At 45.4% G+C, this 130,018-nt stretch overlaps 6 protein-coding genes and 1 non-coding gene across 17 annotated transcripts; 5 read left to right on the forward strand and 2 right to left on the reverse strand.

The window, feature by feature from the left end:
- Window positions 1-1,780: 1,780 nt before the first annotated feature.
- On the forward strand, window positions 1,781-11,610 carry LOC101941445 (protein PET117 homolog, mitochondrial). Its single transcript, XM_005287462.5, has 2 exons — window positions 1,781-2,005; window positions 11,461-11,610. Exons 1-2 carry the CDS (start codon window positions 1,850-1,852, stop codon window positions 11,608-11,610), a joined length of 306 nt encoding a protein of 101 aa, XP_005287519.1. The 5' UTR covers window positions 1,781-1,849.
- A 138-nt stretch (window positions 11,611-11,748) lies between these two features.
- KAT14 (lysine acetyltransferase 14) lies at window positions 11,749-34,615 on the forward strand. 3 transcript variants are annotated; one of them, XM_005287460.5, is made up of 10 exons: window positions 11,749-12,188; window positions 13,675-13,793; window positions 19,759-19,880; window positions 21,903-22,084; window positions 22,675-23,094; window positions 24,198-24,769; window positions 25,666-25,802; window positions 26,096-26,271; window positions 30,950-31,140; window positions 33,147-34,615. In XM_005287460.5, exons 1-10 carry the CDS (start codon window positions 11,933-11,935, stop codon window positions 33,318-33,320), a joined length of 2,349 nt encoding a protein of 782 aa, XP_005287517.1. In that variant the 5' UTR covers window positions 11,749-11,932; the 3' UTR covers window positions 33,321-34,615. The 3 variants fall into 3 exon arrangements, with proteins under 3 accessions (XP_005287517.1, XP_005287518.1, XP_065445884.1); XM_005287461.5 differs by having other exon boundaries at window positions 22,678-23,094; XM_065589812.1 differs by lacking the exons at window positions 30,950-31,140; window positions 33,147-34,615 and adding an exon at window positions 29,386-30,197.
- Window positions 34,616-49,412: 14,797 nt separating this feature from the next.
- BIRC5 (baculoviral IAP repeat containing 5) lies at window positions 49,413-53,211 on the forward strand. Its single transcript, XM_005287463.4, has 4 exons — window positions 49,413-49,778; window positions 50,055-50,164; window positions 51,803-51,920; window positions 52,215-53,211. The coding sequence occupies exons 1-4, from the start codon at window positions 49,428-49,430 to the stop codon at window positions 52,296-52,298; spliced, it is 663 nt and encodes a 220-aa protein (XP_005287520.2). The 5' UTR covers window positions 49,413-49,427; the 3' UTR covers window positions 52,299-53,211.
- DZANK1 (double zinc ribbon and ankyrin repeat domains 1) lies at window positions 52,572-87,892 on the reverse strand. 8 transcript variants are annotated; one of them, XM_065589815.1, is made up of 21 exons: window positions 87,805-87,892; window positions 85,568-85,692; window positions 85,081-85,234; window positions 83,064-83,181; window positions 81,659-81,755; window positions 80,730-80,854; window positions 79,175-79,257; window positions 78,614-78,731; window positions 72,701-72,814; window positions 71,369-71,461; window positions 69,765-69,887; window positions 68,629-68,793; window positions 67,701-67,929; window positions 63,065-63,168; window positions 60,530-60,604; window positions 59,550-59,646; window positions 57,127-57,221; window positions 55,516-55,596; window positions 54,021-54,148; window positions 53,454-53,528; window positions 52,572-53,171 (listed from the first exon to the last, which is right to left on the reverse strand). In XM_065589815.1, the coding sequence occupies exons 2-21, from the start codon at window positions 85,674-85,676 to the stop codon at window positions 53,006-53,008; spliced, it is 2,349 nt and encodes a 782-aa protein (XP_065445887.1). In that variant the 5' UTR covers window positions 85,677-85,692; window positions 87,805-87,892; the 3' UTR covers window positions 52,572-53,005. The 8 variants fall into 8 exon arrangements, with proteins under 8 accessions (XP_065445887.1, XP_065445885.1, XP_065445888.1 ...); XM_065589813.1 differs by having other exon boundaries at window positions 87,685-87,814; XM_065589816.1 differs by lacking the exon at window positions 87,805-87,892 and adding an exon at window positions 87,742-87,793.
- On the forward strand, window positions 87,689-99,756 carry POLR3F (RNA polymerase III subunit F). 2 transcript variants are annotated; one of them, XM_065589818.1, is made up of 9 exons: window positions 87,689-88,035; window positions 88,243-88,360; window positions 90,081-90,148; window positions 91,165-91,232; window positions 91,970-92,082; window positions 94,110-94,253; window positions 95,893-96,000; window positions 97,758-97,949; window positions 99,113-99,756. In XM_065589818.1, the coding sequence occupies exons 1-9, from the start codon at window positions 87,980-87,982 to the stop codon at window positions 99,188-99,190; spliced, it is 945 nt and encodes a 314-aa protein (XP_065445890.1). In that variant the 5' UTR covers window positions 87,689-87,979; the 3' UTR covers window positions 99,191-99,756. The 2 variants fall into 2 exon arrangements, with proteins under 2 accessions (XP_065445890.1, XP_065445891.1); XM_065589819.1 differs by lacking the exon at window positions 95,893-96,000 and having other exon boundaries at window positions 87,878-88,035.
- Window positions 99,757-107,110: 7,354 nt separating this feature from the next.
- TRNAK-UUU (transfer RNA lysine (anticodon UUU)) lies at window positions 107,111-107,183 on the forward strand. Its single transcript has one exon. It is a non-coding gene; the product is annotated as a tRNA-Lys (tRNA).
- A 482-nt stretch (window positions 107,184-107,665) lies between these two features.
- Window positions 107,666-113,907, reverse strand: RBBP9 (RB binding protein 9, serine hydrolase). Its single transcript, XM_005287468.4, has 5 exons — window positions 113,750-113,907; window positions 112,107-112,149; window positions 110,931-111,036; window positions 110,194-110,279; window positions 107,666-109,887 (listed from the first exon to the last, which is right to left on the reverse strand). Exons 1-5 carry the CDS (start codon window positions 113,864-113,866, stop codon window positions 109,661-109,663), a joined length of 579 nt encoding a protein of 192 aa, XP_005287525.1. The 5' UTR covers window positions 113,867-113,907; the 3' UTR covers window positions 107,666-109,660.
- Window positions 113,908-130,018: the final 16,111 nt, after the last annotated feature.

The raw sequence follows: 130,018 nt of genomic DNA on the forward strand, positions 1-130,018 counted from the left end.
CTGTTCCTATGTGCCTTGCCTGGAGAGATGCTTTGCTGGGGCTGTTGCTGCTGCTGGAAAAACCCTGATCCCTACACCTGCTTTACTCCCCGCCTTGCACTGCACACCTGCCCAGAGAGGGCTGCTTGGTCTCTGGGGGAAGCAGAGACTCCATACCAAGGATTGCAGTTAGTGCCCTGCGGTAGCAGAGCCCTTTCAAGGAGGGGGCACCACGCGGGGTGGTTCTACCCCACCAATAACACTGCTGCATCTTGACGAGCTGTTACCTGCCTGTTTAAATCCTGGCATGCAGCCAGGTGTACCCTTGGCAATGCCAGTGCATGGCAGGGTCAGGCACCTGGAGTCACCTGCCCATTATAGCAGCCATGATGCAAGCATCCACGTAGTCCCATGCTGAGGGAGTGAGTGAAGCAGTGCAACCCCCTAACAAAGATGCGCTGCACTGGCACAAATGGGGATCACGGGGGGCTATGTTATACCAGTGCAAGCACTGTGTCCAACCCCTGCAGCACATCTTTGTGCTAGTTGGAGTGATGTAGCTCCACCCCTGCAAATGTCTCCAATGCAGACAGGGCCTAAAAGAACAGACTAGAAAAGGAAGGCTTGGAAGGAGAAGAGTGAAGTTGTGCAATTCACGGGATCAGGGAGGAGATTCCAGGCCAGGGGACAGTATGAGAACAGGCCCAGTCACTTGTGAAGAGAGCAGAGGAGGGGTGTAACAAGGGGGGCTGAGACAGAAGCAGCAGGAACAGGGAGTGTAGGGGAAATTAAAACAAGGAGATGGCAGTAGCAGTTGAATCTTCACCTGTTTTGCATAAATATCAGCACAAATAACAAGCCACTCTTATCTGTTACTGTTCTTCGCTTGTAAGTGAAGCTATTAAAGGGGAGGTGGCCAAGCATGGTACCCCCTTGAGACAACACACATCAGAGCACAGGAGGATATTGATGAGATGCACTTGGCTTTGAGGCGATGTTGATGGCAGCCTGATGATTTAAAAACCCTCCCCCACAAGTCCCCTTCCTACAGACAGATGCAGTGCTCCCTGGAGAGACTAGGGTGCCAAGATGTCCTGATTTTATAGGGACAGTCCTGATTTTTGGGTCTTTTTCTTATATAGGCTCCTATTACGTCCCCACCCCGTCCTGATTTTTCACACTTGCTGTCTGGTCACCCAAGGAGAGGCCCACAGGGCGTCCACTCACTGAGCTCCCACAACATCACTCCACCCAGCAGAAAGCTAGGGAGCTGGTGTGGGAGCAGCAGAAGAGGTGGGCAGGTGCCACCCATAGGGAGAGGCAGCTGGGAGAGTCAGGAGATGACCGGAAAGCCTAAGGGGGAAAGTAGGGATCACTCTCCCCACATCCCCAGGTTCGGAGTGGCTGAGGCTCACAGAGGGGAAGAGGTCAAGGGCAGAGCTGGGGAGGGCGGCTATGGGGGGAGGGCTGACAGATCCTCTGAATGTACCAGGGCAATAAGCCAGCACCTGCCCTGCAGCCCCCTCCCCCTCCATGCATGGGGCAATGACCCAGCATCCCTGGCACAGGGACAGCCCCCTCCCCTCGTACCAGTGCAATGGGCCAGCACCGGGAGTTCAGCATCCCCTGCACAGGGCAGGTCCACTACAGCCCCTGGCCAAGGCAAACAGCAACACTCCCCACCCGCTGAGCTCTAGTCCTTCCCCCAATCCCTTTCTCGGCTTTCGATTATTTTGGGCTGGGCCTGGAGGCCGGGGGGCGGGGCGTAGGGATCGATGCGCTCCGCGTTCTATTTATTGGGCGAGTCAGCGCGCGCGCGGCCCGTGCAGAGAGTCCCGCCCCCGGCAGCAGCGGGCCGGCACGCACGCGCATGCACTGGCCGCTCGAGCTGTGCGGCTCGCGCTCCGCAAACGGCCCGGTGGGGGAGGGGATGTCGACGGCCTCCAAGGTGGCGCTGGGCATCTCCGTGCTGCTCTCGGCCGGGACGGTGGCCGCCGTGCACATCCAGCAGAGACGCGTCAAGGAGGTGAGTGAGCGTCAGCTGCCGCCACCCGGCTGAGGGGCCGGGGACTGGGGGGAGAGGGGGCGCCCCGCCCCACGCAGGCGCTAGCCGCCAGCCCCCACCCGTCACCTGCTCCTCCCCAGCCCCGCCCCCGGCCTCAGCCCCTGTCCCTCACTCAGAGCCCCCCCCCCACCCGTAGGCTCCGCCCTTACCCAGCCCCACCCCCGTGAGGTTCTGGCCCCGCCCCTCACTGAGAGCGACCCCCCCTCCTGTCCTGCCCCCTCGCTCATAGCCACGCCCCCTCATATTTGGCCCCGCCCACACCTGGTTCTGGCCCTGAGCCTCAAGTAGAGTGACCCCTCCTCCTGTCCCGCCCATCGCTGAGCTCCGCCCCCTCCTAGTCCAAGCTCCACCCAGCACTCTGCTCTTCTGCCCAGTGCCCTCTAAACGTGTCATCGGGCGCCTGCCCTGCAAGCCCCCCCCCCCCCCCCCCAACATCCTGCTGGTCTGTTTCCAAACGGTGCCCAGAATGCCGGGGTCACACGTTTGAATCTCGCGGGGCCCTGGGTAGCAGTCTCGGACTCGCCTCGCTGGTGCGGGCAGGCTCTATGGCATCCCCTTCCTCTGAGCCGTGCTGAGAGTGTCTGTACGAGCTCATGTTCCATGGCATCTCCTTCCTCCCAGCTGCGCCGAGAGCGTCTAAACCCATTCGTGCTTCACGCCATTCCCCTCCTCTGAGCCGTGCTGAGAGCATCTGTACGTGGGACCTCCTCGTCGACCTCCTCCTGGAATGGCCAAGATGGCCATTGGAGGCTGGAAAGCAGGGTGCTCTTTGATTGTGGGGCCTATTTCTGTTCCCTTATTTGATCACGGTTCTTTGCAGAGTTCCTCTGGGCAGTGTCCACTGAGCCCTTAGATGCCTTTGAGGTGCAGTGGGTGCTGTACAGGGTTCTCTGCTTAGGGTCCCATTCCTTGATTTTCAACCTTTGACCTCACTTCTGTTCCTGTTTTTTCATTTGTTGCCCCATTTACTCACCTGTGGCCTGGGCTTAGCAGTTCCTCCCTGTGAGGGCCTTTGGTTTTGGGCAGACCTAGATCTGCCTGTCCCATATCTGCAAATAATACCCTTTCTCCCAGTCTTGCCTGTTCCCCCTGCCTCTTCCCTTCTGGTGTCCTGCCCATTCCTGTAGCTTCCCCTTAACTGCATCCACCCCTGTCTGTGCCCAGCCCTTCCTCTGTCATGGCCCTCCTCTTTTAGTTCATATCAGCATTAGGCTAGTAAGTTTGGCCCTTTGGCTAGTATATGTCCAGTAAATTTTCCAAGCTCCTATCACATCCTCAAGCTCATCTCCTAGAAGTGCAATATATAGGCACTCGGGTATGAAATTGATATGGGGGTAGACTTCTGTCTTGCTTAAGGGTGCACATTGGTTGCTGATTTGGGTGAAGTTATGGGAGGTGGGTGAGGAAAGGAGTTGATGGGAGATGCAGCGTTGACTGACTTAACGGCTTGTTCCTTTGCATTTCACAGTTTGCACTGGTGGATATGCAGTCTAGCAATCCAATCTCATAGCTGACAAAGATTTTGCGTGAGCTTTAAACTTGAGAAGGTTCTTGCCTTGTACATACGTATCTGATAACTCCTAGTGAACCCCAACCCTGAAGGTAGTGTCCTACAAGGTATGAAGTGTCACTTGAGAAGATGATGAGTCCCCGTATGGAGGAACCCAACTAAAAGTGTTCTAATTCTGAATGAAATACTTTTTTGTAGGTGGGAGTGGGAGCACCACCTAGGATTGTCCAACAGTTCCCATTATAGGATCCCATTTTCAGTTCCTTATAACTTTGCCAAACTGTAATTGTTCAGACTGAAATTTCCAATACTGGTTGTATGTCTTGGTCTGATTTTTTTTTCCAGCTAAAATAATTCAGCCATTTTCAAGGACAACAGTGGGGAAAATGCATTGTTTTGCCCATGTTAAAAGAATTCTTTCAAACAGTTTGTTGAGAAGCACAACAAGCACCTCCTTGATTTGGAGCAAAGGCTTGGCATTTGACCTTTGTATCATGATGTGCCTTTCTGCTGTTCTGTGAAAAACTGGCCAAATTATAAGCCTTTGAAATATTTCATTTCACACATGCTCAGTAGAGACTTGGTGGTGTTTAGTCGCTAACTTCATTGAAGATTCAGTATGCGCTGAGTAGGCTCCATCCTGGGGGCAGTAGGTTAGAATCTGAGCAGAACTTTCCCTGCAATTGCTGTTCCCACTGCTTTGTGCTGGTTTGGGGTCGGACACCAGAACTGAGAACATGGAGACTGTCTTGTGCTCTCAGTTCTCCCACTGCTTCATCACCAGGCAGTGTGGAGGAGGAAACTGCCTGACTTGTATGTAGAAGGTACAAGAGCCTGACTAGGAGCGGGGTTATTGAGGGAATTAGATTGAGACAAGGAACCTGGTGGCTGTGGAAAGAAACTGGGATTGGGATGAGTAGGAGGGGTAGGGTGAAACTAGGACTTGGATGGGGAACCCAGAAGGGAAGATGGACTGGGTAGGGAATGAGATTTGGACTGGGATTAGGAGCCTAGAGGATGGGGGGAGACAGGAATCACACTTGGGGAGAAAAGGTGTTCATTAAGTAAGCACCATCCATTCTGTGCACACGGATGCTGTGAGGAAAAATAGCCTGTGATCATGTAATTAAAGGCCGTATCATACTGCATCCACACAAGGGGCTGAATTAAGGCATTTCCTCACTCTTGAGTGCTTAACTATGCAAATTTAGTGTTCTTCTAATGTAATTTGTGCATGTATGTGTATGTAAAAGGGGAACTGTGTAGTGGATAAATTCATGTGGTTAGTCCCTCAAGAATGGCTCATATATTTTTTAAGGTTACAAAAAGTATGGGGACTTCGCCTGACTCCAAACAGCCCTGTCCCCACCTTTCTCTGTATCATTTCCAATGCCCCCTACCTTTCTATAAGTTTCCATAGCCCCATGCCACAATTCCTCGTTTAGACCAAAAGGCTTCTCTTCCCAGTCCTGTTCCTTAGACTTTGAAGATTCCTGTAGGTTCAGCAGTGTATCTGCTACTACCTTCAACTTCAGCTCCATTCACAGAATAGTGCTGAGTGTCTTTGGTCAGGCACATTCAAGATTGCCACTGTACTTCTGACTGGAAATCCCAGAGGATGACGAATTGCAACAATTGTCCAACTGCCAAGCAGATATACTGTATTGCCAGATCTATTGGACTGAGTGAAACTCTTTAAAGGTGGAGGGTACAGAGGAGCTTATTGGTCAGCTGGGAAAATCTGTCTTGTGGGGCACAGTCAGCAGTAGCATTTTGTTGGGTGGCCTGTGAAACAATGTTACGTTCCCATCCCTTTCCACCCAAATGGTAATCTATTCCTCTGTCCATCATGATCACACTACTTTAGGCACAGACAGCAGGGCTAGAGATTTTAGGGAGGGTTAGTGAGATGATTCTTCAAGATACACCCAAATTTAACATGAAATGATTGTGTTCACTGGGCGATATTTAGCACAGAGCCCTGATGCAGAAGTGGGTTCCAGCTGCTTGATCCTTTCAACTCTAGTGATCAGCTTAAATTGGTTCACATTTTCAAGGCTCTGTTCACAAGCAATAGGGCCAAAAACTTATTGTTCTTAAATGAAAGCTGAGATTCTCCATTACATTTCTAGTTAACACAAATCCAGGAACTGATGGCTACAGGCTTTATGGGGACCTAAAGATTACCAGGAGAGCTGAGTCCCTGGTTAGGGCTATGAGGGAAAGCAGAGACATGAAATGAAAAAGATGGTGTAGAGTGGGACGGAGGTGTGGATGGATACAGCCTTCAAAGGTTCACATAGATCCACTTATGCTCTAATAAATTTGTTAGTCTCTAAGGTGCCACAAGTCCTCCTGTTCTTTTTATAGATCCGCTAGTTTCTTAGCTATAACTAAGGCCTGGTCTGTACTTAAAAGTTAGGTCAGCATAGCTATGATACTCAAGGGTCTGAAGAATGCATCCGTCAACCTACTGTTGTTTGGGGAGGTGGTGTCCTGCAGCAACAGAAAAACACCTTCTGTCGCTGTAGAAAGCATCTACGCTATGATGCTACAGCGGCATTGTTATGACACTGTAACTGTGCCGTTGTAGTGCCCATAGTGTAGACAGGGCTCAAACCTTGCACATCTGTGTACTCTTCCCCCAGCTCTCCTGCACTGTATAAGCAAAAATGGCCTCTCTAATTCAGGGCCTGATAATCAGCAAGTACTAATGCTTTGTCTATGCTCAAAAGTGCATCCGTTTATCTAAATTGTTTTTCAAATTAATTTAGTTAAACCAAGGCAGACCCCGAATGTGGACACTCTTAAATCAGTTCATGTCTGATTTATGTTGATTTAATTTAAGAAATTTTTGGCCTTAATGAACTAATTTGAGATGAGCCAAGTGAATTTAAACTTGCACAGGGTTAGCTAAATTGATGTAAAAAATAAACAGGTGCAACTTCTGAGTATTGACCAGACCCAAGTCGGTTTGTATGTATTCTGATTGTGCTAAAGATGGATGATAGCTCTGTGTCATTTGGGACAAAATATAAAGGTTTTTTGCAAAACCCATATATAGCTGTGTAGCACTAAAGTGAATGAAAACACAGCCTGGTAGGTTACAGGACTGCTGTATTTTATTGGATAAAGAGACATGCTTGATGCCTGCATTGATCAAAATCTCTTCCTCTTTTCTGTATTTTCATTAAATAATACAGTACTACCTACTAGTCTGTCAGGATAGTAGTAATTTTATAACCTGAATTATATTGACTGAAACTGATGGGAAAGAACCTCTCCCATCAAATTCATTTCCAGTGAGAGTGATATTTTTGGGTGAAATACATTTTGTCTTTGACTCCATATTTTTTGAAAATGAGATTAAAATATTTCTTGCACAAAACATTTTTTCTTGATGATTTTGATGGAACAAATTATTTCCCTTGAAATGTGTACTTGGATTCTGGGTGAGAAATAAAGCCTCTTTCTGTTAGAACTGGTCACAATATTCACAGATAGTTTATTTGATAATTTTGGGGGCAATTTCCCCCCCCCAGCATTCAGCCAGTCAGCTGTCGTGCCTGTGAATATATTTGTGTCCTGATGATGATAGAATCATAGAACTGGAAGGGACCTCGAGAGGTCATCTAGTCCAGTCCCCTGCACTCAAGGCAGGACTAAGTTATCTAGACCATCCCTGACAGGTGTTTGTCCAACCTGCTCTTAAAAATCCCCAATGATGGAGATTCCACCACCTCCCTAGGCAGTTTATTCCAGTGACTAACCACTCTGACAGTTAGGAAGTTTTTCCTAATGTCCAACCGCCCTTGCTCCAATTTAAGCCCATTGCTTATTGTCCTATCCTCAGAGGTTAAGAAAAACAATTTTTCTATCTCCTCCTTGTAACAACCTTTTATGTACTTGAAAACTGTTATCGTGTCCCCTCTCAGTCTTCTCTTCTCCAGACTAAACAAACCCAGTTTTTTCAATCTTCCCTCATAGGTCATGTTTTCTAGACCTTTAATCATTTTTGTTGCTCTTCTCTGGACTTTCTCCAATTTGTCCACATCTTTCCTGAAATGTGGCGCCCAGAACTGGACAGAATACTCCAGTTGAGGCCTAATCAGCGCAGAGTACAGCAAAAGAATTACTTCTCATGTCTTGCTTACAATACTCCTGCTAATACATCCCAGAATGATGTTTGCTTTTTTTGCAACAGCATTACACTGTTGACTCATATTTAGCTTGTGATCCACTATGACCCCCAGATCCCTTTCCACGGTACTCCTTCCTAGGCAGTCATTTCCCATTTTGTATGTATGCAACTGATGGTTCTTTCCTAAGTGGAGTACTTTGCATTTGTCCTTATTGAATTTCATCCTGTTTACTTCAGACCATTTCTCCAGTTGGTCCAGATCATTTTGAATTCTAATCCTATCTTCCAAAGCACTTGAAACCCCTCCCAGGTTGGTATCGTCCGCAAACTTTATAAGTGTCAGAGGGGTAGCCATGTTAGTCTGGATCTGTAAAAAGCAACAACAAGTCCTGTGGCACCTTAGAGACTAACAGATGTATTGGAGCATAAGCTTTCGTGGGTGAATGCATCTGATGAAGTGGGTATTCACCAACGAAAGCTTATGCTCCAATACATCTGTTAGTCTATAAGGTGCCACTGAACTTTATAAGTGTACTCTCTATGCCATTATCTAAATCATTGATGAAGATATTGAACAGAACTGGACTCAGAACCTATCCCTGCGGGACCCCAGCATGACTGTGAACCACTGATAACTTTCTGGGTTGACTGTGAATGGCTATCCAACTACAGAAGCAGTTTCTCCTCCCTTGGTGTTCACACCTCAACTGCTAGCAGAGCACCTCACCCTCCCTGATTGAACTAACCTCGTTATCTCCATACTGATTTATACCTGCCTCTGGAAATTTCCATTACTTGCATCTGAAGAAGTGAGGTTCTTACCCACGAAAGCTTATGCTCCCAATACTTCTGTTAGTCTTAAAGGTGCCACAGGACCCTCTGTTGCTTTTTTCTGGGAATGATTTTCCAACCAGTTATTCACCCACCTTATAGTAGCTCCATCTAGGTTGTATTTCCCTAGTTTGTTTATGAGACGGTCATGTGAGACAGTATCAAAAGCGTTACTAAAGTCAAGATATACCACATCTACCGCTTCCCTCCTATCCACAAGCCTTGTTACCCTGTCAAAGAAAGCTATCAGGTTGGTTTGACATGATTTGTTTACAAATCCATGCTGACTGTTATTTATCACCTTATTATCTTCTAGGTGTTTGTAAATTGGTTGCTTAATTATTTGCTCCATTATCTTTCTGGGTACAGAAGTTAAGCTGGCTGGTCTGTAATTCCCCGGGTTGTCCTTATTTCCCTTTTTATAGATGAGTACTAGATTTGCCCTTTTTCAGTCTTCTGGAATGTCTCCCATCTTCCATGACTCCTCAAAGATAGTCACTAGTGGCTCAGATATCTCCTCAGTCAGCTCCTTGAGTATTCTAGGATGCATTTCATCAGGCCCTGGTGATTTGAAGACACCTAACTTGTCTAAGTAATTTTTGACTTGTTCTTTCCCTATTTTAAACTCTGATCCTATCTCATTTTCACTGGCATTCACTATTTTAGACATCCCATCACCACCAACCTTCTTGGTGAAAACCGAAACAAAGAAGTCATTAAGCACCTCTGCCATTTCCACATTTTCTGTTATTGTCTTTCCCACTTCATTGAGTAACGGGCCTACTCTGTCCTTGGTCTTCCTCTTCTGATGTATTTGTAGAATGTTTTCTTGTTTCCTTTTATGTCCCTAGCTAGTTTGATCTTGTTTTGTGCCTTGGCTTTTCTAATTTTGTCCCTACATACTTGTGTTATTTGTTTATATTCATCCTTTGTGGTTTGACCAAATTTCCATTTTTTATAGGACTCTTTTTTTTTTTTACTTTTAGATCATTGAACATCTCCTGATTAAGCCAGGGTGGTCTCCTGCCATACTTCCTATCTTTCCTACGCAGTGGGATAGTTTGCTCTTGTCCCCTTAATAATGTCTCTTTGAAAAACTGCCAACTGTCTTCAATTGTTTTTCCCCTTAGACTTGCTTCCCAGGGGATTTTACCTACCAACTCCCTGAGTTTGCTAAAGTCGCCTTCTTGAAATCCATTGTCTTTATTGTGCTGTTCTCCCTCCTACCATTCCTTAGAATCCTGAACTCTACCATTTCATGATCACTTTCACCCAAGTTGCCTTCCACTTTCAAATTCGCAACCAATTCTTCCCTATTTGTCAAAATCAAATCTAGAACCACCTCTCCCCTAGTAGCTTTCTCTGAAATAAAAAAAAATTGTCTCCAATACATTCCAAGAACTTGTTGGACAATCTGTGCCCTGCTGTGTTATTTTCCCAGCAGATGTCTGGGTAGTTGAAGTCCCCCATCACTACCAAGTCCTGTGCTTTGGATGGTTTTGTTAGTTGTTTAAAAAAAACCCCTCATCCATGATGCAAAGACTTATGCCCAAGTTTAATTTTACATATATCAGTTAGTAAATTAGGCAGGCATATAAGCCTTTCAAGGATCAAGACTATAGGTAGTAACAAAATATGGCCCTGATCCTGAAGTTGGATCCATGTGGACAGAACCCTGTGCTTGTTCCAGTATTGGCTTCCATGCAACCATTGAATGTGTTTTCCTAATCAGATATCATATTTTATTATCTTTTGTTAAATGTGCCACCATCAGCTTGAAATCTGCTAGGAGTTATAAACAGTTGCAGGTACTACTCCTGCCACATAGTTCCTTTGCCAATTTTTGTGGTTTTGCAGATGTATTTTCTTGTTTTCAATATGCCTTTCTTTCCCCTATTGTTGTGCAAAATACTCACATAAACAAAAAAGGAAACTGGCAAAGGCCCAGCACTTGAATCCGCTTGCAGGGATCCAGTTTCAGCATCAAGGTCTGACTGACTATACAGGGAAAACAGTTAAATTGACTGCATACAAAGTACTGTGAGCTCTGTGTGGGTGGATCCCTATGTGTGCATTGGAATCCCCACCAAAGTCTGGGGGCTCTGCATGGGTGCAGAGGTCTGTCCATGGGATTAGGACCAAAATGCTGTCAAGTGCACAAAATAAACAAAGTGGAAAAACTGTTTCTCTTTCAGTTATAGTAATCCTATTAAATTTTCATTTAAAAAAATATGTAGCCTCCATGTTGTGTATACCAATGTCTATTTAACTTCAATGAACATTTTGAAGAAAGAACATATTTGTAGAATCACATATTACTTTTTCAAGAGCCCACAATAAACGTGCTGTGGGACCTCCAGTGGATCTCCAGCAAAGCCAGGGAAGACTTTACATACTAGATATTTTTAAGTTTAAAAAAAAACAAGCTGAAAGAAACCTTTTCAGGCCAGCTTTTATACATCATAAAGAAGGAGAAAAGTTCTTCTTAACATTCTTTTCAGGTCACCTTCAAATTCTTCTCAAGCAGAGGAACACAAATTGAGAAATTTGGGGCAGATTAGTTGAGTTCTGGTAAGGATGGGGGAGAAGTCAATCTTCTGTGGAGAGATTGCTGTCTCTCCATAATGTTGTAGAGCTTATCAATATACAATATTTACCGTTGTCCAACACTTTATCATTATATTAAGATCATACAGCTAAGCCAACAAATACAGTATTCCTGGCATGCTACCAGTAGTTTATCAACATCCACACATCAGATCTCAGCTCTTGTAATTTTAGACTCCAAAAGTAGCTCAGGTTGCTAACCGAGAATTAAAGGTTTGTAACAGTTATACACTTGGCAATGCTGTGACAGAGGTTGGAATGCAAATGGGCATGCGTCCTATGCAACCCAGGACACACTATAACGAACCATGTCTCTTGTATTTTCAGAGGCTGCACGAAGGAGTAATCCGAGACCTTGAGAGACAAAGCCGTAAACTGGAAAACATTCGTCTTTTACAAGAACAGATTACTCTGACCAAGCAACTCGAAGCAGAAAGAGACAAGATGTTAATGGAAAAGGGGTCCCAACAATCCTAGACCTAGAACTGAAGTATCAGAATTTGGACTGAGGAACACAGCAAGGATTTGTATTTGACTATTCCCAGGTGTTTGAGTAAATAGAAGTCGTTTCTGAAAGTCCATCTTTTTTAGATACATTTTAATCAAGTCCAGGAAATTATATACATTAAGAAGTGCAAACATGAAGTTTTTTCTCTAGCTTCTGTATTTTCACGTGTGCAGAAATATTGTGTAGGCTTCATACCTGGCTGGCTCACCTTATATGGATAGTATTTTAAATGCTGGGAGGGAGTGCCTCATGTAATGTAAAAAAAAATCTTCCTCTACTTTCCAAGAAGGGATGGATAATAACGTTCACATGAGTGGGCTGATGAGTCGTCACGATGACGAAGCTACAAGGACATCAACTTCAGAAGGGCTGGAGGAGGGTGAGGTGGAAGGGGAGACTCTCCTGATTGTTGAATCTGAGGATCAGGCTTCAGTGGATTTATCCCATGACCAGAGTGGGGACTCCTTGAACAGTGATGAGGGGGATGCATCCTGGATGGAGGAGATGTCCTATTACTGTGAGAAGTGTCAGAAGTGGATACCTGCAAGTAAGAATCAAGATTTTCCTCTGTTATCTTTGTCACTTTCCTTTTCTGGGTTTACTGGTTCTTTTCCTCCCAGAAAATAATGCTTGTTTTTTTCCTGAATGTATGGGAGGCAGGGATGCCTGGTGGATAGAGCACTGGTCTGGGACTCAGGAGATCTGGGTTATATTCCCAGCTCTGCCACTAGCCTGCTGTGTGACCTTGGGCAAGTCAGTTCCCCTCTCTGTGCCTCAGTTTCCCCATCTGTAAAACAGGGACAATGACAATTCCTTTGTAAAGATCTACCAATGAAAAGTGCTACAGAAGAGCTAACTATTATTATTTTCCTGATTGCTTTGTCATTTCAGTGGGATGTATGCATAAATTTCAGCCTTCTGTATATAAGAATGGTTCTGTGGTATCCTGAACTTAGATTAGCATTCACAGAACAATATAAAACCAGTAGCAGCAGCCCTGGGAAGAAGGTATTTTGTGCTAAATAGCTAAAATGATCTTTCCAATATCTCAATTTAACATTAAATAAACTCTTTTAGCTTTCTTCATATTCTAGTACAGCAGTTTTTCCTTTCCAAAATCAAGATCTACCTGAACACTGTTCATTTTGTGGCAGGAAATACTGAATTCTTCTGGCTTGCTCCACACCTGTCAGTTAGTTCAACTGCCCGGTTTTCCAAAAGCTGTAGCGTGAAATCCTTTCTCCAGTGAAGTCATTGGGAGTTTTGCCCTTGACTTTACTGGAGCGAGGATTTCACATTTGGTGTTCAGTAGGAAGAAGTTAAAGGGACGCAGTCAACTTGAAATCTAGTCTACTTCGGTACGACACCTGATCCTGTGTCCTTTTGCCAGTGTTTACAATCAGTTTTTTATGTTTAATTTTTTTTTCTATCTTCTGTTGCTGTTTGAAAGACCCATACAAGGAAAATCGATCACCAGAATGATCAGTGAAAATGACTCGACACCAAGTGCTTTCAAATGCACAATGTAAACAAACTGAAAAAAATGGAAATATGTTTTTTCTAATCTCTTTCAGTTAGTGTTTCAATTACAGTCTGAGAAAGGTACTGAGTGTGTCAGTGTCAGTACCTTTCCCAGACCTGAAGAAGAGCTCTGTGTAGCTCGAAAGCTTGTCTTTCTCATCAACAGAAGTTGGTCCAATAAAAGATATCTCACACACTTTGTCTCTCTAATATCCTGGGACTGACTTGGCTCCAATAACACTGCATGTATTAAAATCTTTGCCTTTTTACATGTATACAAGTATTAGATAGGAAAGCCCATCTTTAATGTGTGGTTTTTTTCTTTTGATCCCTTGTTGACTTCTGTAACTGTAAATTAAGCATCACACCGAGTTTCTATACTTCTGTTATGGAATTATCAGGGTTGCTGATCTCTTGCTCAGCGGATAAACACTGTTCTGAATGCAAATTTACTTTGCTCCATTTTTCCTATAAAAGGACTGAGGCATATCCCTTTTGCTTGTTTGTTTTAGGTCAGCTGAGAGAACAACTCAGCTACCTCAAGGGAGATAACTTTTTCAGGTTTACTTGCTCTGATTGTTCAGAAGATGGGAAGGAGCAGTTTGAACGGCTGAGACTAACCTGGCAGCAAGTAAGTAAAAGCATTCACTCAGGCATAAAACCAACAAGACCTTCAAAAGTTGCTGTGTGTACAATATACATAACACCTAGAAATTTGGAGTCAGTCACAAGTGGTGAAGAAATTTACCTATGAGTTTTTTTGAGGATTGCTATGTACCTGCTTATCAGGAAGTGGGACTTTTGTGAGCAAATTGAAAAAATCATCTTAACGTTGTAAAAAAGCCAAATTCCCCATTTTTCATCAATACTCTGCATTGCTCAATACAACTGTACACAATTTTAGAAAAGCAAAGAGAATGCGATTTAGCTGCTGTGCATTTAACAATTTTTTGGCATATGGGCATTGTTGGAAAAGTAGTACAGCAAAACACAAAATGTCCAGTAAATTCTTGGAATGTTTTGGGCACAACTTTTTGTTTCAGAAAATAGAGGGAGTAACCAGGGGGCAGCCATTTTAAATTTGATTCTAACAGGGAGGAATTGGTTGCGAATCTGCTGGTGAAAGGCAGTTTGGGTGAAAGGGATCATGAAATGATAGTATTCATGATTCTAAGGAAAGGAAGAAGTGAGAGGCACAGAGTAAGAACAAACTCAGAGAACTGGTAGGTAACGTCTCATGAGAAAAAAATTCTAAAGGAAAAAAGGAATTCAGGAGAGCTGGTAGTTTCTCAGAGACAATATTAACATGACAACAGTAAACTATCCTGCGGTGAAGGATAGGAAGAATAGTAATAGGCCAATATGGCTGCCTCAGGGAGGTCTTTAATGACCTGAAAATCAAAAAGGAATCATTCAAAAAGTTGAAACATGGACAGATAGTTAAGGATGAGTACAAAGGAATAGCATAAGCAGATAGGGACAAAATCAGAAAGGCTACGGAACACAAACTGAGGTACATCTAGCAAGGGACGTAAAAGGCAATAAGGAGAAGTTCTATCAATATATTAGGAACAAGAGAAAGATGAAGGACAGTGTAGGTTCACTACTTAGCAGGGAAGGATAGCTAATAAAGGATGACAACCAAGCAGGCTGAGGTGTTTAATACCTATTTTGCTTCAGTCTTCATTAAAAAGATTAATTGTGACCAGATGCTTAACACTGTTTAACAAGGGGGAAGTAACACAAGGCAGAATAGGGAAAGTGCAGATTAAAGAATATTTAGATAAATTAGATGTATTCAAATCAGTGGGATACCAGGGTACTTAAGGAACTAGCTGAAGCAATTTTGGAATTATTAGCGATTATCGTGGAGAACTCATGAAGGACGGGTCAGGTCCTAGAGGACTGGAAAAGGGCAAATATAATACCTGCCTTTAAAAAGGAGAACAAAGAGGATCCCGGGAATTAGGGACCAATCAGCCTAACTTTGATACCTGGAAAGATATCAGAGCAAATTGTTAAACAATCAGTCTGTAAGCACCTAGAGGATAATAGGGTAATAAATAAAAGCCAGCATGGATTTGGCAAGAACAAATCATGCCAAACTAACCAAATTTCCTTCTTTGACAGGACTAGTGGATGAGGGAAGCAGTAGACATGATATATGTTTATTTTAGTAAGACTTTTGACAGTCTCACAAGACATTTTCATTAGCAAACTAGGGAAATGTGGGCTAGATGATATTACTATAAGGTAGGTGCACTTATTGAAAAAACATACTGAAAGAGTAGTTATCTGTGGTTCACTGTCAAACTGGGAAGACGTATCTATGAGGTCCCACAGGGGTCCGTCTAGGATCTCGTACAGTGCAGTATTTACAATAAAGACTGGAATAATGGAGTGGAGAATGTGCTTATAAAATAGGCAGGTGTTACCAAACTGGGAGAAGTTGCTAGCATTTTGGAGGACAGGATTAGAATTCAAAATGACCTTGATAAATTGGAGAATTGGTCTGAGATCAACAAGATAAAAAATTCAGTAAAGAGAAGTGCAAAGTGTTACGCTTAGGGAAAAAAAAATCAAAGGCACAATTACAGAATGGGGAATAACTGGCTAGGCGATAGTACTGTTGAAAAGAATCTGAAGGTTATAGTGAATCACAAACCAACAATGTGATGCATTTGTTTAAAAAAAAAAAAAAGGGCATATATAATTCTGTGGTGTATTCACAGGAATGTGGTATGTAAGACATAAGAGGTAATTGTCCTGCTCAGCTCGGCACTGGTGAGGCGACAGCTGGAGTATTGTGTCCAGTTCTGGGTGCCATGCTTTAAAAAAAAAAGATGTGGACAAACTAGAGAGAGTCCAGAGGAGAGCAACACAAATGGTAAAATATATTTAAAAAAACCCTGACTTATGCAGAAAGGTTAAAAAATTGGGCATGTTTAATCTCAAGAAAAGAAGACAGGGGAAATTGATAACAGTCCTCAAATACATTAAGGGCTGTTATAAAGAGAAGGGTGATCAATTTTTCTCCATGTTCACCGAAGGTCGAACAAGAAGTAATGGGCTTAATCTGCAGCCAGGGAGACTTAGGTTAGATATTAGGAGAAACTTTCTAAGTGTAAGGATAGTTAAGTACTGGGTAGATTAGCTAAAGAGATTGTGGAATCTCTATCATTGAAGTTTTAAAGAACAGGTTAGACAAACACCTGTCCAAGGTGGTCTAGCTATACTTGATCCTGCTTTTGGGAATGGACTACTAGATGACTTCTCAAGGTCCCTTCCAGATCTATGATTCTTTCATTTGGCTATGATTTAAAGCCAGTGGAATGCCTGTGTACAAGCCAAACGGCTGTTGGGTCCCTGAAAATAAAGAAATCTCTGCTCCATACAGCTCAGAAAAGCTCCAGATTGGCTGCATGCATATTAGTAATAGTCTTTGTTGGGATTTACTGTTTTAGCCAGTCATGAAGCCGCAACCCCAAATAATCTCTGATTTATGTAGCAGTAACTTTGGCCCTGCAGTGACATCTCTCTGAAAGATTCCTTGCATGATATGCAGCTTAGTTTTGATTACAGTTGCAATCAAGAGTCCCAGCTGTCCTCATTGCAGGACTTCAAGAGCTTAGTAAATCTGACAGACATTAAGGTGTTTCCCCAGTTCACTTCCTTGTTTAGGCAAGGTTGGGATATTCACCCAGCTGGAATAGGACCGAGTCTGACAGAGGTACATCATCTGAGTATAACGGTTAGAATGTTTGTCAATTACGGAAATGGAAGAGAAGAATTTAGCCAACTTAGACATGCTGCCACAAATCCATATATTCATCGCAGAATGGTGAATCTGATCCAGCGGTGGCAGCTGCTGCTGTTCAGCGTTCTTTATTTCAGATACAGGATGCCGGTGCTGTGGTGCTGAGGCCTATGTTTGTGCCCTCAGGGCAGTAGTGATGCTCTGTCTCAGCATGGATCATTAGAAATGTCCACTGTCCGTTGCTGCTGCTCATGGGCCCAACGTTTTGTGTGTGCACATCTTCTAAATGAAGTTAGTAATAATACTCGATGCCCCAGAGCACTAGAGCTGCTTTGTGCTACTCCAGCTGGCACTAAGCAGACTCACAGGTGGCAGATCCAGCCACTTGAGGATTTGTCCTCCTTTGGGTGGCTTAGAGCTTCTGTAGTAACTTCTACGTCACCCTCTTCTAGCAGCCAGCATGGGCGTATGGCCTGGTGAAAGGGGCTGTAGTCAGGGCATCTTGACACCCCCGTGATCCTCAGCAATCCCTGGATCCAGAAAAGCCTCTAGGGATCATTGGCTGCAGGTGGAAGATTAGGGTTACCATACGTCCGGATTTTCCCGGACATGTCCGGCTTTTGGGGGCTCAAATCCCCGTCCGGGGGGAAATCCCCAAAAGCCGGGCATGTCCGGGAAAATCGGGAGGCTCGGCCGGGGCCTCTTTGTCTGGGGCCGGGGCCGGTGCGGGGCCGGGGTCGCGGGGCCGGGGGCATAGTGCCGGGCCGGGGGCCGGGCCGGGGGCCGGGCCGGGCGCGGGGGGCCAGGCGCGGGGCCGGGGTCCAGGCCGAGCCCGCGGGGCCGGGGTCCGGGCCGAGCCCGCGGGGCCGGGGGCCGGGCCGAGCCCGCGGGGCCGGGGTCCGGGCCGGTCCGGGGCCGGGGTCCAGGCCGGTCCGGGGTCAGGGAGCCGGGCCGGGGAGCCGGGCCGGGCCCGCGGGGCCGGGGAGCCGGGCCGGGCCCGCGGGGCCGGGGAGCCGGGCCCGCGGGGTCGGGAGCCGGGCCGGGCCCGCGGGGTCGGGAGCCGGGCCGGGCCCGCGGGGCCGGGAGCCGGGGGGTGCGCCGGGCCGCCGGGGGTGGTCGGCCGGGGCCGGCACCCCAGGGCCCGAGCCGACCCAGGCTGGAGCCGCCGGGGGGCCAGCCTGGGCTGGGCCGCGCCTCCTCCCCCACCCACCCCCCCCTTACCTGCTTCAGGCTTCCCGCGAATTAAATGTTTGCGGGAAGCAGTGGAGGGGGCGGAGACTTTGGGAGGGGGCGGAGTTGGGGCGTGGGCGGGGCTGGGGGCGGGGCCCCGGGGAGTGTCCTCCATTGGGAGGCACAAAATATGGTAACCCTAGGAAGATAGACCAGCCTGACAGACGAATTTATGTCGGGGATTGGGCTGGTGCCAGGAAAGCATAGGATCTTGGGGATGCATAGGTGCCCCCCCTCACCTCTCCTACTCCAAATGTGCACTGAGCTTAGCTTGGCCAGTCCGGAGATTCTGGTCCAATAAACGCTACTAGCATTAGACTACATCGGTTTCTAGAATAGAGGAAGAAGAGTGACAAAGGGGAGAGAGAGAAAGTCAGAGGTGACAAGAGAAGACAAAGAAAATGCACCTTCTCAGAGGCAGTTTAGACAAGAAGCAGTGTCTCCAGGATAGCCAAGTCTGGTGTTGGGAAGTGGCAGAATCACCTTCGCTGGCATATGAAAAAACCCAGATTCCTTGATCTTAAGGTGAGAAGGGACTATCATGACCATCTAATTTCACCTATTGAAAGGAGCAGTGTTTTTAAAATTCTGACCTGTCTTTTGTCATTGGTGGAACACTGTCCCACCTAGCTGTTTCTGCAATGACCCTGGGTTCAGTGTGTACATTTCTAGAGCAGCAGTTATCAAACATGGAAAGGATTTTTTGAAAAAAAACTAGCGAGTATATGTATTCTCCCATTAGCATTAGTGGGAGCGAAGCCTAGAAACCCACAGGACTTGGTTAGGAGACCATCTCCTGCCAAAGTAGGTTTCAGAGCCCTAAGAAAGAAGAGAATAAGTCTCTATAGGAGACCGCCTTCAAGGGAGTTGAGTGGTTGACAGCAGGAGCTCCAAACCCATCTGCACCATTAATATTTGTACTCCAGGCTGAAATGGTTCAGTGTAATTGACAGTTTGTCCTCTTAGATTTATTCACAAACAAGCCTGATTTCCAAAACTGTGCTTTAATGTAGGCTCTTAGTGAGTCAATTGAGTTTGTCTGTGATGTATGTAAATGTGCTCTGAAAGGACTGTGTTCAATAAAGACAAAGCAAAAGCAGAGTGATCCATGGGATACAATGTATTGTATGGATTGCTCTGCTTTTACTGGATTCTAAGTGGAAATAAGACATTAAGCAAATAACACCCAAAGAGTCTGTCCTTGTGCACACATTTCTACAGGATTAGCAGACTGGAGCATTTGCTACCCATCTTTTCTGGAGAGAAAAGACATTGTGTCCCCAGTCTGGATCCTCAACCCTGATATAGTTCCTTTATGCCACTCAGGCTGTGCAAAGGGGCTGTAAAGCAGCATCACCAGATAGCTGAGGATTCCCCTGGCATGAGAGGGTCCCTGGGTGAGTAAAGCAGGTGAGCGTGACAAACAATAGGAAGGAAGGAAGGATGAGTACAGGTAACAAGATCATGGGTTACATAGATGGGCTGTGTGGTTGTGAATCAATTGGAAGCTTTGTATAAATAGGTAAAATCAGCAAAGAGTGGAGGGGGTGTTTCCCCACCAGACAAAATGGTAATGGACCGGTTGAATCCATTCCCTTTTGTGTTCCAGGTTGTCATGCTGGCGATGTACAACCTGTCTCTGGAAGGAACTGGCCGTCAAGGGTACTTCAGATGGAAAGAAGATATTTGTGCTTTTATTGAGAAACACTGGACTTTCCTATTAGGGAACAGGTAAAGCCAATATTTCCCTGAAACTCAGAATGGAGATTAGAGAGGGAAGAAATTGTGTTGCTCAGTTGGAAACAGGAATCCCAGGTTATTCAGAGATTTCTCTCTTTATTCAATTCAGGGCGGACAAGAAGGAAGAAAGTGGAGGGTTTGACCTGCAGAGCTCAAACAGGGATATGAAGGGATTTCTTAGGAAAAAAACCTGTTACACAGTGAAAGAGAGTTAGTGTTGTACAGAACTGGACACAGAATTTAATTGCCTCTGAACACACAGGGCCTGATTCTACCCTCATTTATGCAGGTGTAAATAAGGGAGAACACCGAATTACACTGACACAAAACTGATGCGAGATCAGAACCCCCAGAGAAAGAAATTGATTTTTCCTATTTCTATTTTGGATCTTTTCTTAATGAAATCTCTTGTTTACTATCTACTACAAAATATTGTGACACTGTGGTATTTTTCACAGTCTATGTAGGGCCCTGCCAAATTCACGGCCATGAAAAACGCGTCATGGACCATGAAATCTGGTCTTTTGTGTGCTTTTACCCTATACTATACAGATTTCATGGGGGAGACCAGTGTTTCTCAAATTGGGAGTCCTGATCCAAAAGGGAGTGACGGGGGGGTCACAAGGTTATTTTTGGGGGGGTCGCAATATTGCTACCCTCACTTCTGCACTGCCTTCAGAGCTGGGCAGCCGGAGAGCGGCAGCTGTTGGCCAAGCGCCCAGCTCTGAAGGGAGCGCCCCACCAGCAGCAGCGCAGAAGTAAGGGTGGCAATACCATACCATGCCATCCTTACTTCTGCACTGCTGGTGGCGGTGGCGCTGCCTTCAGAGCTGGGATCCCAGTCAGCAGCTGCCTCTCTCCAGCTGCCCAGCTCTGAAGGCAGTGTCACAAGCAGTAGCACAGAAGTAAGGGTAGCAGTACCACAATCCCCCCCCCCCCAACACAAAATAATCTTGTGACCACCTCCCTTTGTCCCTCTCTGGGTTCCCACCCCCTCCTTCTCAATGGAAAGACACCAGGTTAAAGATGGATTCTAGTTCAGGTGACATGATCACATGTCACTGTAAGACTTCAAGCCTTCATTCCTCCCAGCCTGACTCACAGGAAGGCTTGCCTGCAAACAGAGCCATCGATAGTCAATTGCCCTGGTTGATGGGAGCCATCAAGATTCCAAACCACCATTAATGACCCACATTTTGCATAATTACAATAGGCTCTCAGAGTTATATTTCATATTTCTAGTTTCAGATACAAGAGTGATACATTTATACAAATAGGATGACCACACTCAGTAGTTTATAAGCTTTGTAATGATACCTTACAAGAGACCTTTTGCATGAAGCATATTCCAGTTACATTATATTCACTCATTAGCATATATTTATAAAATCATATAGAGTGCAATGTCACAAGGGGGAAGATGTCAAATGACACCTTCTTACTCAGGAGATCTCTCCCTTCTCTCTCTCTCCCCCCCTTCCAATCCTCCTCCCGCATGTATCCTGAGTCCTATCTACTGACTTTAACAACAGAGTAAGTTTTTACTCTTCTTAGCACTGTTAAGTTAGCACAGCTACTGGAGAATGAGCTGGATTCTGTTCTGGCTCTTGTATCGTCAATAGAACTGTTGATTGACACCCAACTGCAGAATCTTTATGGTTGGGGATGTGAAAGGCTGAATCAACAAAGCACCAGCAGTTAGGAAAACCATCCCTTTACTAGTAAACTCAGCCTATTTGATATTGTGAGTCCCTGAGAGAGAATCGAAATGGAATCACTTTTCAGAGCAGAATCTAGCTGGGTCTTGGAACTTGGTGGCCCAGATTCCAGCTGGAAATCACCCAGTGGAAATCAGAAACAGTAGCATTGCTAAAATGCTTTAAGCCTGGAGGCCAAGTGAACTATTACATCAGAGTAAATGGCGCAAGCATCCCCCTAGTCTTTTTGGTGAAGGAGAATAAAGTCCAACTAAAATGTTCTTGGTGTCTCTCATTTTCCCCTGTCTTGATTTAGGAAGAAGACTTCAACTTGGTGGAGCACTGTTGCTGGCTGTCTTTCTGTAGGGAGCCCCTTGTTTTTCCGCTCAGGGGCACAGGAATTCGGAGAACCAGGATGGTGGAAACTTGTTCACAATAAGCCTCCTACGATGAAACCTGAAGCAGAGAAGCTCTCTGCATCTGCACTGAAAGCAAAAGGTAACTGTTCTGATGACAACACATAGTGTGCTAGTCAGGCCCGAATTGACCGTGTTTAAAGGTATGAGATGACGCTTATTTTAAATGGCACAGCTGTGGATGGGGTTACAGGGCCTGATTCTGCTCTCATTTGCACTTGTTTTACACTGGTGTAAATCCACTGACTTCAGAGGAGTTTCTCCAGATTTATACCAGTGTGAGAAGAGGCCCAGAGTATTTTATACCCTCTTTGTAGTGTACAGACATGTATTGTCATTTAAATGATCCAAGTGCTTTTGTATTGCTTTCCTGTCTCCATAATTATCACAGTTTCTCTACTGCCTGTTACCTTGCTGTTCTCTTTTTAAAGAATCTTTTGTCGGTTTAGTCACATGGAGTGAAATTCACTCCTGTGCAAAGGGCCAGTATCGGACTCCAGTGGTGCCTAACCTTTATGCTGGATGCTCTGCACAGGGGAGAATTTCAGCCATGGTTTGAAGGCCCTTCTTGAAAGACTACCATCAAAACTTGCTCACGTGGATACAAATGATGAGTAAAGAGGCATCGAAAGCTCAGTGCCTTTAAGAATAAACAAGCTATTCATTCTCTAGCAGCTTCAAAACCACCTCTGGATCCCATCATTACAGTGGAGGGGCTGAGGAAGCGGGTGAGCCGCAATCCTGTAGAGTCAGCAATGGAGCTGAAGGAGAAGAGGTCTCGCACTCAAGAAGCCAAGGACATTAGGAGAGCCCAGAAGGAGGCAGCTGGCTTCCTGGACCGAAGCACCTCTTCCACTCCTGTCAAATTCACCAGCCGAGGCCGTCGCCCTGACATGGTCCTTGAGAAGGGAGAGGTGATTGACTTCTCATCTTTGAGCTCCTCGGATCGAACTCCTCTGACAAGCCCATCTCCTTCCCCATCTCTGGACTTCTCTGCTCCTGGGACGCCAGCTTCCCATTCAGCTACTCCCAGCCTGCTCTCAGAAGCAGATCTCATCCCGGATGTAATGCCGCCACAGGCCTTGTTCCATGGTAAGAGATGCCATGTGTTTTGTTTAATAGGAAGTGACAAGCAGTTTCTAACAATAGGGGTGACATAGTTACCTTGACAAAAGAATAACCTGTTTGCTTTACTTCAAGGCATGATGGAAAATGACTGGCAAAGCGCAGTTTTCTTCCTAATTACATGACAATCTAAATTAGATTTTCACAGACAGATGTAGTCATAGATTCTAAGGCAGGAAGGGACCACTTGGTCATCTAGTGTGACATCTTTTATAACACAGGGCAGACAATTTCACCCAGTAATTCCTGCATAAAACAGTATGACAGGTAATAGTGTTGCAGTGTCAGGTCAAGGCAGAATTAGAGAGCTCTCTTAAAGGAAGGAGTCTTTCACATCAGTAAAGTATTGAGGTTTTTGTTTTTGTTTCCTAGTGCTTTCATTTGTCTGAGTACAGACATGTAACATTCCCAAATTAAAGAGATGAATTCTGGGTCAGGTTGTGAGATGCTTACTGAAGCAGAATAGTACTTTACACCATGAGTAGCCCATTGAAATGAATAGGGGGAACACATGGAATAAGCACTACTCACTGTAAGTAAGGACATCACATCAGCTTTGCTCCATTAACGTAAGTGGAACTTGTCCAATTTACACCAGCTGAACATCTGGCCGGTAATCCGTAAGGCTTCAGCTCCACTCTGCCGTTTTATTGCATCAGTTTTCATGCCCTTAAGGAATTTTTAAGGAAGCCATTAACTAAAGAACAATTCTAAAAAGCGTTCCTTTAAAATAGAAAAAAAAAAGAGTCTAAATTTTGAAAGGACTGTTGATTTCGGTTGCCCCAATTTTAAGGGGCCAAACTGTGAGACATTTTAAAGGGCCCTTAAATGGCAGATGCTTGGCATTTCCTGAAATCAGGCTCCTTTAAGATTTCTCAAGTTGGGCATCCAAAATCACTAGTCGCTTTTGAAAATGTAGGCCCAGGAGTGTATGACTGGCAGGATATGACAGGTAAACGCCACATTATCTTTCCTTCACACTTAAGCCACAAACCCCCTAGGCTGATGTTCTTTCTATGCTGGGTTTGCATTTGTGTGTGTCTACTGCGTTATTTTGGTCTTCTGTACAGATGATGAAGAGATGGAAGGAGATGGAGTCATAGATCCAGGAATAGAGTACATTCCCCCTCCTAGTGGGCCAATGGGTGCTGGGCCTATGATAGTGAGCAGAAAGAAAGTGAAAACGCCGGAGCAGATCAAGCAAGAGGTGGAGAGTGAAGAAGAGAAAGCAGAGAGGATGGAAGGTGATAGCGAAGACCCTGAAGATTCAAATTCATCCCTACAGGCCAGGGGGCGAGACAAGAGGAAGCCACAGGTGGAGAAGGACAGTAAGCCCAAAGCTTCCAAGTACGCATCTGTTAGCATCTATGAGGAAAAGCTGCTTCTGAAGAGGCTGGAGGCCTGTCCCAATGCCGTGAGCATGACCCCAGAGGCCCGGAGGTTGAGGCGCAAGCTGATAGTCCGGCAGGCCAAGAGGGAAAGGGGACTGCCACTCTTTGACTTGGACCAGGTTGTGAATGCTGCTCTGCTCTTGGTTGATGGGATCTATGGAGCCAAAGAAAGAGGCATTTCCAGGCTGCCAGCAGGGCATGCAACATACAGAACAACTAGCCAGGACTTCAGAATCCTGGACAGGTACCAGGTGAGTGCTTTCAATTCCAAGTTAGTTCCTGGGGCCAGCTGTATCAGGGTTTCTGTTGTAGGCAGTAGACATCAAACTGAAGAAGCCTGACTGCCAAAGTAAAAAGGATTACAAGAATGAACTTCATTTTTTAAAGGACTTGTATCCACACCAACACATTTCCCAGCTCCATTTTACAGTTGGGTAATACTCTATAACGGGTAGGCAACCTATGGCAGGCGTGCCGAAGGCGGCACGCGAGCTGATTTTCAGTGGCACTCACACTGCCCGGGTCCTGGCCACCGGTCCGGGGGGCTCTGCATTTTAATTTAATTTTAAATGAAGCTTCTTAAACATTTTAAAAACCTTATTTACTTTACATACAACAATAGTTTAATTATATATTATAGACTTATAGAAAGAGACCTTCTAAAAACATTAAAATGTATGACTGGCACGCGAAACCTTAAATTAGAGTGAATAAATGAGGACTCGGCACACCACTTCTGAAAGGTTGCCGACCCCTGCTCTATAAAATACAAACACGTGTAGATGCCACCATTGCTAAGTTCCAGTTGCTCAAGATCATTCTACACTCAAACACTATCGTGATGGAGCCTGTGTAAGTACCTTGACAAATTGCATTACTTTCTTGCCATCCAGGAACTTGGGCACTCCCAAGATGACAGTGGGTGATGGGTGCACTCAGAACTTTGCAGGATCAGGCTTTGAAATTGGGGGGAGCTGTGGAGTCACTATGGACAGGAGCATTGGAATGTAGGTACCAGATGCCCTGGTTGGACAGGTGGAAACCCTGACTGTGAGAATCTTTTTCCCTTCTGTAGCTTTGGGTTCCAAACATTGGGCTGCTGGGCAGCTCCCTTGACATGACAGTTTATTTTTGTCTTGCCTTGTAGACTACACTGCCTGCTATGAAGGGATATAGGCACCAGACAACAAAATTTCTGTACCGACTGGTAGGCTCAGAAGACTTGTTGACAGACCACAGCATCGTCAGTCCCTACACGTCTCGCGTCCTGAAACCTTACATCAGGTACGGACCCCTAGAGTCTGAATCTCACTTCTGTCATTCTCTGCTCCCATCCTTAGGGGCAGGCTGGCACAGGGTGCTCGGGATTGCAAAAGCATCCTGGCTTCTGTGCATAGCTTGTATTTTTGCCTGGTTGGGCGCAAGTTTCCACATGAACGAATGGAACACAACATCCTCTTGTAGCACTTGTAGTCTATCAGAGGAATATTTCCTGTGCAACAAACATTTAGCAGCAATGGCAGTTATTGTTACCAACTTGTCTTTCATATTGTTGACTGTTTTTGTGATACTTGCAGGCGTGACCATGAGACCAAGCCTCCTAAACTCCAGCTGCTGGCAGAAATCTGTGCCCATCCACACAAGAACGATCCTGACTGGAAGGCTGAGCCTGAAGCGCCCATCGATTACTGCTATGTTCGCCCGAACCACATCCCCACTATCAACTCCATGTGCCATGAATTCTTCTGGCCCGGTAGGATTCCCTCAGTACTTGGTTTTCTAGGAAAGAAAAGGTTTGGTTTCAAAAATGATTTTTGGAGCAGGTCTGTTTTCTCAGTGGGTATTTGTTTGGCTCAGTTATTCTATAAATATTTAAGAGGAATTCTGTCAGACGGTCTGTGCTGGACGGACATGTCAGCCTCTACATTTCTGAGATCAAATAATACTGGGCAATTGGGCCTTGAGTCAGCAAAGCACTTAAACATGTACTGTGCTTTGAGCATGAGCTAGGACTACTTGCATGCCTAAAGTGAAGCACCCGCTTAAGTGTTTTGCTGAATCAGGGCCTTATCATAGTAAACAGAGGTTTTACCACACACCTGCTTCTAACTGGTGTGAGAAGAAAGTTTCTTCCCAGTAAGCACAAGGCCTCAATGCACTGGACTGGAACGCAGGAGATCTGGGAAGGATTCCAGGCTCTGCCACATGTCTCTATGTGACCATGGGCAACGTCCCCTTTGGTAAAATAGGGATTCTAGAATTTATTTGTCTGTGTTGCTTTATTTTTTTATTTTTTTATTGTAAGTTCCTTGGGGCAGGGGCTGTCTCTTACTATGTGCATGTCACCGTGCAACCCTGATCTCGGGTGTGGTTCCTAGGCAGTAGAGACTTAGTAATGATGATCTGCTGTGTGGTTCAGCATCTCTAACACTGCAAACTAAGTTTTTCATAACACACAAGCAGTCCACACCTATATTTTAAAATCAATATTTGCACTACACTTTGGCAGATTATTAGATATTATTTGTATTGCAGTAGCACCATTAAGCCCCAAATCAGGAGTAGATAAGATGGCAGGTCTTTCTTTACACATGCCACTTTGGAAAGCATGAGACACCCTCTGGTTCTAACAGAAACTGACCACCTTTATCACAACTCTCCCCCACACCCCTCCAAATCCCTCAATCCCCCATCCACTCAGTGCTTATCCTTATGGCACAGACAGGAATTTGTGATAAGCACCAAGGCCCAAATACACAGTTATTTAGGCTCCTAATGGAAATCCATCTATCTAGTTTTAATCTAGCTAGCTCATGTACCAGAGCACTGAAGCTGCGACGGAGCGGGCCAGCTCTGTGAGTGATTACCCAGGGTTTTGATCAGCTGCCCTGGCTTCCCTGCTCTGGTACCTGAGCTAATGAGGTTAAAGATAGCGTGGGTATGTGTACCCAAACTACAGTCACACCGGGTGTCAGTTAAAGGTGTGATTTTTCTACTGAAATAGTTATACCAGTACAGCCCCTAGTGTGGATACAATTATACTGGTATAAAGGTGCCTAATACTGATACAAGAACCTCCACGAATAAGGCTTGTCTACATGGGGAGATTATACCGATATGAGGAAGGGTGTGAATTTAAAGTGCTCTAATTATACCAGAGTGACTCCCTATGTGGAGCTGTAGTTATGGCATGAGAGAGGCTTTTTTCTGGTTTAGCTTATGTTGCTTTGATAGCAGTTTAAACAGCCTAAAAAAGCTACTCATTCTGGAATAAGCAACAGAGGGTCCTGTGGCACCTTTCAGACTAACAGAAGTATTGGGAGCATAAGCTTTCGTAGGTAAGAACCTCACTTCTTCAGATGCAAGTAATGGAAATCTCCAGAGGCAGGTATAAATCAGTGTGGAGATAACGAGGTTAGTTCAATCAGGGAGGGTGAGGTGCTCTGCTAGCAGTTGAGGTGTGAACACCAAGGGAGGAGAAACTGCTTCTGTAGTTGGATAGCCATTCACAGTCTTTGTTTAATCCTGATCTGATGGTGTCAAATTTGCAAATGAACTGGAGCTCAGCAGTTTCTCTTTGGAGTCTGGTCCTGAAGTTTTTTTGCTGTAAGATGGCTACCTTTACATCTGCTATTGTGTGGCCAGGGAGGTTGAAGTGTTCTCCTACAGGTTTTTGTATATTGCCATTCCTGATATCTGACTTGTGTCCATTTATCCTCTTGCGTAGTGACTGTCCAGTTTGGCCAATGTACATAGCAGAGGGGCATTGCTGGCATATGATGGCATATATAACATTGGTGGACGTGCAGGTGAATGAGCCGGTGATGTTGTAGCTGATCTGGTTAGGTCCTGTGATGGTGTTGCTGGTGTAGATATTCTGGAATAAGTGTGTCTAAACTGGGGAGTTATACCAGTATAACAGACAGTGCTTTAACCATACCGGTATAATTATACTAGTATAATGGAACAGAGAGTCCATGGGACATGCATCCAAAGAAGTGGGCATTCACCCATGAAAGCTTATGCTCCAATACATCTGTTAGTCTTAAAGGGGGGAGGGATAGCTCAATGGTTTGAGCATTAGCCTGCTAAACCCAGGGTTGTGAGCTCAATCCTTGAGGGGGCCACTTAGGGATCTGGGGCAAAATCAGTACTTGGTCCTGCTAGTGAAGGCAGGGGGCTGGACTCGATGACCTTTCAAGGTCCCTTCCAGCTCTAGGAGATAGGATATCTCCATTAACTATAGGACCCTCTGTTGCTTTTTACAGATCCAGACTAACACGGCTACCCCTCTGATAGTATAATGGCAACACCTCCCATGTAGATAAGCCCTAAACGGTACTTATGTAAAGCCAGTATACGAGCCATGCTGGGGTTGTACTGCTTTATAACCAGTATAGTCAAAGTCATACAACTTTATGTACAGACAAGCTCTGAGTCATTTCACAGTAGACTGCTGCCCTGAGATAATTAACACTTCTTATCGCCAATTGATTCCTCTCCACCCAGCCCTTTCTCAAGCAAGAGATTGGTTAATTCCACTGTTTGCTCCCTGTGTTCCATGAAGTTTTAAATCTCAGGAATAATACACATTACAGAAAAACCATATGCCGTTATTCTGTTATTCCACCTTTGCAAATACATCCATTGTTGGCATTTTCGTGATAGTTTTAATGAGCATTTGAGGAAACATGAAGGGTCTGATTCTTCCTTGCCTTGCATCTTGCTTAGGCATTTCCATCTGTGGAAAATGGGTGTAAAATACTACCAAATTAGAATGGTAATGGCTTACATGTACTGGGCGTTACCTTTGCACAGGTGTAATGGAGAATCTGGACCTTATATTTATTGATTTCTGTTACCATAGTGCGTAGGAGCCCCAGGCATGGACCAGAACCCCATTGCCCTGAGGACTGTACAGACACCGATCAAGTGCACTGTTCTACTCTGAAAAGTGACTTCAAGGATAAGTCTATTGCCACTTTAATTAAAGTTAGTTAGGAGCTTTGTAAAGGCTCAGATAATTAAAATATTTTGTTACAGGCTAGGAGGGATCAGCAGAGGGTAAATCACAGACATGTGAGGAGTGTCCATACTAGCTTTTACAAAGACTATGTCTTCACTGCAAAAAAAAAAGTTTGGGTTTTTTACATTGAGATAATAAAATCCTTCTGGAGATAAGGCAATATAGTTTTCCCCTTGAGGTAGCTAGTTGAAGTAAATCCCAGGTGGGGGTTGTAGGGCTAATTAACTGGCTATGTTAAGATAAAAACTACAATGTTTTGTCTCCACTAAGATTGTGCATCAAGAAAACTAACTTAAGTTAGTTATCTTGCCATAAAACCACAACTCTTTTTTTTTTTTTTTTTTTTTTTGCAATGATACATAACCAAAGATACTCACTTCCTCAATTTAACTGATGCAAAAAATCTCTAGTGAATCTAAGCTCAATAAATCAGATTTAAATCTGGGCAGGATCATTTTAATTTCTGTGCTTCATTTCAAAATCTATGAACCCTTTATTGCATCTGCAGAAAGTCCAGTGTTACCTCTTTTCATGAAGAAGGAAGATAGAGTCTCAGCTGCAGAAAGAGGAGGTGGCTTCCTTACACATGGCTTCTTGGGATTCCATGTTGATTGTACCTCCCTGGCTCTAGACCAGATCTGACCAGTGTACAAGTAAAAATAGTTTTTCAGTCTGCAGCCCTGCAATCTCAGCCTGAGATCTGAAATTCTTTTGGAGTCACACATTGCCAGCAATACAACCCTGTTGATGAGCAAGCCGTAATAGAATCCATTACACTGCCCCACAGCTTTATTGGCTGTGCTGGGCAGAAGTAAAGAGCAGTACAAACACATTTAGGGCCCAGTCCAGCTCTCATTTACACATACAACTTTATTCTTGTGTGTACTTGGGATTGGGCCCTTGATAAATGCAGTAGATGTGGCTCTGAATACCCACAGGAAGAAGATCAGTTGGGTAACAAGATGCCATTTTTGCCATCACTTTTTAGAGCAGAACCACATTTTAAGTTAGGTTTTTTTTGTCTTTATTTTCATACCATTTGGGTGTGAATCAGTGTTGTTAATTTCTTAGCACTGGCTGCTGTTGAGTCTGTTTTTAAGGATTTTTTTTTCTTCTGTACATGGGCTAAATGCTGCTCCCATTGACTTCAACAGTGAGACTTCTGTTTTGGCCCTATTGACTGATAGAATCTTTCTATGCATAGGAGTTTGAAAATGACAACATAAAGTAGTAGTTGAGCAGGTTCTCCTGAAAAACATGCTTTTTAACAGTCTTTAAGCTGTTAATTTCCCTTAAATTCCATCATGCCCTGACTGTGTGATAGTGTATGAACTGTATTGTATTGCATTAACATTTCCCGTTGGTTTGCAGTGCTTTATAGCTGTGCTCTTCTCTCACACTGTAGGAATTGATTTGTCAGAATGCCTGCAGTATCCAGACTTCAGCGTTGTTGTCCTTTACAAAAAAGTCATCATTGCATTTGGCTTCATGGTGCCAGACGTGAAATACAATGAAGCTTACATCTCTTTTCTGTTTGTTCACCCTGAGTGGAGAAGAGCGGGGATTGCAACCTTTATGATCTACCATCTTATTCAGGTAGCTGGAAGATCCTTCTCCTTGATAAAGAGCCCAGCATTGTCCCCATTTTTATGAATGAATGCAACAGTGCTGGGTCAATAGCGCTTGTTTTTATCCTCTCTCTCTCCCCTTCCCATCCTTTGTTCCCTTGTTTGTGTATTTACATGGGTGATGTGCTACCATGTGTGAATTTTTATTGTGAAAATCATTACACTCGAACAAAATTTTGTAATGAATTCAAAAGGACGTTTTCAAATAGAATAGGCTATGGGGGATTGGATGGCCTAGGAGATTAGCCAAGTGATATAGGCCTTGTCTGTATTTGGGTTTGGCTCGGATTCATCCAGCAGCAGCCAGTAACTGTTCAGCAGCAACATTGCAAACCACAAGTGTAGAGAAGAAAAGTTGCGATCTGCACTGGATGAGCTAATCCTGGTTTCAAGCAGGGGAAGGCTCAATCCGTACCAGTTATAGCTTTCCTTACCTAAAATTCAGCTACGCCACTCACTGGCCACTGATGACTTGATCACAAGCAGAGTTAATGCCATAGACTCTCACGTTCAGGGTGCTTGTTCAAATGTATCTCAGTTTAGGTAAAGAACAAATGTTTGTCGCCTGGATCAACCGTGAGGAATGTCCACATTAGCTTTTACAAACATGTTAACTGCCTTGAGTTCACTGGCATCAGTGAACTCCAGATACAAAAGTCTAGTGAAGACACATCCTTAGAAGAGAGGCCAAAATTCAAATGGGCATGAAAACTGAATTAGGTCTCCTCTATGGCAGAGTTTTGGGCCATTGTGGAAAATTACCACTACTGTTTGCAGGACCTGTAATAAACGATTGACCAAATTCTGCTCCCAGTTACACTGGGATAAAACCGAAGTAATGCCATCGAGTTCAATAGAGCTAACGAGGATTTTCACTGGTGTCCCACAAACTAACTCCAGTGATAACGAGAGATTGCCACTTCCCATTAGGCTTCTGTTTGACGACCATTGATCTGCTCTGTATTTGTGTCTATGGTGGGAGGCAGGTTATATTCAGTTTAAGACGAACTGTTGGCAGTAATATAATCTACAATAGACTATATTCCATCCTCTGATGCAAGCACGGTGTTGTGAATTGTGTGAATGCATTTCCAAAAGTTACACATTTCATTGGGGGCAAGGCTGCATCAAAAATGTCCCTAATTTTGATTGCTTTATTCTGGCCTCATACAGGTGGGAGTCTTATTACTAGCCTCTGAAAACAAGAATTATGTTTTCTTGCAAGCCAAGATCAAATGCTCTGTCATTAAAATTCTTTAATGGCTGTATCCTACTCCTTCCTTGTTTTTACCGTTTGGATGTAATGGATGAAAAATGCTTTCAGAACATGGCATGAAAGGAGTTCTAAAAGGCAGAAGAATTATTATATTAAACATTATTGGAGAGGTTTTATGAATAATCTGGTTGCTAAATAACAAGGAATCTCCAAGTTAATGTCAGAATTGTCACTTACTATCTGAACCTAGCTATTTAGCTGGGCTTCTCAGGCGGTGAGCCCCGGGGGCTGAAGGATGGGAGTGGATCAGGCTGGGATCTACTGGAATTCCAGTGTGACACACCCTTAGGTAACCTAGTGGTGCCAGTGTGATTCTAGCAAGTCTAGGTTTATTTGATGACAGAGATGTGTCCAGTGCCAGAAGCAGAATGCCTGCTCCTTGGCTGTTTTTTTCTTAAGTGTTTGAGATTATTTTTAATTAACAATTACACTGAGAAGGAGGTAAGAAAATTGACAAATTACAATCTAGTTTCTGTTCCTGCCCTCAAACTGCTGATTACTCAATCACAAAGGTTTTTGATAAACAGTAGTTCCCATCTGATTTCAGCTGTTGCTGTGTGTTGTAATTTCTCTGTTTCAAGGCCTCTGCTTTTCTCACGTTTCCCTAACTAGTTAAATTCCAGGATTTAAGAGTTTCTTCACCTCCTCCTTTTCCCTGGAGGCGCTCTCATTTTCTGGCTGTTTTTTTCCTTTGGCAGACCTGCATGGGCAAAGATGTTACTCTTCACGTCTCTGCAAGCAACTCCGCTATGCTGCTGTACCAAAAATTTGGATTTAAGACTGAAGAATACATTTTGGATTTTTACGACAAATATTACCCCTTAGATAGCAAGGAGTGCAAGCATGCGTTCTTCCTGAGATTGCGACGATAATATACCACGGATACACAGAGCTCTGTGGAAAACCTGACAGGCTGAATTAAGAGTTGCCATGATTTCAGCTCAGGAGGTTGGCTGTTAGAGTGCAACGATGCCTTTATCACCAACATCAGCAGTGACGTACTGTATGCTTAATGTGCAGTCCGAGATTGATTTATGGCCTCCGTGGGGGTGTCGAGCAACAGGCCTGAGTATGAACTGGGATACAATGGAAGGGGAATTTCCTGCCCTCTTTTTGGAGAGCCCTTTGACAAACAATTTGAGACTTCGAAGGGGCTAGAGGACATTAAATTTCTCAAACCTAAGTGTGTTGCAGTGGTTGTGTGTTCAGTAGGAAGTTTGTGCAGTGCACAATATTCTGTAGCAGGAACAGGATGTCAGGTGTGTTCGTAGCTAGATAATGTTAGATACAAGAGCTGCTAAGTCAACTCTTTGAAATCTTTAAATCCATCCATCAGTTGTTGAAGCTATAGAGCACCCCTCCAACCATGGGCCCAGCCTTGCTGGCTCCGACACCCCACTCTCCTATGCCATAGGCACTCTGGCTTGAGGAATCTTAGCACAAGAGGAGAGGCAGTTGAGATCTGAAATCTGATCCTTGCTTTATGGCATTAACCTATTGTAACCTAGCGGGAACAGGGGGCAAAGATGAGGCAGTTACTTTTCTCAGAAAAACCCAGTCTGTGATTGCAAGGCTCTAAATGTTCTTGGGTATGCCAAGAAAAATGTTAAGGCAACAAAAGAAGCAAACACAGGGCTTGTCTCACACTGAGGACCAGTCCTTTTCCTACATAGTTTAGCAACTCCTACTCCCCTTTTTACTGCAGGTGAACGGGTAGCTTGACAGATTGTTTTACAGTTTAGCAAGTTGTAGATACGGCAGTCTGTGCATCTGGAACATGAACCACACCTTCTGTGTAGTCTTAATGTCAAGGCCACATAGCTGCAGAGAACAGATGTGTTTTTTTAAATCCACCTTGTATACATTTCAGGTGCCTAAGTATGGTAGTTGTTGCCTTAATGGAGTCTGCATTCTAATAGGAGCAGAGAGACAGACACCGTCTCTGTTTCTGTACAGCCAAGGTAAGCCCTCCCTGAAACATATGTAATTGATACTAGAAAAAACTCGTTTTGAAACCATTCGAGAACTATCTGCCCTGCCATCTGTGCACATTTCCAAATATTTTATGACTGTGTGTGAAAAATTTTGATGTTACTGATGTTAAGAGTTAGCTGTTTCTGGAAAGATCTGTCCTTGAGTGAAATTAAAGACCTTCTCTTGGACATGCCCAGCTGCAGTCATATAGCGTGTTCATTTATTTTTCCACCATTCACTTCTACCGTCTTTCTTTGATGTCATGCAAAATCGAACATGTCCCGCAGAGTATTTTCTGCTATTCCAAAATGACTCATTATGGCCTTGTGGAACTCCCCAATGTGCAGGGGAAACGCGCACCCTGCGACAGCCTTTCATTCATTAGTGCAGCATGTTCTACGCGGTCTGTACATGGTCAGATTCTGTCCCTACACTGCTCCTCACTCCCTCCAGGGCACCATGTACCCCCAGGAGAGCAGGGACAGAGCAACAAGCCAAGCAGGGTGTGTGTGTGGGGGAGGGCTCCTTATACTCGCCTCTATTGCACAACTGCATAAGGGCCATAGAGGATCTTGCCTTAACAGGCCCTTTCCACATTCTCCAGAAGACAGCATAAGAAGTGTTTGATTATGATGAAATCAAGCAGTATCTTAAATAAATCATGGGAATGAAATGATTCTTTGGATTTTAAGACAAAACATGCAATGAGATTTTTCAAGAGGCCCTTAATTTTGTACGTGCACAACTGCACCCTGTCCTAGAGAGGAAGGATGGGCCAGTGATTAGGGCACTAGTCTAGGACTTGAAGATCATCCAGCTTCAATTCCCTGCTCTACCACAGACTCACGGTGTGATTGTGAGCAAGTCACCTAGCTTCTCTGTGCCTCAGTTCCACATCTGTAAAATGGGGGTAGTGGCATTTCCATACCTCACAGGGGTGGGGTTAAGCAAAATATATTAACGATTGTGAAGTGTTCAGACACCATGCCAATAGAGGACAAATAAGTAAAATAGATTCTTCTGCAGTTTTGTAGGCAAATGAAGTGTAGGCATAGGTGATAATACAGAGATGGCTATATTCTCTGACTTGCAAATATTGCTTGTTCATGTAAAGTCAGCCGGTTAGCTGTCTAAATTCTGCCCCTCGTTCCTACAGTTTACTTTACTCCCAGAACTGTAGGGTTAAAATGAGATACCTGATTACCATGATGAATATACTCTCTGCAGTGTGCTATTGTGCTGTCTATGCGTACACAAAGTCCCTTTCACAAAGTGCTACCTTGTTGAGGTCCCTTTGGAAATTTGGTTCTCATATTGCATCATAATGTTCTTCTGGTGTGAAAGCAGGATGCCACCAGAATTGGCAGTAAAATTGCTCTTGCAGGCAGTCTAGCAAGACCCCACTGGCACTCAATGGCCATGGAACTGGAAGCACCCTCGAGCCCCAGGAAAGTCCTTCCCAGTTGAGTCTGAAGTAGGTAGGTGGGACCATGCTGCTCGTGTTGTACCTGTTCAGGTTAAGTTTGGATTCATGGCTCTATAGGATATGGAGTTTGTTTTCACTTGTGACTCAAACTGCTATAATGTCTCAAAATTCAGCTGCTTCTATTTTATCAGCTAACCAGGGAGACTGCAGAAAAGCTCATTAAACTGAAGTTTCCTTTAGAGGTGATGGGCTGGGCCATCCCCACTCTATAATAGAGCACTATGGGAGATCAGGGTCAGGGCCCTAGGCTGGTAGCACTGAGGAGGCAGCACGTCCAGTCCTGGGGAAGCACGTCTCTATAAAAAGAACAGGAGTACTTGTGGCACCTTAGAGACTAACACATTTATTTGAGCATAAGCTTTCCTGGACTACAGCCCACTTCATCAGATGCATGCAGTGGAAAATACAGTAGGAAGATGTGTATAGATACACACAGAACATGAAACAATGGGTGTTACCATACACACTCCAATGAGAGTGATCAGTTAAGGTGAGCTATTACCAGCAGGAGAGAAAAAAAACTTTTTGTAGTGGTAATCAAAATGGTCCATTTGCAGCAGTTGACAAGAAGTTGTGAGGAACAGTGGGAGGGGGGAAATAAACATGGGGAAATAGTTTTACTTTGTGTAATGACCCATCCACTCCCAGTCTTTATTTGGTTCCCTTAACCCCACCAGCAATATTGTTAATCTTTCCAGCTATACTCTTAGCCCAGCAGAAGAGTCGGTCCTATTTCGGGGCCTCTCCTTCTGCCCCTCCACCCCCACGAACATGATACAGTTCTGCGGTGGCCTAGAATCCTATTTTCGACATCTCCGACTCAAGGAATATTTCCAACACACCTCTGAACAACATACTAACACACAGAGACCTTCCCACCAACACTACAAAAAGGATTCTGGGTGGACTCCTCCCAAAGGTTGAAACAACAGACTGGACTTCTACATAGAGTGCTTCCGCCGACATGCACGGGCTGAAATTGTGGAAAAGCAGCATCACCTGCCCCATAACCTCAACTGTGCAGAACACAGTGCCATCCACAGCCTCAGAAACAACTCTGACATCATAATCAAAAGGGCTGACAAAGGAAGTGCTGTCGTCATCATGACTAGGTCGGAATATGAACAAGAGGCTGCTAGGCAGCTCTCCAACACCACATTCTACAAGCGATTACCCTCTGATCCCACTGAGGGTTACCAAAAGAAACTACACCATCTGCTCAAGAAACTTCCTGAAAAAGCACAAGAGCAAATCCGCACAGATACACCCCTATAACCCCGAGCAGGGGTATTCTATCTGCAACCCAAGATCCATAAACCTGGAAATCCTGGACGCCCCATCATCTCAGGCATTGGCACCCTGACAGCAGGATTGTCTGGCTATGTAGACTCCCTCCTCAGGCCCTACGCTACCAGCACTCCTAGCTATATTCAAGACACCACTGACTTTGTGAGGAAACGACAATCCATTGGTGATCTTCCTAAAAACACCATCCTAGCCACTATGGATGTAGAAGCCCTCTACACCAACATTCCACACAAAGATGGACTACAAGCTATCAGGAACAGTATCCCCGATAATGTCACGGCAAACCTGGTGGCAGAACTTTGTGACTTTGTCCTCACCCACAACTATTTCACATTTGGGGACAACATATACCTTCAAACCCGCATGGCCCCACAGCATGCCAACATTTTCATGTTGGACTTAGAACAACGCTTCCTCAGCTCTCGTCCCCTAATGCCCCTGCTCTACTTGCGCTACATTGATGACATCATCATCTGGACCCATGGAAGAGAAGCCCTTGAAGAATTCCACCTTGATTTCAACAATTTCCACCCCACCATCAACCTCCGCCTGAACCAGTCCACACAAGAGATCCACTTCCTGGACATTACAGTGCTAATAAGCGATGGTCACATCACCACCACCCTATACCAGAAACCTACGGACCACTATACTTACCTACATGCTTCCAGCTTTCATCCAGACCACACCACACGATCCATTGTCCACAGCCAACCTCTACGATACAATCACATTTGCTCCAACTCCTTAGACAGAGACAAACACCTACAAGATCTCTATCAAGCATTCTTACAACTACAGTACCCACCTGCTGAAGTGAAGAAACAGATTGACATAGCCAGAAGAGTACCCAGAAGTCACCTACTACAGGACAGACCCAACAAAGAAAGTAACAAAACGCCACTAGCCGTCACCTTCAGCCCCCAACTAAAACCTCTCCAGCGCATCATCAAGGATCTACAACCTATCCTGAAGGACGATCCATCACTTTCACAGATCTTGGGAGACAGGCCAGTCCTTGCTTACAGAGAGCCCCCCAACCTGAAGCAAATTCTCACCAGCAACCACAGACCACACAATAAAAACACTAACCCAGGCACTTAAGTGCTTGCAACAAAGCCCATTGCCAACTCTGTCCACATATCTATTCAGGAGACACCATCATAGGACCTAATCACATCAGCCACACTATCAGAGGCTCGTTCACCTGCACATTCACCAATGTGATACATGCCATCATATGCCAGCAATGTCCCTCTGCCATATACATTGGCCAAACCGGACAGTCTCTCCATACAAGAATAAATGGACACAAATCAGACGTCAAAAATTATAACATTCAAAAACCAGTCTGAGAACACTTCAATCTCCCTGGTCGCTCAATTACAGACCTAAAAGTCGCAATATTACAACAAAAAAACTTCAGAAACAGACTCCAATGAGAGACTGCTGAATTGGAATTAATTTGCAAAATGGACACCATTAAATTAGGCTTAAATAAAGACTGGGAGTGGATGGGTCATTACACAAAGTAAAATTATTTCCCCATGTTTATTTCCCCCCCAACACACAGTGTTCCTCACAACTTCTTGTCAACTGCTGCAAATGGACCATTTTGATTACCACTGCAAAAAGTTTTTCTCTCTTCTGCTGGTAATAGCTCACCTTAACTGATCACTCTCGTTAGTGTGTGTATGGTAACACCCAGTTTCACGTTCTCTGTGTGTGTATATATATATATATATCTTCCTACTGTATTTTCCACTGCATGCATCCGATGAAGTGAGCTGTAGCCCACGAAAGCTTATGCTCAAATAAATTTGTTAGTCTCTAAGGCTACGTCTTCACTACGGGGGGCGGGGGTCGATTTATGATACGCAAATTCAGCTACGCAAATAGCGTAGCTGAATTCGACATATCCGAGCCGACTTACCCCACTGTGAGGACGGCGGCAAATCGACCTCCGCAGCTCCCCCGTCAACGACGCTTACTCCTACCTGCGCTGGTGAAGTACAAGCGTCGATTTGGGGATCGATTGTCGCGTCCCGACGAGATGCGATAATTCGATCCCTGAGAGATCGATTTCTACCCGCCGATTCAAGCAGGTAGTGAAGACGTAGCCTAAGGTGCCACACGTACTCCTGTTCTTTTTGCAGATACAGACTAACACGGCTGCTACTCTGATTCCTTCTCTATGGTGCAGTTTTGATGGGTTCCAAGGGAGCTGTGCACAGCCTTTCCCCATTAAACAGCCACCACCACATGAGGCCTTTGAGGGGGCAGGAGTCCAAAGAGGGGATTCTTTGTGCTCCGAGGACCCACCTGAAGAGGTAAAAAAGGAAGTTTTACATCCCAGAATGTTAACCATTTGTCTCCCCAACCACCAGCTATGGTTGTGCTATGGAGTGACTCCAATCTCCTTTCCTCAAAATAAGCCCGTCCTCTCACACATTGAATCTATCTTAGGCCTTGTCTACACTATAAAGTATTGTCCATAAAAGTTATGCTGCCTTAATTAAAGTACTTTAATTAAAACTGCTGTTACAAGGAGCTAGTGTGGATGCGCTCTGCCGACAACTCTTGCATCAGACACAGAGCAGTGCACTGTGGGTAGCTATCCCACTGTGCAACTGGCTGCAGGGTGCTTTGGGAAAGGTTTGCAATGCTTCATGGGGCAGGTACAGCATCCCATGATGCAGGTTTCTCAATCCCATCCTTCCAGGGGCATTCTAATAGATTGTCAGCCACTTTTCAACTGATGTGTGGTGGGGGAGGGAGAGGAGAGTGGTTTGTCTGGGGTGGGAGAGACAGGCTGACCTACCCTGCCATGTCATCCCCCAGCTTTGCATGGCACAGCACTCTCCTGAAACAGCCTGCTCTGCCTGCCTGTGTGCCTCTGGTGCCAGGATTCCCTCGGAGTTCTCCTATAGCCGCATCCTGAGGAGCTCTGTGTGCTCAGCTCTCCATGCTGAGGAATGTCAAAGCAGCACAGCAGTCCCCCGTCCCCATGCTCCCTGCCCCTGGGTTCCTAGTGCAGGGCAGAACAGCAGCATTCCCCATTAATGATTTGCTCTTTGTTCCCCAAAGAGCAGCAGGATCAGCTGTCAGATACTTTCCAGAGCTCTGAAGGGGAGGGGCACATGCCTGCAGGGCAGCAGAGATCAAAACAGTGAGCAGAGCGGTCACCACAGGCATTGTGGGATACTGGTGGAAGCCAGTTATGTCGACAATACAAACAGCAGTGTCTAGGCTGATGCTTTGTCGCTTTAATTTTGCTACAAAAAGCTCTATGCCTCTCATGGAGGTAGTTTTATTTTGTCGGGGAAACAGCAGAGTTTTGACGCCGAAAGTAGCTTTGTAGAGTGTATACGTCTCCTGTTTTGTTGGCCAAAGGCATCTTTTCCTAACAAACCTTTGTAGTGTAGAAAAGGCCTTACATAAATGGAATAGGGACCCAGAACTCTGAACTTCCAAATGGCTCTTTGCCGTTCAAGACCATTAGTATGAAAACAAGCACCCACACAAATCTCCATGGGGCAGCTGGGTTTCTCTGGAATAGCTAGAGCCCTCTGGTAGAGTGTAAGTAACACATGCTATTCACTACTGAGCTTTCCTTTCCTTTGTGCCTCAGCCATTTGACTGCCAAGCAATCTTATCACTGATTAGAAAACCAACACCCCATCAATTTGAATTACGTTGCAGCTCCACTGAGCTGTACAATGACTGTGCAATTCCAGTTGCTAAACCAGCACCTTCTTACAGCCAGATTCAGCTGAGCAAACTTACCTTTGTGACTAATCATCAAATTTCACCTTTCTCCTACAGGAGAAAAATCAATCTTTCTAAGTGGCCTTACCTGTGTATGTTAATATTATGTGATATGGAAGCTGCCTATTTCATTTGGGTCATCTTGCATCTAGATCTGCAACATAAGATGAGCAGGGTAGGCAAAAGAGATTGTTTTGTAATTCTTTGAGCACTAAATAATTTGGGCAAAATCATGCTTGGCGCTTCACCTTGACAGAGGAATCTGATTACTCTTTGGACAAACAAGGCTGGGAACTGGCAAAGTCTGGTACATATATTGCAGTGGTTTTCAAACTTCTGTACCGGTGACCCCGTTCCCATAGCAAGCCTCTGAGTGCTTTTTAATATATTTAACAACATTATAAATGCTGGAGGCAAAGCGGGGTTTGGGGTGGAGGCTGACAGCTTGCAACCCCCTATGTAATAACCTCATGATCCCCTGAGGGGTCCTGACTCCCAGTTTGAGAACCCCTGATACAATGCTACATCCGTTGTGTGTACATGTACTTTACACAACTACAAACATACATGGTGGAGCATTCTGACTGTTTGCAGACTAACAGGATAAATTGCATCACCCATCTCACGTGCACTATGGTCACTCATCCCTCTCCACCAAGACTAATAATATTCCAAACCAATGAGCAGCTTCTAATAGCTGTCATTAAAAAAAAAAAAAATCAACCTGACACAAAAAAAAATGTTTCCTCCTTTCCCCACAAAACTAGATTTGTGCCTGTTTTCGTTCTGCAGTAGGAAGGATTGAATGGCCTAAGGACAAACACAGAGCACCACCAGTAACATGCTCTGAGATGTCCTACTACAGAGATCTGGGGCAAAGAAGGATGACTGTCCAAATCCATTACGCAGGCCGTTAGGGGACCTGTCCCTATTGCACAAAAGCAGCATGCTGAACTGGTTACAGATACAACCATATGGCAGCGTAGGCCTGTGAGTAGCAATAACCATGAGCACATGATGGCTACACAGAAAGTTAGCCATGCTCTGTGCTGTCACACAAATCATGTTTAGAGCCAGCCACACCATTAACTGGATACAAATTCCATGAGATGTTGCAGTATAGATAAGGCCTTAGGATTTGAGCCACAAAATTCTTATTCACTAATCCTTACTCATGGGAGAAAGGGCTTGCATGATTAGGCCTGTACAGTGCACCTATCATTGAGATTTTCAAAGCCAACTAGGTGATTCTGCCCCACGAATACCATTGAGTTATGTGGCTAAATGCCCCAGGTGGCTTTGAACATTTCAACCTTGGTGTAAAACACTACGTTAATGTATAGTTAAGGTTCCACAAGGAAGCACTCCAAAGTCAGGAAATGAGAAAGTTAAGGTTTAACATACAACTTTCATTTTATCATTTTGCATGTAGGCATTTACAATGGGATTTTTCGTCATGTGATCACATAGGATTTCAAATACCGTTTTCCTTACAGCCTTAGATACACTCACAAATCTAAAATAACATATGAGCGTGTATTTAAAGGCTAATTTGATGCACACACATAAGTAGCACGATTAACCCTAACATTTGTGTATTCTGACTTTTGGCTGCATTTTGAATGACAAAGGAAATGCTTTGCAATTTGACCTGCAGCAGTGGCTGCTGGTACAAGCACTATGTCTTTTTATATTGAATAAAAGTAATTAGCTTTCCCCAGAGAGATAAGCATATCATTGTGCAAAGTGCTGGGAAAAGTTCCTCAACCCAGCTGTATAAAACTCTTTTTTCTTCGTGTTACAGTCATCCAAAAATGTTGGTCAAAAATGTTAAACTTTGCCCTAAATATGCTTTTAATAGTCCATGTTATTTCTGGGTTTGATATTATTTCTCTTGCAGTAGCATTAGAGGCTCCAGCTGAGACAGCAGTTCCATTCTGCTGGGCTCTGTAAAAACACTTAGGACTTGTCTGTACACAGATGTTGCACCAGTTTAATTAAAATGGTGATGTTAAATCAACTTAGTTAAACCAGTGCAAAAGTCTTTGTGGACACTCTTATTTTGGTGTGGCTTCAGTCAATTACTTATTGCCTGAAGCTAACCCAAATAAGACTGCTCACTTTTATAGTTGCACATATAACTGTTGTCACATACAAGTCACATTTAGAAGTTGCACTGTTTTAACTAATGGAGTTCACTGCTCCACCCACCAGATAACACTGCCTCCATAGGATTTGTACTACATTTTCTTAATAACTATTTTCCTTTGTAATATTTTCTGTGGTGCATAATGTATTCGTAAGAACGTTTACAGGAGCTCATCTATTCCTAACTGAGTAAGCCAGGTTCTCACCTAGTAACAAAAAATGTTCTCAGTCAGTTTATTGCCTGGCCTGGAGGTAAATACAGTTGGCAGGAGACTGTCATCTCTCCTGAGAATACAATTACAAATTGTTATTGTCTAGTTTGTAAGGGATGTTAAAATCATAGAATCATAGAATATCAGGGTTGGAAGGGACCTCAAGAGTTTCTGCAAAGAAATCAAAACAAGTTGCTTCACTTGTAAGGCATGGGATTTATCATGGTATTCCAAAAGAAACCTTTCCACATGTATTGAAACACACATGCTGTTGACTCAGATTATACTTGTATCTTGATGACTGATAAGTATAAAATCTTGGATGGCCAATCAGAAAGTTCTGGGTCCAAGCCCTCTTCATCATTTAAAAAAAAAATCACTTTAAATATGAAGTTAAATGGTCACATGCTGGCACTCTTTGGGTTTACCTGGCAGCTGGCAGCAGGCATCCCTGAATGCTATCTTTGTGGCATTAAGCACACACACATACCCGTAGAGTGTACTCATGCCAGCAACAGAAATAATCCTCAGAACAGGGGTATGTGGGGCTGCATCAACATCAACCAAGCCTCATAATGTGACCACTAAACCCCACCTGGCTTCTCTTGTCCTTTCAAGAGAACTAAGAAACTTCAACGTTCTTGTGTGCCTGGCTGCTGCCCACTGAACCTCACCACACTTTCATGATGAATACACCAGATCTTAGGTGATTTTTCCTGTAACATCAAGAAGGGACAACAATCCTAGCACCCCGCCATAATCCCAGCCTACAGAGCAAGCTTTCCTTAGATTGTGACTACTGTGGAAGTGACATTGTAATGACCATACTGGGGAGGTTCCATGTCTGATATGTCTCCATAATTTCCTGACCAAATTGGTTCAGTTTACAAGTAAAACAATGGATTTTTAACTGCCAGTCCTGCAGACTCAGCCTGGCATCTGAAAGTCAAGGATTTTTTTTCTGGCTCATGTATTACCAACCATAAAAATTCTGCAGTCAAAATGTAGCTAATTGTTCTACTGATGGTGCACAAACCAAAATACAATCCAGCTTAGTCTCTTGGTTCTGGAATGTGTACAGGAATAAAAAGTAGCATAAACTTATTTATAGTCAGTAAGGTCAGCAGCTTTGACTATAAATGGAAACATGTTTTTAAGTAAGATAGCAGCACTTTTACATAGTTGCTTTTCAGATTGGAGCTGCCCTTTAAGAACTTCTCCATCTTTGCTGTTTCTGAAGCTGGAAAACAAGTTTATATGGGAAAAATATGAGGCCTGCATAATCAGCACAAAAACTGAAACCTGAAGGACAAGACTCAGAGACCACCCTCAAAGGGTACATGTCTTCATTGCAGAATTAGTCCAAGCTCTTACTTGGTGTTGGCTCTCTAACCCCCTTCCTGACCACACAGAAATTTCTCATACAAATTTAGTTATACTTTCAATCTGACACAGCTGGAGATGTGGATTAAAAGCCAGGTTCCACTTTCACTTGGGCTGGCAACCAGCCCACTTTGGAGTGAGGACACAGGGTAAACCACTTTAGTGCAGACAGTTCTCCAATGCCTCCCTCCCCACATGTTCTCAAAAGGACAGACAAGTTCTCACACAATTCATTGGGAAAGAATAAAAGAGCAGCTGACCTTACTGCAGCACAAAGAACCATGGGCAGTCAGTCCCCAGCAGTCCTAGCAACACACATGGGTGAGCGTAGCACCAGTGAGGGTGCAGTAACTGGGATATGGCTTTGCAGTGTGGCCTCTCACACATCGGCCAGGCTAACCCAACTGCTGATCACCTGGGCTAATTCTGCAGTGAAGAGCTGCTGAAGCTCATAGATGAGGAAATATCCACAATTACTGCAATGGGTTCTATGCCAAAAGCACAGCCTGCCCCAAATGTCAATGCATTATCCAAGTAATAGTATACCAGAGGACCCTCTCTCCCTCCACAGCAGAATGGCCAACTGATAAGTAGAATAATTCCAAACCTTGATTGTGCCATCATTCACTCACGATTTGGGGGGAGACAAACAAGGCAGTTTCTTCCATGTGATTGACATCTAAGTTCAAAAACAGTGCAGCCTGCTTTAAAGTAGATCTATTTCCATCCACAGGAATGAATGTTGAGAATCTGGATTACAGACATGTTCTGTCTGACACAGGCATGGGGGGGAGGATGAAGTAGTTTTGATTTCTTTGCAGAAATAAATAATTTTATTGAAAGTTAAGGCTGACATTTTCAGCAGTAATCTCTGATTTTCAATACATGTTTTCAGACACCTATAGTCTGATTTTCAGACGCGCTAAACATGCCCACAGCTCCATCTGAGGCCCTCCAAAAATCCTGGCCCTTGGGTCTAGGGTGGCCAGACAGCAAATGTGAAAAATCAGGACATGGGGTGGGGGGTAATAGGAGCCTATATAAGAAAAAGACCCAAAAATCGGGACTGTCCCTATAAAATCGGGACATCTGGTCACCCTACTTGGGTCTCAAGTTGGGCACCCAAATATTGAGGCACCCAAAATGAGTGAATATTTCTGAAAATTTGGGCTGGATGCCAGATATTCCACTTACTTAAGAAGAAACATCAAGGGCTCCTTATTCTTAGAGACATGGTACAACCTGGCTATAATATTATTCGCACTATGAACTATGCGTACACTGCAGAACAAGTTTTTAAACATGAAGACAAAGTCCATAGGTAAAAATGTTTACCTAGTTGCACTTCTGTATTTGTATGTGCAATCATTGTAACTGCAGGCACAACCTGGGTACTTGCTCAGAAAAATGGTCCTTTGGCATCAATAATACAACTTAAAGGTCAAATAAGTGCTCAAGAATTCCAAAGGCTGAGCAAAAGTGCTCCCTCGCGCGTCTGCCTCAAGGCCCCTCCCCAGCACCACCACAGCATCAATGAGCAGCTCTAGCTGAAGTGTACACACTACTTGGCATTTATCCCCGAGACACTGCTCTGTTTCAGCAGCAGGAGATATCACTCAGATCCACCGTGAGCTATTATCTACAGTGTAACATGGACATTCTTCCCAGTGAGAAAAATGCAACCCCCCCATATCAAATGAAGACATCAATGATTAACCAACCTTTTAGTCACTTGGGAGAGTTCTGCAGTGTGTAACCGTGGACACTATAATGGTGAAAGAAGGCATTTTTTCCCCCCTTCACCATAACAGGATCCAGTGGCTAGAAGCTGAAGCTAGATAAATTAAGAGTAAAAATAACCTACAAGTTTAACAGTGAGGTAATAACCATTGGAACAACTCACCAGGGATTGTAGTGGATTCTCCATCACTGGAAAACTTTAAAATGGAATATTTTTCTAAAAGATATGCTCTAGTTCAAAAAATTAATTAAGGCCTGTGTTATGCAGGAGGACAGATTAGATGATCACAATGGTCCCGTCTGTTGTGGTAACCTGCAACCATAGAGTTTTGAACATCAAAAGCTCCTTATTCTGCAGATCAGTCAGACTCACCACAAGACTTCCACCAGGAATACTCTTTCTCCTCTGTTGCAGGGAATCAGTCTACCATCGTGACCTATGAAGATGAAGCTAGTATAGAAAGTGTCTGAAGCCCACCGTATCAATAGCAGAAGACAAAAGAACACTATAAAATCTTACCATACCACTGAGAGAGCAGACATTCAGCTGAACAGTATTCTCCCTCATGGCAGTCTGAAAACAGAACCAGCAAAAAATGGTTCATCACAGAATAAAAAAGACAACCGTCAGCCCGTGACAAAGAAATAATATTTTCCTGCTCAACTTTCAGTCTGGAGCCAAACATTATTGGCCTTATGAAGGCAATGGGAGTTTTGCCATTGATTTCAAAGGGGCCAGGATTTCACCCAACTTGAGTGTGTCCAACACTATGAGTAAAGATGGCAACTGCCTACATGACATGTGATGGCAGCCATAAAATCCTGAGATGATCCAGAACAAACATCATGTAAATGACATTGAGAGTTTTCATGAAGATAGTTGTGTAATATCTAGGTGTATTTATAATGAGTTTCAGTAGAACTGAGAAACAGGGTTTGACTAACTCCCTGAAAAAAGAGACAGCATATCCTTTGATTTCTTGTGAATTACAGACACCCACACAGAGGCTGTTATTCATCTGCCAATTGTGGCAAACATTCACAAAACAGAATTCCCTTTGGACTGGGTTGTTAAGGATTAGCCTAAGGGGTTGAGTGCCTCACAATACCGGTTATTAAAGTTACAGCATATTTTCCATAAAAGCTTGCTTTTCACATTAAATAAGGAGTTAAGCAGAACATACCGGTAAGAGCTAATTTACTATGCAAATTCAATACTGATCTTAGCAGGCAGTTATTACACTTGGACAGCTACAGCTTGTATTGTTCTTTTTAAAACCAGTAGCAACACCACCATCTTTTGCAGTGTTACTCCCTGGGAGCCAGCACATGAATTAATACACAAAAGCACCACGTTGTGCGTTAGATAAGGTGGCTCTGTGCATAGCATACCTAAGAGAAGGAAATAAGTTAAGACTAACAGAAATATATATCCCAACTTCCCCACTCAGAGACACACCTCATCTTTAGCACAACCATCATATACCTCAGAATATTAATCAAGCCTCAGTCGGGATGCCAGCCTATCAGCAACCTTTCCCCAAACGGGCCACAATTCCACCCCCTGCACCCTCCCCGAGTTCTGTGGTCTGAGGTCAGTCTTTATTGTTGGTGCAGTTGGGATTAGCTCCCTGGACTGTATAGAAGAGGGAGACTAGCAACTACAAGCTAGACAAGGGTTTCAAGCCCTCCTCAATTATAATATAAAAATTTAATCTTTAGGTAGTAGTAAACAAAACTGGCTTTCATGCTTAGATTATAAACCTCTTGGGATGGGGACTGTCTTTTTGTTCTGTTTGTACAGTGCCAAACATAATGAGGTCCTGGTTTGTAACCGGCTCCTAGGCACGATGGTAAAACAAATAATAATAGTGCTCAGTAAAACGCAAGAAGCAGTCAGACCTGGATCAACTGAGTTTTCACCTGTTTGTGTCTGTTCCCTATAAGGGCCCAATCTCTGCTCCCAGCACAGACCCAAACCCATCTTCTTTGACTCCAGACTCCTTTTCTAATTACAGGCTCAGACTGACGGGTGGGTGTTGCAATTCACGACCTGTATCACTGCTCATGCCGTTCCCAGGATGGGGTGAGCTCTGTCCTGCTCCCCAAACTACCACACAGCAGGACTGGGGCAAAGCAGGGCAACATCACCACTCAGGGCAGAGTGCCTCAGCCCCTGCCCTGACACCCCAACATCCCCCACAGCTCTGACACTTGTCAACACTCCCGCAACCCTGACACCCCTAACATCCCCCCATGGCCCCAACGTCCCCCCAACAGCCCCTCCCTCAGGTCAACACTTCCATAGCCCTGACACCCCCCACATCCCCCTACCCCTCCCACAGCCCCTCCCTCAGGTCAACAACCCCACAGCCCTGACACCTTCCACATCCCCCCCATGGCACCAGTACCCCCCCACACAGGTCAACACTCCCACAGCCCTGAAACCCTTAACATCCCCCATGGCCCCAAAGTCCCCCCCCCACAGCCCCTCCCTCAGGTCAACACCCCCGCAATCCTGACACCCCTAACATCCCCCCATGGCACCAGTACCCCCCCCACACAGGTCAACACTCCCACAGCCCTGACAGCCCCCACATCCTCCTGCCCCTCCCTCAGATCAACAACCCCACAGCCCTGACACGCTCCACATCCCCCTGCCCCTCCCACAGCCCCTCCCTCAGGACAACAACCCCACAGCCCTGACACACACACATCCGGTCACTCTCTCATATATGTTCCATTCTATATGCATCCGAAGAAGTGGGCTGTAGTCCACGAAAGCTTATGCTCTAATAAATTTGTTAGTCTCTAAGGTGCCACAAGTCCTCCTGTTCTTCTTTTTGCGGATACAGACTAACACGGCTGTTACTCTGAAATCTCTCATCTAAACACCCTCAAAGCCTTGACACCCCCCCAACCCCCATGTCCCACAGCCCCTCCCTCACGTCAACGCCCCCATGCCCCTGACACATCTATCTATCGCTCTCTCTCTCTCCCCGCCCGTCAACGCCCCCAGGCTCCCGCCCCGTCTCATTGTGACGCGCTATCCACGCACGAGGGGCAGCCGCTATAACGGCCCAGCCCGCGCGGGCCCCCTCCCAAACTACAGTTCCCAGGTTGCCCCGCGCGTGTGCGGCCGCGCCCAGTCCCGGCAGCCCCCGCGCCGCCGCCGCGATTTGAAGATGAAGTGCCCCGCGGCCGCCGCCGCGCTCCTGCCCGCCGAGTGGCAGCTCTACCTGAGTGAGACCCGCCTGGCCACCTACCGCAGCTGGCCCTTCACCGAGGGCTGCGCCTGCACCCCGGAGCGGGTGAGGCTGGGAGCCGGGGCGCAGGCGGGACACCCCGCCCGCCCCGCGCTGCGAGCAGCTCGGAGGCTGCCCCGGTTCCCCGGCGCACTGAGCCCCAGGCCTCCCACCGCCGGCCTGCGACTGGGCTGCGGGGGACTCCTCCTCCAGCACCCCCGAGCCTGCGGGACTGGGGCATCCCCGCCTCTCCCCGGGCCCCTGCTGGGCCCGCCGCCAGCCCCAGCGGGAAGGAGCTGGGGGGGCTCTTGCTGATCCCGTCTTTCTCTCCCCCCGCTCCAGATGGCAGAAGCCGGATTCATCCACTGCCCCAGTGAGAACGGGCCTGATGTGGTGCAATGCTTCTTCTGCTTCAAGGAGCTGGAAGGCTGGGAGCCGGAGGATGACCCCCTGTAAGTATCCCTGCACTGTCCCTACAGGGACTTCTTCAGATAGAAGCTGCCTGTAATAGGGGAGACTAGACCCCTGCAAACCAGGATGCCAAAAAGTCCCATGGCAGCATTCATTTTCTTGGCCGTGTGGTACATTGCCAGCTACAGTCTAATTACACATCAATGAAGCTACCCAGCATGTGCCTCCTGGGTGGAGTTATCCCCTGATTATTGCACGAATACAAGATTATGTATTGAATTTATGCTCCTCAAAGGAGAACAAGGAGCCTCTGCTGCCCCAGGGCTGCTTTGGTAGCTGGACCCAATGTTCTTTTAAGTATCACGAGGAAAACTAATGCCCTCTGTGTGTCCTCAGTAACTTGAATTTTCACTCAGGAGGGGAGCCAGTCTATTGGACCTCCATGGAAGGAGTTCCACTGTAGGAATCACAATAGCTTCCCCCTCTGGGAGTGTGTGACAGTCACAAACACAGAGGTCAGCTAAATATGGGAGTGAAGCCAGAGTACCATACTATGCAAGACAGCACATCGCTGATCAGCAACCGGAACACTCCTGTCTTTAACCTCCTCCAGGACTTTGTTCTTCACTCATGCCAAGTGAGACATGGTTATGTTCTACTTTTCCTAACTAACAGAAATCCCAACAGAGGACTAGGCTCCTTAAAATAGTTCCCTGAACCCATAGCCCAGTTGCTATGGGTTTGGGACTGAGCCCTGAGGAGACTGAAATGGCTGAGAGTGAGGAAACTACTTTAGGATTGAAATGCCAGCTGAACCTCAAGGGTGGAGTGTTTTAGCAAAATACCAGTAAATTGGTATCTCTCAGTATTGCAGGGTGTGGGGTTGGGGAGTGACTCACTTGTGGTTCTGTGAGTAGTGGACATACGGTAGAGCAGAGGTTCTCAAACTTTTTGTTGACAGCCCCCTTTTCAAATGCAATGTTCATCACAGACTCCCAACTGATAAATGGATTGATAAAAGTACGTGTACTTCAAATAAACACATACTGTTAGCAATGCTTTAAGAAAAAAAGTATAAGTACTTACAGTTATGTGAGATGGGTGTGCCTGCTTCTTACTGCAGCCTCTATCCAGAGGCAATAGGGGTTGGGGGTGGGAATGCAGATGTGTCCTGCCAGATTTCTGCCTTCCATTTGGCCCTGCTACCTGAAGAGCTGATGTAGCAGGGCAGAGCAGTGGTGTCTCTCTCCTTGGCTAGCTGTTGCCTGCTCATGCAGTCAGTGGCTGTGAGGCAACTCCTTCTGATGGCAGGGGGAGATCTCTCTTTTGCAGTGACACTGCAGTTTTTGGTTGTGCGCCCCTGCACCCCCAGCCCAGACAGGTGAGGTGGAGGTGGTGCTCCCTCCCTGGGCCCGTGAACATTTTGATGGCTCCCCCTGCCATCAGAAGGGGTTGCCTCACCATTGACTCCATGAGCAGGACCCCACATGCTCCTCCTCCCCCCCCCCCCCGGCATCACCTCTGCTCATAACATTTTGTGGACCTTCTGTGCAGTCTCTAAGGACTCCAGTTTGAGAACTGCTTTGGTAGAGGATGGGGTGAAAGCAAGTAACTATTGAAATGCTTTGCGCTGGAGTACAGTTGTGTGCTTTAAAATGAGCCTGGTCTCCCTTTCCTAGAGATGAGCACAGGAAACACTCCTCTGGCTGCGCTTTTCTCTCCCTCCATAAGAACCCTGTTGACCTGACACTGCAGGAATTCCTGAAACTGGACAAGGAACGAACAAGAAACATGATTGTACGTACAACTCAGAATTGGGGTGTTTTAAGTCCTCTATTCCAAAAGGCTAATGTAGCCTCCAGTCCTAGGACCTGTTAGGTAGCCTCCTGAGAATTTGGCTTCCTTGCCAAGGAGACACTTCTTCATTACTCTCCCCTCTGACATGTGTTGGGCCAGCCAGCATGTCACCTGGCAGTTCCCTGCCTTTGCCCTGGGGGGAGTGCAGAGCTGTAGTACCCTGTCCTTTCCCACCAAGCTGAGCGTGATAGTGCCTGTAGTAAGCTGAAGGAATTTTATTTTTGATCTTTCCAGAAAAAGCAAATCTCTCAGAAAGTGACGGAGTTTAAGGAAGAATCACAGCGTGCACGTCGTGATATTGAGAAGCTGGTCTCCTAGGCCCCTGCGATTTGCCTTGTGCAGTGTCTGACTTGTATATATGTTCTCTAGAGTTGTCTCTTTGTGCCCGGGTGGTGGTAGTAGTTCAGGTCCCTTTCATGCAAGGATCAAAGGGATGTATACTTATAAACAAAGGGGGAGATTTTCAAAATCACCTAAGGCATTTAGGACCAACTACCATTGAGGTTTGTGTTCCTAAATCTCTTACATGACTCTGCAAACCTCCTTTGAAATTTTCTCATGTTGACACACAAATAAATGTCTAAAGGAAACTTAATGCACAATGATTTATTTAACTGCTCAAACCAAGTATTCTATAGTGAAGTCTAACAATCTCTCCTATTCGAATAGTTCACATCATTCATTTTTTATTTTAAAATGTGAAATATAAGTTAATCACAGTACATGCTGCCTTAGAGGCACCCCTGCAGAAGTGGGGAATGATCCATTTAAGATAGTTCCAACAGCATCCTAATCTTAAAGGCACAATTGCTCTCCTTGGGCTCAATCCTGTAGTTCTTCTAAGGATAAGAAGATTACTTGTGATTTTTGATATAAAAGGTGTCAGCTACTTGCTTGATTCAAAGCCACTTGGAGTCAGTTTAAAAAAAAAAAGCCTTGGCGATGCAGTTTTTTAAAAAGAAAAAAACCCACTTTCTTCCAAACATCTATAGCACCCATCTCCATGTTGGATAAGAAAGCTACACTCAAGCCATGGCCAGACTGAGATTCTTGGGCTTGGTCAGTTTGTCCAGCATTCCCTGTCCAAGCTTACTAGCAAACAATGAAATGATTTCCTCATTCCCAGTCTTCAGGGCCAAGTCATATGCTGATAAGCCTTTTTCATTCTTCTTTTTAACGTTTGCATTACAGCTGTAAATAAAGAACAGACTGCTCAAGCTACTCTAGAAAAGGAATCTGTTTGAAATTACTAAACTCAAAAGTAAATCTCATACAGTCAGATTCTGATGTTTACTCGTGTTGTAATGTGAGTGATGATATCAGAGTCTGGCCCTGGGTCCTGTTGTACATGTACAGCACACTATTAATCAACATAAGTTGAGGGCACTCAGCTCCTTGCAGGATGAAGCCCATACCTGTCACTGATTACACATAGCCCAGAGCTGCACTGGATGCCACAACAGCAGAACTTACCCTAACAAGACTTTGATGCATTTATTTCCCTCCAATCCAAGCAAAGTTGCCTCATGAAGAGCAGTGTTGTTATGCCTGTAGGGGAGGAAAACAGGGTGTACTCAAATAAGTTCTATTATTTAAAAAGAAAGTCATGGCTTTATTTAGAGGAATGTTTTATCTCTACTAGTATATCAACTGCCCCAAACTAGGTGGGAAAAATCAAGGACCAACAAATGTAGTCTCTGGTGAGGTGACTATCTTCTTTTTGATAGGGAGAAATGGGGTAGGAGAACATTAGGAGTGGGGGAAAAGAAGGAAGGTACCAGTGACAGGAAAAGTGAGGGGAAGGGCTTAGAAGGAGGATTGAGGCTTTGTATGGGACCACATTTTCAAAGCTGGCCAACTAAAGTGAAGCAATAAAAGGGGGAGTTGTCTGTTGATTGACATGTTTGGGTGTTTTTGTTTGGTTTTGAAAATTTGATTCACAGTCACTTTAGGAGATTAGTCCCTTTTGGTGAAATATGTCTCAAGTCCCTCTGCGGGTCAAGCTCTATAGAGGATTCTGGATAGAAATTGCTTACTTACGGTCCTGACGGCTGGTCAATATCCGCACCTTTCTGGACAAGAACTGGAACCACTTCATCATGTCTGTTTAGGACAGCAACTGTTAAAGCAGGTCGGTGTTCACTGTTGGTGCAGTTTGGGTCAGCTCCCTGGAATGTGCAGAAAAGGACTAGCTATTACAAGCTATGCATGTTTCAACTTGCCTCCCCTGATTTAATATAACAAACTCGGCTTTAGTTGTCACATGTACGGTCACAGTCTCTCTCAAATCTGCTTTAACATTCAGAAACATTAGAGAAACATTCAAACCTGGAAAATTCAACTTTCATGTATTTGTCAGGGGGAGAGAGAGCTCAGTGGTTTGAGCATTGGCCTGCTAAACACAGGGTTGTGAGTTCAATCCTTGAGGTGGCCATTTAGGGATCTGCCTCCCCCCCCCCCCAAAAAAAAAAAAAAAGGGATGGTACTTGGTCCTGCTGTGAAGGCAGGGGACTGGACTCTATGACCTTTCAAGGTCCTGTCCAGTTCTATGAGATAGGTATATCTGCATATTTTAAAAAAAAAAAGAGGGAGGGAAGGTCAAAGGCTTCCCCACCCAGCTTGCTTTGTAGCCACAACTCCAGGTAGAGATGGTGGTAGTGTTGTGATGATGGATTTGGCCCATGGAGAACTCCCAACCTGCTTTCACCTCAAAGCTCTCGCTCTCCTTGCGTTCTACTGTGTAGTACATCACCATAGAGTGATAGTGCATGCCCTACTGTAGGGCAGGCTTGTGGCAGTTCAACTAAGGATTTGACCTTAACCCATAAAATGGTTACAGAAAAGGTTACTTTTTTCCTTACTACAATGCTTTTGGTGGGACCAGGGCGAACTCTTATATCTGTTCATTATCAATTCTGGAACAGAATATATGCAAATAGATTTTCCTGTTTGGTTTTTATTTACATGTTCATTTTCTTTAATACTGGGGGCAGTAAGGCCCAGGGCCTGAAATATTTAGGGCTGGTCTACAGTACAAAGTGAGGCTGACTTAACTACATCGTTTAGGGCTGTGTAAAACATGCTGTGTGCGATGCAATTAAGCTGCTCTAAGCCCTCGTGTAACACTGCTAGGACGATGGAAGAATTCATCTGTTGACTTAGCTACCGCATCGTGGAGAGGTGGATTTACTACACTGCCAGAAGAACCTCTTCCATTGCTGTAGTAAGTGTCTATGCTTTAGCAGCACAGCTGCTGCGATACCGCTGTAGCATTTCTAGTGTAGACGTTCCCTTCGACTCCTAATTTCCATTGAAATCAGTGGAAGTTAGGAGTCTAAGTACTTTTGAGACTCTAGGCCTAAAAGCTCTACTGCAGCGATCTGCCCTTGGAACAATTTCTGTTGGGTTACGTTTATTATCTTTCTTATTAAAAGTCATGAAGGCAAGACTAAAGTTCATGAAGTAAATGGACAATGGGCCTGGATCTGTGTCTTGAAAACCTGAACTAGAAATTACTTTATCTCTTTAAACTTACTTCATCAAGCAATTGTTCTACCACTGAAATTTTTCCTTCCCCTTCTGGCCCCACTTCTTTCAGGAGCTGTCTAGCCTCAGGCTGTGAAAATACAGAAAGCAACACCACTCGATAACATTTCACAAAGTAGAAATATGATTATAGGCAACTCACACTGGCAGAGTAGTGCAAATGTAGCTGAGGGCAGAATTTGGTCTTACGCATGTTAGGCATTTGAACCTCACTAATCCACACACAATTTCTACAAAAAAAGGCTGTCTCTCCCCACTTCTGAGCAAATATTGAACAGCAGGGTGCTATCGTCAACTGTCATATTACTAAGGTCCCAATCCTGTAAACACTTATACATGTGCTTAACATTACTACCATGAGTAGTCCTACTGAAATAAAATAAATACTCAAGATAATAAGGTTAAGCACATGCATATCTTTGACAATTCAGGGCCTTTGACTTCCTGTTTTTATAAAATACGCTGCATAATATTTACTAGCATACTATGAAGTTTTATCAAATAAAACTAAACTAATTGCCAAAGCACATTAACAAAATACACTTTGCGATTTGCTAGCCTTGCTTTTTAACTGTGTTTATTCACTTAAGCTAAACTCCAGCACCCAGCCTGAAAATCTGGGCTGTACATGGGTGACATGAGGACAGAAAGAGGTAGGAACTCCTACTAGGCCACAGCGTCACTCTATGGCAAACTCAAGCCAATGCCGGGATTAGCCTATACAATTATTTTCACCCCATAGTTTCCCTAGATCTATGGTCCAGTGGCTTTCGGCTGAGCCTGAGTATGTGCTAAACCCAGGAGAGACTATGAAATAGCAGGGAGTGAGGGAAGCACTTTCGCATGTAAAACCCATACTGTGGCCTCGGCCCATTGCCACACAGAGGTTCTCGTGAAGTAGGGCTTGCAGAAATGTGATCTTTTATTTGGGGTGAAATTCACTCAAAGTGTTTTTAGTTTTGCACTGAAAATCAGTTATCTGGTTTTTTGTTCCTTTATTTTTTTAAAATCCCTGAAAATTCAGTTACTCGTGTTCTATTTCTTACAGGGTAACATGGCAAGTCTCCTCTTGTCCCCACTGGATAGATGATGTAACCACATGTGGCTTGCCTTTAAAGGTTTCCATAGCACATCTTCTGTAGCATTAACACTCCCAATTTGTAACAGTGACAAAGATTCTGGACCTGATCCAATGGGAGTGCTACCATTCACTTCAAAGGGAGAAGAATGGGTCCAAAATACTTTCATTAAGCTACTTGCATAATGTCCAGACAGTAATGCTTTGGTTAAAAAATGAAAGCTATCTAGTTTAAAAAAAATCTTTTTCAGAGAGTAGGGGGAAATTTGGTTAAATCCAACTTCTACAAAAATATATACATGCCAACCAACCATTCCTATTTAGGAAAGATGGTCCTTACTTTTTAAACCAAATTTGACTATTTTCCACCTTTCCCTTCCAAAATGTTCTCCTAGACCAATGCATTTGGAAGGTGTTAAAAAATAAAGCAGCCCAGTTTTTCCATTGGATGTGTCGATTAGCGTTAGCACTTTGGCAGTCCCAGTATCCTTCCTACACTCACAGACTGTAGTATATACATACAGATAGCTTATTTTCTTTTTCGAAAAATGTTCTTGTCTTCTTTGTTCTTTTTACTTTTTCTCTGGGGCTTGAGATGCTGTGACCCTCTTCACACACTAAAATGAGAGAATCCAGAGTTAAAACTAAAAGTGATACTAGTGGTGTAACAAGAACTCAGGAGCCATTCATACAGTGTTGTGGCAGCATGAAATCAACCCCTATCCAGAGCGCCCCATTTAAGTGGCCCCTTGTGCTGGCCAGTTGCACTGGAATGAACTTCAACTGGAGTGTTTCAGATTTGAATAGCATTGAAAATGGGTTAACTCCACAGACCATGCCAAATCTCAGGTGACTTGGTTTACAATAGCTCTAATAAGGAAAACTGACAGGAATGTGTAAATGCAATGTTGTAACTGTGTTGGTCCCAGGATATTAGAGAGACAAGGTGGGTGAGGGAATATCTTCTTCTGGACCAACTTCTGTCGCTGAGAGAGAGCGAAGCTTTCGAGTTTACACAGAGCTCTTCTTCAGGTGCACGCTCGAAAGCTTGTGTCTCTTACTAACAGAAGCTGGTCCAATAAAAGATATTACCTCACCCATCTTATCTGCCTAGGTATGTATAAAAGCATTCAGAAATAAATAAGGCACCATGATAATTCACACGCATGTGCATTTATAAGACTAGTTTGATCTTAAATGGCAATAGCTGTTGAAGCAAAAAGCCAGAGTCTAACAACAGGTGGCCTGATTTTCACATGTGTTGAGCATTCACACCTCCTACTGAAGCCAATGGGTGCTACGAGTGCTCAGCACCTTGGAAAATTGAGCCCTAGGATTTTACACATCATCAATTCTGTTTCATTTGTCAAATGGAGCAAAACCAAACCCCCACAAACAACAGCTAGAAGTTGTGGCCTTCAGATATTAAACAAACACCTGTCAGGGATGGTCTAGGTATGCAGGAGCTGGGACTTGATGGCCACTTGAGATCCCTTCCAACCCTACATTGCTATGATTCTGTGACTGCCCAGTTAGAGCCAGCCAGTGTCACTGTGCATGGATTTTACAACTAGGATTCAAAAAACTGAGCTTCAGCTGCACTTACGTGATCTTTTCAGCTATTCTCTGAAGATGTAATTCAGTGTCTGTGAGCACTCAACACAGCTGCACAATGCCTGTCAATCACTTAGGCCCAGATCCACAAAGATACTGAAGCACCTAAACCCCAGACTTGCTTGGTGCCTATGTTTCACCCTCCAGGCATGCACCCTGCTGCCTCCTGTTAGGTGTTCAGACTCCTGTCTCTCCCCTTAAGCCCTAGAGCGATTCACAAGATAGGTGTATGGATGCCTAATCTGCATGCAGGGCTCAATCCAGTAGGTGTACTCAGAGGCCCCCAAATGGATCAGGTCCCATTCAAAAACTAGGGTGGGTGGGAGTGGTACCTGCTTTATAACTTTTAGCCCTGTGGTCAGAGCGCTTGCCTGGGATGGGGGGGGGAAGAGGATTTGAACAAAGATCTCCCACCTCCCAGGAGAGTGCGCTAACCACGGAGCTGTGGATATTCTGAGGAGGGCAGGGTCCCTCAGTCTGTCCTGCTGAAGCTCTTCTGTGAATAAATAATGAAAGAGTGAGTGGAGCACGGTGGCTGGACTCTGGGTAACACACCTCCTGGGTGGATGCTCTAACCACTGGACCACAGAGTCATTCCCTCTGTGGCCCAATAGCTATTTAAGTATTTATCCACAGTGGAACAGCTCCAACATGAGAGCTCAGTGGTTACAGCACTCCTGTGAGAGGGAGGAATTGAACCTGGGTCTCCCACATCTCACAGAAGTGAGATAAAACCATTAGGATAAAAGTTATAAGGTGGGTACCAGCGGCACCACCACCTTCTCCAGCTGTTTTGTGTGGAGAGAGGCAGGCCTAACTCATTCCCTCAAGAAACCCTTCAGGAGCCTAAGTCACCTGACTCCAGGAGAGAGCTTCCTGGTCATGCACTGCTAAGTAAAGACAGGCGCTTCTCTGCAGCCCGGACTTAGGTGTCTACATCTGTGAGAGGGGTGGAATTTAGCACAGCCCCCTCTCGTTGGCATCTCCCATTGGCTCCCTATCTAGCATGCGGGATTTTGTGGATTGCATTCTAAGACACCGATCTCTTCCCATTCTTTGTATAGGGAGCCTAGGCACCTAACAAGGCTTTATGGATCTTGTTGTTGTGATTTTTCTAGGCACCTAAGAATTAGGTACCGCAATGCTTAAGCCCCTCTGTGGATCCCACCTTTAATTCCCACTTACACCCTATTTTGAGGTTTTAAATGTTGCAGGCTGTCTGCACGGTGGTAAATTTCCCATTTGAGCATCTAACATGTTATTCATAGGAGACAGATTCCTGTTCTTGAGTGCTGTAGTTAGTCAGATTGTAAAGATATAGGAAAACTCACCCAAACTAGCCTGACTATCATACCGTCCATCTCTGCCTTCTGTCACAGTGCTCAGATAATGATTGTCAAACTTCATTGGTTTACCAGTGAGAATATCCTGGGGAATCATAACATGTGGACATTTAATCAGATGATCGCATAATTCTGTAATATCCTCAGTGGCATGAAATGGGAGGAAGTTATATATAAGAAAAAGATATACAGCTATTTAGTGTCTTCAATCTTAGTTAATACTGTTTCAGCCCAGGCAAAGGAAACAGGTTTTTAAAGCACCTCACTATTCAAGACTTGTTTTAATGCAAAAACTTGAACATCACCTCAATATTGTGAAATGAAGATACACATCCAAAGAAAGGCATTATATATATTCATTAAAAAAACCTCTTAACGTATTGCTTGCCAAATGAGATACAGCAATAAGAAGCCAAATGATACACCTTCTGAAACACCTTTCATCAGGGTGCCATCCAAAAGAAATATTCTCCGAGTTGAACTGGATTCCTTGGAAGGATTGAGAACATGGGTGAACAAAGTAATATTGCAGGAACATGCAGAGCCTCAGAGCAAAATTAGCAAAAGCTCTGGCATGTGCTGCCTCTCAACTGTATTTGGAATTAGAAAACCTGTGCCACAAGACAACCAGTTGCAGTTTGGAGAGGAGGAAAGTGGTGTTAAGGCTATTAAAAATCTCAGTTGAAAGAAGAATGTTAATATTAATAGCATACTTTATAAGATGCCTTGGCAATGAATACAAGATAACAACAACATGACTGAAGTCTGGTTTGAGCCATAGGGATTCCTGTTTACTTAGCTCAAACAGAAAAAGAAAAGACTTTCACTTTAGAAAGGAATAACATGCTCTCAACAAGAGAAATTCTGGAATCGGGTTAGAGATACATATTCATGCTGAGCTGTCAAGCAATGGCTATTGGCTCAGTAGGTCAACTTCTCCAATGATTAGCCTGCTCCCCTAAACTGACCTTGTTTATGGCAAGAATGTAATTTAATCTGAGACTGACTTCATAACCATCCTCATGGACTGTAGCAGAAATAATCTATAAGGAAAAAAGCACAAGTTAGCACCTCTTCTTATAAAAGTACAGGAAGACAGTTTCAGTAATGCTAAGTAGTCCTGCTGTCGGCTGAAAGTGTTTATCAACTGAACCAATATATCCATAAATAAATAATACAGTAATAGTAACAATAATAATTAGTAATTCACACTTTACGTCTTTATAGCACTGTGCGCACATTAACTAATCATCTTTCCACTTTAACTGAGTGAAGGGGTACGAATTTATAACAGGTGATATTCTGAGGTAAGTAGAGAAACCTGAATGACTGAAAATGCCAAATGTCTAAAAATATCAATGATTCCTTATACTCTCATCCCAAAATGTACATGTCATGAAACAGATTCACACCCATGGCTGAAGAGGGATGGCATTTTTACACACACACACACACACACACACACACAGCTGTGTGCAACTATGGTGCACAGTGCTTCATAAACACAATAAATGCAACTGATATGATAGAGATGCTTTACCATGAAGGAGGGCTGATGCTAAGTAATCATATTTCTCAGCTGATCTGGCCTATCTCCCACTCACTTTTGGCTACAGAGCCCCAGTGGAGCATGAGATATGGGCAGCTTGTGCCACCCGGCTCCAGGAAGACTTATCGCCAGTGGACAATTTCCACTTGGGTTGTGCCAGTTGGCGCCTGGACATGAGCAGAGCGCTGTGCATACAGGGCTAACTTCACCCACTACTGAAATGCAGCCTGCTGTGGGGAGGAAACGGCACCATTCTGTGGCAGCCACACCATATAACTATATGAAAGTGATTTCAAGAGGGGAAATGATGTTATTTATAAAATTGAAACTACAGGGAAATTTCAGACAAGTGGCACATAACTAGTTGGCTTATGAAAGCTGATAAGATTACAATGCAAGTTGGCATCACTGCAGGCTGAGAACTTTGATTGATATATATATATTCTGCATGAAACATGAAAAAGCATTAATAAAGACCAAATATTGGCATTTGCCTTGAATCAGCACTGATACTTTTCTTGGCAGAGGTTTCATTACAGTAGGATGATAGAGGCCTAGAAATTGCAGGAATATCCCTCCTGGAGATATTTTCCATATCCTTCCAAACTGCATATGCCTGAACCTTCTCTCAAAGAAAACGAATTGCAATGGGCCCGATTCTCCTCTACACCTCTCTGGCAGCGTAGAAAGGCTTTAAAATAGACACCACTCACATTACCCTCACATTCAGGACCCTGCACAATGTCAGAGTGGTAATAAGAATCTGATGGAATGCCATACCTCCACAAAGTACATGCCATTCCTGCTCCCAGGCACATGGAACCATAGCTAAAGCATGTATTTTTTCCAACTGTTTCTGTTTGATATGATTTTTGCATTTGTGCCATTGAGAGCAATCACTGCATGTAGAAGAAACCTCAAATTTCCATCTCCCCAGTATGACCATTTTAGCCACCAATACAGCCACAGCTCACCATTTTTTAGTGTTGACTGGTGACATTAAGTCAGCTAATATCCCTAATATGCACAAGCCAAGTGCCGAGTACTGAGGTAAGAACACATTGTTCCAATAATGGCATAGGTTGTGGCAGAAATAAAGTATTCGAGACAAAGTGACCTGGTGCTGTCTGCTGGGAAATTCATCCCTGTGCAGAGGGCTAGCCCAAGGCAAATGCACCACTTATAAGTAGGACTTAAATAGTGCATTGGCCTTGTGCTGACCCAAGGCACAGGGGTGAACATCTGCTCTGGGATATAATAAAATCAGCTGAATAACACCTCTGCTCTGATCGGTCAGCAAGGCCTTTAAGGTTGTGGTGACCATCTCCCCTAACTTCGGGGGTGGTTCCAAGGAGAAGATGTGAGAGAAGGAAGGGAATTATAACTAGAGAGAAAGCAGAAGGAACTCAACAGCAAACTAAGAAGAAAAAACTGGAATAGAATGAAAGAAGTGAGAAAAAGAGAACAAAGGGGAATTAGAAAAAGCAAGCAGGAGAAAAAGTAGGACAGAAATAAAACACAGGTAGATGAATCAAGACAATAATTGGCACAGTTATTTAGGCCAGGTCTATACTACAGACTTCTGCTGCGTGGCTATATCGGTCGGGATGGGAAGAGGTGTGTGATCCCTGAATACCACAGCTGTGCCAGCAGAACCCCCTAATGTAGATGTAGTTCGACTAGCAAAGCTGCACTTCAACTGGCATCGCTTGTTTCATTCGGGGGGGGTGGGTTTACTATCCCCGTACAAAGTGCTGCTTTGTTGGTATGGCTGCAGCCACACTAGGAGCGCTGTGCTGGTACAGTGCACTGGTATTCCTATACTGGTAGAGTGCTTCTAGTGTAGACATGGCCTAAGGGGCTAATTTTCTAGAAAATAAAACAGTATTTTGATCAGATTTATTTTCTCTTCAATCGTTCCTTGATACAACACAAGAAAAATGCTATTTCTTACCTTTCCCATTCGAGGTTCTCCGATCAAAGCCCTGAACTCTGGGTTGTTCTGAGCATAGCTTCTAAGATGAGCGCAGACATGATCTAACTGTTTTCTCCAGTACCCTAAAAAGTAGGAGTTATGAATATGAAAATACCCTGTAATTGTCATCAATAACTCTTCCACTGATGTGGTGCAGTAAGTAAAGAATTGTCGATTTTGACCAGGACAAACAACGCTGCGTTTTTCTGTAGCAAATCCAGCTGACCAAGGAGGAGGAAAAGAAGCAAGGTGCACCCCATAAAGGGGTGAAATAACACACTTCCCCTCAGATCAAAAGTGGAGCGCTGAGTCATTCCTTCCCAGAGCGCCTCTTGGGATGGAAAAGTTACGTGCTGCCCCATATTCAGTGTTGAGTCTAAAGACTCAAGCTAGCCCTATGTGACAGAGAATATAAAACAATTCCAGGGAAAAAAAGGTTAGTGTTAGTGCCATATTAAGCCTGAGTTATCAGGCATGACTGAACTGATTTTCAGAAAATGTGGCTTGCTTTGTAGATCTCACTGAGAGTTAAAAATGAAGCCAGGTCTGAAAACTGCATACACTGTAACAGCGTATAAGGGGTTCCAGTTTGTATTATAGACTGTATTACTGGACAAATACTTTATAATTTCCTAAAGAGAGAGTATATTTTAAGGCATAATCACAAAGAAATACAGATAAGGCTGAGTTTTGACATGCAGTTTGTGGGGAATGGGAGGCGTTCTAACGAAACAATATTGGCTCATTAAGTCCAGATGAAACCGTCTCTGTACTTTCTTCCATAGGCGCCCCTCCTCTTGAAATGGACTGAGCTGATACAACTGACAATTGCCTTCTCATCTTTCAGTTCCCTTTTCCAGTATCAGAGGGGTACCCGTGTTAGTCTGAATCTGTAAAAAGCAACAGAGGGTCCTGTGGCACCTTTGAGACTAACAGAAGTACTGGGAGCATAAGCTTTTGTGGGTAAGAACCTCACTTGCATCTGAAGAAGTGAGGTTCTTACCCACGAAAGCTTATGCTCCCAGTACTTCTGTTAGTCTCAAAGGTGCCACAGGACCCTCTGTTGCTTTTTCCCTTTTCCAGACTCACTTCTCAGACAGCACCTATGAGAAATTAGCCAATTGCTAGGTAGCATCTAGGGGGCAGCTGGAGACAATTTATGCATATAGCAAACAAAAAAACAACAATGTGGAGCTGCCATTAGATGTCCCAGTCTTAACACTGATCTCTCTGCTTGTATGTTGTACCGCTTTCCCCAATTTTCTGTCTGCTCTTTGTCTATCAGATTGCAAGCTCTTTGGGGTAGGGGTGAATAATATCTAGAACATTTTGGGTGCTGCCACAATCTAAATAATTAATAAGAAGTCTGAGTAGGATTTATTTTTAATTCTTTTGCAATCTGAATCCATTATTTCCAATGCAATATTTGGTGTTTAGTGGACAAAGGGATGGAAGGACTCGTTTTAAACCTTAAGTGGCTGTGTATCAGGATCCAGCCAACTTTACTGTCGAGTGCACTTATAGAAAGTACAGAGAGTAAATAAACAGTGTAGGTGTGACAAGCCTCATTTAGTCGAAACAGTAAGATCACCCTGACCTTACTCTGACCTGCTGTAGGACCAGAATAGGAACATGAAGCCAAGGCAGAAAAAGAATGGTACTGTGCGGCTTTAATAAGACAAGCCAAGAGCAGAAGAGAAAATATACTGGGTGGGCTCTCTCCATTCTGTTGCTAATTCTTAGAAAGGATCCGCTGTACCAAAGCTGTTATATACTTAGATAAAAAACAGTTGTCCCTGATTTAATATCAGTATGTACAATGGGGCCCAACCCAACGAGGGGCCTCTGGACATTACTGCCATATAAATGCTATTTTATTATATAAAAACAAAATGTCAAAGTATAAACAAAGAAATGATTCTCAAAACATTGTTGCCCTTAAGGAAAATCAACAAGTTCAAAGGTTGGCCATATAGAAATTATGGTAAAGCGAAACAACAGACTTATAGGGTACTGATCATCAAGATAAGCTTTAAAGAAACAAACTAAGGGGTACTCATCTCTACAGTACCCCAAATTGTTCCCCAATGGCTTCCAAAGCAGAGGCATTTTGCTTTAAACTAAATCACCGACTTAAATAAATACTAATTTAAAGTAACAATTAAACCTTACAACTGGGCTACTACTTTGTAGATGCAACGCCTAGTGAAGTCAGTGATAGCTGCACTAGGTTAGGCCAGGGTTAAATTGGGCCAGGTGCTTGTGACATAAAAATCAAGATGTAAAACCAGGACGCCAGAAATACACATATGCGTGCTTGGCTTCACGCTACTTATGTTTGTTATGTATCTTAAAGGATTTCTGGCAGCCTTGACTGAACATCTGAACTCATGTTGTCATTAACTGGTTACACCTAGATCGGACTGATTTACTGTACATTACAGTTAAAAAAGGGATGGCTTCCGTGTAATATTTACTTTGCAAATGCTTTTGGCTCCTGTTCAAAACCGACTGAAAATACAACAGAAAAAATAAAGCTCAGATCAGAAAACTGACACTTCTATTTTGTTGTTCATAGAATATCAGGGTTAGAAGGGACCTCAGGAGGTCATCTAGTCCAACCCCCTGCTCAAAGCAGGACCAATCCCCAGACAGATTTTTGCCCCAGATCCCTAAATGGCCCCCGCAAGGATTGAACTCACAACCCAGGGTTTAGCAGGCCAATGCTCAAACCACCGACCTATCCCTCCAAATTGTCTTTACTTGTACATTTTTCCCTGGAAGCCTGATTGTCTATTTAGTGCAGGAGGCTTATTTGTTTAGGGAGGAAACAATTACCTTAATTATTTGGCTTTTTAATTTAGCAATAATGTCATAAGTCAAATACAGTTGCACTGAAGAAATGATGGATGTGTGTGGCCAGTATAACTGAGACCAGCCTGGGTGTCACTGAATGGCTGGGGTTGGTACAAGTGTCTCTGGCCTATGTAGCTTAGCATGAAGCAAGGATGATGATGTGGAAGGCTGAGACCTGTGGGCTAACAAACAAACGGTTATGGATGTGTGGGCCAAAGCCTAGGGGATTCCAATGGAGAACGACCTGCCAGCCACCCCCTCTCTATATTCAGCAAAGGCCTCTGGGGACTCTAACGTTATGTCAGTTGGTGCGGTTCAACTGTAATACAAAGCAATTCAAAGCTTCTCCCCAACTTGCCCCTGTGAAGGGAGTTCTCTTTCCCAGGGTGAAAGCTGCACTTCCGATGCACAGACACAAAAGTCTTTAGAGTTAAATATTTTCTCAGCCCTCTTTTGGGCCAATCCCTTACCAGTATCTCTGACTAAGATAACTTCTTTGACAGGTTGAGTCAAGTACGCTATTCACTGCAGTGATGGAACTGGGAGGAGACTCCTCACAGCAAGACAGTGCGAAGAGTGATTCCCCAAGTACTGTAATAGGTTAAAAATAAAAAAGCCTCACCTAGATGTTTACAAAAAATGTAGGAAGGCCTGAAAGATGCATTAACCCCTTTTTTTACACTATAGACATAGACATCATTCTAACCAGTCCTTTGGCTGGCACACTGAAAAACACCAGTGTTCTAAGAGTTAGGTACTCTACTGAATGGGAGAATAGCTACAGATGGGTGAACCAACTGGGGAAAAAATCAACCCACTGAACCGCTGGCCATTAGTTGTATTGAGGCTCTACTAGCTCTTTAAAAGTTAAAATATCCTCCGGGCTGACAGACTGGAACACATCATGAAATTAATGAGGTCAGTGGGAGCTCCTGGGTGCTTTTGAAAATCAAGCCACTTATTTAGGTGCTCAAATATCGCTATAGGAGTCTGTCTTAAGGCTTCTTTTGGCTCTAAACTGGAATTTTGCCAGGACACTGAGGCTAAGATCCCTAATCGTAAAGGATTTTTAATGACCGCAAACAGTCAAGATGTTGGATTTAGGCTTGTCTATATAGGGAAATTGACCAGAATAGTTATTGCAGAATAATCTATTCTGCAATAGTTATTCCGGAAGAGCTGCCTGTGTGGACACTTTATTCTGGAATAATAGTGCCTTTTTCCAATTTAGTTTAATCTGTTTCCACAGTTTATTCTGCAATAGCTATTCTGATCAATGTCCCTGTGCAGACAAGCCCTTACATGTTTTCCAAAAGACAGTGCCTCCAGCAGCACTAAATGCCACTTTTGCCAGAAAGAATAACAACACTGATTACGTGAACACCACTTTCAGACAAAACCTGAGTTTTCTTTGGTAGTCTCCAATCCAAATACGGACCAAGTCTGACCCTTTGCTCATGAGAAATCACAGCCAAATGGTAAAGCTTCACAAAGGCCTTATAATGCAATTCTGGTGCATTCTGTGAACGCTTGCTGTGCTTTAGAGAAGGGCTGGGGTCTCAGATCAAAGCACCAGACACAGGGTGTACAGTTATTAGTGGGAAGAGAGATGATGTAATGATGTAAAAGAGTGGCCTTTCAAGGGATTATGCCACAGAGGACCCATTTTAAAAGAATACAAGGTAAAGTACGGTAGTTTTTTTCAGAACCAGGGGAAGTTTTCCTTGCTGACCATATGCAATCATGAACTATTTCTAACCTCTTCCAGGACTGATGGCTGTGAGCAGGGGCTTGCGATCACTCATCTTCTCCTGTTTTTCTTTTAGAGAAACCAGCTCAAGTTCCTTCTTCTCTAAGAGTGTGCTGGATGGGTAGAACAGGCCAATGGTCTGGGTTCCTTTGTCTTTTCTTTCTGTTCTATCTAGTCTTGACTTTGGTAATGAAACAACCAGAGGCTCCCAGGCAGCTCGAGTCCGTAATCCTTTATCCTATTAGGAAAGATCAGCGCCCAGATGACAAAAGTGATAATAAAGTGTAATTAATAGTTATATAACTTTATACAAGAAAAAAAATCACCAAAAAAGGAAAGAAACCATGTGTGTAAAAACAATCCTAGAATGAAAAAGTCATTAGAGATGCAAACTGTTTAAATGCGGAATTTTAATAATGCCCGATTACAGTTAACATTTGGAAAAAATGCCACCCTCGCATATCACAAATACTCAGAAAAACCCATGCAGCCTATTTCTTCTAAATAGAAATTGACTTAAGTTCTGATACCCTTACATTTGTGCTTGCTAAGTATTATGATCTTCTCTTAAAATATAGTTTTTTAAAACAATGTGGCATGTGCATTATCAAAGAAAACCTTAAATTAGCCAGATATAATTTGTGAGTGATTGTGTCAGAACCAGATCATAGTACTTAAGGAGCAAACACTTTAAGAAGAGATGGATTGGTTCTCATTTTGCTATACGTAATAATGATTAGGGATGAGTAAATATCAACAGCAAACAATTCCCTCAATGAATGTATGTAACCTCTTTTTCTGCTCACAGAATGTTTGCGACCAGAACATGGTATCCTCAGATGGAAGAAGTCAATGGAGTTACACCAATTTATACCAGCTGAGGATACCAGTCTCTCTACTGTGGTCTCAGCCTCGTTTGTGACGTCGTATGACTTACCTCAGAAAACACAAAGGTATCTCCAGCACCCAATAGCATGCTATTCTGAGAGGCCAGTCTTGATGGAGGCTCAATATAAACACCACAAGATCCACAGAATCTAGCATATGGGTGGTTGCTTGCACCACACTTGAAGCAAGTAAAGTAGCTTGGAGGAGGACCTGGCTGAAAAGTACAATGAAACTATTGTCATCATAGGAGCACATAAATACGTAGCACAATGGAGATCTATCTTCTTGTACTCTCAGAAATAAAGCTACCAATCAGACTAACCAGCATGAATTTAGAGAAACTAGAGTGATAGTGGTTACAACTGTTAGACTGGTGACCTTGGTTGCCAGTTCTAAACCAGGCTCATACCCTGACAAAAGCCAGACCAAATGTGCAGCTCATCACAGTCAACTGCGGCTGAACCAGGCCATGCAGAGGTAAGGTTTTGCAGATGGAATCAGCATCTACATAGGTTAATTTTTAGGCCTACCAACCTTAAAATATTGGTATCAAATGCACTTTTAAAATATTTTTCTCCTCTTGGAAACCCTGTCTTTAGTACTGTGGCGCTCTGGAACGTCAAAGCATCTCAGTTAATTGTCTGTTCCACTGTACTCCTCCCCAGGCCCTCTCTCTATGAAAACCCATGATTTCACTGGCATATATAGCAGAGTTTCTAATTTTTATATGGCCCTAGAAGATACAGTTTGAATTTCCCCATCCTGGTGGGGGTGAATCTAGCACAAGAAGTTATAGAAATACATAGAAATGTGGTTGCAGAAATACATTACATGGGGACATCTTTACATTGACTATTTTAGGTAAAAGCTCCTCTGGACAGGGAACATGGGTGAAATTCTGGCCCTCCAGAAGGCAACGGGAGTTTGGCCATTGACTTTAATGGGATCGCAATTTCATCCTATGTCTTTAATTTCTCTTTACTGAGCTCTGCGCATCTATAGCACTGTATACAAACATTAAATAGTAACAATATAAAAACATGTCCTAACCCACAAGATTCCTGGGAATGGCGCTATGGAATTGCTGCAGGTCATAGATGCGTAAAACCAGGCTTGTCAACACAAACACCAAATGCCAATGAAAGAGAAAATGGTCTTTACAGAAGCCTGAGCCAAAGAGCATACCTTGGCTCCACACCAGTCACAGAAACGAGCATCACAGTGGTTATCACGGCCGCATTTTGAGCAGGATATTGTTCTCCCTAGATGACTTGATAAAGGTGGGGGTGTATCTCCACTGAGTGCAGGCTAGTAAAGCAAAACAAGAATTTCATAGGCTACAGTAAAAGAAAACCAAAGGGGAAATAAGGGGAGGGTGAAAGCAAGCCAATTTGAAAGCACAAAGCAATGTTCAATCTAAGGGAATGCTCAGTCTAAAGCAATGGTTTCAGCAGTGAATTAACATTGGGCTTACTCTGATCTAATGTGGAATTTTCTCATTTAAAGGATACAATCAAATATGTTTTTAAATAGTTGTGTGTGTGTCTAACTTTCCATTATTCATCCCCTGAGAAATCTGACCACAAAACCTTATTTCCTAACATATTTTGTCCTTTTTTAATAGTGCAATTATTCAGCTAGAAACATGGGGGCATAAGGAAAATTTGAAATGAAAACAGGCTATGTTGAAAAAATTACATTCCACAAAAGAAAAATATTGGTCACATTTTCTAATTTGTTCGCAAGATTCGTGTAAATCTTAAAATGTTGGCGTGAGTGGAGGGCCAGGGGGGATTAGATCACTTGTTTTGCATTTATTTTGATCTCTCATTTTCTATAGTTGTTTCACTGCTAGTAAGTCAGTTCCTCAGTGTAACCCCACTACAACGAACCAGTCAGAGTGCACAATGTGCTTATCTTAAAGCTTGTGAGTAGTCCCACTGAATTTTCAAGATTACAGGGATTGTACAGGAAACCTCTACACCCAGGTCCTGGTAGTTTTAGCTAAGATCTAGCATTGTTGTCATAGTGACCAATAGGCAATGAGATCCAAATTATTACTGTCTTCTCTCAGCCCTGTAGCTCTCCCTGCTTAGCGAAAGGAAATCTCTCCTTGGGCATTTAGAAGAGATTTTGCCTAAGGGGTAGAAATTAAAAATTACTCCAGCCAAATGAACACAGCTAAACTGGAAGATGACACAGACAGCGATCTTAGAGGGAAAATTCACTGTTGTTTCTCTCACCTCTGGACAGAATCACTGCCAAAAACAAGCATAGTAGTTGTACGCTGATGGGGCATGCAGGAAGTGGAGATAACAAAAATAATTAAAAGGTCACTAATACACACAACATTTTAAATTGATATGAGTGGTCTTTCCTGCTGCGATTACCCATCATTGCTGTCAAGATTTATAGTTTTTAACTGCAATTTAAAAGAGAACTAAACACACACAAGCTTCACTAAATTCAGGAAACTGAGTCAAGACCATCACCTTTGACAGACATTTTCAAAGCACCTTTCGGCAGAGACAGCAGCACTGTACAATCGTGGCTCCCGCGGGAGAAACGAGAAGGTGTATGATGGGATTTCCAGTATCTTGTAGAGCTCGGAGCAGGGTATTTCAAAGGGAGAGCTGCTAGGTGCTAGAATTCTCCCCTAGGCTATACAAGAGAAAGCACAGCCCCCAGCACAGGGCCAGATTTGTCCCCACGTTTTCAAGACAAAGAAAATGAAGTTCATTCACTGATCTCATGTAACCAAGTGTGACGGTTTTGTGCATGAACCTTACCGTCTGTATTTCAGGCAGTCTGCTTTCACAGGTCACACAGTGTTTTATGTGAATAGGGTTTCCGGTGCCACATACCCGACAGATTACTTTGCCCTTTAAAATACAGAAAAAACAGACTAATCATTGGATAATTTTAAACTGCAACCAACAGGACGGTAAGGATAAACCATCTGCTCAATAGGGATTTGAGCCTGCAGCGGCTTAGTCCTGCAGATGGAGGAACTCCCTCAAGTGTGCATGCACAGTGCTCAAATAACTCCTGTACTGTGGGCTTTAATAAAGTTAAGCTACCTTGCCCAGTTGCCATGCAGATCTGCAGCTGAGGGCAGTGTTGTTGAATTGGCAAGACATTTGACTTAGGGGCTCCAACATCAGTGTTCCCTTCAGGCTGTTTACAATATTTGCTCAGTTGTACACACAGTTCCTTGCAGACAGTCTATTATTTGCAAGGAAAATCAAAAGAAAGACACCTATACCTTTGGGCTACTCTTTCTGGGGAGATCTCACTGGGCAGCCTTGGTTACTGCTACGGAGTGTGAGTTTCCACTGGTGCTAGGAATTATGAGCATGACAAATTCTAGTGTTGACAAGTGTGTCCACACTAGCCATGCTCAATTGGTTTAGGTTTGCCCCTGTACCTACATTAGGGCTGCTCTAAACCATTTAAAGTGTGGGCTGAGGTCTATGACAACTGTAAAAAAAACAACGAGTCCTCAGCCAGTGAATGTCCTTACTGTCTGACAATCCCCATTCCCTCAGTTCCTCCTTCAGCAGCCTCCTCCCTTTCCCAGAAATGCCTCCCCAGCCCCTCATACCCCACAATACCACACTAGCTGAGAATCACCAGCTGAGACTGCATTCTGCATCCCACAGGAACCCCCCTGAACAGGTCTCTCCCCCCCCACCCCATCTCCAGTAACTGCTCCAGCTGTGCCATTCCCATATAACAAGTAATATTTCACAATCAAAAGAGGTAAATAGACTTGCGAGGACAGATTTATTAGAGTTAAAATAGCTATGAGTAAGGTATAAATGCCTAGACAGATCAAATTAACATACTCTATACTGTGCAGAAGAAATGCCTCCCTACCTTACTCAAATAGATATTACTGACATATTGTGGTCTTGTACAACATGCCTTGTCATGCCACTGAGGTCGATCTTTAATGACAGCTACTGTTCAAGAAACATTTTAAATCCTACTAACTCAAAGTTGCGGCAAGATAAAGAGCCAAAGCCAAACGGAATCAAAACGTCTCTAACAAAATCGTCTACAGGAAACATACCAAGCTCTAGGTAATTTACTTCTTGGATACATTGATTCTTAATTACCTTTAAGCAGATGCTGGCCTGGGGTTGCAGCTGTGGAGCTATAGGGGCCTCACAGACAATACAAGTTGGTGTGTTCATTGGCACCATAGTTCTGCATTCGACACATAGTCCCATCTGTACAAAAGACAACATGCTGTTTCTTTAGAATGGAAAATTACACTCTCACGAAAGTTAATATCAGACTTTTCGATATTATCACTTAGCAGAGGGTAAAGCAGTAGGCACAGGGGCCTGATATTTTTATATATCTACATGCTGAGTTAAGAAGTACCTACACTACATATTATTCCTGCTACAAATGGTAAGATGTTGTCGTTACTAGGGTTCTTTATAAGCCAAACCCTTCAGTCCTTAGTCTTTACTCAGGAAAAAAGTCTCACACTGATTCCAGTGGGACATTTACCTGAGTAAGGGCCTCAGCATTCAGTCATAACACACTCACAACAGACTGGCTCCTTTCCTCTGAGGTATGGTGTCAGGGAATACTAGCAACAGAGGGTCCTGTGGCACCTTTGAGACTAACAGAAGTATTGGGAGCATAAGCTTTCGTGGGTAAGAAATACTAAGGAACGTACACATTGCGGCACATGGAGCATTACAATGAAATATCTATGGCAATTCACACTGCAGGAAAGTGGAATGAAATAGAAAAAAAGAACGACCACATTGGGTCAGACCAATGGTCCATCTAGCCCAGTATCCTGTCTTCCGACAGTGGCCAATGCCAGGTGCCCCAGAGGGAATGAACAGAACAGGGAATCATCCAGTGATCCATCCCCGGTCGCCCATTCCCCGCTTCTGGCAATTGCTTCCTAAAGACCTAAATCCTGGGCTATGCCCCGAGTAGCTAAATCTTAGGCTATGCTTGGAGTAGCCCTCGTGGTTGTGGTGGGGAAGGATTCCTTTCCCCCGACAAGGTGGTGCCTCTGTAGAGAAGCTTCACAGCTGCTATTATGGCTGCAACAGTAACACAGTGGGGACAGGGAGGAGGAAGGGAACAGCAGGAACCCCTGACCTCATCCTCACTTAAGGCCCCCCCTCCCGCCCCGCCCGAGCTGGAGTCTACATTGCACAGGAGTACACCCAGGACCTCTATGGGTGCTTCAGGAGAAGGGAAAAGAATCTTCCCTCCAGGCTGCAGAGTGCCATTCTGCAGCACTTATCGCTGCCTTTAGGTTCCAGTCGACCAGGGAGATGCTATGTGCCTGAGGGCCACTTGCACAAGGAGAACAGTTGTATGTGCATACTTCCACAGATCAGCTGCTCTTGCCATGCCCCTAAATTACACCTCCCCCATGAGCCTTGCAGACATGCGCCCCGTGCCAGACACCATGTGAGTTCCAATGGGCCCAGAGCTTTCTACAGCCATGCAATAGATGGGGCAAGATTTTCCCCAATATGCATAATAACCAGTGTATAATACACAGTGAATACTAAAAAGCGTCATGAACCCTAGCTGTCAAAAGGAACTATTCCCATTAGACAAGTGCTCTGCTAAAAAATGGATTCTAAGCAGCTTGGGGCAGAGGTTGGGTCTTCCCGTGTGTGTGTACAGCGCCTAGCATAAAGTCCTGATCAAGCCCTCTGGCACCACTGCAGTACAAATAATAAAGATTATTATTGTTACTTTAGCTGGGGGAAAGGTGAGACAAAGCAGAGATTGCAGGTACTGTTTTTCAAAGCCCAGTAAAACTAAGAAAACAAAAACAAAGGACAAACTCATATAAGGTAAGTTTTGCTCAAAAAAATAGAGGCCTGAGTGTAAATTTTTAACTTAATTTGTCAGCCCATTTATACACATTTTAGAGCTAAATTGTACCCCCCTCAAAATAGTGGTTTCATTGGAATTGATGATGAACTCTAATGGTGCCATTATAAGAGTTAATTCCAGCATAACGCTGCCATTCACAAACAAGTCAATTCACATTCTCTTCCAGATACCCATCTCATCAGATTAAATAAGGAGGCTGTTGCTGTTCTGCGGGCCTGGTTTTTACTTACTATTATCAGATGAAAACAAGTCCAACATGAGTACTGTACTGACATGTAAGACAGTGTTTGAGGGAGAATATTCTCATTTGTTTCAAACAATCTCTCTCTCCTCATATGTGATCTCAGAGATTACAGGATGGGTTCTTACCAAAAACTAACTGCTGCTTTTCTGTGTCTATCATTTGGCATTACTCTGCTATGAATCATTTTTAGGATAATGGGACAAGTGAGTCGATTCCCACAACATTACTTATTTTGATCCATGCAGTCTTAACACAGCAGAATCGATGTTACCCATGCAATTATGGCTATACTTATTCCATAGATATACCATATCATTCAAGGTCCCTAAAGTTCTTCTCTTTCCTACTACTATAACTCTTGTCCAGGCCTTGGTCAGCTCTCAACTGATATAACCTCCTATTTCCTGTTCTCACTGCTTCTTATTTCAACCCCTACAATCTATCCAAAATGCCATTGCCAAACTTGTTCTTCTCCTGCCACTCTGACCATACCACTCCTTTCACTGGCTTTCCACTGGCATTCATGTCAGATTCAAACTTCGCATCTTTCCCTTCATTCAAGCTGGGCACTGCCTACATCTCTACTCTGATCTCCCACTAAATGTCCCTGCATGTCCTCAGGCCTTTGTCTTTGCACTTTCTTCTATGCTTCCCTTCATGCTTGGAACTCCTTCTTCTTCATCAAATCATCTCTGCCACAAAGTAATAAGGGTCAGACCCTGGCCCCATTGAAGTCAATGGCCAAACTCTCACTGATCTCAGTGGGGCCAGGAGTTCATGCTAAGTGTCTAATGTAACATTTAAAAGAAAGTGAAATCTACACTGCTTTGACATTTGTCCATCATCTGGCATGTGTCTGCATTATCTAACTAATTATGGCCTCAATGTTGCAAACCCACACCTAACTAGCTTTAAGTATGTGACCATTGAAATCACTGGGACTGCTTACATGTGTGAAATTACTCGAGTGTTTTCAGGATCAGGGTCTTAGACTATTACTTGTGGCTATCTCTATGTTTTGTACAGGACCAAACACCTGATTATGCTTAATAGATAAGAAATAGCTATACAGAGCTCTAGGCTAAGATTTTCAAAGCCACCTAGGGGATTTAGACACACAATTCCCAGGGAATTGTGCATCTAAATCGGCCTTGTGTTATTGTGACTATGTGAGCAAAATCATAGGACTGTGACAGAGTGCTAGGAATCAGCACCTATTGAAGCACTATGGTCACTGTTTAATCCATTAGGCCTAGGGGATTAAGAAGAGGAGTTCCTGATGAGCAGATCTGATTGGGGCTGGGGAGTGAATGAGCTAATTAGCACATTAAGGAGACTGGATAAAAGAGTGCAGGAAGGAAGCAGTGGAAAAAGCAAAGCAAGAAAGAGGAGAAGGAGAAGAAGAGAGCAGAAGGAGGAGTTCTCTGGGAGGAGGGAGACAACTTCTCCCCTACCCTTTGTAACGGGGTAGTAAAGCTGAACAACATAAAATACTGTGATTGCATTAGTATACAGAAGGTGGCGGAGTAAAACACTATAAATGAACTGTACTCTACATGGTGTCCCTCTCCTCTGTTTGCCAGAAGCTGGGAATGGGCGACAGGGGATGGATCACTTGATGATTACCTGTTCTGTTCATTCCCTCTGGGGCACATGGCATTGGCCACTGTCGGAAGATGGGATACTGGGCTAGATGGACCTTTGGTCTGTCCCAGTATAGCCTTTCTTATGTTCTTATGACTTTCTGAGCAGTGTATACAAAAAGCAAAGAAGATGGGAGCAGTGGGTGCCCCATCAGAGAAATAATTAAAACATACATGCAGCGTCCATCAAAAGCATAATACTCATTTTCAACTGCAACAAGTTCAACCTAACTATTGCTAACAGCGTGTGCTCCAGCTATAGTCAAAGTTACCCAAGTAGTTCCATTTTAAAGGCTGTTTTTTAATTATTGACAGCTGGCTTAAACTTTCACTTTTCAGGCTGAAATTGTCCAGATCCAGTCTGCCTGAAGGCAGAAAATTAATCAACAGTTCTGAGAACTAAAAGAGTGAAAAAAATACACTTTTGCTATGATAAAATTAAATCTTGCAACTCAGTGACCCTGGCTGAGTTATAACCGCCTAACAGCATGTGCATGCATGGTCCTTTTTTAATAATACTTTAAAAAAAAGAACAAGCTCTCAAAATTCTAAAAGAACGGGGCGGCACTATACTTGATATCACACTGTATTTTGTATTCTATTAAAATGGATCAGCATTAACTCCCAGGTTTATTTATCCTCAGAAATCCACTGGGCTCAGTGGGGACTGTACAGTAGCTGCTCCTCCATTTTAGCCCCTCCTGTCTGATATATTCCCTTGAGACCTGCAGAGGTCGAATCCCAAGACAGTACCTGCAGAGGGGTTTCTTGGGCACAGCGGGAGCTTGATGAAGATCTGTTGCTCTCTAGTTAATGTCACACTCCCTTGTCCAGTCCCACTGACTCTTGTTTCCCATCATGAGCACTAGGGAAGGGTTACAACTGATCCTAAACCCTTCCACTTTCAGTATCAGGCTGCTGATCAGATTTATGTGTGGACTCTAATAATTGCATTTGCTTTTCAAGTCGGAGCCACTTATGGGGCTGAAATAAATGAGATCTACTCTTCCATGGTATTTAACCCTATACATTGCTCACTGAGGCAAAAAAAGCTCATGAACAAACAAAACCTGCAGTTGGTTTTGCTTATTCAGTCAGATTTCTGCAGAACCAGAGAGTACAATTCTGGGTGCAGACACCTTCTTGTGGAAGTGACATTGTTGTTGGCCTGACCAGCTCATGATTGGATGCTGCCCCCTGTATGAGACAGAAGGAGCAAAAGTGTAAGTTGCAAAGGCAATTTCTTTTCCAAACAGAGTCTGACACTGCTCTCAGTGAAGCCAGTAGAAATTTAGCAATTGATTGCAATGAATAGGAGCAGGATTTGGATACAAGATGCTACAAAGAAGAAAGGTAGGACTGCTGCAAATGTAGGAGGACGATTTACTGACTACTGAAGATTTTGCCAGAAAGGTGCTAAATTAGATCCTAATAGAGCGAAAATGGTACAATAACATCAACATGTCTGCAGTTAAAATCTTCCTAACTCTGATCCTGAAAGAGGCTAAATATCCTCACTTTCTGATGACTTTGCTAGGAGCTGAGGGCACTCTGTACATTGCAGGATCGGGTCCTGTGGCCATATCTGTGACTGCCTCAGGGGGAATAGTGAAGAAAATTAGACCATTGGCTCATTGTGAGTTTTGGTTATTATCTCTTGGGGGAGAGTGATGGGCACCATTATAAAAACCTAGCTAAACAGAGAGATCTCAGATGTGCACATATCGGTCTATCGATCTTGTAAAATCACCTCCTGTTCATGAATACTAGTGTGCTCTTTTTAGAGATATGTGACATACCAGAATCAGAGACTTATATGAAACTGACATTAAGTGCAATACAAGCAAAAGTCATGGGACCGTGCACCATGTTTAGCTTTTGAATAAGACCTGTCTGTGTTTTGAACTTTACAGTTTCTGAAGATTTGTTGGTCACTGCAGCACTAATGGGTATCTATATTGTCGCTTTTTTCTGGCACAGATGAAGAAAAAATAATTTATTTTTCCAAAATATCCTTATAAAAACAGATCCCATTAGAAACTTGCCCTGGTCAGCTGAAAGCCACAGGCAAAACAAACCAGAAAATTATTATTGTCCCGCCTGCCAAAGTTACTGACCGATATGAAGAATCGTAGAAAGCAGGATTTTCCAACTGAAAGTGTGATGAAAACACAGTTCCCTCAGCAGTAACTTATATACTTTGTGGAGGCTGATTCTCAAAATAGGAGTGAGTTGGTTACAATTTTTTTGCTGACCTGAGCTCCTTCAGGGGGTGGAAGGCGACACCCTGGCACTGGCAGGATCGGAGAACCGCATTCTTGACAGAAGCGAGCAAAGGGATCAGATGGGCGAGGAGCTAAGCAATGTGCACACCTAGAAATAACAGGAAACTGGTTCAACGTGTTCTCAATTTGTGCTGCTAAATCCTGCAACCTCCTGCAGTGAAACCCAGCACAGGGGATCAAAGAGCCCAGACTGGTGAGCACTTACTCACACTCACTGTCTGGGACTACTCCTGGGCAAATGCTCACCAACACGAGAAAGGGCTGCACACTGTAATTGTAAACCCAATCCTCCCCCTCCCCATTCCTTGGGATGGCAGATCATTAATTAGGTTTACATCTCACTATAATAAAACATTATCAGTAAGATACAGTAACATTAAAAACATGACAACAGCAATCCCCTTTTATTAACCCATGTCCACGCTTGCCTTCCTCATTTTAGTTTAATTTAAGAGCATTGTCACTTCAATTGTTAAAGCAATTTCTTTGTGATTCTCCCACCACAAACAGCAGGGGGGAAAAACACCTTACTTGAGGAAGTCTGTTTCCCTCTGGATTCTCATTGTCTGGGTGCTTGTTAGACTTTTCCTGGAAGACACTGCGGAACCAATGAACTGAAATAAAGATGGTTCTTTAAGGTAGTGAAACACGCACTGTCAAATATTAATTTGATTATAAATGACTTATTACCTCTGGCCTGATCTCCACTCAAAAGTTAGATTGGCATAGCTACTTTGGCAAGGGATGTAAAAAACCACACCCCTGACCAATGTAGCTAAGCCAACCTAACCCACAGAATAGATGCAGCTCTGGCAGTGAAAGAGAGCTGTCAACACTTCGTCTGGGGAGGTGTGTTCTGACACTGACAGAAAAACCCCTTCTGTCAGTACAGGCTGTGTGTACACTGCATTAGTCTCCAAGTACATTTACAGTTAAGAGATTATTCCAGCATAACCCCATAGTGTAGACCCAGCCTAGTCCAATGGAAGGGTTTTTTCCAATCAGTGTAGGAATTCCACCTCACTGAACCAAGCTAGGTACGTCAATGGAGGCATTCTTGCATTGACATAGCTGAGTCTGCACTTGAGTTTAGGTCAGCATAGCTATGTCTGAGGAGTGTGGCTTTTCCACACCCCTGACCAATGTAGCTCTGTCCACCTAACTTTTCAGTGTAGAACAAGGGCTGGTCTACACTGAAAAGTTCGATTGACCCAGCTACATCCCCACATGAATGCTTATTGTTCAAGGTAAAACTCACTGCAATTCAGAGGCTTCAGATAAGGCCTGCTAAACCAGTGAATTTCATCTGTGATTCACACTAAGAACCTCCGGCTCCTGATAAAATAAATGTGAGTTTTACTATTTACTTCAACGAGAGCAGGATCAGATCCTAAATTTTAACCATTTCATCTGTATTCACCAAACAGAAACTACTACTGCCGCAGGTCTGTCAATCACTAACAAGTTAGAAAGAGAAACAGTAAGAGTCAGTCATCAATAATTTGCTCTGCCTCATCAGTCTTTAATGATGGCTGAGTTCTGCTTTGGGCGTTCCTAGAATTGTGTATGACAGGCTTGTCACCACCAGCTTGTTTAAATCAGTACTGTGCAGTATAGGCAGAGAAGTGAACTAGATGGACGAAGGAATGAGGATGACTATGAAACCTTCAAACATTTTTAATTGTTTAGGGCTCAGTTCTCATCCAGTCCTGCATGGCTGTGCAGGAGAGTAAAGGGATCTCAGGCCACCCTGCAGGGCTCACTCATCATAAATCCAGACCTGAGGGAACAATAAGGCCCATAGACATGATATTGTCCCCTGCAAGGTAGTGCATGGGGAGTGAGAAGAGCCCTCAACCTGCATCCTTTATATACCAGCCAGCAACTATGTTGGTTCTGAAAATGGGCCAACCCAATCAACTTCCCCTGCCTCCAACTGGGTGCAAAGCAGAAGCTCTGGAGGAACTGTGATTCAGAGGGATGTCTCTGACTCTCGGATCCTTTCTGGAGCTATTCCCTCACGCTGGGCTGAGAGTCAACTCTCAGCCTAGTCCTTATTGTTTCCCCCAGTAACTGTTTCATTTACCTGGGACTGGTGTGGTGGTGGTGGTGAGATTGACTTTTCTCTATAACCCGGTGTTTCCAAATGACCATTCAAGAATCGTGGCCCTTTCAAAGACTTGTGGACAGTTCTTCTCTCTACCTCCAAGTCTAAAATTACAGCCAAATTTCATCCCATCATTCCTCTATCACGCACTTCAGAAAAACATGGGATTTGATTAACATTATGCCACATTTTATCCCAGGTCCACATCCCAATATCTAAGAACAGTTCTAGCCATTTTGGAAAAGGTTATTTGGCAAGCAGTTTTCTGGTAGTGGAAATCTATCACAAGTTCCTCACTAAAGAAGTGTTTCCTTTTGCATCTTCCCCTAATTTAAGATTTTCTCCTCTCCTAAAACCTCCATCCAAAAGTAAATTAGTGAGCAATGGCTTTAGGATCTTATGCTCGTAAGCAGGATCAATTATCATAGCTATTTATAGCATGAATAAAATGTGAGTTAAGTTTTCGTTTTTGCCTTGTGGTGAAATCCTGCACTCCTTATGCAGCAAAACTCTGCAGGCCCTCGACACAATTGTGTCTAAGACATCTGAAACTCCCATTAACTTAAATGTTTGTAGTGTTGTTGTGGCTGTGTTGGTCCCAGGATACGAGAAAGACAGGACAGGTGAGGTGATAACTATTATTGGACCAACTTCTGTTGGTGGACGGTACAAACTTTTGAGCTTCAAAGAGCTCTTCTTCAGGTCTGGAAAAGGTAACCGGAGTGTCTAAGCTAAATACAAGTTGGGACAGATTGTTAAGCATAAGCACGTGTGAACTCACAGAGAATGCTTGGGCTCTGAGATATCTGTGAGATTCTCTGCAGTTTCCTGCAGAGAACAGAAAAATACACTTCTACCAACTACTTTCAGTGGGGTTAAGGTCCAATTTGGCTTTAATGCAGTCATACCTTGAAACTCTTGGGCTGTATCATTCCAGCTGGATTTGCTTTCCACATTCACTCCTTTCTTTTTTAATTTTGTGACTGACAGTCCACCTTCCAGCTCCTACGAATACAAAGATTACCTGTCTATAATCACACAGGCCCATTCCTTAGAACACCGAATTCAAACACATGCCTGTGCTCAGTCTAGTCATCACTCGCCTCAATTATTGTCGCCTCGTCTCCTTCGGCTTCCCTGATAACAATATCGTTCCCCTCCAATACGTCTTAGGCTATGTCTACACTACAGCTCTATTGTAAGGTCTCCCATGTAGCTGCTCTATGCTGATGGGAGAGAGGTCTCCCGTCGGCATAATTAAACCACCCCCAACACGTGGCGGTAGCTATGTTAGCAAGAGAACCTGTCCCACCGACATAGCACTGTCCACACCAGTGCTTTTGTCAGTGAAACTTCTGTCGCTCAGGAGGTGTTTTTTTCACACCCCTGACCGATAAAAGTTTTACCAACAAAAGTGCCTGTGTAGACATAGCCTAAAACACAGATGCTAAAATGATCATCCTTCCCCATCATTGAGACCATTTCATTCCCCCATTCAAGTCTTTGCAGCATTGTTCCCTTACCCTAACTACATGGAAACTCCCCTGAAGGGACTTAGGAGGTGTCCAGGTCTGTGGGTTGGGAACGGAAAGGTATGGAAGGAGGAGGGTTGTCACTGCACTACCAGACCACCCTCACAGTATAAATTTCTTCCTAACCAATGAGATTTGTACCCCGTGGAGATAGTAAGTGGATACAATCTCAGCATGTGGTGGAGTGCAAGAACTATAGTAGTGCCAGGCTGTCGCACATGGTGGTGGTGGTGGTGGTGGTGTACAAGTGGGACCAGATTTCTTGTACACATTCCCCCCTTGCACACCCAAGCAGCAGGGCACAACCAGGCTCTGAGTAAGAATTTCAAGATTTGGCCCTTTCTGGACTTCTCATTTTCAGATGGTTAATTTTTCTAATGAGATCAGAACAATCCCAGAGAAAACATTACGGGACACGTTGAAGTGTTATTCCCAAAAGGAAATCTCTGTATAAACCTGTCAGTTAAACACAACATTCCCTGAGCAGGGTGAATGGCAAATGTTGTAAGTTACTAGCAGCTGAAACAAAACCATTCTTGCATAATGTCAGCAGCTCATAAGTAAAAGAGATGTATTACAATAGTTTTAATTGGCTGTCCCAATAAAGAACCAACCATTTGAACTTTCACAGATTTCAATACCAGAAAAGGTTAAAACCAACAAAGACGGGCAGATAAAGAAATAAAAGTAATGAAACTCGACAGCTACCCGGATTTTGTCTCTCTGTAATATAATACAAAATGTTATGGTCAAACAGGGATTTACCATTGCTGTAACTTGCCTGGTTGGAGAGGTCTTTCAGAAAATTCTCATCATTATCTTCATCAGCAAAGAGTATGTTTGGTGGCTCGTATTCTACCAGAAATATCTTTGTTACAATGGCACTCTCCCTGCAGTCTCTGAAAGTTAATGATCAAAAGGCTACAGATAGCTATAGCACAAAATGATGGGTATTATTAGAAAGGAAATCAGTGGTGAAAATGGGTCTTTTATTGAAACTCCTCCTGCTAGCCAGATTACTATTTCAGCAAGCTGCCATGATCCCGTCATACTCCCAATCAATCAGTGCTTTCACAAAACGGTGGAAATTCTATGGATGATGAAAAATTACCAGTTAAAAATGATGAAACTATGGATAATTTTAATACCTGTTTCCCTTTTACATAAGATATTCCTGATATGCCTTAATCCATGTCCTCCTTCTGTCCCTCCTACTGTACAACTTACTTGTGGGGGGGGGGGGGGAAAGGTGATAATGCCACATGGAATGGGAGCACTTGCCTCCAAAACTGAGCCACATTCAGCTTGCCATTCCATACCATTCGTTGTATGTCCTTGCTAACATTTGATACCACAGACATTCACTGTCCATGCCATTCATTTAGCATGGGATGAAGGAGCTGAGAACGTGTCTTTTCACAACCACAACAAAAAAAAAAAAAGTATGGTCTGGACAGCAATACCAAGAACTATATATAAGCCTTGATTCTGCAAGTCCTTGCACAGGGAATGCAAGGTCGTTTCACTCCAGGGCAAGTATGAGCAAAGGCAACAAATGATTGCCAGTAAAGGAACAATAGGCACAGTCCTCCAACTGGAGTGGAAGTCTCCATTCCCTTGGAAATGGGAGAGGGCAGAGAGTGAGCGTGTGTGATGTGACTGGGTTTAAATGTGAAGTTTTGTTACTAGTCAGAAGACACTTGATGGCCTTGAAGGAGGATCAAGTCCCCTGTTTCTCCCTGTCCTCTCCCTCACATTTTACCTTGCTCTTATACATGCAACGCTGCACCTGAGCCATGGAGGATCAAGTCCTCATTGTTGGTTCCATATCCATTGAGCATATTGCTAGAAAGCTAATGCACATTTTTATAAATTTACTATATATCTGTGAATCACTGGATACTTTGACATCGCATTGGTATCCCTGGCAGTTTTAACTGTCAGCCTAAAAGACAGGAAGAGTACTACTATCTCCTAAGGAACATAACTAGTAAGAGAGTCCTTAGGGTGGAGTTCTAAGAGCTGCATAGTCAGCACTCTCCCTCCCTCCCAACTGACTAAGCATGTCACTGATACGTCAGGCCTGAAGTCTGGGAAGAGGGAGTTCCGAGAATGCTCTCATACCCACATATGCTGCATGACAGAATATTGTGCCATTATCATATCATGTGCTTGATTTCGAATGTAATGAGACAGTATGATCTAGGAATGACCATGGAACAACTACATTCTAACCCTAGCTCTACCACTCACAGCATGGTGTTGGGCAAAGCTCTGATGCGCGTGGTATAAGGGCCTAGAAAGATAGACACAGGAGCAGTGGAGTCTATTTCCCTATCTGTAAAATGGGAATAATAATATGTGCCTACCTTACAGTGTCATTGTAAGAATGTGTTAATCTTTATAAAGTGAGCTTATTATTATTTTATAATAATAATTTACTTTGATTGTAAAAATGTACTTATGTTGTTAGCTCTTCAGGGCAAAAACTGTCTTTTTGTTATGCATTTGTAGCATATCTAGTGCAATTGGTCCCTGATCCATGGTTGGGGCAATACAAATAATTGCTATATAATAATAATAAATGTTCTGGCATAGACAATACTGATGTCCATACAGAGGACTACATGACTATTACTTCGATTGTAAGCTCTTTGGAGTAGGGGCTGTCTTTTTGTTCTGTGTTTATACAGCGCCTAACACAATGGAGTCCTGGCCCATAACAGGGACTCCTAGGCACTACAGTAATGCAAATAAATTACAATAATTATAATGCAATATAGACAGTTGCTACTTACTTGGTGACTGCCAAAGCTTTTACTGTTATTTTCCCATCAGGTAATGTGATAGGTCCCTTATACTTAAAAGTGTTACGTTCTCCATAGCCAGGTCTCCTAAAGAGTTCTGGCTTACTTCCATCTAAAGTGTAATATATAGTAACATCAGCAGTATCTGAAAGACACAAATAAGATAATTACCAAAACAGTATTAGGGCTGTGCAAAAATAAGCGCCCTGATCCTGCAAACACTGACACATTTGAGTTACATTACACATGAGTAGTCCTATTAGCTTCAACGCGACTAGTAACATTAATGAAGTTAAGCACATGCATGTTTTCAGGATAGAGATGTAACGGGTTAATTTATGCAAGGTACTTATGAAAATGGGTACTCATCAAAATCACAATAAAGTGTGAATGCAAACTCAGTATCAAAAAGTGAGAAGCAAATTACAGAATAAAAAGAACAGGGTTTATAGTACAGATTTAAAGCTGTTGTTTATACCTGATTTTATTTCTACATGTGTATTTGTGTCTATTTCATGTTTAGCCTTCCCTGGCAGAGGGAGTCGAAGTGGTATAATCTGAGGCACTGACACTGAACCAGCAGTCATTTTTCTTTGTACTGATCTGAAAAAATAGCATATGTTTCTTTTAAAACATAAGAGTGAAGCAGAAATGAATCTTCATGCAACTCCACACCCCTATTCCACCTCCCTGAAAAAAGAGAACATTAGATGCAGTAAATTGTTAATCCTTATAACAACATTCTTATCTGTTTTGCTGTCCATTGAAAAGTTTTTCCTATTGAACCAATCTGAGCACGCTAAAAGAACTGCAACTCTGGAATTTTGGACAGAGTGTGAGAAAAGTACCACTACTTTCATTCCAATCTGACCTTCATTGCATGAGTTTGATTGATCTCCGCATACACAGCTGAAACCAGCTTTGCCAAGGTCAGCCCTGTCCATGAGGTGTCAGTGATACATGCCGCCGGATCTGAGTGACAGTTCATGAGATAATCATGAAGAGTGTTGGCCTTGTTTATAATAGATGTGGCTCCATCCACCTAATATCTCATGTAGGAGAAATCAGCTACTTGTTTCACTATGTTTATATGAGTGTCTACATGGAAACCAAGATTATTTGCTGAAGAGGACCAAAATAAGGCACTCTCCGCTATTCCTGAGTGGTGTCTCGCCTGCCGTATACTATATTAAGACAAATGATGCTGAACATGATTTTGGCATGATTTACAATGGCCAGCACTGTGTCATCAAACTTAATTGCGAACAACTGTGCTTAGAGATGATAAAAATGTATAATATAGACAAGCCCCTAATGCAGGTCTTGGTGGTCATGTTCACAGCCAAAGACCTTGTCTACACTAGCAAGTTCTGGTTTTACAATCAACTTTCCAACCCTCCCAACATGTCTGTTACATCCCACACATCCACACACAAAACTACTATCCATTCTGCACAGACGTTCATTCGTTCATGTGAACACTGGGATTGCACTTGTTCTGATCAAGGGTAACTATAGTGTCAGTCTGACTCTGCACTATTGTATTGCCTGTACTGATATCAAGCACTGGTATAGCAATTTCAGCAGCGCCATTATTCCTCCCACCAGAAACGCCGGGATGCAGCACATTTGCCAGAATCTGCCACCTCTAGCGCAGAATTAAAAAATGGCAGAATCATTCAGATTGGTTTTCTACACCCTCAGGTGGCCAGCTGACCATACTGGTTTATTTGAATAGCTGATTGTTTCTTATGCACCTGCGGGAGGCAGAACCAAAAATTGTAATTCTGTTGGTGCACAGAGCAGGCATCTCACCGCATTCAGACTAGATGCCAAAGCCGGGCAGCCACCCGCACCCGCTGGCTCTAGTTGTTCTACACGGCTCCCCCGGCCTTGGGCTCCGGACCCCCCCAACCTGCTCCCGCCCCACTCCGGGCTCTGGACCCCCCCAACCTGCTCCCGCCCCACTCCGGGCTCTGGACCCCGCCCCCATCAGGCACCCCCCGCCCCGGGCTCCGGACCCCCCCAACCTGCTCCCGCCCCACTCCGGGCTCTGCCCCCCCCCACCGCATTAGGCTCCCCCCGCTCTGGACCCCCCCAAACTGCTCCCGCCCCACTCCGGGCTCTGGACCCCGCCCCCATCAGGCTCCCCCCGCCCCGGGCTCCAGACCCCCCAACCTGCTCCCGCCCCACTCCGGGCTCTGGGCCCCCACCACCGCATCAGGCTCCCCCCGCTCTGGACCCCCCCCCCAAACTGCTCCCACCCCACTTCGGGCTCTGGACCCGCCCCCATCAGACTCCCCCCGCCCCGGGCTCTGCCCCCCCCCTCACAGCATCAGGCTCCCTCCGCTCTGGAACCCCCCCCCAAACTGCTCCCACCCCACTTCGGGCTCTGGACCCCGCCCCCATCAGACTCCCCCCGCCCCGGGCTCTGGGCCCCCCCCACCGCATCAGGCTCCCCCCGCTCTGGACCCCCCCGCAAACTGCTCCCGCCCCACTCTGGGCTCTGGATCCCCCCCCCCCCCGCATCAGGCTCCCCCCGCTCTGGACCCCCCCCCCAAACTGCTCCCGCCCCACTCCGGGCTCTGGACCCACCCCCTAGTATACGGCTCCCGGGCTCAGGACCGGCTCCCGTCCCCATCCCGGGCTCACCCCGGGGCTCCAGTCGCCCCCCACGCGGCTCCCTCCCCGTTACGCCCCCGGCGCCCCCGTTACCAGAGACGCTGCACAACCCGCAAGAAGGCGGCCCCGGATTGGTCTGCCTCCGGCTGCGCCATAGCAACCGGGGCTCCTCCGTGACGTCATCTCTCCGCGCCGCGCCGCTGCGGGACCTGGCTGGGGGTTGCGCCGCCGGGGTAGTGGATTAACCCGCGGCCGGGTCCCGGCTGCCATGGCCGAGGTGAAGGTGAAGCCGGAGGTCCCGGACCCGCTGGAGATAGAGAACAGGTGCGGCTGAGGGGCCGGGGCCTGGGTGGGGGTGAGCGGTGCTCGGGGGGGTGCGGGCCCCCAGCGCTGGGGGGCGGGGATGGGCAGAAATGGGGGCAGGGCTGGAGCGCAGCTGGGGTTGGGGCGGGGCGCTGAGAAGGGCTGTGTGTTGTGTCTTTGTGTTGTGTTGTGAACTGACTCTGCTCCTCCTCCTCTTCTCGCCTCCAGGATCATTGAGCTCTGCCACCAGTTCCCTCACGGCATCACCGACCAAGTGATCCAGAATGACATGCCCCACATGGAACCCCAGCAGCGGGCCATGGCTATCAACAGGCTGCTCTCCGTGGTAGGGTCACCTCCCCATCAGTACAGCCAGTTTGGCGCTGCTGGAGGGAGCTCACAGCCCTTTCATATGCATGAACTCCGAGGATTTCATCAGCCATTACCAGTGTAGAGCAGCTGCAGAGTTGGCCCTTGTGTATTAATCTTCCGGGATCTAGCAAAGCAATACGAGTGTGTTTCTGTTAAGGACTGTCACTGCATCGTAAACCTCATTGGTATTGTTCTGTAATATAGGGATAACCTGAAAGAGCCATAGATTTACCTACCCTTATTGAATCCTGTTGATGTCTGCTTTTAGAGGGAAGATGACATCCTGGCCTCATGGAAGTCAAAGGAAGTTTTGTCATTGACTACAGTGGGGCCAGGATTTCACCCAATGTTTACTAGATTTTAGGTCAAAGTGTACGGGATTATCTCATATCTTTTGATTTACTGTAGTTTTAGTTGCATTTATTATTATAAGGCACATGTAACCAATATAACTGAGTGCCATTTATATGCGAGCATGGAACCAACCAACATATTGCCCAAAATGGCGACCATGTTTCTTGCATTTCTCTACAGTAGCCAACGCAGCTTCCCTGAGAGGATTTGAAGTGGTGATTAACAATTTAGTAGACTGTCAGGAAAGTCCAAGCTTTGCTGTTATAGTTAAAGCCTTAATAACCAGACATCTTGAATCTTGCTCTAAAAGTGACCAGGCCTGAGTCCTGATATAGATGTATATGTCAGAATTGAATTCCAGATGCAAGAGGCCACCACTGAGAATACTCCGCACTCATCTCTCACATGCTTCACCCTTGGGATAAATAGCAAGTGTTCCCTCTGAGCAAAGTTGTGGCATATGAGAAGAGCATTCTTTGAGATAACTGGGAGCCTAGACTATTTAGGGTTTCCGCCTGTAAATTAATTGGCAGGCAATGTAGAATATGATGCACTGGTATAGTATGCTTCCATCTGTTTGCCCTACCTAAAAAGGTAGATCTTCAAAGTTAGCCCAAGTTAGACCATGTTGCACTTGTCCTCCCTTGAGGTAATGGACATAGGTAATCATGGCAAAGCCTGCATCTGAGGGGAATGGTCACCATCTCTTGGCCAGCTGAAGATGAAATAATGTATTCTTAGTCACAGCTGTTGTATGGGAGTCTGGGAGTGATAAGGAGAAGAATCTAGCAGCATCCTGAGAATGTAAATTATTCTGACAGTAGGTGGGTAAATGCACTCAACTGAAGGAACTGTCACAATTTTTACTGCAGTTTAGAGTGCTTTCTCATATATGACATCACCTCCATCTTATCTGAGCTGAGCCTAAGTCATATTTTTTTTACATTGCCTTGTGTTTTCAAGCTAACTGTTGGCTATGTAAATGAGCAATGAAATGATTCAATGGACATGTTACGGCAGGCTGAGAGAGGTGCATGTTGGAGCGTTACATCCTTTGTGCAGTGTTGGAAGAGGAAAGAGTAGATTTCTACATTTTAGTTAATGACGTGTTGCAGGAAGAGGCCAGGAGCAATGTCAATAATCTCTAGCAGCTGGATGATAAATGGACAGAATATTTCCTGAGCAGAGCTGTCTAAAATGTCCTGGTGTTTCCAAAGGATGAAAATGTATTTTGGTCTGTCTTTTTTTTTTTTTTTTATTTAGGCAAAATTAAATGAGATTTAATGTTTAAAAGGTAAATGTCAAGCTCTTATAATAGTATTTGTGTGTGTCTCTTTCAGGGACAGCTAGACCTTCTCAGGAGCAACACTGGCCTTCTCTACAGGATCAAAGAGTCTCAAAATGCTGGGTAACCTTTATTTTGTTGAAGGGACAGTTCTCGTGCACTCTCCCAGTGTAATCGTTGTGATGGTAGCAATCAAGTGTTATTCACCCATTCATTCCAAGATGGCACATTTACTTGCTTTGGGCCCCATCTTATAAATGCTGTTGGAGGTCATGCTTCCCACTGTGAATAGTTGCATTGAAGTTGGATTATGTGGTGTTGGAAACACTATTGTGGGTAGTAAAGCCCCCCCATCAGGTGCTCTGATCCATGCAGGCAGACCTGTATGCTCAAGTGGAGTCCCACTGAAGTCATTGGGGCTCTGCTGTGGGTCCAGGGGTCTGCCTCGATGGAGCAGAGTGCAGGATCAGGCCCTACATTTGTAACAGTCATCCAACCCTGAGTATATTACTCTGTATACTAAATGGGGTTTTTATTTGGTTCATAAAATGTGCCTTTACAAAACTGAATAAAGATGTACTCTGTTTGCTTCAAAGAAGGAAAATCCCCAAACCTAACGGTCCTCCCCACTCCACCGCCCCCCTCAAATGCGCACACCTCTAATCCACTCTCAAATGCTTCAAAAAAGAGATGTTGTGGCCTGGAGCTCAGCAGAATCAGGCTTTCTTAGTCCAGTGGGGAAGGCAAACTTCAGAGGTGAGAGCACTTTGTTGCACCTTCCCAGATGTTCCATCCAGGGGCTGCTTATTTTGGGTAAGATTTTATTCAGGATTGAGCTACTGCAGTTGTAGGTGAGCAAGTGGTGCTCGTGGTAGTGATGGGGAAAACCAGAGTAGTGCACCAACAAAATGCTGAGAGTGTCTATGGCTGCCTTGACATGGCATGTAAGAAACAATAAGAGCTGTCTGTAATAACAAGGAACTGCAATAACTAGCTAGTGCCAGTTGCTTTCTTTTTGTGTAATTGAATTCATTTCATAGTTTTGCTTTCCACAGTTTAAAACAAATCTAGTTTATTTCTATCCTGCTGGACATTCACAATAACTAACACCTGCCCCTTTTGTAATCTGTCCTTTACAGTAAAATGAAGGGATCTGACAATCAAGAGAAGCTGGTCTATCAAATTATAGAGGATGCAGCCAACAAAGGTGACTTCTTCAAGGACTATTTTAATTTTATTCATGACCTGTGCTAGCTCCGTTGCTTAGCATGTATTTGGGGAAAATGGTGTGTACTGTTTCTCAATACTCAAGAATTAAAGGCATGATAATATACAAACAAAGCATTACTAACTCTGGCTTCTTTACTCTAGTTGTTTTAAAAGCATCCGTTTGAGGCATTACATGCTTAACTAATCACTAAAAATAAACCAGTAAAGTATCAGTATCCACATTAGGACTTTAGTCAATTCCTCTCCCAGCCCCTTCTGTGACTAGAAAGTATAGATTCCCTATAAAATATCCTCCCCTGCTGGACTGTTTCATATCCCAAACTCTCTGAGCGAGCCTAGGAAAACAGATGAGCCTTGCAGCATATGAAGGCCAACAAACTGTTAGACTGAAGAGTGAAGGGTTGAGAGTTCCAGAACCAAGGGGCCCTCAGACAAAATGGTTTCCCCATTTTTTGGTCAAGTCTATTGACAAAATAGAACTCCCCTGTATGAGCTCTCAAAGCAGGCAAGTTCTTGTTATAACAACTGTAGGGAGATGTTTGAATAATACGCGACACAGTGCATCCTATTTAGCAACACTGATGTGAATTCTGAATTGGAAGGAACAGCTCGGGCCTTGGCTTGAACATAAGAACAAATGTAATGTGCCTGAGACTTGTAATGCTCTGTTCATGTTCATTTGAATTCAGCTTTCCCTCTTTTCATTTTAAACAGGTATTTGGAGCCGAGATATTCGATACAAAAGTAATCTACCTTTAACAGAGATAAACAAGATACTGAAAAACTTGGAGAGCAAGAAACTTATTAAAGCTGTTAAGTCTGTGGCAGTGAGTAATCTGTAGTTTTAAATACTTGAAATACTGTATATACTGCAAAGTATGTTTGTTAGAGCAGGTGACGGGCAGTCAAGAAACTTGGGTTATTCTCCCAGCTACATCACTGACTCTCCATGATCTTGGGAAGATCACTTAACATCTCTGTACCTCAATTTGCTCCTCTATAAAATGGAGACAATACTTTAACTACGTTGTAAAGCACTGACAGTCTCCAATATAGGGCACTATCTAAGTGCAAATATTAGAGAAGAGTAGAGGTGCAATAACTTTAGCAAAGGGTTGCTGGTATCATTTATTCAAAACAGTAGGAATCACAATAATCCTTAGAACAATCGTCTCTTCTGTTACAGTGCACTGCTTAGGCCAAACTAAAACTTCTGTGCTTTGCTCTTTCCAGACTATCCCCACAGCCAAAATTTTCTTTGGACATAATTTCTCTTAAGTGGGGGAGAGTTTTTAACCTGCTGATGGTTATAGCTTTGATTCAGGAAAGCATTCCTATTCAGGACAGACTTAAAAGACGTGCCTAAGTGCTATCCTGAATCAAAGTCTATACTAATAACATGACTTCAATGGAGTTGAAAAAGCATCTGACCCAGTTTACAAATACTTGATTTGGAATATGTAAACCATTTATGAGATGGCTTTGTGAAGTGTATTCATCCTTCATTTATTGCAGAATCCAGGGGCTTTATTGCAGCTGCTTCATGTTCTGAGCTGTTTTGGTCTCTTGTCATAGTTGTTAATGAAGCGTCACAAATGCTCACTTTAAAATGTGTTCATTAGGCACTTGTGTTTTAGTGCAGTGTTGCTGCAGCCGTGTCAGTCCCAGGATATTAGAGAGAGAAGGTGGGTTAGGTAAAATCTTTTACTGGACCAACTTTTGTTGGTGAGAGAGAGAAGCTTTCGAGCTACAAGGAGCTCTTCTTCAGGTCTGGGACTGAAGAATCAGCTACCGGTGTAGCTTGAAAGCTTCTCTCTCTCAGCAACAGAAGTTAGTCCAGTAAAAGATATTACCTAACCCACCTTGTCTTTTCTAACTTGTATTTAGTGTAATAAAACCTTTTTCCTATTCATAGTACTGAATTCATGTTCACCAAAAGCTTGGGTACCGCTTATTGCCTACAGCATAATACATCGCTCTGGAATTACCAGAGCAAGACTTATAATTTACGGCTAAAGATACATGTTTATATTTAAAAATCTTAAAATTAACTTCTCCAATTTAAAGATGCCATTGTATAACTTGAAAAGTCAACCCTCTGAAGTTTCATAGCCCCACTATATTGTATGTGTAAAGTTACCTGACTCTGTATGTCATCTCAGACAATGTCCTGTTGTAGCTGCCATGAGTCAAAAAGCAGAACGAGTGTCCTTTCCACAAAATGAGTAAACTCTCAGAAGTGATTTTAAAATGGAAGTTGATTTAACTGGGAAATGTTTATAGCGGGCCACAACTGCTCTTTTGGCTAGGTCTAGTGCTAGTTATGTATTAAATAATTTTTAAAGCGGTTTCTCATCCCCTTTAGACTAGGTCATCAGTCATGCTTAATCATCATGCTGTTATAGGAGGGGTAGCTGAACAAGTGTTGCTGAACCGCATTCTGACCTGAAGGAGGGTCAAAACCAGGCTCGAAACTTGGAAAGACATCAGATAACAGACTAAATTCAGACCTTTTGCAACTTCTTTGAAATGAAGTTGTAGTGGTTCCCACCCTAGTGTGAATCTGTCCCATTTTCTTTAAAGCCCTTTATCTTTGATGTGTAGTTTTGTTTACCTTTTCCAACCCTGCTCCATAAAACAAGTTTGAGAGTCAGAATCCAAAAATACTACCCCCTCTTTAACCCAGGTATTCTTGGAGTGCAGATCATGCTAATAATGGTTTGATGCAGCTATGCACTTCCCATGTTTCAGGGCACATGGTGCTACATGGATTGCTTCTATGCTTGTTTAAATGAAATTTTCCTTTCATGGAAGATTTTCAGCTATTAAAAAAATTGTGTATATTGTTCAATAGGCCTCAAAGAAGAAGGTGTACATGTTATATAATCTGCAGCCTGACCGGTCCGTGACTGGTGGGGCCTGGTACAGCGACCAAGACTTTGAATCTGAATTTGTGGAGGTGTTAAACCAACAGTGTTGTAAATTCTTACAGACTAAGGTGAGGGATTGCTACAGATTAACCCATCTTTGATTGTTTTTACAGGTAATTGCTTTTCCTTTAAAAACTGGTGGAAGAAAAGTTTTGTATATAGTTATTAATATAAAAATAGGTGGACTTGGTTATGTAGTTGGACCATAATTCTTCATTGGCATTTTCCTAATTTAATTTAATTGCCACTGCAAATGTATGCAATGGATCATTCACCTTAATAAACCCATAATTTGTACCTTTTAAAAGAAAAGGAGCATCATTCCCCCAGATTCATATCTCAAACAACAAATTAGCAAAGGTCAACTTTCCCATACTGCCTCAGTTGTGCAAAAAAGTTGTCAGCCCTGATTATTGTGAACTGTGCCTGGAAAGTGGTTCTCCCTATCCGTTCTCCAGGGAAAGCTCAACCTCCATTCTCTGAGTCCTAGTCCAATCGTGTCAATTTCCCTTTCCCTCCAAAATGAACATTACAGGCTGCTAGCTACGGCTGCGGTTTTTCCATAGTCGGCAAACTCAGAATGATGGTCCCTACGTTCTAACGCCTCAGGTCAATGTAATGTGTCCCGTTACTGTATATAGTGTTAACTAGTAATTTGTCACTTACTGGTCATTGTGCAATATGGATCTAGGATTATTCCATTTGTTGACAATCATCTGCTTAAAACAGTGGTGGGGAACCTTTTTTCTATCGGGGCCATTGACTCACCGAAAAAATCAATTGCGGGCCACACACAGTCCTGGGGGATGGGGGCTGTGGAGGCTTGGGGCTTCCTCTAGGGTTGCCAACTTTCTAATTGCACAAAACTGAACACCCCGTCCCTTCTCTGAGGCCCGCCCCACTCTCACTCCAGCCCCCCTCCCTCAGTGACTCACTCTTCCCCGACCCTCACTCATTTTCACTGGGCTGGGGCAGGGGATTGGAGTCGGGGTGGGGGTGAGGGCTCCAGCTGGAGGTGTGGGCTCCGGGGTGGGACCAGAAATGAGGGGTTCAGGGTGTGGGAGGGGGCTCTGGGATGGGAACAGGCGGTTTGGAGTGCGGGAGCAGCCTCAGGGCTGGGGCAGGAGTTTGGGTTGTGGGATCTAGCCATATGGCACTTCAGGCAGCTCCCGGTCGGTGGCGCAGCAGGCCTAAAAGGAGGCTCCCTGTATGTCCTGACTCCACTCTGCTCCTGGAAGCAGCTGGCGTGTGCGGCCCCTAGGCCGAGGCGCAGCCAGGTGGCTCTGTGCAGTGTGCGTTGCAGGCACCGACCCCGCAGCTCCCATTGGCCAGGGAGCTGCAGAACCAGCACTGGGGTGGCGGCAGCATGCGGAGCTTCCCTGATCGCCCCTGCGCCTAGGGGCCGCAGGGACATGCCGGTCGCTTCCAGGAGCTGCGTGGAGCCAGGACAGGCAGGGAGCCTGCCTTAGCCCCGCTGTGCTGCCGACCGGACTTTTAACGAAGGCCCGACAACCTTTGTTTTCCCCCACAGGCCAGATGAAATTAAGCAGGGGGCCAGATTCCCAACCCTGGCTTAAAACATGGCAGAGACTGTCTGGAAATTGCCTCTGCAGTGGTTTAAAAGCGGCCTGTTGTATACCTAGAGACGTTCTCTTCACAGGGAGCACTGACTGCGTATGTCACACTCTCCCCTCCATCCTTCCCCAGGCAGAAGCAGCTCATGACAGCAAACAGAACCCCATGATACAGAGAAACAGTTCGTTTGCATCATCCCATGAGGTGTGGAAATACATTTGCGAGCTGGGCATCAGTAAGGTCAGAATGGCGTTTAACTTATCACCTTTCAAATTGCTGCCGAATGGCTAACCTTCGGATTTGGACCCTAAGTCCTAGTTTTGGTGCCTGACTTGATGCATCCAAGTTTGCATATTGGTCTCGTATATTGCAGTGTGTATGGAGTAGGCGGTTAGTGCTGCACTACATTCCAGAGCTGATATAGGCTGGGATTCCCAAAGGCACCTAAGGGAGTTAGGCATCCATTGCCCAGTCAATGCAAATTGGGACCCATTTTCTTTTGGCAATCCCAGCTACAGGGAATTTTATAATTGCTTTGTTGGAATTTCCCTATGAACATAAACTGAGATTCTTGAAGTCAGCTAGGAATTTAGCCACACAGTTTTAATGGGAGATGTGTAACAAATTCCTATCTGCCTTCAAAAATCTCCACTATAATATGTAAGAGCAAGAAAACAGCCAGGGGTTTCCTGTTAAGTAAAGATCTGTCACAATCCTGGTCAAGCTCTCCCTGCTGGACACTCACCAGGCTGCTGTGTTTGGACTCAGCTAGATCCATGTGCTCGAAAGCTCCCGTTGTTCACTGGGTAGGCTCTGGTTTAGCTGCTCTCTCTGGCTGTGGCCTCTCTGGCACCCTTCCTGGGTGCAGACTCTGTCTGGTGTCCTTTCTGGAAGTGGGACCCCATGGCCCTGCTGTCCTGGCCCTAGGACCGGTGCTGACCCTCAAGATATCTCAGTAGCTTTAGCACGCCCATTCCCAGAGCTTTCGCCTTGTGAACACTCTGATTTACAGTTGTCACCTTCAGGGACGCATGATCGTTGAAACGACTAGACACAGACTTTGTAAAAGGACTTCTAAAAACAGTCGCTCTGCTTTAGACAGCATGAAATATACAGCTCCATAACAACAACACATGCCTGTGTGCCATTCCCTGCCTCAGTTTCCTCACCACTCTTGAGAGTTCTATGGGATTTGGATCAGTGTCTCTTCAGGATCTAAGTGCTCTGTTGAACTGCAATCCTCCAGCTCAAGGCTTCTCCAAATGTGTGTGTGTGTGTCTGTGTGTGTGTGTCCCCTTCAATCAGTGTCCTTCAGCTCCAGCTGATCTGACCGTCAACAAGGTTCCCTCTAGCTCATGACACCTGGCCCTTTATTCCTCTGTCTTCCTCCAAGTCCTCCTTTAACTTCTCACCCTTTGTGTTTTTAAGCTCCTGCCGTGATACCTCTCTTGGTCCCCTTTCTGGGGATTTTCCACTCCTTAAAACCGTAACTGGTCTCTAAAGGCCATCTATTCAGAAATAGACACTTGGCACTCCTCCCTGTTTCCTTAGAGGCAAGAACATCATAATGATGATCATAAGGGTTAAACATTATGATTGACCATAGTTCATAATCTCAAACAGAATTCATAAACTGTACTTAGATTTCCCAAATCATCATAGGATTATTGGATTATCAGATAATTGTATCTGAATTATTGCAGACATTTAAGGAGTATGGGGAAATCCCACTTGGAAAATCTATCTGAAAGCCCAGCATTATTTTAAAAGAACTGTAAGAAAAATGGTAAAAATCTCTCTCTTTGTTCTCCTCTTTTCTGCATAACTGCAGTGATTCAGTGAATTACGTGCCTGTATCAAGGCTACACCAGATCTCTAAAGTCTTAGCAATGATGTATGAATGTCATCATTAATTAATGAGAGTTTATTTTCCAATTGCTACACCTTTTCTCTAGTTGTTACCAATATTTTTTATTTTTTTACAAAATTGCCTTTAGGTCGAATTGTCAATGGAGGATATCGAAACTATTTTAAACACACTAATATATGATGGAAAGGTGGAGATGACCATTATTGCTGCAAAAGAAGGGACAGTTGGCAGTGTGGATGGACACATGAAATTGTACAGAGCTGTCAATCCTATCATCCAACCCACTGGGTTAATCCGGACACCCTGTGGACTCTGCCCAGTAAGTTACTTATTGTGTATATGGAGGAAGAAGTACTTACAAATGTAGACCCAGGTCCGGCAAACACTTAGTCATGTTACACACAAGAGTAGTCCCATTGACTTTAAAAAGTCAGTGGAGGTCACAAATGCCTTGGCTGTGGAGTAAATAAAAGACTGATACTTTTATTTAGCCCATGATGTTTCCTGTTTACACATTGCATCTCGTCCCTTGATTGCATGGTAAAAGGACACTGTCAAGTTAAACATGCTCCAAAATGTAGTTTTTATACACAAATGTCTGGGAGATCTAAGACCAGCAGAAAGTGTTTTAATAATTTTTTGTTTTGTTTGTTTTTAATTCCAATGGGAAGCTTATCCAAGCTCATGCCCCGGCTGAGTGACAACCCAAACATTGGTGCATTGTTATAACGCATGGGAACCAAAGAGTGACACTCCCTGGTTTACTTTCACTGTCCAAGATGAGAACTACAAAAAGCCTTGCAGTAAAAAAGCAGAAATAAACAGTAAATGCTTCTAAAACTCTTTAGCTGTAATAATCAAAGGCGTTAAATGTGAGTAGGAAATGTTTTCAAACCAGGGTTTTAACCAGACAATGTCCGTTAGCTTCTTTCTGGCCCTCTCTCATTTTTAATCTCTTTACCCTCAGCCAACTCATTTATTGGTATAATGTGTGAATGGAGGTTTTTACAAGGGCTGTTTGTATTGATGTAATGACTTCTTGCCCATCAAAGCCCCAGCCTAGCTGTTGATTATTCCTGTTCTTTGCGATGGCACTGTGGTCTTGTCTGATGGATCGAGAATTGAATGGGGAGTCATAAAACGGGTTCTAATCCCAGTGCTGTTCCTCTGTTGTATGCCCTTGGGTAAGGTATTTCACCTATCTGTACCCCTTTGTCTTGTCTGCTAACTTATAAACTGTCCAAGGCCGGGGCAGTCAATCACTGTGTGTACAGTGCCTAGCACAGTGGGGCCCTGATCCTGAGTGGGGCCTCTGGTGCTAGTGTAATATAAATAATGATCTCTGTCAGGGTTGGGATTAGATCTCATGATCTCCTGGATCCCAGTCTTGTGTTCATTCTACCCCTCCGTGGAGCAAACATTTCAGTGTTTTACTTCCAGTTTTGAGGAAGTCTACTTACATTTGCTTTCATTTTACCACAGGTCTTTGATGACTGCCATGAAGGTGGTGAGATTTCTCCATCAAACTGCATTTATATGGCAGAGTGGCTAGAATTTTGATGGCAAGATGAGAACCGTGGCTTGTACCCACTCTTTGCAGCCTACCTTCATGAACCAGTTTCCTTTTTAATTGTGGACTCGTTTTTTTGTGAGCCACTTCAGGACATGGCGTTTATTTGTTTTAATTACATGCAGAGAAGCAACACATTGGTTTGTTAGCAGTCCTGATAATGGACCAAAAGTGATGCACTACTTGAGGTCAAGTGATTGATGGCAACCTATCCCCATTCTCACACCAAAAAGGAAGGCATGGTAACTTGACAAAAGGACTGGGATGTAATAGAAAATCTTGGAGGGTTATGGATAGCTCTGTACTGAAAGGTACATTTTGAACATGAGAAAATAAGTTGCTAGCTCTGATGTTTACAAAGAACTTCGATATTCAGAGCAGCAATTCTGAGCGGGGAGCGCAGTCCTAAAGGCAGCACCTTACTCCAGTGGTAACAAAAGTCTGGTTGGAGACAAATGTTGCATAACACAGGCTCTGAGCACATTGGCAAGCATCACTCATTGATTCTTCCTTCTCCTCTTCTAGTGTTTTTAAATAAAACGCTATTTGAATATCATCAGGTATATTTGGTCTGTTTTCTTCATTACTTCCATTACAGTAAGACAATGGAATAGACTGCCTTGGGAGGTTGTGGAAGCTTCTTCATTGGAGGTTTTCAAAAGGATGGTGGATCACCATCTGTCTTGGATGATTTAGACACAACAAATCCTGCATCTTAACTGGGGGTTAGACTAGATGACTCTTGCAGTCCCTTCTAGCCCTATGGTTCTACAGTAGAACCTGGCTGTAGGTACCCAGAACTGAGGGGCATTTAAGATTTTCATTTCACTCAGCAAACAGCCGGAGAGATAATTTGTTAATCATTGTCAGTGCATTTTTGGGGATTAAAATCACATAACTGAGAGATAAAGCAAAGTATTTGACTAGAATGACAGTGATATTTTAAAAAATCTTCACAGTTTAGTCTTACAGATAGGAGAGTGTATTTCACATTGCTGGTTTACCATGGATTAATGTAAAATCACGCCCTCCAGAAATGTACACACATCCTTCAGCAAAGGCTTCTAGGTGGGATTGGGATAGAACTAGAAATAAGCTGAGCTCTTTTCCTTCGCCAATGACGCCCATTGCAAATGATCCAGCTCTTCACCCAAATCACGAACCAAAGATTGGGAGACCCATGGAATACTCACAATTGGCCAGCTATTCAGTAGAGAAACTTGCCTAACTTCTTATTGGAATGATTGTTTTGTTTCTGATATTTACATAGGGGTGAGGGAGATGGGGGGCGGAGATGGTGTTCTCATCGATCCTTTCGGTCAAAGGGAGGGGCCCAGGCACAGACATTCACATCCTGGTGGGGAACACATGGTGACCACCCAGATGGTGTTGCCAGGATGACTGGCTTCCTTGACCACAAGATACTGTTCTGAGAAGGACTGCTGAACAAAGATGGAGTCCACCTATCAAGGAAAGGGAAGAGTATCTTTGGATGCAGACCTGCCAATCTAGTGGGGCAGCAGACAAAAGCCCACAGGTGAGTCTGTAACATAGAGACCTGGGTGGAACATGAGCAATCAAAGCTGGGACCAAGGAGAGTCTAGAGGGGGAAATCTAATGAACATCTTAAAGGTCTGTATACTAATGCAAGAAGTAAGGGGATTTAACAGGAAGAACTAGAAATACTAGTGAATAATCACAATTATGACATAGTTGGTATCACAGAGATTTGCTGGCATAATTCGCATGACTGGAATATTGGTCTAGAAGGCCAGGAGTACTTGTGGCACCTTAGAGACTAACAAATTTATTAGAGCATAAGCTTTCGTGGACTACAGCCCACTTCTTCGGATGCATAGTCCACGAAAGCTTATGCTCTAATAAATTTGTTAGTCTCTAAGGTGCCACAAGTACTCCTGTTCTTCTTTTTGCGGATACAGACTAACACGGCTGCTACTCTGAAAACTGGTCTAGAAGGGTACAACTTGTTGAGGAAGGACAGGCAGGGGAAAAACGGTATATAAAGATATACAAGGCACTTGCAGTGAGGCGGAGACAGAAGTGGGAGGCAGACCTATTGAAAGTCTCTGGGGCATGATAAAAGGGGGTAAAAAAACAAGTGTGGTATCATTGTAGGGGTCTACTATAGACCACCTAACCAGGAAGGAGAGGTGGATGAGGCTTTTATTAAACTAACAAAATCATCCAAAGCACTGGACTTGGTGATGATGGGGGACTTCAACTACCCAGATATCTGTTGGGAAAATAATACAGCAGGGCACAGATTATTCAACAAGTTTGGTTTTTATTACAGAAGGTGGTGAAAGCGAGTAGGGAAGAGGCTGTTCTAGATTTGATTCCGACAAATAGGGAGGAACTGGTTGAGAATTTGAAAGTGGAAGGCAGCATGGGTGAAAGTGATCATAAAATGATGAGTTCATGATTCTAAGGAGTGGTAGGAGGGAAAACAGCAAAATAAAGACAATGGACTTCAGGAAGGCAGACTTTACAAACTCAGAATTGGTAGGTAAGATCCTGTGGCAAGCAAGTCAATTGCACAAATACAACATGAGAAATGACTACCTAGGAAGGAGTACTGCAGAAAGGGATCTGGAGTGGATCACAAACTAAATATGAGTCAACAGTGTAAAACATTTGCAATAAAAAAAAAAATTCATTCTGGGCTTTATTAGGAGGAGTGCAAGCAAGACACAGGAAGCAATTCTTCCACTCTTCTCTGCACTGATAAGGCCTCTGCTGGAGAAAACATAACCTAGGAGGAAAGATTGAAAAAAAAGTTTGTTTAATCTGGAGAAGAGAAGACTCAGGGGGGGGGGGGTTAGGAGGTGGGGAACATAACAATCTTCAAATATGTAAAAAGTTGTTATAAAGAGGAGGTGACAAATTGTTCTTCTTATCCACTGAGGATAGGCAAGAAGTAATGGGCTTAAATTGCACAAAGGACAGTTTAGGTTGGACATTAGGAAAAACTTCCTGTCAGGGTGGTTAAGCACTGGAAGAAATTGCCTAGGGAGGTTGTGGCATCTCCATCATTGGAGGTTTTTAAGGATAGGTTGGACAAACACCTGTCAGGGATGGTCTAGATGATATTTAGCCTTGCTTCAGTGCAGGGGACTGAACTAGATTTGCAACTTTGCAGCAAAACTGCTGTAGTGTCAATGTACTGTGGCAGAGCTCTGACCTTATCCCCGTGGGTCCTGTGCTTCTAGATGGTATATGCTAGCCTCAGTGGCTCTCTGTGACCCTCCACGTAGCCCTTCTCTCTCTAGGGCCAGGGTTACAGTCTACTGAGCCCTTTTCATCATAAGCCAGCAAGGAGGTTGGTGAGAGAACTCCCACAGTCTCTGTTGTCCCTAGGGGCTTGTTTTAGAACAGTTTAGCCTCCTGTCCTGAGAGGGGCCTGACTTCCCCTCCCAGGAGGTGTTCCTGTAGTGGTGGGTTGGGGGGAACCCGGGCCCGCCCTCTACTCCGGGTTCCGGCCCAGAGACCTTTCACTGCCAGAGTTGCTACATTTCCCTGGGCCACTTCCCCACAGCTCTCCTGCTTCTCCCCTCTTCACCCTTACGTTAGGGCTCCCTTATCAATAACTTGAGGGTGTCTTCATTAACCAGTCCTTCAGCCACACTTCCTCTCCTCTGCCTGACTGGAGTGAGCCCTTTTTATAGTATCAGCAGGGCCTTAATTAGAGTCAGGTGGTCACATTAGCCTGGAGCAGCCCCTGCTCTGGTCAGTCAGGGAACAGAAAACTGTTAATCCAGTGGTCAGTATATCTGCCTTCTGCTATTCTGCTGTACCCAACTAGCCTGGGTCTATCACAGTACATAAATTAATCCCCCTCTCCAAGAGGTGGTAGCTAGCCCAATGGAAGATTTCTTCCACTGACATGTCTGCATCTACACAGGGGATTAGGTTGATTTAACTACAGTGCCCAGGGTGTGAAATGTTTCCCAGCCCTGAGCAATGTAACAAGGTTGATCTAATTTTGAAGTGTAGATCAGATCACAATTGCAGCACTGCATTTTTTTAATCGTAATTTCAAGAGGAGCAAGTTTCCAGGCAGATGAGCTGTGACATAGTGGAGGGATGTTTGTCTTTCTCAGACTAATTAGCCCTCACCTCAGGGTGTTGAGAGGATAACAGGAATGCTGATTTAGGAAACTAGAGCTACTCTAATCCTGCCTTGAGGATCCATTGTCTACTCAAAGAAAGATCATTAGCATTAAAGTACAAGGGAGAGACTGTCTTCTTTTTGTTCTGTGTTTGTGCAGCGCCTAGCACAATGGGGTCTAGTGAGTAGGGCAATGAAAGGGGAGTCATATGACTTCCAGCTGGTCACTTCTGCTATGCGTGCTTGTGCCAGTTATTTCACCTCTCTGTACCCCTTTGTCTTGTCTACTCAGGTTAACTGTCCAAGCCGAGGTAGATTGTGAATGACCAGTGGGGCCCTGGTCTGAGACTGGGGTTCCTGCAATGGAAGGTTTTTTTCAAACTAGAGCTAGAAACTGATTTGCAGGCAAATAACAAGGACCAGAAGCTGAAATTTCAGCATATTCTTGTTACGTGTGCAATATTATGGATGGATGGCCCTGGAAATAAGAGAGAGACCTCCTGGTATGTGAATGTATTTTGGGAGGCTTAGAGCACATCACCAAGGAAGAACTGGTTTATTAAGCACTTCAAGTTGGCATCTGTCTACCCGTGTCTCTAAACTGCCTAGCACAATGGGGCCCTGATTCTCATGGGAACCCTGGGCTGCTACTAATTTTATTTTACTGTCTCTGAAATCAAACTCCTGCTGGGTGTAGCAAAAATGTGTTTCAGTAAATAAAGAAATGAGGAACAAGCTTTCTATCATTTGGGCCTTTCTGAACTTGGTTTATGTTGCCTCCACTGTCTATCTAATGAGAGAGGGCAAACTCAAAACAAACATGGTCAGTATTCTTTTTCGAATTCCTTCAGTTTCCTCGGTCTGACGGAAAAGATGGACTCCATTGAGGAAATGCATGGCTGTGCTTGCATTCAGTAGTGGTTTAGAGCGGTGGTTCTCAACCAAGGGTACGTGTACCCCCGGGGGTACGCAGAAGTCTTTCTGGGGGTACATCAACTTATGTAGATATTTGCCTAGTTTTACAACAGGCTAAAGTAAAAAGCACTAGTGAAGTCAGTACAAACTAAAATTTCATATAATGACTTGTTTATACTGCTCTATATCTTATGCACTGAAATGTAAGTAGAATATTTATATTCCGATTGATTTAGAATTATATGGTAAAAATGAGAAACTGAAAAATAGTGTGCCGTGACACTTTTGTATTTTTGTCTGAATTTTGTAAGCAAATAGTCTTTAAACGAGGTGTAACCTAGGGGTACACAACACAAATCAGGCTCCTGAAAGGGGTACAGTACTCTGGAAAGGTTGAGACTGGTTTAGAGGGAACCACAATTCTGGATTTTGTACTGAAAATGGAATAGCTTATTCATATAAACTTTAGATCTTTAAGTAGCTTTAATAGCACGAGGCGGTCAGACCTGATGATCGCAGCGGTGCCTGCTGTCCTTTAACTCTAGAATCTATGACTGGATTTAAACTTCGCCTCCAAAGAAAAAATGTCTGAGCAGACTGTGTTTCTGAATCCTTTATCTAGCCGAGCAAAACCCGTGCTGATTGTAGAGCAGTTAGAAGAGTCAAGCTTTAAGCAGAAAGCTGGTCTAAACCTTAACTATAGTAGACCTGGATGTTCACTATCATTCAAACCCTCAAGAGACGGAAGCTCAAACATTAGAAATTCATTGGCCAGGAGGGCCTATAAAAGCAGGCTGGAGATCTGAAACTAACAGTCCAAATGCAAGCTGCTGATAGTCGCACCCAAATACTGTTCTCATCTGGGAAACCAGACACAAGATCTGCTTTAGTTCCTGGTAGAAAAAATTAACTCCAGTAGCCAGGTTGTGCAGCATATACTGATAGCACAGAGCTAACAGGTGCTCTTTTACAGTGCCACCCTTCCATAGAAAAGTCCAAAGGTTACAGACTGTATCAGTAATGATATACCAGGATTTTTGATAGAGAAACCACTTTCCCTGTGACTCACAGGCGTTTTTCATTCAGTTACATTTGACTGGAAATAGTCAAGGGCTAGTTAGGTTTATCTGCTGCTCCCACAGCACCATCTGCTGCCTGCTGTGGGTAGTCCTGCATTTGTATCCAATGTCTTCCCCAATTTGTATCCAGAGTCCAGTCTTAAGAAGATTATTAATTTTACTGAAGCTGTAGCCTTCAAAATGATTTTTTTTTTAAACGTCTTTTCCCCCTTTTCTACTGCAAGGTCTATTTCCATCCATTTCATTACCAGCGGGAGCAGGGGTTTGGCACAGCCGTGACTTCTGCAGCACAAGCAAAGATAAGCCACATTTGAAGAAGCTGCTCCCTGGCAATTCGGGCTGCCTTAGGCCAGAACCTGCATAAGGCCAGGGTGTTGAAATGACTGTGATGTGCTGGACCAATCTGCAAATCAAATGATTGACACGGTGGAGTCTGCACTTTAGGACAGTGAGACAGAGCTCGGTCTAATGAACAGTGCTTCTGCAGAGGGCTCGTTCCCACTGCAGCCACGTAGCCTTGTTATTTCTGCTTGACACAAGGCGCATGCGCAGTAGAATGGCGGAGAGATCAACGGGTGCTAGATCAATAAAACCCTCTGTTGTGCTGAGCTCTCCCCTGAGCTGAAATTTTAAAGTGGGTGAAAAGCGGCAAGCAAGTCAGTGTGACCAGCTGGATAGCTGCGATGTTAAAATCCTCATTGGAAGGACACCCAGAAGGGAGACAAAGAAATGTGATGCAAAGGGGGTTTGAACTAAAAGAACCACTGACTATGGCAGCTTGTGAGGCTACCCAAGCGGGCAAATCGTTGCAAAAGTTTGTACATGGACCATCAAAAATGTGCTTTGATTGGGTCATTTAGATGAGTCCAGCTTCCTAACCCTTCTGGGCATGTCAGCCTCACAGGGGCCATTCTCTTCACTGTGGTCATCACTACGGCCATCCATGCTGGGACCTGGGGCTTTACCGGTAGCCTTTCTTGCTGACCCTGAAATGGATATTATGATGGGCTCAGACAAGGAAAGGCAAGCCTATGACATCACCAGCGCCATGGTGATGCCCTGCACAAAGGTTCTTGTCACCCCCTCCCAGCATGACAGTTTGCAGCCTCTATCTTATTCCTTCTTCCCCCATCTTGTCTTTTTGCCAGCACAGCTCTAACCTTGCAAGGCTTCGGGGCCAATTCTCCAAGCAAAAAGCTGTCCTGGGCGGCCCAATCTCAGTGAAAAAGAGTTGTCTCCCCCAGATTGGCCAGAGGAAATTCAACGTAGATCAGCCAAACATTTCTCAGAGTAGAGGAGTAAAGCCAGATCCTGGGGTGTCTGACAGAGTCTTGGGCCATGTACTTTGTTTGTAGCTTTCCAGCAACTGAACTGCCACCCAGACAGGAGACAAAGCAGTGTTTACTGCACTTTTTATCCCTCCCCTGTTGTTAATTCTATGTACTGCACAGCAGGACCCCATTGTTGTGCTAGGCACTGTACAAACACAGAACAAAAGGACAGCCCTGGCCTCAAAGGATATGTCTACATAGCAATTAAACACGTGCAGCTGGCCAGGGTCAAGACATCAGGGCTCACCGAGCTCTGGGACCCTGTGAGGGGGTGGTCAGAGAGCCTGGGCCCAACATCTACCGAGCAATTTTTAGTCCTGCAGCCCGAGCCCCACACATCCAAGTCAGCTGACTGGGGGTCTTTTAATGCACTGTAGACATACCCCAAAAGCTTACGCTCTCCGTAACCGTGTGTGTTTATCCTGTTTTGAGAGGAGACAGCATGAGACTTTGTGAGCCTGGCTAGCTCAGTTGATAGAGCATCAGACTTTTAATCTGAGGGTCCAGGGTTCAAGTCCCTGGTCAGGTGTAGGGGTGATCATTTCCCCCTGTGGTATCCCCAAGAACTTCAAGAGGCAGCTCTTCAGTACCCTCCTTGACATTATTTAGGGGAGAGGAATAGCTCAGTGGTTTGAGTATTGGCCTGCTAAACCCAGGGTTGTGAATTCAATCCTTGAGGGGGCCATTTAGGGTTCTGGGGCAAAAATCTGTCAGGGGATTGGTCCTGCTTTGAGCAGGGGGTTGGACTAGATCACGTCCTGATGTCCCTTTCCAACCCTGATATTCTATGAACTGCAGGGCCTGAGAGCTAACACCTCAAAATGATACTTCCTCACCAAGGACAATTGGCAGCCTCTGAGAAACTGTCAAGCAACAGTTATTCTCTTTGAAAAACTTCAGACTCTAAAGTTTAGAGGATGCTTGGGCCTGTGGGCAGGCAGGCGTCTACACACCCACACACACATATCGAACAGGGAATTACACACAGTGATACACAAGTTCATTTGATCATTTTTATGTAAAATGTTTAATGTATTTTTTTTCTTTTAAAGCATTTAATAAAAGTTTGCATTGTCCTGTACGCAGCAAGACAAACCGCCTCCCTGGCGACAACACCCCAAACCCACATCCTGATTAATGTTGTGGAGTTGGAAGAGTAGTAAATGGGTAACTGGAAAGAATGCCCTCACAACGCTAACTGATCTTCCCAGAACACCAGCAGAGGGATGTACTTCTCTAATGCAAGAGCGATCTTTTATTGTTGCACTATGACAGGTTTGCATAACAAAGAGAAAAGGAGACTATTTTAAGTACAAAGCAATAGTTGAGGTTTTTATCCCACACCCTTTTTCTTGCCCGGCCTGTGATTTTTCCTTCCCGAAATATCCAGGCCTTTGCTACAGTTTTAATTACCAACATTAGTTGTGTCTGGTCTGGAGTAATAGCTTTGGTGTAACTTCATTGACTTTAATGGAGTGGCAGCTGCTTAGTTACATTGTCGAGTGGCAGACCAACCCGTCAATATTTTATTGGAAACAATATTAAAGGACAGCCTGGCAGCACTACTGCAGAAGATGTCCCTTTAAAGCACACCAGCACAGGGTGTTAGGGCAGTGGTCTCCAAAGTAGGGTGCGCACACCCCAGGGGGTGCACAAGAGGATCCTTGGGGGTGCACGGCAGGAGGAGCGTTTTTCCCCCCCCCCTCTTCGTCCGAGCGGTTTGGGGGTTTTTTTGCGCTTCGGCAAAAATGGTAGAGCAGGCGTAGCAAGGGGTGCGGGCTCAAAAATTTTTTACTGATAGGGGTGCGCAATCAAAAGGTTTGGAGACCACTGTGTTAGGGGATGAGGTTCTTTGGACTGTGTTCCACTAGAGGGCCCTTCTGACCTTAAAATCTGTGGCTCTAAATCCATGCCTTGAGCCACAGGTATTGGAATAAACCCATATAACAGCCTAAACTCCTTAAAAGAAATGATACGTATTTTATGTAACAAAAGCAGTGTTATTGTGAGATTGCCAAGGCTTTGACTTTAAAAAAAAAAAAATCAAAAATTATCATCACCCTTGGAACCATGAATCTAATCAATGCAAAAAGACAGGGCAAAAGAATGGGCATGTCCCAGAAGCTGCAGAGCAAAACTGAACTAGGAAAGAGAACACATGGAAGTATAGTCACTACGCTATAGGAAGTCCTGACCCAAAGACCCTTGGCGTTAATGGAAAGACGCCCATTGACTTCAATGGCTATTGGCTCTGGTCCTTAAAGCAGAGTGAGGACTTCCCAAACAGTGCCCGTCCAGCCCTTGGATTAGCTGTTCTCTTTCCGATTTCATTTTCTTCCCACTGTATTCCCTTCCACATTCCATCCATCTGTAACCTTTACATGAACAGTCAATTCTTTCTGAATTCCCAGGCAGTGTGGGGGCTGAGCCAGCTGCCAGAGAACAGGCAAGCTGATGATTCAAGCTTTGCTCACATGGTACATGGTCTTAATCATGCTTTGCGACCGCGTGCTCTAGATCAGGGTTTTTCAAACTGAGCCGCGGCATGTCAGGCACTGGGTCGCTCTAGTTAAAAGTCCCGCAAAGCCACTTGCGCAAATCTGCCTAGGAGCTGGACCTGCTGCTGCCTTTGCACCTCGGCTGCGTGGCTGCCTGGGAGCCGCCTCAGGTAAGTCCATGCCCCAACCCCGTGCCCCAATCGCCTGCCCCAGTCCTGAGCCACCCAGAACCCCTTCCTACACCCCTCAACCCCTCAGCCCTGCCCCACCCCAGAGCCTGCACCCCCAGTCCAGAGCCTTGACCCCCTTCTGCACCCCTGCCCCAACCCTGAGCCCCTCCCCCAGCTCCATTGGGTCACGGGCACCAACAATTTTCTTCAACTGGATCCCCAGAAAAAAAGTTTGAAAGCCGCTGCTCTAGATCTTTGCTGTGGAATTGCTCAGTAGGAAATACAGCCTGCACCTCCTGCCCCCAAGGTAAGGAAATACAAAATGAACAGGCCCTGCTTTAAGCAGCCCTGTTGAGTATTTCCTGGATCACGCTGATTAGCTCATTGAATTCACTGCTCTGAAAGTGGCCCCTGTCTGTGAACTTGTATAGCTCTGCGCTGAGCTCATTGGCCACTGCCTGCTGCTCGCTCCAGGGAAGGAAAGGATCGTCTGTGGAAGCAAACTGCACAATGTGATGACAATTAGCCTTGATCTTCTCCCATTGCCAAGGTCGGTTAAAGTATCCTGAAGGGCACAAAAACAATCATCATGGAACAGAATCTAATCTCTCTGTAGTATCTTCAATGTCCTGTTTACTTCCTTGTACATTTCCAATGCAAACAAGTTTCTTCTTGGGACCAGATGCCAACTGGGAGCAGTCCCGGATTTAAAAGATTTCTGACTTCCCAGCGTCAAGCAATCAGTCTCAGGTTTGGCAGCAGATGTATTTGAAAGGACAGGACTCTCCTTTCAAATGATTAGTGAATGTCACGCTAGTAATTTAACTGGTTCAAGAGAAGGCCACACATAGATCAAATGAGATCAACTTACCGCTCTCTCTTTCAGTCTCATCTCCCAAGTCGGAAACGTAAGCAGACACTAAAATAATTGCATACACCTTGTGAGTTTCTGCATACCTGAGGGGAAAAAGGGAGCCAGGTGACTAGGCCGGCTGTATATCATTCTGGTACACAATACACAGTTCCTGTCATTTTACGCAGTTTGCCAAGTGCTCACAAACACCTTTGGGAGATGGCTTTTACCTTCTAAGCTATCAGTTAAGAACATGAAAAAAATCCAGATTGTTTTTACATTTAAAGGAGAACGAGAAGCAGCTAAGACAGTAACTGATTGAATCTGCCGGCAGGGCTTCACAACGTCCTTTCAGCAAAGCTGGGGTGATGTTCATGTAAAAGATTTGGACAGGTTACAGCTACAGGCAAGTCATCCAAGGATTTTCAGATGGATCGTGTAATGCCATAGCAGCCAAACTATTATATTCGATTTAGTTGGGGGGGGGGGGGTTATCATGGCATTCTGTCCCCAATGTTACATGTCCAGTTCTTCAATGACAGATAAGCGGTCCAATACAGAGCCAATCCTGAATCCCTTACGCATGGTTCTAATCCCATTAAAAGGATTCTACTCACACTGATGCCGGGGGCGGGGGGGGGGGTAGTTTTGCCATTGAGCTCAAGTCAAGCAGAACTGGGATCATTAGCTTAAATGGGCCTGATCACATTAGAGTGCGAAACATGAAGCTCTGTGCAATGTCCCCTGTACTGTACCTCATGGCAGCAGCGGCACCAGAACTGTGGCCAATAACGATCGTCTGCTCATCGCAATGGAGTTCTGATTCCATGAACGGCAGCCAGATTCTCTCTCGAGCTGTAACTGATTTTTAGAGAAATGATTCAATTGCTTTGTGTTTCCTGATTTGGCAAAGAATGAGCCCTTCCCCTCCTCGCCACCCCGGCTGGCATGCTCTGTGTGCGTCTCTTTCAGGGATTTTCTCTCTATTTAATTCTCAGTGTATTTAGTGCTTGTGAAAGGGGTTAGGTTAGCAGCCCCGTATTTAGTGCTTGTGAAAGGGGTTAGGTTAGCAGCCCCGTATTTAGTGCTTGTGAAAGGGGTTAGGTTAGCAGCCCTGGAGACCAAAGGCCTCTGTTTATCCCCAGGATGCGTCAAATGTACACTGCAGCTGTGCAAATTCCAACCATGCTACCCCACCAAAGTGCTTCCACATGGAGCTGCCAGGTGTAAGGTCAGTGTGTGGTTTAACCTCCAAGGCTCAGTCTTTGGCCTCCTGGCTGAGACTGCCAACAAAGAGACCCGTCCTGATGATGGTGGCGGCGTTGTGGACACCAGTCTGCTGGAAACCCGGCTGAGACAGAGACTATTTGTCTAGTCTAGAACGACTGGCAGAAATAGCCCTCTGGAACATCAGCCTTCAGGAACACTTCCCCACCGAGCTCTCCAGCTCATTCGAGATGCTGTGGAATCTCTGGGGCTTGCAGGACTTAACCAAGCAGGTACTGTCTGGGCACGAGCAATGTTTTGCATCACAGTATGTGCCCGAGCATTCAGATGAGCATCCCAAGCCCTCTTCCCATTAAAGCATTTGAGTGGGCTATGGACCTCCTTGTGGGCTGGGGGCGCAGCAACTCCCCAAGCATGAAGACAGCCACTGAGATAGTGCAGGCTCATATTCATTTTCTGGAAACACACCTGTACCTCGATATAACGCTGTCCTCAGGAGCCAAAAAATCTTACCGCGTTATAGGTGAAACCGCATTAAATTGAACTTGCTTTGATCCGCCGGAGTGTGCAGCCCCGGCCCCCCGGAGCGCTGCTTTACCGCGTTATATCCGAATTCGTGTTATATCGGGCCGCGTTATATCGGGGTAGAGGTGTCTTGCGCATGGGATAAGGCAAAATAAGGGGACAAGAAAAAACAGACTTACTTGGGTCAGGCATATTTCGAAGTATACACTGGAAACCAGGTACCTGTGCGGAGAAGACCAATGATCGCACTGTCAAAGGCTGCGCAGTCCCTTAGCAAGCAAAGTTAGCCAACCATTGCATTGCTCGCTTTCCTCCAATGGGTCTTCAGGATTATAAAGACGGGCCTTGCTAGAGCGTGTCAGGTTGAAAGGTTAAGCACTTGGGGTGCACTAGGGAACATGGAGAAGAGTGAGCAGCCTGTATTTACCTAATGTAAAGCACTGTACACACTGCGAATTATTATACCCCGGCTGGAGAGAGAGTGCTGATTCTACAAATATTCCTCATTTGAATTACAAGCATTCTCTCTCTCTTTTGGGGTTCTCCCTTGGGTGACCAATCACTGCACTCTTGTGCTTGCATCTCACTAAGAGCGATCATTTATTTCTGTGCTAACTTTCTCCTCTGTATGAGGTCAAGTGGCTGAACTTCATAACAGAAATACCCGAGTGGAATTACAGGGAACCAGGTGAGAGTCCCTAGAGGGGCAATAAAACATCATATACTGCATCCTTCATGCATCATTCAAATCAGCATGCTAGATCTTCCCCCAAAAGGGAGCTCTGAACAAGCCTGGGGGGGGGGGAGAGAAGGGATGTTATATGACAAAGACAAGAATCACAGAAAAAGTTGCTTACTTCTAATGCTGAACAAGGAAGTTTAATAGAGTAAGAAAAACAATATGATCTCTCTCTCTCTCTCTGCTTCACTGCAGAGGTTCTGCTTAGACCTGAGGTTCTCAACTGTGGTCCGTGGACCACCAGTGGTCAGCGAGCTCCATTCAGGTTGTCTGTGGATAGTTCCCTGTAAGGTGCACGCCTAGGCGGCCGCACATAAGAGAATGAAGGGCCACCCACCTAATTAGTGGAGCCCCACAGGCGTGGCTCCCCTAATTAGGTGCCTGGACCTTGGAGAAGATGCACATGTAAGGTGAGGTGGTGGCATTGGGGGGTGAGAATAGGGTGTAGGTGGGAGGGGGCAGTGAGGTGAGAAGAGGGGGTGGGGGGAATTTGGGATGTGCAGGGCTGCGGCGGCCAGAGAAAGAACTGACTTTCCCCAGTTCCAGGGCTGCGGCTGCTGGAGAGAGACCCACCTCCTTCCCAGCCCCAGCTTGGGGGCTGCTGCAGCGGGGGAAAGAGGGCACATCCATCATATTAGAAAGGCAAGACTACTGATATTAAAATATGCATTGTGTGCTTTTATTTGTAGAACAAAAAAGTTAATTATTATTAAGGTTTTTTTTTTAATATAGCGCTTTTATGCAAAGTGCTTTACAAGAGTTAGCTAACGGTACAAACAGCATTTGGAAAGATCATTAAGTGGTCCACTAAGACCCTCAGCAATTTTAAAGTGGTCCATGAAGAAAAGTTAGACCCTTCCCCAGGCCGAGACCCTTCCCCAGTCCCCCTCCTGCTTGCCATCTGTGGATTTAAAGAAAGGGAACCTATATGCTAAACCTCACAAAAGAGAAGCAGAGACTGGGGCACACAGTTTGACTAGGAAAAGAAGCCAGGTGGCTGATCCAGGGCGTTCCAAACACCTGGTGGGGAGGAAAGTAAATAAATACAGTCAGATCAAACCTTTTGTCATCACCATGTCTCACCTCCTCTAGTGTTTCCCAAACCCATCGGTACCAGTTGGATTTCTCTATATCGCCTGACCCGTTCCCAGGCACTATTACAGCCCTAGTGGGACGAAGCTGCGGTCGCACCTGGAACATGCCGCAACACTGCAGCAGGAGGAGCGGAAACACTGTTTCAAGCCAAGAAGAGGGGATGATGGGAAATGGAGGCAGAAAGGAGGCATCTTGGGAGTCGTAGTTTTCTTGGTAGAAAATTATTCGCAGTGTGGTCGTTGCTGTCATTTGTTCCTCTCTGAAATGAGCTAATTTAGAAGCCCCAAAGAACAAGTGCACAGACAAAAGCAACACATAAAAGACCTGAAAATCACAATGGAAGCTAGTGCCTTACCTGCTACTTGGCAATTTTGTTTGCAGTGTTGTGGTCATGTTGGTCCCACTCCCAGGATATGAGAGAGACAAGGTGAGTGAGGTAACAGCTTTTACTGGAACAACTTCTGTTGGCGAGCGAGACACAAACTTTCAAGCTACACAGAGTTCTTCTTCTTGTTAATTTTGTGATTTCCATCTTTTTGTTGGATGTTTGTACAGGGCCTAGCACAATGGGGCCACGATTGTGGGTCCACAGATACAGGGCCGGCTTTAGGAAGTGCGGGGCCCGATTCGAACAGTTTCGACGGGGCCCCGGCAGGGATGACTAAAAAGAAAAAACACGTAAAAAAACATGTGGGGCTTGTACTCACCGGGCGGTGCTTCTAGTCTTCGGCGGTGGGTCCTTCACTCGCTCCGGCGGCACTGAAGGACCTGCTGCCGAAGTGCTGCCGAAGACCTGGAGCGAGTGAAGGACCCGCTGCCGAAGTGCCGCCGAAGACCCGGAGCGCCACCGGGTGAGTAAAAATTAAAAAGGAGCCTCTAGCCAGGGAAGGGATTCTCGGCCACTTCTTTCCCCCTCCCACCCCCGGCGGCCCTGCCACTGGGAGCGGGGCCCGATTCGGGGGAATTGGTGGAATTGGCCTAAAGCCGGCCCTGCACAGATATTAATGCAGGGGTCTGCAACCTTTCGGAAGTGGTGTGCCGAGTCTTCATTTATTTACTCTGATTTAAGGTTTCATTCAGGGCCGGCTCTAGGTTTTTTGCTGCCCCAAGCAAAAAAATGTTTGGCTGCCCCCCGTCCCAGCCCTGGGCTCCTCGCCGCACCCCCCTGCCGCCCCAGCCCTGGGCTCTCCCCCACCACCCGCACCCCCCTGCCGCTCCAGCCCTGGGCTCTCACCTCCCCCACCCGCATCCCCCTGCCGCTCCAGCCCTGGGCTCTCCCACACACACACACCCTGCTGCCCCAGCTCTGGGTTTCCCCTGTGACGTTGTGCAGTCTATATGGTTTTATAAAAACTTATTATCAAGTCAATATAATGTAACTGGGATAGTTTTAGAGAAAATACGGTAATAAGTGAATGTAACGTAACTGGGATATGCCTCATGCAAAAGGTCTCTTGTAAGGTATCATTACAAAGCTTATAATCTACTGAGTGTGATCATCTGATTTGTATAAATGTATCACTCTTGTATCTAAAACTAGAAATATAAAATGTAACTCTGAGGGCCTATTGTAATTGTGTAAAGTGTGGACCATTAATGATGGTTTGGAATCTTGATGACTCCCATTGTCTGCAGATGGCTGTATTTACCTGTGAGTCTTCCTGTATATGTGTGTGCTGGCAAGTGAGTAATGAAGTCTTGCAGTGACATGTGATCATGTCACCTGAACTGGAATCCATCTTTAACCTGGTGCTTTTCCAGTGAGGGGGGGGTGGAAACCCAGAGAGACAAAGAGTTCCCGCCTTATGCAAAAGATATATAAAGGGGGGAAGAGAAGAGAGAGGGGGAGGAAGCCATCATGAAGAATCCCCTAGCTACCACCTGAGCTGCAACAAGAGCTGTACCAGGGGAAAGAATTGTGCCCAGGCCTGGAAGGTGTCCAGTCTGAGAAAAACTTACTGAAACATCTCTGAGGGTGAGATTATCTGTATTCAGTTTGATTAGGCATAGATTTGCGCATTTTATTTTATTTTGCTTGGTGACTTACTTTGTTCTGTCTGTTACTACTTTGAACCACTTAAATCCTACTGTCTGTATTTAATAAAATCACTTTCTATTTAGTAATTCACTCGGAGTATGTATTAATACCTGAGGGAGCAAACAACTGTGCATATCTCTCTATCAGTGTTATAGAGGGCGAACAATTTATGAGTTTGCCCTGCATAAGCTTTATACAGGGTAAAACGGATTTATCTGGGTTTAGACCCCACTGGGAGTTGGGCATCTGAGTGCTCAAGACAAGCGCACTTCTGTACGCTGTTTTCAGGTAAACTTGCAGCTTTGGGACAAGTGATTCAGACCCTGGGTCTGTGTCTGGGGCCAGACGGGAGTGTCTGGCTCAGCAAGACAGGGTGCTGGAGTCCTGAGCTGGCAGGGAAAACAGAAGCAGGGGTAGTCTTTGCACATCTGGTGGCAGCTCCCAAGGGGGTTTCTGTGATCCAACCCGTCACATCCCCTACCCCCCCACCATTGCCACACACACACACACACACACCTCCTGCCGCCCCAGCCCTGGGCTCACCCCCACCACCTGCACCATCCTTCCGCCGCAGCCCTGGGTCACTGGTAACTCGCTCCCATGGCAGGTCATTCAGCCGGAATTTTAGATGTGCACAGAACACAGACAGGATTGGTTCCCATATGGTTAGAGAACTGCAATAAAGTGGAACAATTTTCAGCTTGTGTGATTGGAGGATATCTGGATGCATATTATAAGACTGTCCTACATAAATGAGGAAAAGTTGAGGTGCCTTTATTATTCTTTTCTTCTACTCTTTCTTTCTATGGGGAATTTGCCAATGCAATATCACTGTCTTCCTTTTAAACAAACAAAGAAAAGGCAATGGCTGTTGAAAATAGCAATTCCAGTCCTAATAACCACTGAGAAGCATTTCTTGCTCAATTTTATCCTACTTTTTCTACAGCAAGTTACAGTGGATCAGTATATTTGATTTGGGAGAAATGAAGTAACAGCTGCCCAAACTGAGCTTGAGCACTCCTGAATTTTGAGGTGTTCAAATCTGGAAGGCAGGTGCTGGGGGAGGGAGGGGAGCCTGTGGCTTCGCGGGGGAGCACGGCAGCATGTATGCAGCAGCGTGTCTGGCGCTGCACGAAGCCAGACACGCTGGTCTGAGTGGCACGGTAGGGGAGTTGGGGGGTTGGAGAAGGGGTAGGGAGTTACGGGGGGGGGGGCAGTAAAGGGACAGGGAGCAGGGGGGGTTGGATGGGGCAGAGGTTCGGGGGGGCAGTCGGGGCAGGGAGAAGGGGGGGTTAGATGGGTCAGGGGGTTGGGGGGGCAGTTAGGGGACAGGCAGCAGTTGGATAGGCATGGGAATCCCAGGGATTTGTCAGGGGACAGGTAGGGGGTGGGGTCCTAGAGGGAAAGTTGGGGGGGGGGTCTCAGGAAGGGGGAAGTTGGGTACCAGGATCAGTGGGGCTTAGATAGGGGGTGGAGGCCTGCGGGGCCATAGGGGCAGGGGTCCCGGGAGGGGGTGATCAGGGGACAGGGAGCAGGGGGGTTGGATGGGTTGGGGTTTCTGTGGGGGGCAGGGTGGGGCTACCCTCCCTCCCCGTGGAGTGTCCTATTTTTTGAATGTTAAAATATGGAATCCCTACTCACAGCGCAGCTCTCCATTCACAGCAGGCTGCAGCATGAGGTCTCAGCTTCCTCACACCCTCATCCTCTTTCCTGTTGGTAGTGGCCAAGGGAATGCTGGGAAATGTAGTTCTTTCCCTGCTCCAGGGCTGGCTCTATAGGCAGGGAGCTAACCAACGAACTACAGCTCCCAGGGGCCACTGTTGGTTCTCAGCTCCCATGCTGGATCCCTGCCGCCCCTGCAAATGGGCAGCCCCAAGCACGTGCTTGCTTTGCTGGTGCCTAGAGCCGCCCCTGGGCACAGCTGGCTCTGTTGATCAGTGACCCAGCCCAGGACATCAGCCGGCAGGCCAGGGAGGGGTTTACCAGCTCTACCAGCTGCTGCTGCACCAGAGGGGTAAGGAACCCAGCTGGGAAATGGCACCCGATAGAAGAGTGAGACTGGGACCCCAGCCAATTTCTCTCAGACTGACCCCGGCTGGAGGATGAGTCTCTGTCTGTCTCTTTCTCTGTTCTACACCCCTCCCCTACTATTCTGTTGGGCCAGGCACGCAGTGAGCACTCTGCCCACTGTGCAGCCACCAATGGGATTGGAAGGACACAAGCACTGCTACCAGAATGACAAATGTGTGTGTGTGTCTCTTTCCCAGGGCTGAGCATCCATGAGGCCGAAGACCTGTGGTGCTGGGACTGGCACCAGGACAGCAGGTTCCTGGCTACAGGAACACAGCCAGGGTGGGGGAGGTAAGGACACTCTGCCAAGGCATGAGACAGCTCAGGGAGTGGGGGTGGCTGGGTCCCCTGCAGTGGCTGCCTCCTGGGGCCACTAGATGGAGATGCCGTTCTAGCCCCAGGAGTTGGAGCCTGACTCTGGGCAATCTCCTAATGCCTCACATCCTGTTGGTTTTAGGTCTTGGAAAGTTCTTCTCGGAAGTGCAGAGAAGATTCTTCCTTCCTACGGCAGTGCTGGCCATCCACAACCCCCTGCTACATGTCAGCCAGGCTGGGCTGGTCCTGGCCTACTCCGTCCTGGGGGAAGCCCAGCAGCTGATGGGTGACAAGGTAAGCAGCTGTGTTAGACTCAGGAGATTGGGGCGGGACCATGACTCATTCCCATCCTATCGCCATTCGCTGGCCTGGCAGCAAGGAACCTGGTGGGAATGAGAACGAGAGCAGGTGATACTGGGAAAGAAGTTGAATTCACCTCCATGAGCAGGAGGAAACCAGCTTGTCCCCAGAGCAGCTCCAACACAGCTCTTTAGCAAGGCTAATTAATGACAAGCATTACCTCATCACGAACTTCTGTTCCTAGGGAATGGTGCTTTCGCTCTCGGGAAGAGCAGACGAGTCCCCTAAGTGCCATCTGTGAGCCTCTCCTGTCCCAGAGGGCCTCACCCAGTTACCAGTGGCCTAGTGTCCATGTCACCCGAGCCACCACCTAGAGAGAACGGGAGGATTCAGTCAGCAGGGGCTGCTGATCTGCCCCATTCACCAGGGCTGCCATCCTGTGGCTTCAGCATTAGTGTCTGGGATGACTTGGGGTAAGATCTCGACCTCCCCGCAACCCACTTCCGTGCTGCCAGAATCCCTCCTGACCCCCTTGCTAGAGATCCCTCCCTGCCCAACCTGTGTGTGGAAGGGATGAGAGGGTTCTGAGAACTTGAGCTGTGGTTTGGAGGTGGAACAGCTGTCAAAGACACTGAGGGGGAGGTGGCAGGAGCTCAGCCTACAAAGAAGGGGGTTGCCACTGGAGGTTACTAGAAAGGTCAAGAAGACTCCATTCTGGGGGTCAAGAGGTGAATCCATCCCTCAGTGGTGGGTAGGTGCTGGGTGGAAATGCTGGTGGTTCCAGGTGCCCTTAATTCCCCCTGATTCCTCGGGGTGTTTGAGTCTCTGACAGGTTCTCGTTCCCTTGCAGCAGGAGAACGTCATGGCCAAAGTGATGCACCAGCTCCGCATCATCCGGCACTTGCGCCAGTGCCTGAGGCACTGCAGGGGCTGTGCCTCTGAGGTCACCAGCAACTCCCGCTCCCTGCTGTAGGTACTGCTCTGGCTCACTGTAAATGGGGAGCTAGTGGAAGGGGAAATGGAGCCCCCTGACACTCACTGAAAGGGAAAGTGGTGGATTCTCCATCTCTTGATGTTATTTAATGAAGAGTAGATGCCTTTCTGGAATGTGTGTGCCCAAAAAGTAACTGTTGTGCTATACAGGAAGCCTCTGACATGCAGGGGGTTAGATTAGATGCTCTAAAGGTCTCTTCTGGCCATAAAGTCTACTAATTTTGGAAAAACTGAGTGTAGCATTGGGAGCAGCCTCTGATGTTTTCCTGTCTAGCCGGCTTGCTTCCTAGAATGAACACGCATTGAGTGGGTGATCCACAGAGGGTAGCTCAAACCTTCAAAGTGTCAGGCCAGCAGCAGGACATTAACACTTCAGGGGATGGGTGGGTGTGGCAGTGACATCACAAAGGCCTTTTGCAGGACCTCAGCCTATTGGTCAAAGGTGGTGGGGAGGTGGTGACCTCACAGAGAGATGCTGACATGAGCCAGGCAGGATAGGGGCGCAAGGCCAGGGAAACCTCAGTGACCCCTGTTGTTTTGCTTCAGCAAATCTCCTTCTCGAGGTCTCTCTTTGAGGACTGAGAGAGTATTAGGGTTCACGTACGTGAGTGCGAGGAGGAGCCTCTTTTGAGTTTTCTCCTTTCCTTTTACTGATTTTACTGGAAAACAGATGTCCCTGTTCAGAAGGTAAGAGTCTCCGAGAGGTTTGGAACCTGTTCAGTTTGATCCACCTGGTGCCAGCTGAATTCTAGGCATGGAAAACACTAGTTTAAGGTGGCAGAATTTTATAGCCCACCTGGGATTTTGTCCCATGGAATCACTGGGGACATTAGGATTTATCCTTTTACCTTTTTCTCCATCCCTCCTTCCTTTCTCTTCATCTCTTACTTCTTTTGTCCTTTCTCCTGTTCCCCTCCCACCACCAGGAGTGGTGTGTGTATGTGTTGCGGGGTGCTCTTCACCTCCCCTTGTGGGAAGTTCATCCAAAACTGTGTGGTTGAAAGAGTGCTTGGACTCCACTGACACTAGATGCTGCCATTCTGTGACTTAGCATTAGTGCCTGGGATGACTTGGGGCAAGATCTCAACCTCCCCGCAACCCACTTCACTGCTGCCAGAATCCCTCCTCCCCACCCTGCTAGAGCCCCCTCCCTGCCCAACCTAGATGGGGGTGGAGGAAATGGTTCTGGTAACTCGATCTGTGTTTTGGAGGTGGAACAGCTGTCAAGGGCACTGAAGGGGAGGTAGCAGGAGCTCACCCTACAAAGAGTGGGGTTGGCACTGGAGGTTACTAGAAAGGACAACAAGACTCCATTCTGGGGGTCAGGAGGTGAATCCATCCCTCTGAGGTGGGCAGGTGCTGGGTGGAAATGCTATTGGTTCCAGGTGCCTTTAATTCCCCCGATTCCTCGGGGAGTTTGAGTCTCTGACAGGTTCTCGTTCCCTTGCAGCAGGAGGACATCACGATCAAAGTGATGCACCAGCTCCGCATCATCCGGCACTTGCACCAGGTGCCTGAGACACTGCAGGGGCTGTGCCTCTGAGGCCATCAGCAACTCCTGCTCCCTGCTGCAGGTACTGCTCTGGCTCACTGTAAATGGGGAGCTAGTGGAAGGGGAAATGGAGTCCCCTGGCACTCACTAAAAGGGAAAGTGGTGGATTCTCCATCTCTTGATGTCATTGGATGAAGACTAGATGCCTTTCTGGAATGTGTGTGCCCAAAAACTAACTGGTGTGCTATATAGGAAGCCTATGATATGCAGGTGGTTAGATTAGATGCTCTAAAGGTCTCTTCTGGCCATAAAGTCTACTAGTTTTGGAAGAACTGAGTGTAGCATTGGGAGCAGCCTCTGATGTTTTTCTTTCTAGCCGTCTTGCTTCCTAGAATGAACACTCATTGAATGGGGTTGTTGGCGTCACTAGGCATAGCTACCAGGTAACTCGTGGGAGTGGAAGGCCATAAGTGTCGATGAAACCCTCCTGCTCTGGGTCTAAGTGAGCCACAGTAACTCCATCTTGTGAACTTTAACCTACCTACATGCTAATCAGCCTAGAAGCAGAATATGTTAGCAACAAGAAGAAAATCAAGGGAAGTGTGGGCCCCTTACTGAATGAGGGAGGCAACCTAGTGACCGAGGATGTGGAAAAAGCTAATGTACTCAATGATTTTTTTTGCCTCTGTCTTCACGAATAAGGTCAGCTCCCAGATTGCTGCACTGGGTAGCACAATATGGGGAGAAGGTGACCAGTCCTCTGTGGAGAAAGAAGTGGTTCGGGACTATTTAGAAAAACTGGACGTGCACAAGTCCATTGGGCCGGATGCGCTGCATCCGAGGGTGCTAAAGGAGTTGGTGGATGAGATTGCAGAGCAATTAGCCATTATTTTTGAAAACTCATGGCGATCGGGGGAGGTCCCAGATGACTGGAAAAAGGCTAATGTAGTGCCCATCTTTAAAAAAGGGAAGAAGGAGGATCTGGGGAACTACAGGCCAGTCAGCCTCACCTCAGTCCCTGGAAAAATCATGGAGCAGGTCCTCAAGGAATCAATTATGAAACATTTAGAGGAGAGGAAAGTGATCAGGAACAGTCAGCATGGATTCACCAAGGGGAAGTCGTGCCTGACTAACCTAATTGCCTTCTGTGATGAGATAACTGGCTCTGTGGATGAGGGGAAAGCAGTGGATGTGTTATTCCTTGACTTTAGCAAAGCTTTTGATACGGTCTCCCACAGTATTCTTGCCGCCAAGTTAAAGAAGTATGGGCTGGATGAATGGACTGTAAGGTGGATAGAAAGCTGGCTAGATCGTCGGGCTCAACGGGTAGTGATCAATGGCTCCATGTCTAGTTGGCAGCCTGTTTCAAGCGGAGTGCCCCAAGAGTGGGTCCTGGGGCCGGTTTTGTTTAATATCTTTATTAATGATCTGGAGGATGGTGTGGACTGCACTCTCAGCAAGTTTGCAGATGACACTAAACTAGGAGGCGTAGTAGATACACTAGAGGGTAGGGATCGGATACAGAGGGACCTAGACAAATTAGAGGATTGGGCCAAAAAAAACCTGATGAGGTTCAACAAGGACAAGTGCAGAGTCCTGCACTTAGGACGGAAGAATCCCATGCACTGCTACAGACTAGGGACCGAATGGCTAGGTAGCATTTATGCAGAAAAGGACCTAGGGGTCACAGTGGACGAGAAACTGGATATGAGTCAACAGTGTGCTCTTGTTGCCAAGAAGGCTAACGGCATTTTGGGCTGTATAAGTAGGGGCATTGCCAGCAGATCGAGGAACATGATCGTTCCCCTTTATTCGACATTGGTGAGGCCTCATCTAGAATACTGTGTCCAGTTTTGGGCCCCACACTACAAGAAGGATGTGGAAAAATTGGAAAGAATCCAGCGGAGGGCAACAAAAATGATTAGGGGTCTGGAGCACATGACTTATGAGGAGAGGCTGAGGGAACTGGGATTGTTTAGTCTCCAGAAGAGAAGAATGAGGGGGGGATTTGATAGCAGCCTTCAACTACCTGAAGGGGGGTTCCAAAGAGGATGGAGCTCGGCTGTTCTCAGTGGTGGCAGATGACAGAACAAGGAGCAATGGTCTCAAGTTGCAGTGGGGGAGGTCCAGGTTGGATATTAGGAAACACTATTTCACTAGGAGGGTGGTGAAGCACTGGAATGCGTTACCTAGGGAGGTGGTGGAGTCTCCTTCCTTGGAGGTTTTTAAGGCCTGGTTTGACAAAGCCCTGGCTGGGATGATTTAGTTGGGAATTGGTCCTGCTTTGAGCAGGGGCTTGGACTAGATGACCTCTTGAGGTCCCTTCCAACCCTGATATTCTATGTAACAGTCAGCTTTTTAGCAGACAGCTGCAGTTTCGCTCACACTACAGAAGCAATAGTGATAACGAGGGGAAAAGGGGGAGGGAGAAGCCTACTACGTAGAGCTTGCAAGGTCGAAGATAAGCATGCGGATGAGAACTTTTCTAATACACCACAATGTGTACCTGCTGTAACTGCTCGGGATGGGAGGGGTAGTGGGGGAGAAACAGACAAAGACTCACACAGAAACAGCTTGGAGTATAAAATGGGAAACCTGCTTGTATGTGCTGCACTTGATTTGAGACATGCTGGTCTCCTAATGCCTATTCAGAGCTCTTGAATAAATTTGGTTTGCTTCTCCACTCTGGTGTGTCTATTGGTGCGACGCACACCGGGCAATGAACCCTGTTGCCCCCTCGGGGCCCTCTGGGCCGGCAACAGGGTGATCTACAGAGAGTAGCTCAAACCTTCAAGGTGTCTGGTCAGCGGCAGAGCCTTAGCACTTCAGGGGAGGGGTGTGTGTGGCAGTGACATCACAAAGGCCTTTTGCAGGACCTCAGCCTATTGGTCAAAGGTGGTGACCTCACAGAGAGATGCTGACATGAGCCAGGCAGGATAGGGGCGCAGGGCCAGGGAAACCTCAGAGACCCCTGTGGCTTTGCTTCAGCAAGTCTCCTTCTCGAGGTCTCTCTTTGAGGACTGAGAGAGTATTAGGGTTCACGTACGTGAGTGCTAGGAGGAGCCTCTTTTGAGTTTTCTCCTTTCCTTTTACTGATTTTACTAGAAAAACAGACGTCCCTAGTTTGAGGTGGCAGAATTTTATTCCCCACCTGGGATTTTGTCCCGTAGAATCACTGGGGACATTAGGGTTTGTCTCTTTTGTTTTACCTTTTCCTCCATCCCTCCTTCCTTTCTCTTCATCTCTTACTTCTTTTGTCCTTTCTCCTGTTCCCTTCCCACCACTACGAGGTAGGTGTGTGTGTGTGTGTGTTGCTGTGGGTGCTCTGCATCTCCCATTGTGGGAGGTCCATCCAAAAATTTGGGGTTGAAATAGTGCTTGGACCCCACTGACACTAGATGCTGCCACTTTGGTCGTTGATGCTGCAGTTGGGTGGCGGGTGGGGAAGACACCTCCTAGGGAGTCCAGGACAGTGTGTGTGGGTCTCTTTGCTATGAGCTGCTGAAGGAGTTGGGGGCTGAAGGCATCACTGAGAGGGGGGAGAGTGGGCCCAACCTGCCCTGGGTCCCGGAGGTGGGAAGGGGGCACATTGCGCCACCATGCCCCTGTCCTTTCCCCAAGTGGCATCAGGCGTCACCCTGTCCCCTTCTCTCCCTGGTGCAGGGACACCCAAGGACTCAGAGGAGGAGGAATGTGTGGACGTGGCCACAGAGGAGGCTGCTCTCAAAAACATCCGAGAGCAGCTCCAGGGCCGAGAAAAGGTACAAAGATTCCCCAGCTGTGCTGGAACGGAGATTGTCCTGCCCCTTCCCAGCACCCTGACCCCCTGCAGAGGGTCTTGTCTCTGATGATCCACCAGCCCTAATGGGAACCTTTCTCTACCATGATCTGGGACCCCCAAAATGGGGGTATTTGTCACACATCAGCTGGGTCTCCTCCCCCACAGGTACCGTCCAAGGTCCTGACCCTGCTTGTGTAGGAGTTGTGAGTGATTTGGACAATGGGCGGGTCCCCACTATCCCCCATTCAGGCCTGAGTCCTGCAGCTGGTGTGGCTGGGGCAGGGAGGTTCCTGGCTAATTGACTCTCTCTCCCCTAACCCCACTCCTGGTGGGTGTAGGATGAGGCCTAGCAGCTCATGTTCCTGCACGCCATCCACCCCGCATGTCTCGCTGCACAGCAGAGAGGGCAGGACACATTGGAGCCGCACTGCTGCAAGGCGGCTGTGGTGGAGAATGATTGTGGTGAGTGAGACGCATGAATGAAGACGCATTGAGTGGGATGATCCACAGGGAGTAGCTCAAACCTAAAAAGTGTCTGGCCAGCGGCAGGACATTAGCACTTCAGGGGATGGGTGGTTGTGGCAGTGACATCACAAAGGTCTTTTGCAGGACCTCAGCCTATTGGTCAAAGGTGGTGGGGAGGTGGTGACCTCACAGAGAGATGCTGACATCAGCCATGCAGGATAGGGGCACAGGGCCAAGGAAACCTCAGAGACCCCTGTGGCTTTGCTTCAGCAAGTCTCCTTCTCGAGGTCTCTCTTTGAGGACTGAGAGAGTATTAGGGTTCACGTACATGAGCGCGAGGAGGAACCTTTTTCGAGTTTTCTCCTTTCCTTTTACTGATTTTATTAGAAAACAGATGTCCCTGTTGAGAAGGTAAGAGCCTCCAAGACCTGTTCAGTCTGATCCACCTGGTGCCAGCTGAATTCTAGACATGGAAAACACTAGTTTAAGGTGTCAGAATTTTATTTCCCATCTGGGATTTTGTCCCCATCTTTCCCCTGAGTGGCAGCAGGCGTGTCAAGGCTGCTTCCCCACTCTGAACTTTAGGGTACAAATGTGGGGGCCTGCATGAAAACTTCTAAACTTAACTACCAGTTTAGATCTGGTCCACTGCCACCACTCCCAAATGCTAATTCCCTTCCCTGGGTAGCCTTGAGAGACTCTTCACCAATTCCCTGGTGAATACAGATCCAAACCCCTTGGATCTTAAAACAAGGAGAAATTAACCATCCCCCTCCTTTCTCCCATCAACTCCTGGTGGATCAAGATCCAACCCCCTTGGATCTAAAAACAAGGAAAAATCAATCAGGTTCTTAAAAAGAAATTAAGAATTAAAGAAAAAGGTAAAAATCATCTCTGTAAAATCAGGATGGAAAATAACTTTACAGGGTAATCAAACTTAAAGAGTCCAGAGGAATCCCCTCTAGTCTTAGGTTCAAAGTTACAGCAAACAGAGATAAACACTCTAGCAAAAAGGTACATTTACAAGTTGAGAAAACAAAGATAAAAACTAACACGCCTTGCCTGGCTGTTTACTTACAAGTTGGAAATATGAGAGACTTGTTCAGAAAGATTTGGAGAACCTGAATTGATGTCTGCTCCCTCTCAATCCCAAGAGCAAACAACCCCCAAAACAAAGAGCACAAACAAAAGCCTTCCCTGCACCAAGATTTGAAAGTATCTTGTCCCCTTATTGGTCCTTTGGGTCAGGTGTCAGCCAGGTTACCTGAGCTTCTTAACCCTTTAAAGGTAAAAGGATTTTGGAGTCTCTGGCCAGGAGGGATTTTATAGTACTGTACACAGGAGGGCTGTTACCCTTCCATTTATAGTTATGACAAGGCGTCACCCTGTCCCCTTCTCTCCCTGGTGCAGGGACCCCCAGGGACTCAGAGGACGCGGAGGAGGAATAGGTAGACCTGGCCACAGAGGAGGCTGCTCTCAAAAACATCCGAGAGCAGCTCCAGGGCTGAGAAAAGGTACAAAGGTTCCCCATCTGTGATGGAACGGAGATTGTCCTGCCCCTTCCCAGCACCTTGACCCCCTGCAGAGGGTCTTGTCTCTGATGATCTACCAGCCCTAATGGGGACCTTTCTCCACCATGATCTGGGACCCCCAAGATGGGGGTATTTTTCACCCACCAGCCGGGGTCTCCACCCCCACAGGCACTGTCCCAGATCCTGACCCTGCCTGTGTAGGAGTTGTGGGTGATTTGGACAGTGGGCGGGTCCCCACTATCCCCCATTCAGGCCTGAGTCCTGCAGTGGCTGTGGGTGGGGCAGGGAGGTCCCTAGCTAACTGACACTCTCTCTCTCCCCTAACGCCACTCCTGGTCAGTGCAGGATGAAGCTCAGGGCCCTCCATCCACCCCGCGTGTCTCGCTGCACAGCAGAGAGGACAGGACACATTGGAGCCGCACTGCTGCAAGGCAGCTGTGGTGGAGAGGATTGTGGTGAGTGAGACATGGCGCCCAGCTGCTGGAGGGAGCAGAGAGTCATGGGAGGGGCAGGGGTCTCCCCGGGCCAATGGATGGGGGATGGCTGGTGCTGCAGGGGCAGCCGAGGGTGGCTCCTGTGGCAGAGGTGGTGGGAAGTTTCACTGTCTTCTGGCTGGGCTGTTCTTTTCACTCCAGTAACATTGCAATGGCTTTGGGGAGAGGCTTACTCCGAGGATCAGATACAGGACGGGCAGCAGGGTCCAGGGAACAGGCGCTATTCCTGCCCTGCCACTGTCTGTCTGGGAAACCTTGGCTTTGTCATTCCCTGGCTCGGTGCCTCAGTTTCCCTGCTGTTTCACGGCCGTGTTGGTGCCAGTCCCACACCCACACTGCACAGTCTAATACCAGCTCCTCTCTCTTTCCAGCATCATGACACCTGCCCGTGAGCCAGAGCTAGAGACCCTTCTCCTTCGAGCTGCCCTGCATGCCATCTTCACCCTAGGCACCCAGAAGGACACCACCCAAGTCCAGGTAGATCTTGCTAAAGTCTTGGATTCAAGAGACAGCTGTCATCCTGCCATGAATCCTTGCTAATTGCCTGCAGAGGGATGTGAATGAGAGAGGCTGGGATATGTGTTTGGGGGCTCACCAGTGCTTCCCAGAGACCCCTCTTCCCATCCTGTGACAGTGTAGCCCCACTTTCCCTAACTCTGACCCATGGCTCATATTGAACCTGGTGGCAGAGTCCCAAGACACCGACAGGCTCCACTACATCTTGAAGGTGAGCCCGATGAGAGAGGTGGGGGCAATTTTACCTTAACTCTTAGATCCATTTTCCAGTTTGTCCTCCTAGCTGGGTCCCCAGTGGCCCGTCCTCGGTCAGGGCAGTCAGTGCAATCCAGTGTCAGGCCCTTCCTAGTGAAGGACAGAGGAAGGAGCTGGGACTTCAAGTCAGAGCTCTGCCTGGTTCTCTTAAGCACTAACCACAGGGCCCCTGGCTGGCTTGGGGAGTGAGAGTCTGAACCCCTCCTGTGAGATCCAGAAGATGGTCCTCAGAGAAGAGTCACAGGCTCCTTCCTAGGGAAACAGAAGGACCCCAGAGATTCAGCCCTTCTCTCCGACAGGCCCTGAGATTCCTGGGGGGCTTGTGCTCACACTCAGTCCCTTCACCCAACCAAGGACTCGAGAAGCAGAGCAGAGAATGAGCTTGGCTTGAGTCAAGTTCTTCTTCTCTTGGTTAAGTGGTGACTGGGCTTTTAAGGGGACCATGCTCCAGGTTCATGTCTTCCTGTCATCCTGAAGTAGCTGGGGAAGCAAGTCCTCAAGGAGGGCCCTGCCCATATCCCTGTTCTCCAGGCTCCCTTGGGGGCAGAGGAAATTAAGGGTCTAGCTCTAGCTTCTATCCTCTAGCATCTCCTGCAGAGGGGCTGAGGGGAAAAAGAGAGTTCTGGCCCACAGGGGACTGGGAGCTGGCAGGAAAATGCTGATGGAGTCCCCTCTCCCTATCCATTCCATTAGAACTCAGCAGAATTCCCCAGGATGGGTCACCACGTGGCACAGCTGGCTCTGTTGATCAGTGACCCAGCCCAGGACATCAGCCGGCAGGGCAGGGAGGGGTTTACCAGCTCTACCAGCTGCTGCTGCACCAGAGGGGTAAGGAACCCAGCTGGGAAATGGCACCCGCTAGAAGAGTGAGACTGGGACCCCAGCCAATTTCTCTCAGACTGACCCCGGCTGGAGGATGAGTCTCTGTCTGTCTCTTTCTCTGTTCTACACCCCTCCCCTACTATTCTGTTGGGCCAGGCACGCAGCGAGGACTCTGCCCACTGTGCAGCCACCAATGGGATTGGAAGGACACAAGCACTGCTACCAGAATGACAAATGTGTGTGTGTCTCTCTTTCCCAGGGCTGAGCATCCATGAGGCCAAAGACCTATGGTGCTGGGACTGGCACCAGGAAAGCAGGTTCCTGGCTACAGGAACACAGCCAAAGTGGGGGAGGTAAGGACACTCTGCCAAGGCATGAGACAGCTCAGGGAGTGGGGGTGGCTGGGTCCCCTGCAGTGGCTGCCTCCTGGGGCCACTAGATGGAGATGCCGTTCTAGCCCCAGGAGTTGGAGCCTGGCTCTGGGCAATCTGCTAATGCCTCACATCCTGTTGGTTTTAGGTCTTCGGAAAATTCTTCTCAGAAGGGCAGAGAAGACTCTTCCTCCAGACAGCAGTACTGGCCATCCACAACCCCTTGCTGCGTATCAGCCAGGCTGGTCTGGTCTTGACCTACTCCCTCCTGGGGGAAGCCCAAGAGCTGATGGGGGACAAGGTAAGCAGCTGCATTAGACTCAGGAGATCGGGGCGGGACCATGCCTCATTCCCATCCTATCGCCATTCGCTGACCTGGCAGCAAGGAACCTGGTGGGGAATGAGAGCGAGAGCAGGTGCTACTGGGAAGGGAGATGAATTCACCTCCATGAGCAGGAGGGAACCAGCTTGTCCCCGGAGCAGCTCCAACACAGCTCTTTAGCAAAGCTAATTAATGACAAGCGTTACCTCATCACAGACTTATGTTCTTAGGGCACGGTGCTTTTGATCTTGGGAAGAGCAGAGGCGTCCCCTAAGTGCCCTCTGCGAGCCTCTCCTGTCCCAGGGGGCCTCACCCAGTTGCCAGTGGCCTAGTGTCCGTGTCACCTGAGCCACCACCTAGAGAGAACGGGAGGATTCAGTCAGCAGGGCCTGCTAATCTGCCCCATTCACCAGGGCTGCCATCCTGAGGCTTCAGCATTAGTGTCTGGGATGACTTGAGGCAAGATCTCAACCTCCCCGCAACCCACTTCA

Source organism: Chrysemys picta, chromosome 3 (assembly GCF_011386835.1).
Source record: "Chrysemys picta bellii isolate R12L10 chromosome 3, ASM1138683v2, whole genome shotgun sequence".
NCBI lineage: Eukaryota > Metazoa > Chordata > Testudines > Emydidae > Chrysemys > Chrysemys picta.

What these genes read in the sequence shown, in the direction of transcription:
- RBBP9 (XM_005287468.4), bottom strand. Translation starts at nt 113,866, where the DNA reads ATGTTCCAGGTGCGACCGCAGCTTCGTCCCACTAGGGCTGTAATAGTG. An exon ending in TTTGGGAAACACTAGAGGAG is followed by an intron (nt 112,150 to 113,749) that starts GTGAGACATGGT and finishes TTCTCCGCACAG; the next exon opens with GTACCTGGTTTCCAGTGTAT. An exon ending in TCGAAATATGCCTGACCCAA is followed by an intron (nt 111,037 to 112,106) that starts GTAAGTCTGTTT and finishes TCTAAAAATCAG; the next exon opens with TTACAGCTCGAGAGAGAATC.
- DZANK1 (XM_005287465.5), bottom strand. Translation starts at nt 86,899, where the DNA reads ATGCCTGCTCTGTGCACCAACAGAATTACAATTTTTGGTTCTGCCTCC. An exon ending in ACATGTAGAAATAAAATCAG is followed by an intron (nt 85,235 to 85,567) that starts GTATAAACAACA and finishes TGTGTCTTTCAG; the next exon opens with ATACTGCTGATGTTACTATA. An exon ending in AAAAAGAAAATAAGCTATCT is followed by an intron (nt 55,597 to 57,126) that starts GTATGTATATAC and finishes GTATTTTCACAG; the next exon opens with CCTGAGGCTAGACAGCTCCT.
- KAT14 (XM_005287460.5), top strand. Translation starts at nt 11,933, where the DNA reads ATGGATAATAACGTTCACATGAGTGGGCTGATGAGTCGTCACGATGAC. An exon ending in ATCTGCACTGAAAGCAAAAG is followed by an intron (nt 22,085 to 22,674) that starts GTAACTGTTCTG and finishes TTCATTCTCTAG; the next exon opens with CAGCTTCAAAACCACCTCTG. An exon ending in TGATCTACCATCTTATTCAG is followed by an intron (nt 31,141 to 33,146) that starts GTAGCTGGAAGA and finishes TTCCTTTGGCAG; the next exon opens with ACCTGCATGGGCAAAGATGT.
- BIRC5 (XM_005287463.4), top strand. Translation starts at nt 49,428, where the DNA reads ATGCCCCTGACACATCTATCTATCGCTCTCTCTCTCTCCCCGCCCGTC. An exon ending in GAGCCGGAGGATGACCCCCT is followed by an intron (nt 50,165 to 51,802) that starts GTAAGTATCCCT and finishes TCCCTTTCCTAG; the next exon opens with AGATGAGCACAGGAAACACT. An exon ending in AACGAACAAGAAACATGATT is followed by an intron (nt 51,921 to 52,214) that starts GTACGTACAACT and finishes TGATCTTTCCAG; the next exon opens with AAAAAGCAAATCTCTCAGAA.
- POLR3F (XM_065589818.1), top strand. Translation starts at nt 87,980, where the DNA reads ATGGCCGAGGTGAAGGTGAAGCCGGAGGTCCCGGACCCGCTGGAGATA. An exon ending in AAGCTGTTAAGTCTGTGGCA is followed by an intron (nt 92,083 to 94,109) that starts GTGAGTAATCTG and finishes ATTGTTCAATAG; the next exon opens with GCCTCAAAGAAGAAGGTGTA. An exon ending in CACCCTGTGGACTCTGCCCA is followed by an intron (nt 97,950 to 99,112) that starts GTAAGTTACTTA and finishes ATTTTACCACAG; the next exon opens with GTCTTTGATGACTGCCATGA.
- LOC101941445 (XM_005287462.5), top strand. Translation starts at nt 1,850, where the DNA reads ATGCACTGGCCGCTCGAGCTGTGCGGCTCGCGCTCCGCAAACGGCCCG. An exon ending in AGCAGAGACGCGTCAAGGAG is followed by an intron (nt 2,006 to 11,460) that starts GTGAGTGAGCGT and finishes TTGTATTTTCAG; the next exon opens with AGGCTGCACGAAGGAGTAAT.